The 144,179-nt window shown below is 35.5% G+C and overlaps 2 protein-coding genes and 1 non-coding gene across 9 annotated transcripts; 2 read left to right on the top strand and 1 right to left on the bottom strand.

Annotated features, from left to right (window-relative positions):
• The first annotated feature begins 42,437 nt into the window (after positions 1 to 42,437).
• Positions 42,438 to 43,970, top strand: LOC119059816 (transforming protein RhoA-like). The gene has a single exon (XM_037159647.2). The coding sequence runs from the start codon at positions 42,547 to 42,549 to the stop codon at positions 43,228 to 43,230; it is 684 nt and encodes a 227-aa protein (XP_037015542.2). The 5' UTR covers positions 42,438 to 42,546; the 3' UTR covers positions 43,231 to 43,970.
• A 14,069-nt stretch (positions 43,971 to 58,039) lies between these two features.
• Positions 58,040 to 131,684, top strand: TMEM161B (transmembrane protein 161B). Of its 7 annotated transcripts, none has more exons than XM_037159642.2 (12): positions 58,040 to 58,201; positions 83,725 to 83,752; positions 89,143 to 89,226; positions 91,159 to 91,256; positions 96,588 to 96,744; positions 118,454 to 118,605; positions 119,124 to 119,184; positions 119,687 to 119,827; positions 122,467 to 122,580; positions 127,038 to 127,212; positions 128,250 to 128,346; positions 129,506 to 131,684. In XM_037159642.2, exons 2-12 carry the CDS (start codon positions 83,745 to 83,747, stop codon positions 129,781 to 129,783), a joined length of 1,365 nt encoding a protein of 454 aa, XP_037015537.2. In that variant the 5' UTR covers positions 58,040 to 58,201; positions 83,725 to 83,744; the 3' UTR covers positions 129,784 to 131,684. The 7 variants fall into 7 exon arrangements, with proteins under 7 accessions (XP_037015537.2, XP_037015536.2, XP_037015538.2 ...); XM_037159641.2 differs by lacking the exon at positions 83,725 to 83,752 and adding an exon at positions 79,394 to 79,497 and having other exon boundaries at positions 129,506 to 131,681; XM_053664466.1 differs by lacking the exons at positions 58,040 to 58,201; positions 83,725 to 83,752 and adding exons at positions 58,356 to 58,436; positions 79,394 to 79,497 and having other exon boundaries at positions 129,506 to 131,682.
• On the bottom strand, positions 84,890 to 84,998 carry LOC119059820 (U6 spliceosomal RNA). The gene has a single exon (XR_005084464.2). It is a non-coding gene; the product is annotated as a U6 spliceosomal RNA (small nuclear RNA).
• Positions 131,685 to 144,179: the final 12,495 nt, after the last annotated feature.

Genomic DNA, 144,179 nt, shown 5'->3' with positions numbered 1-144,179 from the left:
GGGACTCAAATCAAGGGAGTGAACCAGAAGGAAGAAAATAATGGCCAAACAGAAAAGGATGAAGAAACGAGAATTTTAAAAAAAATGAGGAGAGTCTTAGGAACCTCCAGGACATCTTTAAACGCTCCAACATCTGAATTATAGGGGAACCAGAAGGGGGAGAGGAACGGCCACGAATGGAAAACTTATTTGAACAAATAATAAAGGAGAACTTCTCCAATCTGGCAAAGGAAACAGACTTCCAGGAAATCCAGGAAGCTCAGAGAGTCCTAAAGAAGTTGAATCCAAGAAGAAACACACCAAGGCACATCATAATTACATTAGCCAGGATTAAAATGAAGGAGAGAATCCTAGAAGCAGCAAGAGATAAGGGGACAGTCACCTACAAAGGATTCCCCATCAGACTGTCAGCTGATTTCTCAAAAGACACCTTCCAGGCAAGAAGGGTCTGGAAAGAGGTATTCCAAGTCATGAAATCCAAAGACCTACAACCAAGATTACTCTATCCAGCAAAGCTTTCATTTAGAATGGAAGGACAAATAAACTGCTTCTCAGATAAGATCAAATTCAAGAAGTTCATTATCACCAAGCCCTTATTATATGAGATGTTAAAGGGACTTACCTAAGAAAAAGAAGATAAAAAAGATGAACAGTGAAAGGACAGCAAACTCACAGTTATTAACAACCACACCTAAAACAAAAGCAAACTAAGAAGACAGCTAGATCATGAGCAGAACCATAGAAATGAAGATCTCAATGAGGGTTAGCAACAGGGGAGTGGGAGAAGGAGAAGTGGGGAGAAGGTACAGAAAATAAGTAGCATAGACGGTAGGTAGAAAATAGGGGGGAAGGCAAGAATAGTATGGGAAATACAGAATCTAAAGAACTTGAGACATGTGGTCATAAACTAAAGTGGGGAAATGGTGGGGGAGGGGTATGCAGGGTAGAGGGGAATGAAAGGGGGAAATAGAACAACTGTAATGGCATAATTAATAAAATATTTAAAAAAAAGAATAAGTCCCAAGTTTCTCTTTTCTCCCACTCCTCTTCCTTGTAGAAGGTGCCTTTCAATCATCTCTATAAGGACGCCCTCCTCCCAGCCCTTCCGACTAGGCACAGCCAAAACCCACTTTGTCTTCTCCACCAATTTTGGTGCTGCCATCGCTGCTTCAGTTCACCCAGACTGGGAACCAAATCTGAAATTTATCTTTGACTTTCCCTGCCCTCTGACTCTTTCCTCCTTTTTCAGTTAATTGTCTTATTATTCTCCCTCTATAGCTTAGGCCTTCTTTTTCCATGTGAACTGTCACCATTTTTTCTGGATTACACAGAGTCCCCTGAACTTTGCAGTGTCCTCTTAAGTGAAATTGAATGCAGATCTGCTTCTCTCCAGTCTCTTTTCCAAATAATTGAAGTTTCAATCAAATCATGCTAAAGTCACCAATGGCTATTAACTGGGGTAATAATTTTACATGTCGCCATTTAATATTCAAAGTCATTGAAATAAAATAATGAAAATAGTTTTTAGTTTTATCTCATTCTCTTATACCCCAGTATATATCTTATGGTATGGCTAGGCATGTATCTCAACATTCCAGGGCTTTTTAAACTACACGGCAGGATCTTGTGCTTCTATCTGCTCTTCTTGGTATACCAAACAGTGTCCTTTTGTCAAAGCCTATCTCAATTGCCACTTCATCGAAAAGGCTTTTTTTAAGTGGCAAAATTTTATTATTTTATTTTTTGATTGGTTGATTTTTATTACTTATTTTTTCGTTTTTTAAATTTTTGATGTATTAATGTTCATGCTATTACAAATGTCCCATTTTCCTCCCTTCACTCCCATCCCTCCAGGTTGCCCCCCATTTCCATAGTCAATTCCCGCACCATTGTCCATGTCTATGGGTCCTTCATGTATGTCCTTTGACTAATATTTCACCTCCTTTCTGTCAGTCCCCTCCTCCACTCTCATAGTTGTCAATCTAGTCCCTGATTCCACGCCTTTGGTTCTAGTTTGCTCAAGTTTATTTTGTTAATTAGATTTCTCTTATAAGTGAGATCATTTGATGTTTGTCTTTCACCAACTTACTTATTTCAGTTAACATAATCATCTCCAGTTCCATCTATGCTGTTGCAAAAGGCAGGAATTCCTTCTTTTTTCATACTGCATAGTATTCCATTGTGTGAATGTGCCACCATTTTTTGATCCACTCATTTAATGATGGGCACTTAGGCTGTTCTGAAATCTTGGCTATTTGCAAATAGTGCTGCTATGAACATTGGGGTGCATAGGTTCTTTTGGGTTGGTGTTTCAGGGTTCTTAGGGTATAATCCCCCCAGTAGAATTGCTGGGTCAAAAGACAGATCCATTTTTAGTTTTCTGAGAAAATTCCAAACTGTTTTCCACAGTGGCTGCAACAATCTGCATTCCCACCAACAGTACACCAGGGTTACCTTTTCTTCACATGCTCACCATCACTTTTGTTGTTTTTTGATTTATTAATGGTGGTCATCCTGACTGATGTAAGGTGATACCTCATTGTGATTTTAATTCAAATATCTGTGATGGCTAGTGATGTTGAGCATCTTTTCATATGTGTATGGGCCATCTTTATGTCCTTCTTGGAGAAGTGTCTGTTCAGGCCCTTTGCCCATTTTTAGTTGGATTGTTTGTCTTCCTGTTGTTGACTTAGAAGAGTTCTTTATATATTTTGGAGATTAAGCACTTGTCCAATGTCTCATTGGCAAATGTGTTCTCCCATGCAATCAGTACCCTTTTCATTTTGATAATGATTTCTTTAGTCATGCAGAAGCTTTTTAATTTGAGTTAGTCCCATTTATTTTTTTCCTTTTATTTCCCTTGCCCTGGAAGATGTATCAGCAAAAATATTGCTATGTGAGATATCTGAAGTTTTACTGTTTAAGTTTTCCACTAGGATTTTTATGTTATTCTAACTTATATTTATCTTTTATCCATTTTGAGTTTATTCTAGTATATGGTGTAAGTTGATAGTCTAGTTTCATTTTTTTGCATGTACCAGCCCAGTTTTCCCAACACTGTTTATTGAAGAAACTGTCTTTATACCATTGTATGCTCATACGCCCTTTGTCAAATGTGAATTGAGCATAGAGACATGGGTTTATTTCTGGGCTCTCTATTCTGTTTCATTGATCTTTGTGTCTGTTCTTATGCTACTACCAGACTGTTTTGATTACAGTGATCTTGTAATATAGTCTGACATCAGGTATTGTTATTCTTTCAACTTCGTTTGTTTTTTTTTTTCTCAAGATTTCTGAGGCTATTTGAGTTTTAGGAGGTTCCATATAAATTTTTGGAACGTATCTATGAAGTATGCCATTGATATTTTAATATAAATTGCATTGACTCTATATATTGTTTTGGGTAGTATGGACATTTTAAGGATGTTAATTCTTCCAATCCATGAACATGGTATATACTTCCATTTATTTGTATCTTCCTCAATTTTTTTGTCAGTGTTCTCTGGTTTTCTGAATTCAGGCTTTTATCTCCTTGGTTAAATTTATTCCTAAGTACTTTGTTGTTGCTATAGCATACAGGATTTTTTTCTCAGCTTCTCTTTCTGACAGATTGTTGGTATACAAAAATGCCATCAATTTCTGAATATTGACTTTGTATACTACTACTTGACCAAGTTTGATTATTAGCTTAAGTAGGTTTTTGGTGGAGCCTATAGGGTTTTTTTATATACACTATCATGTCATCTGTGAATAATGACAGTTTTACTTCCTGCTTTCCAATTTGGATGCTTTTTATTAGCAACAGAAAACAGAGCCAGAACACAGAAAATTGAACTTTTTGGAAGTCTGATAACAATGAATGCTTCAGCCTGACCGGTAAGAGGGGCAAAACCAGCAGCTGGCGGTTTCTTCTTATCTGATTGAGTTGGTTAGGGTTGTCAGCGCTATATTGAGTAAGAGTGGTAAAAGCAGATGCCCTTGTATTATTCCTGATATTAAGAAAAATACTTTTAGTTTTTGTCCATTTAGTGTGTTGTTGAAAACAGGTATTTCATATAAGGCCTTTATTACATACATTGGGTTATGCTCCCTCAGTTACTGCTTTCTGAGTGTTTTTATCATAAGCAGGTGCTGGATTTTATCAAATGCTTTCTCTGCATTTATTGATATGATCATGTGATTTATATATTTCGTTTTGATTACGTGATGTATAACATTTATTGATTTGTGAATATTGTACTATCCTTGCCTCTCTGGAATAATCCCACTTATTATGATGTATGATCTTTTTAATATATTGCTGGAACTGGTTTGCTAGTATTTTCTTGAGGATTTTAGCATCTATGTTTATCAGAGATATTGGCCTATAGTTCTCTTTCTTTGTTGTGTCTTTACCTGATTTTTGAAGTAGGATAATACTGGCCTCATAAAAAAGAGTCTGGGAGTCTTCCTTCTTCTAGAACTTTTTGGAATAGTTTGAAAAGGAGAGGTGTTAGTTCTTTAAATGTTTGGCAAAATTCACCTGCGAAGCCATCTGGTCCAGGGATTTTGAATAACAGGAGTTTTTTATTATTTCTTCAGTTTCATTAGTTGTTATCAGTCCATTCAGGTTTTCTGCTTCTTCCTGATTCAGTTTTGAAGAAGATTGTATGCTTCTAGAAATCTATCCATTTCACCCAGATTGTTCAATTTCTTGGCGTATACTTATTTAGAGTAATTTCTTACAATCTTTTGTATTTCTGTGGTATCAATTGTTACTTCTCTTTCATTTCTGATTTTATTTTCCAGGATTCTCTCTCTCTTTTTGGCGATGAGTCTGGTTAATAGTTTTTCAATTTTGTTTGTCTTTTCAAAGAATCGGTTTCTGGGTTCATTGATCCTTTTAATTGTTTTTTCAGTCTCTACGTCATTTAATTTTGCTCTGCTCTTGATGATTTTCTTCCTTTTGCTCACTCTGGGCTTTGTTTGTTGTTCTTCTAGTTTTTTTTAGATATAGTGTTAGGTTGTTTATTTGAGAGTTTTTTATCTTCTTTAGGTAGGTCTGTATAGCTATGACATTCCCTTCTTGTCTGATTGAGTTGGTTAGGGTTGTCAGCGCTATATTGAATAAGAGTGGTAAAAGCAGATGCCCTTGTATTATACCTGATATTAAGAAAAATACTTTTAGTTTTTGTCCATTTAGTGTGTTATTGAAAACAGGTATTTCATATAAGGCCTTTATTACATACATTGGGTTATGCTCTCTCAGTTACTGCTTTCTGAGGGTCAGGACAACCCTCAGTGTGCCCCATAGGCTTGGGGTTGTTATGTGTTCATTTTCATTTGTTTTCAGATACTTTTTGATTTCTTCCATGATCTTATTGTTAACCTACTTATTATTTAATAACATGTTATTCAGCCTCCATGTATTTGAATGTTTTTGAATTTTTTTCTTGAGGTTGGTTTCTAGTTTCAAGCCATTGTAATCCAAGAAGATGCTTGATATGATTTCAACTTTCTTCGATTTGTTAAGGGTGTTTTGTTTCCTATGTTTGAAAATGATCCATATGCATTTGAGAGAAATGTATATTTTGCTTCTTTGGGGTGAAATGTTCTGTAAATATCAATTAAGTTGATTTGATCTAGTGTGCCATCCAATGCTGCAATATCCTTGTTGATTTTTTGTTTGGACAAACTATCAGTTGTTGACAGTGGGGTGTTAAAATTCCCTACAATGACTGTATTGCTGTCTATTTTTTTCTTAAAGTCCTTGTAGATTTTCTTTATATACAGGATCCAGCAAAAGTAAAACCATTCACTGTGATTGGTAGGGTAGATGAATGTCTAGCATGAGATGGACAGTAGACTGAACATTTCACCTAAAATGTTTTATGGTGTGCTTGGATATGATATTGTTATGTTACAGAGTTATGTGCTTATGATTTTGTAATAAAAGACTTATGTAATTAAAGAAGGGTATTATTTGTGCTGGACCCTGTATTTAGGTGCTCCTATATTATGTGCTTATATGTCTACAAGACTTATATTCTCTTGTTGGACTACTCCCTTAAGTATTATGTAATAATCTTACTTGTCTCTTGTTATGCCTTAGTTTTGAAGTTATTTTATCTGATACAAGGATAGCTACCCCAGGTTTTTTTCCATGTCTGCTTGCATGGAATATTTTTTCCATTCCTTCACTTTTTTAGCCTGTGTATATCTTTTGTTCTGAGGTGGGTCTCTTTTAGACAGCATATATGCAGGCTGTGTTTTCTTATCCATTCAGGTACCCTCTGTCTTTTGATTGGAGCATTTAATCCATTTACATTTAAGGTTATTATTCTTTTCAATTGTATTTATTTAGAGAGAGGTGGAGGGAGAGAGAAAGAGAGAGAAACATCAGTGTGTAGTTACCTCTCGTGCACCCCCTACTGGGAACCTGGCCCACAACCCATGCATGTACCCTGACTGGGAATTGAGCCAATGACCCTTTGGTACACAGGCCAGCACTCAATCCACTGAGCCATACCAGCCAGGGCTTAAGGTTATTATTATTTAATTTTTTTTATTTAAAGCCCTATTTATTTAGTTATAAATTCAGGATTATACCATCTGTATGGTTATGTTTATTTAAATTTATTTAATTATTGATAGATACTTTTTCATTGCCATTTTTTCTTTTGTACCTGTTTCTCTCTGTATATAAATATATACTTATATGTTATATATTTTATATATTTATATAGTATATATTATATATATTTATATTTATAATTTTGTATTTATTATCTGTGTACTTTATATATATTATCTATTGTACATAAAATATATTATGATATAAAATATACTATATTATATATAATATATTGTATGTATCATATTACTCTATATTATAAAGATATACTTATATCTTTATAAATATTTTATATATTTATATAAATTTTATGCTTATATAATTTTTATATATTTATATGTAAATGTTTAATATATTTTATATATTTATATATTTTCTTCTTAAAGCAGTTCATTTAGTATGTCTTCCAAAGCTGGCTTTGTGGACATGTACCCTTTCAGCCTTTTTGGTCTGGGAAGCTCTTTATTTCATGTTCCATTTTAAATAAGAACCTTGCTGGATAGAGCAGTCTTGGTTGCAGGTCCTTGCTTTTCATTACTTGGAATATTTCATGCCAAATCCTTCTGGCTTGTAATGTTTCTGCTGAGAAGTCAGCTGATAGTCTTATCAGAGCTCTCTTTTATGTCATTTGCTGTTTCACCCTTGCTTCCTTTAAGATTTTCTCTTTGTCTCTAAATTTTGCCATTTTGATTCTAATGTGTCCTGGAACAGGTCTCTTTGGGTACATCTTTACTGGGACACTATGTGCTTTGGGGACTCATGTGACTTTTTTTCCTCACCAAATTAGGAAATTTTTCTGTTATTTTTTTTTCAAACAGGTTTTTCTATTTCTTTCTTCTTTTCTTTTACTTCTGGTGTCCTTATAATGCAAATATTTTTATGTTTCATGTTGTCCCAAAATTCTCTTAAACCATCCTCCTTCTTTTTTATTCTTTTTTTTCATTTTTTGTTGCTCTGTTTTTTCCACCTTGTCTTCCAACTCACTAATTCTGTCCTTTGCTTCATTTGGCCTTCTTTTAATTCCTTCTAGTGTGTTCTTCATATCTTACCTTGTATTCTTCATTTCTAACTGTTTCTTAGTCAAAGTTTCTATGTCCTTTTTATGCTGATATAATTCACTAAGTTCCTTGTAGTTCTTACTAAATTCCTTGAGCATCCTTATAACTATTACTTTGAATTCTATATCTGATAAATTGCTTGGCTGGATTTCATTTAGCTGTGTTTCTGGATATTCCTCCATTTCTTTCATTTTGGAGTTGTTTCTTTGTCTCCACATTTTAGCTGTCTCTTTGTGTTTGTTTTTATGTATTAGATTGATCTGCTTTGACTCTTCGTCTTGTGGAGTGGCATGATATGGTAGGAGTCCTATGGGACCAAGTGCTGCAGACTCCTTGATCTCCTGATCTGGATGCTCTAGGAATGTCCTTTGTGTGGTTTATATGGACACTCCTGTTGTATTTGGGTCCTGATTGTTATTGGTCCATTCATTGGTGGGATCTCCCCTCCAGCTGGCTGACCAAAAAGCTCAACCCCCACCACATGTTGTATAGGTTCTGGCAGAACGAAGCAAAACAATATGAAAACAACACCAAAACAAGTGCCTGACCCCACCAATCATAACAGCAATATCAATGACAAGAGGCAAAGAATAAAAGCTGACAAAAATGGAATAGCAGTGAAAGGGGAAAAGGAAAAAGAATATGAAAAGACCAAAGGAGAGAAAAGTGATTATGAGAGGGAAAAGGGGAAGAGAACTCATACTAGTAATGAGTCGAAAGAAGAAAATGAACTCAGAAAAAGTAAAAAAAAATGAGAGAAGTGAACAATAATGCAATCAAAGATAAGAATAGAATAGGCAATGTGAAAGAAAAATTAGAGCACCAAAAATGAAAGAAAAAGAAAAATAGGTACTAATAATAAAAAGACTATAAAAGTAGCAAAAATAATAAAAGAAAGAATTAAGTGGATTCATTTCAGCAGAGTTTAGATTTTGTCTGCAGGTTTCTCCTTTTGGAAACCACTCTGATATCTGAGTTTGGTGTAAGCCAATCACAGGTGCTGTCCACGTCTGGTCCCCCACAGCCTTTTTGAAGTTACAAGCGATCTACAGTCTTGGCTGCTCCCAGGATGAACCAAACTGTGCTGCAAAGCTGGCTTTTATTGGCACTGGGTCCAGGGGTGTGTCAGCAAATGTTGCAAGGCTCCGTAGGGTCCACCTCTGCCTGTCTCAGCCTGCTGGCCTGTTGTCAATCTTAGACCAGTCGCAGCCCTGACTTTCTGAGAGGGCTTTTGGTGGAAACGAGGTGGGGAATGGGGGCTGTGATTCCTGCATCTCCCATGGCAGGTGCGTTTCAGACTTCCAGGAAGACGGTGGCTGTGTTTCCCCCTCGTCCGCACCACTCTTCTGGGCATGGAGGCAAGCTGGGCAGCGGCAGTGGCAGCAGCTCCACCAGTAGAGCCCAGACTGCCCCCTGCACAAGCACCTACACAGATGAACAGGTGCTTGCACACTCACACACGCTCACTCAAACATATTTTCACAAACACTCAACTGAATTTTCCAGTTGATTGCTCTGTAGTTTAGCTGCAGGACCAGTGCAGGCTGGGAGCAAGTGAATGAAGCTCCTAGCTACTCTGCAGCCCTCTTGGAACTCCCATGAAGCCTTTTTAAGAAACACACTTTATTAAGAAAAACGTTAAATGGGCAAAATAATGTAATGAACCCCTCTGTACCCATTATACAACTTCAATAATTACCACTTTATGTCCAGTCTTGTTTCATTTGTATCTTTACCTATTACCAAACTTAAATGTAATCACCCCTTCATGTATGTTTCTTGCAGCATGAGTGTTGCTGTGAGCATTCTCTAACCCTAGGCATACATTTTGTACTCTCCTAGACTGAAAGTCCCTTGAACGTAAGGTCTGTGTGTCACTGTCCTTATATAACCCCACATGGTGTCCTGAATCTAAGAGGAAAAACTAAAAACTATAATTTGAATTGAAATATCTAATGCTATTTTAAAAAGAGTATTTTCCTTAAAGCTAATAATTGCATCTTTTGACAAAATTGTACAAAACCACATGAGCACCAATTGTATTTCTGAATTTTCTGAGGAGATCCATGTACTTTTGTACTAATGCAATGCCCTGTTTGGATTATCTCAATAATCACTCAATTCTATGCCGAGCCTTAGCTCAGGGTGACATTGGATAAATCATGTGGAATTTGCATGGTGAATATATTCTCTTTGCCTATTTCCTTAATAGCAAATTGCATTTTCCCAGTCTAGCTCACAAGAGAATTACAAGATTAAATGGGGTAGTCTCTTATTGATTATATAAGTTATAAACCATTCAGAATTTATTTTTGCCCTTTTTAGACCTGCTGTCCAATTGTGTGTTTTTATTATTCACTAGCTCTCCCTACAAAGGATGATGATGCAAAGAGAGAATGAGGACATTAAGCTTAAATTATCTAGCGTGGGATTAGTAAAAAATTTGGCGGGGTAGAAATTAAACCCATTAACTAAAATGAAGGTCATCTGCCCTTCATTAACATGAATGATAAAGAATCATATGTGAAACATTTTTAATTCCTTAGAGGTCTTTATGTTTGTTACTTTTGTATATCTATGTTTTTTAATCAATGGATATCCTTAACTTCTTCAATTTTGATATTTCATTGATTCAAGAATTTCATCATACCTTAACAGGACAGATAGAATTGAAACATGAACTTCACAAAATCATTCACTATGTTTCCATCATAATTTCTAAAGTTGAGAATGAGATTGGGGGCTGTATTTAAGTTTCCATTTAGATTTGGTATTCTTAAGAGTGAGATACTAAACCCGACATTAAACCAAAAATGGGATTATATGAAGGCCTATGCAAAAGGCTGTATCTGAACAGTTACATTATAATGCAAGGTCGACCTGAGGAAACAAGTCACGTAGGTAACCAGTGAGCCTAGGGAATTACCCAGCACTGTCATTTCAGGATGTTTTTGTAGTTTTCTGTTTATTGGATGTGCAGTCATTTTGATAAAATTATGCTATTGTAGACAGGGGGCGAAAATAATTATGTACTTTGGTGGTATTGACTAATTTGGAGGTTTGCAAACCTAAGTACACATCTTTACAAAGCAAGTACACATCTTTACAAGTCATTGGTGAAGGATTATGAAGGACTGGAGAAGCCATTACTAGTCTATGCCTCTTAAGTTGGGCAAAGCCCTGATACTGTGCAGAAAAGCCTCCAGGATATACTGAGACATAAAGATGCAGGAATCTCATCCCCATCCCCACGTCAACCAGGGCAGCTGTGCTTTCATTGGCCTTAATGAAATGTTGTATATGGTTGCTTATTTTTTGTTTTAAGTGCTCACTATTAAAAATGTCTGGAAACCACGGATTAGATTTACAACCACCTCCACTTATCTCTGTGTAAGATTTCACTTGTATCTAAAGAATCTCTGATATATCAGTCAGGATCCCATTTTTGAAGTCCTCTATAGATTGATTATATTGTATAAGTACATGCCTGAGTTAGACACTGTCATTCAAATTCTTCATTTCAAATTCTTTTAGTTACCAGTTCTTTGCACTAAGCAAATTATTGAATTTCTTTCCTAAGAATGATTTTTCTGTACCTAACTGTCTCCTACCCTTTCCCTTTAATCTTCATTTGTTCTTACTGCTTACCCAGTTATGGACAGTCTCTGTACTCTGGCCCTGGGAGCCCTCAATCACGTGGCGCCAGAACAATCTTTGCACACTCCTATGTGTCTTGGAGTGCGGTAGAGCTGAAGGGCCAGAGCAATGTCTCACACGTGTTGTGTTGAATTATATCTCATAGAAACAATATCAAGGAACCAAATCTCTCCTGTTGTCCATCATTAGCCCAAAGTAACCTAAAAACTGACTGAGGAAAAAAATTTTATGTATTTTTCTTGTCTCTCTAAAAAATAATGCTTAAATTTCATTGATTTTTTAATAAATTTGATTTATTTATTTTTAGAGAGGGGAAGGGAGGGAGACAGAGAAACATCAATGTGTGGTTGCCTCTCGTGTGCCCCCTACTGGGAACCTGACCCACAACCCAGGCATGTACCCTGACTGGGAATTGAACCTGAGACCCTTAGATTCACAAGCTCATGCTCCATCCACTGACCTACACCAGCCAGGGCTACTGTTTAAATTTTAAATGAAAATGCATGTTTCTTAGTTAGGTATTTCTTCTGTTTTTTAAAAGATGGCCTGCTTCCTCCCCATTTAAAAAATATTTCTCAAGACAAACAAACAATCTACTTAACATTAGTTTGAGGCGTGGTACCAAGGTTAATAAATGCTTACTAAACCTAGTAGTTTATTTTCTGAAATCACATAAGAAAATAAAAGTATGACTACTTTTTATGAGTGTGAAATTAGTACTTCTAAAAGATGCCAAACGAAGGGTTGAAATCTTTTATTTATAGTCTAGACAAATAAAGGAATAAGACATAGAACTCTATCATAGTTATTTTTGCTATTAAGTATCCTATTTTATTTTAGGAGTACTTTAGAGGATGCATTCTTCATATTTAAAGCCAAAAAATTTCAAATCAAAAATGTAAAAATGATGCAGCACATTTTAATATTTAGAACTGTGCAAACAGTTAGACTGACTTGTTTTCTGTTTATTTCTATTCTTGAAAGATTTCTAATACAGTCTTGGTGACCAATTTTCTAAACATATTTTGCAGCTTATCAGCTTGCTTCCACTTAGTAATCATTAGGGCATTTGGGTACATTAAATAGAAATATAATATATGACAGATTTTGACAGTGTATGCAATTTACCTTAGTATGCTTTCTGATGATTGCCTAGTGACTATATTTATGCATTTTATATCTATATTTATATGTTTTATATAAATACTTATATACCATTTTTAGAAATCATATTATAGGTTAAGTGAATGTTACATGTCTTCAATTACAGTACATGTTTTTCTTTGTCCTTGAATGTTTCTTTTCAGTTTATTGTATCAGTGGTTTTCAACCAGTGTGCCACAAGAGTTTTTAAAACTTGTAATACCCTGCTATTTAGTCAGGGGCACTGACCTCTTTTCCCTTAGATTGTCAAATAAAAAAGTTACAATAGCCAACACAACAATAGCCATCTATTGTAAATGTCCTGTCTTGAACTATAAATATATAGGTCATAAAACAGAGTTGTATCTGATTGGTCACATCACATAATAAGGCTGTGTCTGATTGCTACCAGAAAATCCTTATATATAAGAGTAGGCACCTTTTTTTTTTAAGTCACTTTGAAGCAAAATGGTTAGGTAATTACTACTACTATTACTTTTTGAAAATCAATCAAAATCATACCTTTTTTTTTACAAAATTATCAAAAGATATATTTTTTAGTGTGCAGCAGAAGTTTAGTAATTAGTTTATGTGTTCATGAGATAAGAAATGTTGAAAATCCCTGTATTATATAAATAGCTATAGTAATCATAGTTAAACTTCAAAACTGGTTCTGCCTTTGTATTGCTCATCTAGATTGGGAGAAGTGGCAGAAGGGAGGGAGGTGCAGAGGTTCTGGAAGCCCAGAAAATGGTGAGGAAGTTTAGGGGCTGGGTCTAATAGTTTCTTTTAAGAAACCATATTCCAGTCCAGTTCTCCCTGGATTTGAATTTGCATGGATTTGAGGTAATGTAAATTTTTCATTTGTTAACATAGTAATTTACCTTTCCCATGCTCATATCCTCATATAAATGTATTGTCATTAAAAGAAAAAATAAATAATTTTTTGCTGCTGCTGTCTTTATACTTGGAAAAGTTGCCAATTGCAAATCAACTTCCACTCCATCTTGTTGCCCGTGGCTTGCTTCTCCCTTTATTGTGCCTTAGTTTTAGATGCCCTAAGGATTTAATTACATTTGGGAGGGTGTGTGTGTGTGTTAATCCTCATACAAGAACATTCCTTCATTGCTATTAGGGAGAGAGGAAGGGACAGAGAGTAATGTCAGTGTGAGAGAGAGGCATCAGTTGGTTGCCTCCTGTACATGCCTGGATCAGGATCGAATCCACAACCCAGGTACCCTAATAGGAAATTGAATCAACAACCTTTCATTATGTTATGGTGATACAGGGTGCAGCTGGGGTCGGGGGGCAAAAAAAGATTTGGAATGGTGTCCAGAATTCAAAGTGTATAGGAATATTGGAGAGACATATAAGATGTCCTCATCAGCCCCCCTTCCCAGGGGGAAGAGACAAATAGAGCCAGGGCCATTGAGAGCTGTTTTGCATAGCAACAGTTTTGCAGCTACCCTCTGGAATGATTATTTAACATATCTATAACTTTTAACTGGGTTCATAGATATGTTAAATAGCTGTGGCCAAGTTTTGAGCCAGGAAGAAGGGGGTGGCTTCTGCCCAGGATGTAACTAGGGGCTGCGCCCCTGAGTGAGAGTGCCTGTGTGAGAGCTTGGAAAAGATTGGTTCCAGGACATGAGGCGATAACTGCCCAGGTGAGGAGGGAACCACGGAGTTTCAGCAAAGAATGGAGATGTGGCAGCCACTGAAGGGAGAGCCACGCAGTTTGGGGCAGAGTGAGGACCCCTGCAGTCATGTAAGAGGGAGCCACACAGTTTTAGGAGAGTGAGGACCCCCTCTTTCCCAGGTGGAAGGGAAAACCACGCAGCTTTGCCAGAATGGAGATCCCTGCAGCCAGGTGAAGAAGAAAGCCACATGCTTTTGGTGGAGTGAGAACCCCTGCAGCTTTGGTAGAAGAGGCCCACTTTGGCCGTGTGGCCTGGAAAGCAAGAGAGACTTTGGCTGGAACTGGGTACAAAGAACTCTTGCCAGTGGACCATGAGAGGGTACCACGGTACTTTGGATTAACTAGAGATCCTGCCTGACACAGCTGGTAATACCAATGGCCTGAAACACAGACATGTGCTCTTTTCCTGATTTACGGTACCCGGAGTTGGGACAGTGGGAGAAGGGAGCGCTGTGTGGGTGTAGGTGTATACCCTAAAGGACTTCGATATTTTAGTGGAGGCGTTAGGCCTGAATAGCATTAAATAAACATTTTGTTTCCTTTTCACAAATCTCTGGCATTGAGAGATGTCTTTCCAATTGGCGGCGGACAGAAGAGCCCAGTAGATGTTAGTATTCTGTCCTTGGGAGGGGCCCCTGTTCTCCAGCAGTTTTTGGCATCCCTGGGTGGGCCAAGTATTGCCCCCTCCCCCGGACCTCTTGTTTGGTAACAGTGGGATGATGCTCCCACCAGCTGAGCCACACTGCTTTGAATCTTTACTTTTAATCAGACTATTTCAAACAGAACCTCAAATTGGGTGAAAATCAGCCCTGAACTTTTCACATGATATGATAACAGACAAATAAAATACATTTTTATGCAATATGCTTTTCTACAACAGAGCTAAAGGCATATATGATAGAAGAAAAGATAGAAGATAATGTTCTGTTTTCAACATTAGCAAACTTAAATACTGAGCTATTTGAAAAAATGGAAATGTTTTATTTATTTTACATAACTTTAGTCACTTTAGATTATTTATACCTCAATACAACCCTATGAGAAAGGTATCCTAATTATTCCATTTATACATGAAGAATATGAAGCTTAGTGATGTTAATCATTTACTCAGGGCCACACAGATAAGTTAGCAGGACTCACACCTGTTTTATCAACCCTCAGAGTTTAGCAATACATGATATTTATTCAGACCTGGAGCTACTGAAAATTTATGAAGGAAGGAAGGAAGGAAGGAGGGAGGGAAAGAAGGAAGGAAGGAGAGAGAACATGAAAGAATTAGTAAACAATACCCCATTGCATAAAACCATGGCATGGTAATAACTAGTTTTCTAGTTCATAATCCAGACTATTATTTAAAAATTATATATATTAGGGAAGTTGTACCAACTTTGCATTTCCAGAATAAATCCCACTTGTTCATGGTGTATGATCTTTTTGATGCATTGTTGTATTTGGTTTGCTAATATTTTCTTGAGGATTTTAGCATCTATGTTCATCAAGGATATTGGCCTATACATTTTTTCATTGTGGCATCTTTATCTGGTTTTTGGAATTAGCACAATGCAAGCCTCAGAAAATGAGCTTGGGAGATTATCCTCCTCTTCAATTTTATAAAATAGTTTGAGGAGAGGTGTTAATTTTTCTCAGAATGTGTGGTAAAATTCGCTCATGAAGCCAACCAGTCCAGGGCTTCTTTTTGCTGGGAGATTTTTTATTGCCTCAATTTCACTAGGTGTAATCTGTCTATTCAGATTCTTTGATTCTTCCTGATTTAATTTTGGAAGATTGTATGTTTCTAAGAATTTATCCATTTCACCCAAGTTGTCCAATTTGTTGGTATATAGTTGTGCATAATATTTTCTTACAATCCTTTGTATTTCTTTGGTTCCAGTTGTTATTTCTCCTCTTTTGTTTCTGATTTTTTCTTGTTTTTGAAAAGGGCTGTAATGCTATGAATTTGCCTCTTAGGATTGTTTCCCTGTGTCCCACAGCTTTTGGATTGTTGTGTCCTTATTTTCATTTGTTTCAAGATATCTTTGATTTCTTCCTTGATCTTGTTGTTGACCCATTTATTGTTTAATAACATGTTAAACAGCTTCCATGTCTTTGTATGTTTTTCAGTGTTCTTGTGATTATTTTCTAGTTTCATAGCATTGTGGTCAGAGAAGATGCTTGATATGATTTCAATCTTCTTAAACTTATTGAGACTTGTTTTGTGTCCTAACATCTGGTCTATCCTAGAAAACATTCCATGTGCACTTGAAAAGTGTCTTTATTCTGCTGCTTTGAAGTGAAATTCTCTGAAGATATCAATAAAATATATTTCATCTAGTGTATTGTTTAAGGCCGCTAACTCCTTGTTGACTTTCTGCCTGGAAGAGTAATCCATTGATGTCAATGAGGTGTTAAAATCCACAACTATGACTGTATTTCTTTTAATCTCTCCATTTATGTCCATCAAGATTTGCTTTATAGGAGCACATATTTAGGTGCTCCTATGTTGGGTGCATAAATGTTTACTAGGATTATATTTTCTTGTTGGATTGTTTCCCTTACCATTATGTGGTGTCCTTTGTCTCTTATGATAGCCTTGGTTTTAAAGTCTATTTTGTCAGATATAAGTACTGCTCCCCCAGCTTTTTTGTCTTTTCCAGTTGCATAAAACTATCCCTTTACTTTTCTATCCCTTTACTTTGAGTCTGTACATATCTTTTGATCTGAGATGGGTCTCTTGAGTGAGCCATATGGGTCTTGTTTTTTATAGCCATTCAGCTACCCTATGTCTTCTGGTCAGAGCATTCAAGCCATTTTCATTTAAGATGATTATTGATAGATATGTTTGTAGTGCCCTTTTATTGTTACACTGTTTTCCTCTGTTTTTTTTTTCTTTCTCTTTTTTTCCTTCTTCTTAAAGCAAGCCCTTTAACACTTACTGCAGTACTAGTGTGATGTTAACAAACCCCTTTAGCTTTTTCTGATCTGGGAAGCCCTGTTTCTTCTTTGATTTTAAATGATAGCTTTGCTCGGTGAAGTAATCTTGGTTGTAGGTCCTTGTTTTTCATTACCTTGGATATTTGATGTCACTTCCTTTTAGCCTGAAATGTTTCTGATGAGTAATCAGATGCCAGTCTAATTGATGTTCCCTTGTATGTAACCACCTGCTTTTCTCTTGTGACTTTTAGGATGCTCTCCTTGTCTTTCAGCTTTTTCATTTTAATTATGATGTGTCTCGATGTAGGCCTCTTTGGGTCCATCTTATTGGGGACTCTCTGAGCTTCTTAAACTTGTGGCTTTTTCCTTCACCAAATTAGGTAAGTTTTCAGTTATAGTTCTTCAACTAGGTTCTAGATGCCTTGCTCGCTCACTTCTCCTTCTGATATTACTATAACATGGATATTGTTATACTTCATGTTTTCCAAAATGTTTCTTAAGCTCTCATTTTCTTAAATTCTTTTTTTCTTTTTGCTGCTCTACCTGTGTGTTTTTTTCTACCTTGCCTTCCAAATCATTGATCTAATCCTTTGCTTCATCTAACTACTGTTTATTCCAGTGTGTTATTCATTTCAGTTATTGCATTCTTTATTTCTGACTGATCCTTTCTTATAATTTTTATGTCTTTTTTCAGGCTGTTGTTTATGCGTATAATTATTACTCTAAACTCTATCAGATAAATTGCTTGCCTCCATTTCCTATAGCTCTTCTGGAGAATTTTCTTGTTCTTTCATTTGAGGTCTGTTCCTCTGTCTTCCCATGTTGGCTGCTTCTTTGTATTTTCCACCTTAGCTGTTAAACTATTCAGCTGGCAGGCGGGTTGGCTGTTAATTTAATCAAGTTGTAATCAGCAGTGGGGCTTAAGCACCATAGGGTGGGGGCAGAGTAATTCCTGTTGGCAGGGCTATTACTTCCCCTCAGACTGATGCCACTTGGAGAGGAGTGCTTTTCCTGAGAAAGAAGACTTCCTCTGTATGGGGCATGACTCAGCACAAGTAATCCAGTAGCTGTTTCTTTAGTTCTCTTCCAAGAGTCACCAGGCCCAGACTCTCCTCAAGTGTGTGTAGTCCACTCTGCCCTCCCTCTATAGGTGCCCAGAATAAGTGGCTGCAAATGAAATTTTGTGTGTTGGCCCTTTAAGAAGCTCTCTGCATCTCCAGCCATCTCTTCCTGGCAGACGAAACCCTGCTGCTTTTCACTGCTGGATGTTACTGGGTTATTTTCCATCTCTGATAATGTAGGCCAGGGAGCCCAGCTTGGAATTTAGATTACACACTTAGGGGGAACCCTCCAGGTACTGAAATATCTCTCCAGAACTTCAGCTGCCACCCATGGGAGCCCAGCCAGTCCTCCTGTGTGATGAGGACACTGGCCCACAGTGTCTGCGTCATTATGGATGAAATAAGACATTTACATGGACTACCGAGTCCAGTGGAGGAAAAGGGACAGCATGGCTTTTCTCTCAAGGGGAGCAAAAGCCTCAGGCCTTGCTCCAATGAGCTTTTATCATCTTAGTGGGCACATTACATAAAGGTCCTCATTAACTACTCATTTTAGGTGAAGAAACTACTTACTTTATACAGAAAATGAAGGAGAGGATGCTGGTAATTACATCACAAAAGAGGGATATTTGCAAGTGAAAAGGCAAAAGTGGTTGAACCGGTTACACCCGTCCTTGGAAGGTTTAGCATGGATTTTAGGAAGTTACTTTGCAGTAAATGTTTGCCACTGGGGTCTGGGCCCACACCATGCAGAATGGTCTCCTACACCTGTGCCTCCAACCACACCGCCTACCAGTCTTGTTGTGGTGAAGTGGTTTCTTCTGTCTGTCTGTGGTCATAAGGCTTCTCTCCAGTTAGTGTTTAGTTGGCTGTTCTGGATGATTTCTCTACAATTTAGTTGTAATTCCAGATTGGTCCTGGGAGGAGGTTAGTGTAGCTTCCTCTTACTCCTTCACCATCTTGGATCTCTTCTAAGTACACTTTTAAGAGAATTAACTGTAACCACAAAATGTGTAACCACATGGGATTATTATGCCCATTATTACACCCATGACATGTGATCATTATACCCATGTATAATGCATCCTTAGTTTTCCCTAAAAAATTTGGGCAAAAAAGTGTGCATTATACATGGCAAAATATGGTAATTTTAACTACTCATACCTCATGAGTTTATTCCCCTATAGCCATTGTCTTTCTCCTCCTTGCCTCACCTCTCTAGGTATTACCTACTACTCACTCAGACCTTAGTACTTGATTTCTTTCAATTCTTCAGTGAGGTCATCCATTAAATTCTCATTATTTATGCAGATGACTCTGTGTTGGACCCATGTGGCTATCTTCCAGAGAATAAGACTCTTCTTTAAACCAGATATGGAAGTTACTATCTTATCATATATTTATTCGTTTTTTTCCTTCTTTTTTCATCTTCAGCCAACCCTTGATAAACACTATCTCATTGAACTTTGCCATTCTATACTAAGAAGAGGCTTCTCTATAGAGAATCTGGACTCCATACAAGAGTCCAGGCCTTTATGTCTTCAGATTACATCTGGCAATTACATAATCCAGTTTCCTTGATTCCATTCAGCCAGTTCCTGAACTTTGAGCCATACTTTAGGTTGTTACCTCAGTCTGCTAGGAGGCTATTACGTTTTATCCTGTATCTTTTCCCTGAGTCTATCAGCTTTGTTTTCCTGTGAACTCCTGTATTGTTTGCCTAGTTGCATTTTATGTCCATTAAAAAAGAATCATGATCCATTTTACTTCTGATCAGAATCTTGCACTAGGTTACAGAAAGTTGTATCTGGTTTCTAGCTAATGAGACTCTCCAGGGGAAATTCCAGATGTCAGAGAAAAGTGCTTCTTTTCAAATTCGGTGTCAATTTTATAGCTTAAATAGGTCTAGCCACTGGAAGGTAAAGGGTAGAGATATTTTGAACCAATAATCCTAATTTTACTGGAGGATTTATTTTATAATTTCCTGGGTAGGCACAGTTACTTCAATAAAGTTAAGAAATAAAGACTGATCACCAGGTGTCCTGCTTCTCATGAAGCCACCCCAATCACGGGACTATTCTGACCTCATATCTGTGGTATAAGTATTTATTGTGCACACAGAACATGAAATAGTACATATGATTAAAACAAGCCTTCTACTGTAAGATTTGCAGCAAAAACAATGGCAAGGAAAACATTAATATGGATTAGTATCAAACTTGCTATTTTAAATATATTTACTTAAAACTACTATTCTAAGGAAGACCAATTAAAGTAAGACACAATAAAAATGAAAAGATAGTAGTTACCTCCCTTTGAAATGAAAAAAGTCATTTGGTCCAACTAGGGAGTGCTAACTTTGGAAAAATTGGTAGTTTGACACTGTGAAAGAAATAAAATTGTCGTAAACTAAGGTAAAAAGGGATTATATCTATCAAGAAGAGATTCCTAGATCAACTGTCTGAGGGCTGTGTCACGTCTTGAGGAGGTAATGACTGAAGGAACAGGTCTTTCACCAGATCATTGTAGCAGTTCTAGTTACAACTGCCTCTAGATTTAATGACTGGTTCAAATAAGGGGCCAAAATACTTCAGGTAAAAAAGGTCAGTCCAGTCACTGTTCCCCTGATTAGGAGAGGGAAGCCAAGGCAGTTTTACTTAGAACGCACTGAAGGTAAGTTCTACAGCAAGAACACAGAAGCTGTTTTTGGTCCGTTAAGAAATGAGGTCTAAAGAGTTACCTTGCTCAGCCTTGCTCTACTATCTTGCATACGGCAGATCCTCAGATAAAGGGTTTTTAGTTAAACACCATTTCATTATATAATGTTGATGAGATGCCACTGAAACTTACCCCTGGTTTATATCAATTAGCCAGTGACACAATTGTTTTCCTTATACATTGTTTCACTTACTGTTGCAGAAGCCACCCAGGACATTAGGCGAAGACATACTGTCCTCATCTCACTTATTTTGAAAGAGTGGAAAGAAAAAAATTAAACTGGTAAATTGGATGAGGCTGGATGAAAGGTGATATTGACCCTGAATTAAATGAAAGTTTTATTGCTCTTTAGAAGAAAGGATAAAATCCTATACAGTTTAGGTACCTCAAGAACATCAGGAAGACAATAGGAAAAGTGTCCCTTTCCAAGACTGCCAGAGGTCAGATTTAATGCCTGGTTATATTGAAGAGGCATTAGTTTTCCTTACCTATCAATGCATCCCAGATACGCTGTGTGTCAAGAACTTACCTACACACGTCAACCTAAGGAGGACTTGGAAAGGCTCCTATTGATTAAAGAGCAAGAGACGTATTAGGGTGGAAAATAAACATTCTTTTAAACTGTACCTTAACAGTTAATGTTAAAGACAATTTCTTCTGGTTTAAAAAAAAATCATTGAAGTTTAAAACTGGTTTGTGACTAGTTCAATGACCCAGCTCATGATAGGCATTCAGCAGATGTTACTGTCCTTTCATTCCTTTTATTTAAAAAAAAAAACATTAATATCCTTCATTCCAGTTATAAAGCAGGTCAGTTATAGAAATTTGGAAATTTCTGAAATGCATAAAGAAGAAAAAAATTACTTTAGACTTATACTATCGAAAGGTAAGCCCTTAAAACATTTTCTTACCAGCATCTTAAACACTTCACACATAGCCTAAAATCATCCAGCAAACTTCTCTTTATGATTCTACCAATAGTAAATTTTAAAACAAGGAACAATTCATTAAGAAAATACAGATCTACTATGTGTGGAAAGTGAATTTTTTCAGAAAGCCATAGCTGTAAACTGATGGATGTTAAACAGATTCATCAGGCAATGTATAAGGGAGGAGCATTATAAAAGTGTAGTTATAATCTTTAAAAATTAGGTTCTATGTCTGGCAAAGAGAAAATAGCTTCTTTAGAGCAAACTATTCCACAGATAACAAAAAATAAAATATAGATAAAATATAAAAAACAACTATCTGAGGGCATGGGAATATGACCAAAACAATAAAAAACTGGAGGGGAGTGGAACACTGACAAGGTTAATGACACTAAGTGAGGTTCTGTGTTTGTGGGATTTTTGCCAGCTGGTGGCTTGCTTGGTGAGTAAAATTTGGATGGAAACTGGTGGGTTGACTGGCTTAAGGAACTAATAGTCAATGAGCTTAAAAATTATGCTTATGTAGACATAGAGAAATAAAAAGCTGATAAACAGAAAACAACTGATAAAATGGTAAAATTAAATAGAACCAAAAATAATGGTTATATTAAATATAAATTGGTTAAAAACCAGCTAAAAGACATAAATTTTTAGAATGGATAAAATACAACACCCAACTGTTTGCCATCTAAAAGAGATTTACTTTAAATTAAAGGTGTGTTGAAAGTAAAGAGATGGAATATTATACAAACAATAGTCAAAGAAGGATGAAATTGTTATTAATATCAGATTAAATATACTTTATGACAAAGGAAATTAACAGATAGAGAGTGGTAATTCCTAATAATTACAGAATCAGTTCATTAAGACTATAGTAAAAAAGCTGAAAAATATATGAAGATTCACAATTAAATGAAGAAATTGACAACTTTGCAATCATAGAAGATTTAACATTCTTCTCCAAGCAGTTGATAGAAAATGTAGAAAAAAATCAGTAAAGATACAGATCTGACCACAACCAATAGCCTTGGCCTAACTGACATTTACAGAACACTATACACGACGATGGCAGGAGTATTCATTATTTTCATGACATATGTCATGTTCACCAAAATAGATCATATGCTGAGACATAAATAAATCTTAATAAACTTAAAAAAAAACTAAAGTCTTGCAAAGCATGTTCTCTTATCACAATGAAATTACATTAAAAATCACTAATAAGATATTTTCCCACAACTCAAATATTTGAGATTAGCATTGAATATTTAATTAATCCAGTAGATCAAAAAGAAATTATAATGGAAAGATATCAAGCTGAACGATAATAGAAATACAGCATACCAAAAGTTGCAGGCTGCAGCTAAAACAGTACTTGGAGGAAGAATTAGAGTTCTAGATGTACATATTAGAAAAGAAGTTATAAAAATTAATAACTGCAGTTTCTAAGTTAACAAGCTAGCCAAAGTAAAGCAAAGTAACTCAAAAGAAATGGAAAAAGGGAAACAAGAAATATAAAAGCAGAAAGCAATGAAATGGAAAAAAATAAACAAATAATTAACAAAGAAAACAAAACCCAACAGCTCTTTGGGAAGATTAGCAAAAGTATAAAACTCCTAGCTAAACTGCACAAGAGCAAATAAAGAGACAACACAAGTGATCAGAATGAAGAATAAAAAGTGTACCTATACTGATCTCAAAGGCAGTAAATAGATAACAAGGGACTATTATGTTCTATATATCTTTATGCTAATAAATTCAACAACTTACAGATTTGGACAAATTTTTGAAAAACACAACATTCTGCTGACCATAAAAAATGCAGGACATGTAAACAACCTTTCTATTGAAGAAATTCAATTTTTAATGAAAAACCTTCCTACATGGAGAGCTCCAGGCCCAGATGCTTTCATTTGGTGAATCCTACCAAACACTTAAAAAAGAAATAACACCTTTCAGACACAAACTTTCTTAAAAAAAAAGTAGCACAAAGGAGCACTTCCCAATAAATAAAATAAATGTTAGTTATTTTAAAAGCAGGGTGATATAATTTTAAACTGAGAAAGCATTAGCATTTGAAACTATAAGTAAGAAAGTATCTGTCTTAGTCCAGTCAGGCTGCTATAATAAAATATTGCAGACTGAGTAGCTTATAAAAATAAATTTCTCACAGTTCTGGGGGCTGGAAAGTCCCAAGATCAAAGCACCAGGATGGTAGCATTCTGGAGAAGGCCCTCTTCCTGGCAAATAGCCAGAAGGTGCCTTCTCTTTGAGTGGTGGAAGGGGTGAGGACCTCTGTGAGGTTTTTACAAAAACACTCATTCCATTCATGAGGATTTTACCCTCATGACCTAAGTGCCTCTCAAAAGCTCTATCTCCTAATACTATCATCCAAGGGAGTTAGAATTTCTATACATGAATTTGGGGGTTGAGGGAGACACAAACATTCAGACCATACCAGGATCATTTCTACTGCACAAATAAACATCAGGAAAGGTATAAGGAAAATTAGCCACATGGTTTGATATTTCGTATTTCTTTTAGAATGTAAAAGTTAACTTTATTATTTTTTCTTTTGCAAGTTAAATAAGTAATACATGTATGCAGTAAAACAAAAATAATAAAAGCTTCAGCAGTTACAAGAGTGTGGACTGTGAAAGGGAAATATCCCCCCCCCTTCACCTACCATTCTCTAGTCTCCATTTCCTTTTCCAAGAGGCAACAAGTTTTCAGTTTCTTTTTAGTCTTTATAGTGATATCCTCTAGGTACCTAAGCATATATGTATCTATTAATATATATGCTTATCCTTTTAAGAAACTTCCTTAAAATGTAAAATAGTTAAAAATTTTTAATATTTTATTTATTAAAATAATCTTATAACAACTTTGTTTTCTCTCTGAATGCTTCTCTCTTATACTTGTTAGATAGGTGGCATTGGGTAGTCGTGAATATTTTGGGAATTTGGCCATGGAGCAGTTGTGTTGAGGAGTCCACTAATTGGGATTTAGGAGAATATTTTTAGGTGTAATTCATAGGGGATCTGTAAATGGTTAATGCTCTTGCTAGCGCCACCTAATAGAGGAATGGTTTTAGCAATCCTCCTTTCCACTGTGCTGACTCATCCGGGAGAGCAGCAGAGTTTCGGGTTGTATCATGGTGTGACTGTGCCCCATGGTACCCAGCACTGGAGGTTATAGAGATAGCAAGAGTGCCAAGCTTGAAATACACACAGCTAGAAAAATATAAAATAAAATGGCAGGAACAATATAATCACAATAAATATAAATAAGTAACATGATTCCTAATAAAATAATTATGCTTTTTAAAAATCCAACTATATGCTTTTTAAAAGAGTGAAGGCAAATGGCCTTTAAATTATGTTGGAACACAGTATCAGAACCACCTAGAAACTTATCAAAATCATCTAGGGAAGTCACTATTTAAGAATGAGGGGTTAGACTTTGGTATAAAAAGCATAATTTTGGGGCTTGACCTGTGTGGCTCAGTTGGTTGGGCATCATCCCACAAAGCAAAAAGGTGGCTGGTTAGATTCCAGGTTAGGGCACATGCCTGGGTTACAGGCCAGTCCCCAGTTGGGGCACATGTAAGGGGCGACCCATTGATGAGTCTCTCACACATTGATGTTTCTCTCCCTCTCTTTCTCCTGCCCCTCCCTTCTCTCTACAAATAAATAAAATCCTTTTTTTAAGGGCTTATTTTTTTTTTAGGATCTTAAAAAGTTAAGCAGAGATTTTGGTATATCTGGGCAGTAACCCTTGTGATTGCTTCTAGAGGAAAAAAAATGGAGTACTGAGTAGAAGGTACGTTTGCTTCTTTCTGCTCTTTGCCAGATGCATTTTGTGACCTTTTGAACTTAGTTTCTTCACTTATTTGTTTTTTATTTTTTTTACCAACTGAAATGTTGTTTGCCAATTAGGCAGTATCAATTGAATTTTTCACTTAAATAATTAATATGTTTAATAAAATATTTTGGGGAAGCCATTACACATACATAATTATGTAATTTATGAGAAAGGTCTAAGTCAGTGAAGGAAAAGATGATCTTTTGAATAAATGGTTTTGGGTCAATTGAGCATCTATATGGAAAAAGAAGAAACCTGACCCTTTTTCATATGCAATACTATTTACAAAATTATCTCAAAATTCATCAGAGAGCTAATGTGAAGTGTCAAACAATGAAATTTCTAGAGAAAAAATAGGAGAATATGTTCCTGACTGTAAGGTAGGCAAAAACACAAAAAGCACTACCCATGAAAGAAGAGACATGTAAAATAGACTTTATTAAAATTAAGAACTTTTGTTTATTTTAAGAAAATGGGAAAACAATCCACAGGGTGGGAGAAGAAAAATGTAAAACAACTATTGACAAAGAACTTAACAGCAAACATAAGACACGACTGGTAAATCAATAAGAAAAGATAAACTCAATGTTTTAAAAATGGGCAAAAGACTCGAATAGACTTCAAAATGTAGCTATCTAAGTGTTCAATGAACATATGAAAAAAGGATTCAGTATCACTATTTATGAGAGAAATGCACATTAGAACCATATCAGATGCTACCACACTCAAGTTTTCAAAAATCGTACACTACTGCCTTTGTACATTGCTGATGTGGTATACGCATTGGTACGGGCCCTTTGCTTCCACTTTTCTACCTCCATTACACCCACTAGAAGATGCATATCATGCCACAAGTTTCCTGTGTTTATCACAAGGTGAGAGGGTTTTTTTATACAAAGTTTTTTTTCTATTAGACTGGAAATTGTCAAACATATAATCACATTTAAGTATATCAATCCATACCAACTTCCTTCCTCACATTTCATCATACCTTTACTTTTTGTATGTTTCTTTGTTCCTTATTATTGGGTTGGCCAAAAAGTCCATTTAGTTTTTTCTATAAAATAAGAGACACATTTTTTCACTTTCACCAATAACTTTATTGATTTGGATATTTTGAGTATGTTGACTATCTCCCACATGGTATAACACTGATTGTTCTCAATGTCTCGATTTCATAGCTAACAACTTCAGTTGTTCTACCTGACTGTGGAGCATTGTCCAGGGAGACATCTTCACCACAAAACTTTGCAAACCACTTTTGACATGTTCGATCAGTCACAGCAGCTGTTCCACACACTGCACAAATCTTTTTTTGTGTTTCGTTGAGTTTTTATCTTTCTTGAAATAATAAAGCATAATATGCCAAAAATATTGTATATTTTCTTTCATCTTCAATATTAAAATGGCTACACAAAAATTCACCAATTCTGATAAGTTTTAAATGCATGCTGATATGATAGCTGTCACAATACAACCTAACAAAATTGTTTCAAATGAAGTTAAAGGCAACTAAGCGCTACTAGAGCCATCTTACAGAAAAGAGCAAACAGAATTTTTGGCCAATCCAATATAAGACAAAGGGAGCTGTGTTTCCTTACTTATTAATGGTGGGAACCTCAATCTATAATATTCAGTTTAACAAGTAAATGATTTGTGTATTGATGAATGATTTACCAGGAGAAAAGGCAGGTGGAGAGTGCCTCAAAGACAGAAAACTAAATTTGTATTACCCCCAAGGTGCTTGGTATTTACTCTATAAGTTAGAAATGAATTTAATGTGATTATGGTTAGAGAGAAAACTAATGACCAGGATATTTAAGCGAAGTTGCTCTCACATACTAAGCATGACAGGGCAATGACTTTCCTATTTTGTCTGTCATCTTCTTCTATTTCATCATATCACAATGTATTTTCTTCCTTATTTATTGTAGATACCCAGAGCAGCAAATGTAGAAAACTCCACTTCTTTTTTCTCTTTCTCCTCGTAATCATCACACATTGATGTCACTGTTTTCTATGGCCAGAGAGGTCTCCCTCTAGCCTCTCTTCAAATATAGTCTGTGGTCTTCCAATCTTTTCTCTTGACAGCAGCACTCCTACCATCAAATAAGAGCTTTCAGGAGTTGGTGTTACCTGTTGGTCTTACTGCTTTCAAAATTCATGTTCATGAAAAGAAATTGATAAAGTTTACACACACACACAGGTAACTGCTTTAAGAAATAATATTTTAAAATGCAAACACACTAATTTCTAATGGTGGAGTTTTAAGGGCTGACAAACAGAGGAACTGAGATTGGTTTTTTTAGCTTAGTAACCTTCTATCCTTTTCTCTGCTTGCTGTAACTATAGCACATGGTCTCTTTCCCAGTAAAGCTACTTCTGTTTTCAATAGACTACAAAGTGTAGCTATATGAACTGCCCGTACTCCCATGTAACTTTGATCTATTTTCTTTTAGAGGGTTCTCCTTCTCAAAAAGCCAGAAGGAACTGGCAAAGAGTTGAAAAGAGTTCTTTTTTTTTTCCCTCCCAGTCTGAAATGACCTAGGTTGCAAGGACTGGGTGATCTCAGTTTCTCTGGAAGTACAAAGTGTTGTTTTTTGTTGTTGGAAGTAAATAAAGAACAGAATGTATCATTAATAACACTTACGTTAGCAATCCTTTCAGTTTATGACCCCTTGCCCAAATTAACATCATTTTATGGACCTGTCTGGGAAGGGACCTGAAATATAATAAAATGCCAGCATTCACAATTGCTGTAAAAAGAATAGGTAGCTAAACAAGGTCCAACCATTGCTGCCTTTGCATTGAACACGAAGACTATTTCCACTGTCAAATAAAAGGCAATACCATTTCAATGGGTTATAACATATGGTGTCCAAAAGTTACAAACCTCTACAGCTTTAACTGTAGTTAAAGTTAGTTTCGAGTCAGTGCTTCAGAATATGGAAGGTCCATAATCCAAAGAGATCAGTAATATTACATTATATATTATGTTACTATGTTGCCATTCTTTGAAATACAAGTAAGTAACCAATGCAAAAAACTCAGAGAGATGGTGGGTTCAGTCTTTTTGGTTCATAAACTGTGTCCTAGTAAAAGATAGGCACAGAATTCTTTGATTGCCTTGTTTAATTCAAATGCATCTTTCTTGGTGTTTTTCTATTAATAGTAAATTGGCAAAGAAACACCAGTGATATGGCAGTTAACATTAGCATCTTACACAAAAATAGATACCCCCCCCCAACTTTTAAACTCTGCCCACAATGTCTGTCTTCTGGGGACAGGAATGGTGGTAAAATTAAATAAATAGAAATGGTTTAAAAGGATGACTCTAACTTTTATAGTGCCCTGGCTGGTGTGTTTCAGTTGGTTACACCACTGTCCCATAAGACTGCAGGTTTGATTCCTGGTCAGGGCACACACCCAGGTTGTGGGTTCGGGCCCCAGTCAAGGAATATATGAGAAGGATCAAAGTTTCTTCCTCACATCTCTTTTCCTCCCTCCTTTCCTCTCTCTCTAAAAGCAGTGGAAAAATGTATGTAGGTGAGGATAAGGAAATAAAGAAATAAAAATAACTTTAATATTGACAATGGGATAGAATGAGGCCAACAGATATGAATAAACAAGTGAGAAAATTGTTATGATGGTCCAGGTGAGAGATGAAGGTAGCCTGGACTGTGATGATGATGGTGGTAAAGAGAAGTGGATAGAATCAGTGATAGTAGGCAGAAAACCAAGAGGACGCTCTAACAAAATGATCTCAACCAATTTGATCATGCACAACTATTTTGTTCTTTTTGAAAGATAAAAATAGCTGCCAATTTGTGAATGAGGTAGTCACTTTGACACAGCCTTGTTACTAAGTTACATGAAATCCAGTCTCGGACAAATTCTGTCATATAAACAAACATTTTTTTAATTTTTAAAATTTTATTTATTTATTTTTAGAGAGGGGGGAGGGAAGGAGAAAGAGAGGGAGAGAAACATCAGTCTGTGGTTGCCTCTCGCTCATCCCCTACTGGGGACCTGGCCCGCAACCCAGGCATGTGTTCTGACGGAATCGAACTGGTGACCCTTTGGTTTGCAGGCCAGCACTCAATCCACTGAGCCACAGCAGCCAGAGTTAAACAAATATTTTAAAAGTAAAACAGTTATTAGCAAGGAGGCTTACATGTAATAGTTCATATAATTTCTTCTAATAGGCCCAATTAAATTCCAGCTTTCTGTCCTTTCAGGTACTATGATGTACTATTATAGTTATCTAGTGTTGCATAACCAATTACCTCAAAACTCATTGGCTTAAAACAACAACAAATATTATTTCACAGTTTCTGTAGATGAGAGATAGATCAAGCTGTCTGGGTAGTTTTGGTTCATGGTCTCTGAAGAGTCAAGATGTTGGCTGGTGCTATTAATACCTGAAGGCTTGAGTGAGGTTGGAGGATCTGCTTCTAAAATGGCTCGCTCACATGGCTGGTGAGTTAGCGTTGACTCCTGACAGGAGACCTGAGTTCCTCCCCACGCTGATCTCTCCATAAGGTTGCCTGAACAGCTTCACAACATGGTGGCTATCTTCCCCAAGAATAGATAATCCAAGAGAGAACAAGTCAGAGTCTGCTATGTCTTTGGACACTTAGCCTTGGAAATCCTATATCTCCGTTTCCAGAATATTTTACTGCTTGTATAGGTGATTTCTATTTAATGTGGGAGGGAACTATACAAAGGGATGAATAGTAAGGATCACTGGTATTAAGGTCATTGAGGGCCAATGTGAAGACTGGTTACCACATGACGACAATATGCATGAAAAGTTCACTTAAGGCAGATGCAGCAATATTTGAGGCAGGATTCAGGCAACCAGAACCCAGTGAATCAATAGCTGGATACAGAACATTTTAGGAATCAAAGTTGGTGCCTTTCCTAAGTATACAGATGATTATGCTTGCTAGATTTGTACACCCTGTTCTGCAAAAGTGGAATGTCTAAATATATTAGCCAATCCACACACCTTGAACAACACTAATTTCACCAGTGAAAACTCATTGCTAATATTCAATATGTTAATAAGCAACTTTTTGGTGTTGTTCAAGATAAATATGGCTAAATCAATTCTTGTAGCTTGCTCTGGAGTGTGGCCTTCAGGTTAAATATTAGCAGACCATGCCTGAGAGTGTGAATGCCTAATTATGTCGAGCAACAACACTTAGAATGTCGCCTAAATTAACACATACATACATTCACTCACAATAGTACATTATCTATACTAAATTATTTTAAAATAAATTACAGACATCATAATACCATCCATGATTTAGAAGATGCAACCCATGAAAAAAGTGACTATCGTGGCTAGTGATAATTACCAAAGGGGGCTGCTCAGACTGGCTAGAATAACTTACAATAAAAATTACTGAATCATCATTAGCAAAGCACTTCTGGCATTGGGATATGCAGCACAAAACAGCTATATTGATTTTTTTTTATTTTTGAAGGCAAAGCATTTAAGATTATATTATAGGGTTATTTTATTTTGAGAATTACACAAGTTAACAATTTCAAAGCACTTAGGACAAATGCTGGGCACATAATAAAGCTGCAAGCAAATGTGATGATGGTGATGGTGTTGCTAATGATGCTGAGGACAGTAATAATGGTGGTGGTGATCATCTAGCAACTTCAGATAGATACCTGCCTCTTCATGGTCATTAGTTATTCTGGACACTGAGGTAGATTCCACTGACACCAGACTTCCCTTCAGGACTAAAGAACTTGTTTATCCAGCTGCTGGGAATGCTGTTGGCTCACAGCTTTCAAGATGTCAGTTCCATCCAGGAACTGCCTTACCTGGTGCCATATCCATTTATTGGGAGCAGTCTTTATCCAATGGCTGCATATTGGTGGACATAAAAGGCTCAGCTCCCTTGCCTCAACTTGGCACACTTGTGAATGGCCATCTTAGCTTAAGAGCCACCCATAAAGTTGGATTAGGTTTCATTATGACTATATCGCAGCTCAACTTCCTCCTCTCTTCAGTCCTCTATTTCATTGCAACTACTGATCTATAAAAATTCCCTAATAAATTTACCTGTATGAAAATCTCTATTTCAGGGTCTGCTTCCCAGGGAACATGACCAGAATCATCAATGGTTATTTAGTGAATTAAAAGACTGCATAAAAAATATATCCTTTTCAATGGTTGGTTATGATTAACACAAACTATAAATGTTTGAGATAAAGCTATATATAGTTCAAAGTATTATTGTTCATTTAGATTAAAAATGTCAGATCTTAAGTTTGGTGGTGGAGACTAATAAAATAAGTTAATTTAAATATTTATCATATTAAATATTTTTTGGAAAAACTGACAACTTACAGATAAGTGTTTATCTCATGCATAGAAAGCACAAAAGGCCACGAGAACTTTTAATATGGGCAAAGTTAGTATACAGATTCTATTTGTCAGGATAGGCTGGATTATAGTTCAATAACAAATTATACCAAAATTTCAGAAGTTTATCACATAAAAGTTTCTTATTCAGGGAAATCAGCGAAGAGTCCAGGAGTTTCTCTAGGACAGCCCTTCATATAGCAGGTCAACATTGCAAACTGCTTCCTTCTTCTGGTATCTCCATCCCAAGGTGATGCCTGAGGGTTCTTTGTCCTAGGAAAGACAATGGTGATTCATGTACTGACTCTTAAATCTTTGGCCTGGAAATAACACATGACCCCTGGTCACTGTCCATAGGTCGAACTAGTCATGGGGCCCGATCTAACTGCAGAACTAAGAAATGTAACTTTTTGGGTGAAAAGGTGAGGGAATTATGAAGTATAAATAGGTAGTTAGAGAATAGCCATTGACATGTAAAGTACAGTATAGGAAATGGAGTAGCCAAAGAACTTGACCCATGAAAGCATGACCCATGGACACGTAAAAAGGTGTGGAGATTGCCTGAGGTGGTGAGGGTGCTGGGTGGAGTGGGGCAAAGGGGGGAAATTGGGACTACTGTAATGTCATAATTAATAGAATATCATTAAAAAGAAGAAATGTAACCTTTTATAGAGGTCCCCATCTATTTGTAGGGAATATGTTCCAAGACCCCCAGAGAGTACTTGGAACTATAGACAGTACCAAACCCAATATATACTGTATATACCCTATATACAGTATACACATTATATACCCAAACTCTATATATACCCTATAAATCCTTTTTATACTATACATACATATGCATGATAAAGTTTAATTTATAAATTAGGCACAGTAAGCAATTAAAAACAATAATAAAATAGAACACATAACATTATACTAGAATAAGTTATGTGAATGTGGTTTCTCTCTCTCTGTCTCTTTCAAAAAATTTAATTGTACTGTTCTGATATTTTCACTTAAAGGAAGCACTTCACTTTATGGGTTCTCTGACATAATCAAAATGCTGGCATCGCTACCCTTATGCTTTGGGGGCAATTACTAAGTAAAGTAAGGGTTACTTGAACATAAGTACTGTAATACCTCAGCAGTCAAATCAATCTGATAACCCAGGTGGCTACTAAGTGACCAATAGATAATAGGCAGGTAGTATATACAGTGTGGAAATGCTGGACGAAAGGATGATTCGTGTCCTGGGTGGAAAGGCGCTACTTAAAACAGCACACAATTTAAAATGTAAGAATTGTTTATCTGCGGGATTTTTCATTTACTGTTTTGGGCCTCAGTTGACCATGGGTAACTGAAACCATGGCTAGAGAAACTGCAGATAAGAGAGGTATAACTGCAGATAAGAGAAGTAAAAGAGAGGTACATATCCAGAAAAGGGAAAATTTGAAACTATTAGTGATTAGAGAGTATCAGCCACAAGGACACTCTTACTATGTGTGAGAGGCTAGTATTTTAGTATACAAAATGATCATCTTCTAAGAGAATTTCACTTGTGGGACAAACTCAGTATAGATCTTATCTTAGCACCCTTGCTGCTTTGGCTCAGTGGACTGAGCACTGGTCTGTGAACCAAATGGTCACCAGTTCGATTCCCAGTCAGGGTACATGTTTGTATTGTGGGTCAGGTCCCCAGTAGGGGGCATGTGAGAAGCAACCAAGCATTGATGTTTCTCTCCCCCTATTTCGCCTTCCATTCTCCTCTCTTCTATCTTAGGAAATAAATAAATAAAATCTTTAAAAAAAATGAATCTTATGCTATGGCAGGAATTAACTTTAAGCTCCTGTGTTTATTCTGCAACATGAATGGAAGTAAATTTAGTTAAGTATAAACAGAATCAGTAGCTACAGTAGAACCTGGCAAGGCTGAGAGTTTCTTCATATATAGTAAAGAACAGATCACATTTGAGTGAGATGTGAAAATTCATGTAAAAATCTTTTTCCAGAGGTGTCCTTGAAAATGTGATGGTAAAATTTAAAACCAAGAATAAAATATAAATAAAAGAGAGCTTTGCCTGAATTTACTTTAACATTTGGTCATTTACTTCTTTATAGAAAAGGGGTAGGAAAGAAGTAAATTACCATCAGATAATTATACCTCACACCATTATTTCTATGGTGTTCTTCAGGAAGAAAAATGTTTCATATAAAAAACATTCCTTATTACTGATTATAAGGCAGTTCATAGCTACACATAAAATGATAAAAAACAAAAAGTGAATACAGATATAAATTTCCCTGCTTTCCAGAAACTTGCAGATAAATAAAATTTTTGGTGCATTTGTCTATTCAATTTTATCATAGGTAATAAGTTCATGTGGTAATCACAATTAGGATATAGAATTATCCCATTACTCCAAAGTCACCTCCCCAACTCTAACACCAAGAACCACTGATGTGTTCTCTGTCACTCTAATTTTGCCATTTTAATGTTATATATGTAAAATCAGACTATATGTAATCTTTTAAAACTGGCTTTCCAATCAGCATAATAGTCTTGAGATCCATGTAAGTTGCTGTGTGTATCAAGTTCGTTCCTTTTTATTGCTGAGAAGTATCCTCTGATATGGATGTACCACAGGTCATTCACACACCCATTGGAGGATATATGGGTTGTATAAAATTTATTTATTACAAATAAAGCTGGTATGATAATTTATGTAGAGGTTTTTCTATGAACATATGTTTTTATTTCTCTAGAGTAAATATCCATTAGTTGGATTACAGAGTCTTAAGGGCATGTTTATTTTTTAAAAAAACTGCCAAAGTATTTTCTGGAGTGTCTGTACCAATTTTTATTCCCAACAGCAAAGTATGAGAGACATAGTTATTCTGCATCTTGTCAGCACTTGGTATCATCAGTATTTTATTTTATTTTAGCCATTATAATAGGTGTATAGTGGTATCTCATTGTGGTGGTAATTTGCATTTTACTAATGGCCAATGATGTTGAACTATAATGATGTCTTACAATTACATAGTGTTTGGCATTTTACAAATACTTTAAAAAGTATCTCAATTCTCACAAGTATAGTGAGATGTATTTCAAATGATAAAAGGCCAGTATTATGTTATTCTGAAAAAAGACAGCATAATGTAATTACACTACTGCAGAACCAAAGCAATTTAAAACTCAAAAGAAACAGGGCAGCAATTTAGTCAAACTTTCCTATTTTACAGAGAACTGAATCCCAAAGAGGCAAAATAACTTCTCACACAGCTAAAATCACACCAAAAAAACACACTTCCAATGCTTGGGCCTCTTCTACAATGTCTAATCAAGTAGGTGACATTTTATGCTTGAATCCTTCAAGTGATTGGGAATTCACTCACTTTTTGCCCACTTCTCTTTGGAAGTGTTTCTTAACTTTGAATTGAAATGACCTACAAACAAGTAAACAAGTCTGTAAGTGTTTTGACACTGAACTGAAATGGCTTACAATAAGTCCTACCAATGGGTCTAGTTCATCCTCTGAGACTGTCCTGAAGAAGTGTGGTCCTTTTTCTACATGACACTACTTTAGATATTTGCGGACAGCCATCATGCTCTCAAAATATACAGCAGACTGAACATCACATTTTCCTCTAACACTTCCTTCTTTAACATCCTTCTTCCTTGTATGTAAACTAATCCCAGATTTCTCATGGTGCAAAATACTTAACAAAATACCTCTCGTAACACAGCCATAGTACATACATTTTCTAACTGTATATATTCATAGCAGAAATCAATAAAATTTCCTTGTGTAGTATATTTCCTAATGTCATGAAAAAATATTTGTAAGTGTATTTTTAAAATTTTAAGCTGAATACTTTGTTTTTATATTGTGTTTATTTTTTGGATGTGTTACATTTACATGGCCCAAAATTCAAAATATGTGAGAGAGTTTACAGTAAAGAGTCATTATCCCTAGCCTTATAATTGAATATGATGAATTAATATGATATAATATATAATTTTCCAGGCAACCTCTTTTAAAGAGACAATTCTGATTATAATTATGACATTTCATCACTGACTGTACTTATCTTTTTAATCATCTTAAAATTTTTTATACTTATAATGTTGTTATAGACTTCCCTATGCATATATTTTAGATTATTATTTACAGCAGATTCCTATTTAAAAAGCTGCATTGCATAGTATGAATTGTATATAATGACTTTCCACAAAATTACCATTTTATGTTTGCACCAGCAGCATTTAAGTATCCATTTTGAGGCTTCCAGTCAGGATGACAGTGTAGGTAAACACAGTATTCACATCCTCCCACAACCACATTAGAATTGCAGCTAAAGTACAGAGGAACCAACATTCAGAACCACCTGAAATCTAGTTGAATGAAAGTCCTACAATAAGAGCCATCCACATTGAGACCAGTAGGAGGGGCAAAGACGCAGATGGGAGGGTTCAACAACCATGTGTAGCAGATTAAAAGTGGGAGGGATATCTTCCTGCAGATGTCCCCCTGAGGAATTAGGAGTTCCAGACTCACACAGGACATCCAGCCCCTGTTCCAGTGCAAGGAGAAACATGCTCATAATGTGTGGCTGTAAAAACCAGCTGGAATTGTGGCTGTGTGAGACAGAGGGCTATTAGAGACAGCTAGTAGTCCCAGACAGCTCCTTCTAAAGGGCCCATGCACAAACTTACTTGAACTCACTTGCTTTGAGCTCCAGCGCTGGGTCAGCAATTCAAAACTCACCAGAGAAATATGGGAAGTGAACTGTCTGGCATCAGGAAGAGGACCAGAGGGGAAGCTTTCTGTAAGACACAGGTGCTGGCAGAGGCCTTTGTTCTTTTTCTGAGACCCCTGTGACAAAGCTAGCAGGTTGGAGCCATATCTGAGTCTCCATCAACATGGCTCACACTGTTAGTCTCACTCTGGTGACTCCCTAAGACCCTGCCCCACTCTACCTATCACATAGAAGTTAACACAGGTAGGCTGTCAAAGTGAGGAGATGAAGAAACATGGCTCAAATGAAAGAACAGAACAAAACTCCAGAAAAACAACTAAACAAAATGGAGACACATACTCTGCTAGATGAAGAGTTCAAAACATTGATTATAAGGATGCTCAATGAACTCAGTGAGAACTTAAACATTATTAAAAAAGACATGGAAACCATAAAAAAAGAACCAGTCAGTGATGAAGGATACACTAAATAAAATTAATAATTTATAGGAAATCAACAATAAAGTAGATGAAGCCAAGAACCAAATCAGTGCTGTTTAATATAAAGAAGCCAAAAACACCAAATCAGAAAAGCAAAAAAAAAAAAAAAAGGACCCAAAAAATGAGGATAGTGTAAGGAGCACTTCAAGTGTACCAACTCTGCATCATGGATGTGGGGGTGGGGAAAGAGAAGAGAGAGAGCAAGGAATTAAAAACTTGTTTGAAAACATAATGACAGAAAACATTCCTAACTTGGTGAAGGAAACAGACCTACAAGTTCAGGAAGTGCTGTGAGTACTGAACAATATAAACCCCAGGAGGCCCACAAAAAGACACATCATAATTAAAATGCAAAAGGTTAAAGACAGAGAATTTAAAAGCAGCAAAAGAAAAGCAGTAAGTTACCTACAAGGGAGCTCCCAAAAGACCGTCAGCTGATTTCTCAACAGAAACTTTGCAAGCCAGAAGGGAGTGGCAAGAAATATTCAAAGTGATTAAAAGCAAGGGCCTAAAACCAAGAATAGTCTATCCATCAAAGCTATCTTTTAGACTTGAAGGACATATAAAGAGCTTCCCAGATAAGAAAAAGCTAATGGAATATATCACCAGCAAACCAGTATTACAAAAAATGTTAAAGAATCTTCTTTAAGAAGAAATAAAATGGCAATAAATAAATACCTATCAACAACTGACTTAAAAAAAATAAATGAACAAGCAGAACAGAAATACATGCATAGATACAGAGAACATTTTGACAGTTGACAGATGGGAGGGAGGTTGAGGGGACGGATGAAAAAAAAGTGAAGGGATTAAGGAGTATAAATTAGTTGTTATAGAATAGTCATGGGGATGTAAGGTACAGCAGAGGGAAGGAATATTGTAAACAATATTCTAGTAACTATGCAAGGTGTCAGATGGGTGTAAGATTCATTGGGATGATCACTTAGTAAGTTATATAATGTTTAATCACTGGGGTGTACACCTGAAACTAATATAATATTGAATGTCAACTATAATTGACAAATAAATAGTGATTTTTTTTTTTTTTTTTTTTAGAAAAGGGTCCATCTCACCATAAATTTGCAAGCTTGGAATACTATTTTTTTCAAATCTGTTGTATTAACTTGCTTAAAAATAAGAATAAACTTAAAAAATATTTTTATCTTTGTTAAATATTTGTTTTCTCCTTTAAACTCTTGTTAATTTTAGATAATTATCTCACTGTCATATTATTCACCAATATTGTTTTCCATTCTTAAAGGTGTTCATATGCTAGTGCCAGTTCATCCCAAACAATTGAATATAGCTGTTTTTATTTATTTTTTAATAAATTTTGTTTTTATTTTTGATTTTAGAGAGAAGGGAAGGTAGGAAGAAGGAGAAGGAGAAAAACATTGATGTGAGAAATACTGACTAGTTGCCTTCTGCACAAGCCCTGCCCGGGAACTGAACCTACCACCCAGGCACACATCCTGATTGGTGACCTTTTGGTTTGTGGAACAAAGCCTAACTAACTGAGCCACATTGGCTAGAGCCAAATGTAGTTTATTTTTAATTTTTACTAAATATAAACTCTGACAATGAACATTTATTTTATTTATTTATTTATAATATCTTTTATTTCTTTACAAGTCTCTTTCACTCACCAGATTTTAAACTACTGCATTCCAAGAACCATACCTTAATCATTTTGCTAAAGCCCCACATAGACATTTACAGAATAGATGTCCCATTCATTTGTGACACCTATGTGAGTGAAGAAACTTAAAAACCATAGTAGTTTGTTAAAGACTCTGCTTGCATGGTTAGAATCCCTGATTTTATGTTTTTAAACATGGCTATCTAGACTTTAGCCCGGAGTCAACATCAAGCTATTCCAAGGTTTGTAGAACATCCTGTCCTTTCCATCTTTGAATCAGGTGAAGTTTTGATAAATATGAATTCTATATGAGCGTATTCTCTCAAGTCAATGAAATACAGTGTTGACTTAGTAAAGGACTGAGGCTCTCCACTAAAAACCTCTGCAGAGGCTCACTGCCACCCAGGAGTCAATCACCTAGTCAATCTTTCTTCCCCAACTTACTTGGAAGTCTATGGTAATAAATGTCAATGCCTGCTGGGGAAAGATACAATAAATATTGTCTACTACCTTTCATTGGTGTACTAGTCTAGTAATCCTGCGAGGAAGAAAGTTAAATAGAACAAATTAATTCTGGTTGGTAAACCCAAAGTGCTTTCTCTTAAATTTTTTTCTAAATATTTATTGGTTTTGAGAGAGTGAGACATCGACTTATTGTTCCAATTATTTATGAATTCATTAGTTGGTTCCTATATGTGCCCTGACTGGAGACTGAACCAAAATCTTGGCATATTGGGACGATGCCCTAACCAACTGAGGTATCTGTCTAGGGCACTGCTTTCTCTCATAGATGCTCCCAGAGCACCCTTTTAATAATTCTCTTTAGATTCTTGCCTGGGATCAACATAGTCCTGCTTGGGGATTAGAGGTGGAGCCCCCAATCAAATGGATAAAGTCCCAGTAAAATAAAGATTGAAGAAAGGTTTTCCGAGTGACATGTATTCCATTCTATATCACTGAAACCCCATCCATTGTCCATGATCCTTTCTTTATCTGAGTATTTGAGATTGCCAGAGAATGTTGAAAGAATACTTTTTATTTTTCCTATGAGAAGTTTGGGTAGGATTGAGTTACAAAGTATTAGAATATAGAGAGACAGCTGTTACTTCTGCTACAGATAAAGCAGGTAGGGAGTGGAAAGTATTCTTCAATCAAACAGAAACTCCATCTGATGACATGAATTTCTTTTGGGGAGAACTTCCTATATTGATTAGCTGCCTGCCATGTGACTTCCTGGTTTTGGCAATGCATTGTAACCATGTCAGGTCTCTCTCAAGCTGACAATTTCTGTAAATGGCCAGACTGTGTACTCTGTACATTGCTAACTCCACTGTCATTCACATGTGCCTTCCAAGAGCCAGACCTTCTGCACCCTCCATCACCCATTTCATAACCCCTCATTTCTTCCAGCCCAAGAAAACTGTCTACTAGAGATATTAGCTGATCTCCTTTGAGTTCTGTGCAGTAAGTTCAAAGGGCCGTTGTAACAAAGCACCATAAAATGGTGGCTTAAAACAACAGAAATTTATTCTCTTATATAAGTTTGCAGGCCAGAAGTCCGAAATAAGTGTTATCAGGACTGCACTTCCTCTGAAAGATGTAGGGGAGAATCTATTATTTGCCTCTTCCAGTTCTGGGTAGCTGTCAGAATTCCTTCATTTACTGCCGCATCACTCCAATCTTAGCCTCTACGGTCACATTGCCTTCTCTATGTCTCCTCTTCTGTCACATAAGGATACTTGTCATTAGATTTATGGCCCAGGAGACAATCCAGGATGGCTGATTTCATCTCAAGTTCCTTAACTTATTTACATCTGCAAAGATCTGTTTTTCCAAATAAGGTAATATTCACAGGTTCCAGGAATTAGGACATGAACATAATTTTTTGGGTGCCACCATTCAACCCACTACATCTTGCTTTAGGATGCAATGTTTTCCTTCTTTCAAGCTTTACCTCTCAAAGCTTTGAAGAAATTCAAGAATCCTGTTCTTTTTTTTTTTTTTAATCACCTTAGCTACCAAGACTTCTATCTCCACTTTATGCACTTCTTTGGAAAATCCAAACTATTCCTTTGCTTCAGTGGTGCTTTTTTTTTTTTTGCATTTTCTCTTCCATGGGCAAATGAAAACTACACCAATGGGAGAAAATATCGCTGAGTGAAAAGGCAAATAATTCCAGGTTTTAGATTTCCACTTTTCACCCTGAAGGCAGACATTTGCCCACATTTGGTGTTTTAGCACCTATTATGTTTTCCATAATTCCTCAAAGATGACAACTGTACTCAGGTCTTATTCATACTCCCCACCTCCCACCTTCAAAGCCTTCAATATAAGCCACTCATATAATCTAAATTGGAACTGTTAGGTTTCTTAAAATGTTTTCTCCTATTTGGAAGAGTATTGCTTCTTGTCAATATTTATACTGCTCTTTTCAGTAATATTAATAAGTTGCTATTTAATGAGTCACTACTGGGAGCCTGGCTTAGTATTTTGGATGTATTGTTTCCATCACTCAGAACAATCCTATGAGAAAAATACAGTTATTTCCATTTTACAGATGAGAAAAGGGGATCTAGGGTAATATAACTAAGTGTTGAAAAAGAGAATTAAACCCAGGTCTGCCTGACGCCACAAATACATAGTTCTTTCTACTATGTCAACCACTTAAATTTCCTGTGTAGCGAATGAAGCAAAATAATATCTAGGGAGCTCTGCTTTCTCCGTCAGCTCTAACATTATGCCAGAAATTGAAGTAGGTTTTTCCTTTCTTTGATCATCCTCTGGCTCTGTACAGAATTTTAAAAAGCCCACTCTTTGTCCTGTCTTAGCATTTTTTTACAAGTCTCACCTCATTTGGGGGCTTCAGATTTCTTGACACTATCCTTTAGGGCCCATTTTACCTTCTCATAATTATCCTTTGTATGCAGTTGTTTTCTCCCAAGGTTTCTGTCACTTTCAATTAGCCAAGCAATTCCTCCTTGTTGGTCAGAATTAGGTTCTCCAGTTGCTCTGCTGGGACATCAAATCATGAGTAAGGCAAATAAAAATTTTGTCCTATGTTTTTCTTTTTGCCCAATGAAACTTTTAAAAAAGTTTCAATCTATTTTTTTCTTTTTTGATTGTTGCATTGCTACAGATATTGACAAATAAAATACTGCAACATGCAGCAGTATCAATAATGAATTCTTTTACGAATAATTTCATGTGCAGAACCAAGCCAAACATCTAAGGCAGTTCCAAGCTTCCCATTAGCTATACATACACTTCTTCATCCTCACACCTTGTTTCTCACTCCCCACCTAAGTCCACAACATAGAGAAATATTTACTTGTAAGCTATTTATGTATCTCATTCTGAATATAAATCCAAACCAGAAAGTGCCAGGTTGGGGGCGGGGAGTCAAGAACACACCCTCTGTGAAGTGAGACCCGTGTCAGTCAGCAAGTCTGTGCCTTCAGGCCTCACTCCCCCGCCCTCCTGCAGTCCTCGCTGGCCCGCGCTCGCACCCACTGCCCTCGGCCCTCCCACCGGTTCTTTTGTTGGGCCCCTGGGCCCCGGGGCCTCGGACGCCCGTGCTGGCCTTCTTGCGACCCCGGCACAGGCGTCCTGGGTGCAGAGATGGCCGGTAGGAGCCCTGGCCGGGCGACTTTCACCGGAGACATCGCAGGCACTTCGGGAACGGCCGCCACGCGGGCGTGGGCCTGCAGCTGGCCGGGAGCCATGGCGGACGTGCGCAAGAAGCTGGTGGTGGTCGGCGACGGGGCCTGCGGCAAGACGTGTTTGCTCATCGTTTTCCGAGGGTACCAGTTCCCGGAGGCCTACGTGCCCACGGTGTTCGAGAGCTTCCTGGCGGGCCTGGACGTGGACGGGCAGCCGGTGGAGCTGGCCCTGTGGGACACCGCCGGGCAGGAGGACTACCGGGGCCTGCGGGCCCTGGCCTACCCCCGCACCGACGCGGTGCTGCTGTGCTTCTCCGTCGCCAGCCCCGACAGCTTGGAAAACATCCCGGACACGTGGACTCCGGAGGTCAGGCACTTCTGCCCCGACGCGCCCATCCTCCTGGTGGGGAACAAGAAGGACCTGCGGCGCTGCCCGCACACGCAGTGGAAGCTGGCCCAGGCGCGGCGGGAGCCGGTGAAGCCGGAGGAGGGCAGAGCCATGGCCCAGAGGATCGGCGCCTTCGGCTACGCGGAGTGTTCGGCGAAGACCAGAGAGGGAGTGAGGCAGGTGTTTGAAATGGCCGCGAGAGCTGCTCTGCAAGGCAGTGACAAGAGGCAAAAGTCTGGGTGCCTTGTGCTGTGAGGCCCAGATGCGAGCACGACACTCATGCGGCTAAGCAGGGCTCTTTATATCTTAGTGTAGGACTACTGGGTCTTTTCCATTTATCTAAAATTTACCTGATTACAACTCAGAAGTCACTTTGCTACCAGTATGTAGAAGACAACCATGATGATTACTGATGTCCTACCCACCTGACCCACCGGGTCCTTCTGACACAGCTCTATCGGCCCTCCTCTGCACTCCCACCTGACACACCAAGGGCTAATTCACGGAATTTCTTTCTTCCTTCTGGAAGGAGACACAGTAACGTTTGTGAATAAGGCTGTAACTACTTCATAACTAACATGGCTTGCCAGTCATCGGTCAGTTGCAAGGAACTCTGGTGAGTCGCCACTTCATAACCGCCCTCCCAAACAGATTTCATTGGCAGAGCTCTGCAGTGGGCATCCTGTTTTTTCACAATGTGCTCAGCTAGAAAAAGCCCCGAGTCCATGCAGCTGTGGCAAAGTTAAGTCCTGTGGTTTCATGTTAGTTACCTTGTAGTTACTGTGTAATTAGTGCCACTTAATGTATGTTACCAAGAAATAAATATATCTACCTCTGACTAGACGTGGTATTTTGTGTATAATTGGATTTCCTAATATGGATACTTGTCATGCCCACAGAAAGTATACTGGCTTTTATTTTTTTAAGAAAGTGTATTTGAAAATAAAGTCGATGGAAAATGTTTTTTGAAAGTCTATGAATTAAGGTAATAAAACAAAGGGTTATGAATTTCAATATGAAAAATATTACACCTTAATTTTTGCTAACCTCAAAGTGAAACTGAGGATTTCTTTCAATTTTGAACATAGGTAATAAATCAGTATTTTTAGAAGTACTGGTGACTTTTTCACAATAAAAATCACAGGTATTCTCCCACTACCTTACTATACTTGTAGAAATCTCAAGATACAATTGGTGTTCACTACTTAAAAAGCTATAGATGTTATTAGATTCTCAGCTATATTTTATTTGATACATAAAGAATATGTATAGCGCTTCTGTATAACATCTTCATTACTCAATTTTACTATAATTGGTTTCATTTATAATATTATGCATATTTTATACATTTAAAACATGACTCTAAAAAAGGGATTTCTAGGCCTAATCAGACTGCCAAAAGGATACATGGCACAAAAAAAGTGTAAGAATGTCTATTATGGACTCTGCAATTCTGGTTAAAAGCATGTAGTCTGGTGTCACATTGCTTGGGTTCAGATTTTGCTCTGTCACTGTATGGCTTTGGCTAAGTTAGATATACTTTTTTATGCCTCAGATTCTTCATGTGTAAAATGGAGATAATATGTATTAAAAATCTTGCTATGAAGATGAAGTAATATCTGTAAAGGGCTAATACAATGCTAGACATGTAGTATATTATCTATCTCCATGTCCACCCAGATGTGGATTTCATTCAAATTCTATTTACATCTATCCTACACACAGATTTACTTTTACTCTGTTGTCACTGGCTAAAAATTTAAATTATATTATTAAATATTTTATAGTTTTAACTGAATATTTGTAAAATATCTGATTTATATAAGGAAAAATTGTACAATGAAGATCCATATGCCTCTATCCAGATTAAAGGGAAAAAGCTACTTTAAAAAGGATAACATATAATTTATTATCCAAACCAGGACATCTTTAAATGTGAGAGCATGGTATTACTATACCAGGAAAATAGGCAAACCAGGATTGTCCCAGCTAAATAAACATGTAAAATTATACCACTTTTATGTTCCTTGTATGCTACTTCCTTAACCTATTCTCTACCTTCAGTAGCTAGAGAAAATTAACTCCCTTGATTTTGTGATTATCACTTTTGCTTGAATTTGTAGATACTGATGTTCGCACCTTTAAACAAAATATTTTTTTACTTTTTTGATTCTTTATAAAAGTGGAATCCTGCTATATTCTTTTTTGAATTGGTTGTTATCCTTGTTAGATCCATCCATGTCCATGGATTTACAACACATTTTTCCCACTTTTGTATTCGTTATGAAGCAATAGGAAATTAATAGAGTTTTGGTACTTGAAAGTGGCATGGTGACATAAAAATTTTAAATGTAAGAGTGGCTTTGGAAGTGGCAGAGGGCAGAAGGTGGAAGGACTTGGAGAATGGTAGGGAGTTTGAAGAGCTTAGAAATGCATGATAACCTTGAGAAGGCTGCAGATGAGGTTTTAACAGATTAGAATAGTCTTACTGGAGATTGGAGAAAAGTGATAGTAAGTTTAGCAATTTTGTCACCCACATTTACGTGCACAGTGCAATAGCAAATAAGCCTAACTGACTGGGTGATCTAGCTAAGGAGATTTCCAACCAGAATGTTAAAGATGTCACCTGGTATATTCTTGTTGCTTATAGTAAAGCATAAAGAGAGAGAAGTTAATGGACTGTTCCAAAGGAGGCAGAACTTACGAGATTTGAAGATTCCCAGCCTTTCCAGGTGACAGATATAAAATTAGGAAATGGCTCAGAACAAAGAACAAATCCAGAGCACTAACAGAAAGGTATGAGGTTGAGGGTGTAGTTGTAAAGCCTTTTAAGATCTCAAAAAAATCAAATGTGGTAACTCAGAGTCTTTTCATTTAGACTTGAGTGTGCCTCACAACCTCTTAATTAAATTACGAGGCTTCTGAGAAGTTTAAAGGTGTAGTGCATGGGTTTATATGAAAGAGATTTATGAGTGTTGCTTTGTTTATTGGTGTTAACTCAAAATTCAAAGGAGACTCACAAAATTTATATGACAATTATATTAGTAGAATATAATTATTAAGAGACCTTTTAAAAGAATTATATTTGCAGGCTATTTGCCAGCCTGGACTGGGACAGAGATCCAAATAAAAACAGACTTTGGACATGCAAGCTGCTACAGAGAGCTACACAGCTGTAAACATGGAAAAAGAAGGGTTACTCAGTGAGTGGGATCCAAGAGACTATAAGGCAGAGTTAAGAGCCATGGAGAATTACTCTCAGGTTTTGAATTTTAATCAGAGAACTACCAACCAAGTTGCTCTGGGGGTATCAGTTTCTGTAAACTATATTTTAGTTTAGGTAGGTGGAAGCAAATACTACATATTATTGTCTGCAGGCCCTCTTAACTCTATTTAAGGAGCTGTGTTTCGGGAAGTATACCTAAAAAGCCACATCTATACCTGGTCTTTGTTTTTAATTTCTAGACTTTTAGCTAATGCTGTTTGAGAATTTTGGGAAAGGGTGAGAGTTTTACCTGTGGGAAGGATGTGAATCTTTGAAAGCAAAATTGTGGCAGCCAGCCTCCTGGTATTTGTGCTTTTGTGTAGCTCTTTGCCACAGTGTATCAGGGATCATCTGTGGAACTAATAGAATACAGAGGTAACGGTATATCCGTTTGAGTGATTTTGACTTCTTTCTCTTGGATCACTTGCTCTGGGGAGAGAGAGCCAAGTGCCATGTTGTAGACACCCTCAAACCCTGAGTGAGCCATCTTGGAACTGGATGTTCTATCACTTATCTTCTGTCACCTTCAGAGGACAGCAACCCAGCCAATGGCTTGTGCAAACTCCTAAGACCCTGGGCCAGAATACCCAGAGAAGCCACTCCTGGATTCCTAACTCTCAAGACACTGTGAGATATAAATATTTTTAGTGTTACATTAATTTGTTATACAGCTATAGAAAACTAGTAAGTTCACATATTGCTTTACATATCTTTTAAGTAAGTCTCTTTCAATCTACACTTTTTTCCTCCCTCTCCTACAACCTATTGGTTGAAGTTAATTTGTCCCATGATTTTTTTCCATAGATTGAGTTGTGTTTAACACATTCTATTTCCTAGTCAGGTTCATTTTGGGGGGCAAGATTTTTAAATAGACGATGGCATGTTTTTATATTAAAAGTATATTTTCCTTCTCATGTTCATGTAAAACGAATAAATCAATGTATTCATTATGAATCTCAAGGTGGCAATTTTCTATCATTCCTTCTTCATTTATTAAATACATGTGTATATAGAATGTCTCCTCATTTACTATTTGTTTAAGTTCAGTAGAGTTCTTACAGAAAATGCAGGACAAATGCTTTATTTATTTAACTGGTTTTCAAAATAATGAATTGATTCCATGGCTTCCTTCCTTTGTTGACTACTAGATACTTGTTGTTAGCTTTACTATTATGAACTCATGGACTTAAATGATCAAATTATTAAATTTGGTATGTTCCAATCCATTGCATTTTATATGTTCCAACCTGTGCTCAGGTAAATTTTAGAATTTCAGTGAACCTGTAAGTCCTTATTGATACTCAAACTGTCCTAACTTTGGCTGGTAGGATGCTTTTCAGTTCTCTCAAGTCCATCTGGCATGATCCCAATAGCTTCTTTGCTACGTTGCACAAAATGTTACAAGCTCGATACAGTTCCCATGTCTAACTGAAATCAACTACTTTTCCAAGAACTTAAAGAACAAAGGCTTTTCATGTATTTGAATATGTATTTTATAGTTTGCATTTACCAACCATAAGGTCATAAAGATGTCTTTCTATCTTGCCTTCTAGGTTTAATAGGTTTTTGTTTCACAGTTAATTCACCTGAAACTGATTTTTCTGTATGGTATTAAGGAGGCATAATTTCATTTTCTTCCATACAGATATCCAGAACAATTTGAAATACTCTTATTTTTCCTACCAGCTTGTAATGCGATTGGTCTTAAATTAAGATCCCTCATAAGAGCACATTTATTTCTAGGCTTCTATTCCAGTATAAATCAGTTCTTCCATCCCTAATACTACACTCTGCTAATTATTATATAGCTTTAACAGATTTATTGTGGTATAATTCACATACTATACAATTCACTTATTTAAAGTGTATGATGGATAGTCTTTTCACTTATAGGTAACCATCACCACAATTTTAGAACATTCTCATTACCTCAAAAAGGAAACCCACATCCTTTAGCTATCACTGCTCTATGTCCTAATCTTGATAAATCTCACCATTCCTAACCAACCACCAATCTACTATCTCTGTAAATTTCCTTTAGTGAATATTTCACATGAAGAGAAGTGTAATGTTTCTTGTGGCTTTTGTAATTGTTTTTCAAGACTGGTCTCCATTTCTGTCCCCCCAACCACTCCCCCCAACCTCAGCCATTCCCACTCCCCACCCTTGATCCTACCCTTTGATTTTGTCCATGTGTCCTTTATGGATGTGCCTGAAAACCCTTCCCCCTTTCATCCCCATTGTACCCGCCCACCTCCCCTTTGGTTACTGTCAGTTTTTTCTTAATTTCAATGTCTCTGGTTAGATTTTGCTTGCTTGCTTGTTTTATTGATTAGATTCCATGTACAGGTGAAATCATATGGTATTTGTCTTTCACCACCTGGCTTATTTCACTTAGCATAATGCTCTCCAGATCCATCCATGCTGTCACAAAGGGTAGGAGTTCGTTCCTTCCTTCTTTGTGCTGCGTAGTATGCCATCATGGCTTCTTTCACCTAGCATATTTTCAAGATTCATCCACATTACAACAAGTTATCAGTACTTCATTCAGCCAGCTAAATAATATTCTACTCTATAGACATATATTTTATTTATCCTTTGATTAGCTGGTAGACATTTGTGTTTTCACCTTTAGGCCATTATAAACACCCAATTAATACAATTTAAAGATAATTCTTGCTATTTGACAAGTCAGTTCTCTTCATCTTCAATCTGTTGCTGCTAGAGTATCTTGAAATTCTTGCAGAATCAGCTTAAGTTTCTAGAAAATTTGTTTGAATTTTTTTTTGCAACTGCTTTCATTGTGTAGGGAAGAATTGCCATCTTAACTCTAGAGTCTCTTAATACTTAACAATGGTATATTTTTCTTTTTATTAAATATTCTTTAATGCCTTTCAATAACATTGATTTTTCCACATAGATGTCTTCTGTATTTTTAAATTTACTCATATGTAATTCATATTTTAAAGTGATATAGTAAATGCTATCATTAAAAAATAATTTTCTAACAGTTCCTTTTTGCTAGAGAAACACAGTCCGCTTTTTTATGTTATATCCAGAATCCTTACACAGCTCTTATTTTAATAATCTGTAAATCACATTTCTTCATTTCCAGTGTTTATATACTTTGTTTTATTGCCTTCAATGCTGGCTGGGCTGGTATCTCCAATGTGGTTTTCATTCTTGATTCTAAGGGACTGCTTCAAAAATCCCATTTCAATGTTCATTGTGGGTCTGATTGACTTAAGGAAGTTCTGCACCATTCTACTTTGGCAAAAGGTTTCATCCATATCTATGTTAACTTTTTCTAAAGCTTATGACTTTTCTCTTTTAATCTTTTAACATGCTAAAAGTGCATTCCTGGATTAAATTGAACTGGATAATGTTTTATTTTCTTTTATACATTTTCTGGGTTCTGCTTGATACTATGTTATTCACCTCTATCTTCATGAATATGATTGGACTCTCTCTCACTCTTCTTACCAAGTTTTACTGTCAAGATTACAGAAGCCTAATAAATGAACACAAGCACATTTCCCCTTTTATATACTCAGCAATGGTTTATGTAAGATTGACATTTATTCTCTCATGAATGTTTGGCAAAACTCTCCGGGCAACATGTTTTCATTTTTGGGAAATTTCTAATGATTTAATCTCTTACATAGCAATCAGATCATTTATATTTTTTGTTTCTTCTTACATGACTTTTGAAAGGTTACACTTTCTGGAAACTTTCATTTTTACTTTTCTATTTATTATAACAAAATTGTTAATGATCTCTCCTCAATCTCTACAGAATTTGTAGTAATGTCCCTGTTTTCACTTCTAATATTTTTTGTTTTCTTTCTTGGGTAACCTTGTCCAAGATTTGTTAGTTATTATTGAAAGATACAACTTTTGTTTTCAGTTGCAGATGACATTCAATATTATATGTTTCAGGTGTGTAACAGTGATTGAACATTATTATAATTTACAAAATAATCACCCTAAGTCTAGTACCTATTTGAAACCACGGATAGTTACTAGAGTGTTATTGACTATATTCCCTATGCTGTAGTGTACATCCCCTCAGACTTTTATCTGGCAATCTGTACAAGATACAATTTTAGACTTTGTACCCCTTTGTATTGAATGTTTGTTTTGTGCTTCATTCATTATCTGATTTTTTCCATTATTCTTTTACTAATCCCTTAGGTTTAGAACAGATTACTAATTCTTTAATTTTCAGTGTTATTTAAATATTTAAAGTTTTCAGTTTTCTTGTACTATTATAGCTGTATTCTATAGGTGTTGATATGTAGTATTTTTGTCATTGTTCAGTTCTAAGTATGCATTTTCTATTTTTCTTTGAGAATTCGTATTTGAATTAGACCCATCTTACATGGAAATGAATTTCTTATTTTACAATTATGAGGTTTTCTGGGTTCCTATTGTTACTGATTTTTAACATAATTATACTAAATTATAAAATGTGACCTAAATGGTTAAATTTTAAAAATCATTCATGTGTACTTATTTTTATATCTATTTAGTAATGATAGGCTTGGTCATTGAGACTAGTTCTTCTGAGAACTCAAAATGATAGAATATAAAACAAACATCTGAAGGCATTAAAAAAATGAAGTGACAGCAAATTCTCCGGCGGCCCGGCCGGTAAGAGGCGAAACCGGCGGCGGGTTGAGGAGTTACAAAGGAGAACTTGAACGACCCGGGCGCGGGCGCGGAATCCAGTCGCACGGGCTCCAAACCCAGGATTGGACCTAGTGAGCAGCCCACCGGTGAGTGACTACGGAGGAGTCAGTGGGGAGGCGGTGGCAGCGAGTTGACTGTGGGTGCCCGGTTACGCGCGGGTGAGGAAGTGAGTGGGGGACCGGCGGCGGCGCCATTTTCCCCCCGCTCTGACCACGCCCCCACATACAGCGTCACAACCCAGCGACCTGGGACTCCAAGGCGCCGCTTCTCTCACTTAAAGGGCCAGAACAGACCAAAAATGTCGCAGGGGGACCTCAAAGTCCCGGAGATAAATCTAAGTGACGAAGAAATAGCAAATCTCTCAGACGCACAATTTAAAACACTGGTCGTCAGCTTCCTCACAGATCTGGTGGACTATAGCCACAAATTAGAGAAACATATGAAGGCTAAATTAAGGGAAATGAATGGAATTCCACAGGAAACCCATAGAGATGAAAAAAAAACTGGGACTCAACTCAATGGAGTAAACCAGAAGGAAGAAAAAAATGATCAATCAGAAAGGAATGAAGAAATAAGAATTCAGAAAAATGAGGAGAAGCTTAGGAACTTCCAGGACATCTATAAACGCTCCAATATCCGAATTATAGGGGTACCAGAAGGGGGAAAGACACAACCACCAGTGGAAAAACTATTTGAACAAATAATAAAAAGAAAATTTCCCCAATCTGGCAAAGGAAACAGACTTCCAAGAAATCCAAGAAGCCCAGAGAGTACCAAAAAAGTTGGACTCAAGAAGGAACACACCAAGGCATATCATAATTACATTAGCCAAAATTAAAACGAAGGAGAGAATCCTGGAAGCAGCAAGAGCTAAGGGGACAATCACCTACAAAGGAGTCCCCATCAGGCTGTCAGCAGATTTCTCAAAAGAGACCTTACAGGCAAGAAGGGGCTAAAGAAATATTCCAAGTCATGAAAACTAAAGACTTACAACCAAGATTGTTTCCACCCAGCAAAATCTCATTACAAGAAAGGAAGTGATAGAAAGAAAACGAATTGTTGAATCCAGCATTTATAACAGCTTTTCCTATAGTATATCTGTTGATTCCTGGGAAGATGGCTAAGAAGCTTTACAGAGTTTCTGACTAACTCTTGGAGTTAAAAAAACAAAAACTGGAGTTCAAGCCTGCTCTGGTAAACTCTATATGCTTCAGGTTGAGATCTGAAAGATCTATGCTCTGGGAAAAAGTATGAACTGGAAGTAGACTTGTTTAGATTCCAATTGCCTCTGTCACTAACTAGAATAAGATAATTTTAAACTACCAGTGCCCAAAGCCTCTGTGAGATATAAATCCTTTCTACAAAAAATACCATCATTTTAGACCCCAAAGTATAATTTCTGGAATTCAATAAAAAATAACAATATAAAATAACATACATTAACAAACTTTTATAAATAAAAATCATAAAAACATAATATAATGAGACAAAAACTAAGACAATATGACATAAACAACCACCATGACAAAGAAACAAAAATGCTTCAGACAACAACAGACCTTATAATTATTGGGTTAGCCAAAAAGTTTGTTCAGTATTTTTCATACAATGGCTCTAGTAATGCTAAGCTGTCTTGAACTTTATTCAAAACTGGTGAATTTTTGTGAGACCATTCTAATATTGAAGACAGAAGAAAATAAGGGGCATTTTTGGCGTATTTTATTATTTCAAGGAAAGTAAAAACACACTGAAACACACAAAAAGTTGTGCAGGGTACAAAGAGATGCTGTAACTGATCGAACATGTCAAAAGTGGTTTCTGAAGTCTCTTGAACCACTGACACTGTGGAAAAACAATTCTTTGCTGTGGGGCTGTCTTATGCATTGGGAGATGTTTAGCAGCATCCCTGGCCTCTACCCACTAGAGCCAATAGTGGGCGATACCCCACACACTCAAAATATCCAAATCAATAAAGTGATCGGTGAAAACGAAAAATGTCTTTTACAGAAAAAACTAAACGGACTTTTTGGCCAACCCAATACTAGACACAGGCTATAATATAATTATGTTCAATATATTTGAGAAAATGAAAGATCAGATGGAAATAGATAACGGGTTCAGTTCCCAGTAAGGGCACATGCCTCAGTTGCAAGGGCATATAAGAGGCAACAAATCAGTAATTCTCTCTCACACTGATGTTTCTCCCTCTCTTTCTCTGTTCCCCTCTCTAAAAATAAATTAAAAAAATATTTTAAAAAGTAAATAAAAAGAAAACAGTGAACTGAAAAAAACAAGAATTATCCAGTCTTAACCACAGTGAGACATATGAATGGAAACCAAAGGAATAAAGTGAAATGATCTAACATACATTCAAGTGGGAATACCAGGAGGGAAGAGGGGCAGAAGCAATATCTGATGAGACAAGAGCTGAGAATTTTCCAAAGCATAATGACATCAGATTCCAAATTCAAGCATTACAAATCTCAAAAAGAAAACAAACATAAATGAAATAATTTTTAATCATAGAATAAAACTCCTTCAAATTTTAAAGAACATCTTAAAAGCAATCAGAAGGAAAGAGAGACTACCTTTAAAGGGGCAAAAATAAAACATTATTTCTCAAAAAAAATTATGGAAGCCAGAAGCACTAGAATGTATCTTCAAAATGAGAAAATAGCTGTTAACTCAGTAAAGTTCTTTGAAAATAAAGGTGAAATAAATAGATTCAGAAGAGAAAAACTGAACTTGTCGCCAGCAGACATTAACAAAAGGGAGTACCTAAAGCATGTTCTTTAGGAAGAAATATCCCAGATGGAAGCTCAAATTCAGAGAGTCATGAAGTACAATAGACAAAGTAAATGTTTGAGTAAATATAAAAGCATATTAATTGTATAAAAATGCTTTTAAATAATTTAGTGTGTATATATATATATATATATATATATATATAAAGTATACACAATATGTATGAGCATAACATGGGGTGAGGTGATAAATTAAGTTGATGTGTTCACAGGTCCTTACATTGCCCAGGAAGAGGTACAATACAAATTATTCTTACTTATTTCATTTCTCCCACCGACATTGGAAAATGGAGTAAGTAAACATAACCCATCTAAAAAAAGGCATAATAGAAAAAAATCAACATAGGAGAGATGGGACAAAGAGAAAATAATGATAGCAGATTTAAATCCAAGCATATTAGTAATTGTGTTACATGTAAACAGACTAAACATTCCAATGAAAATATATCAGAATAGATTTAAAAATATTTCATATCAGTCCTCAGGTTAATATGCTTTTTCCATTGCATTTAGAATAAAATACAAACTTTGCTGGCTTTCAATGTCAACATAATTTAGTTCTTTCAGATCCCCATATTCTTCTTAGTCATTATGCTCCAACCAGGTAGGCTTTCTTTTGGTTACTGAAATAATCAAGCTGGTTCATGCCTTAGGGTTTTGTATTATTGCCCCCTCTGCAAGTAATGGTTTACCCAATTTTTGCAAAGCTGGATTCTCCTGTAAAAAGCAGCTTAAATGGCTCTTTCTCAGAAGCTTCCTTGGTCATCTAAAATAGATTACAGAAAATAATTATCTAATTTTCTGCTTAGCACAATTACTGTTTTATACTTTATGGCCTATTACCACTAAAATGTAAATCCTGATAGTAGGAATCATGTCTCTTCTATTTACCACTGTTTCCCCAAGTCTAGTACAGTGACTGGGAAAGTACTCAATGAATATTTAATGATTGAATAAAGTTAATTTACCTTTTAAACAGACTTTCTTATGGTTTTGTATATTTACTGCCTTGGTGGTGGTTGTTTGAATACTTTCTTGATATCAAAATGATATCAAGGTTCCATTTATGTATGCTAGTGACCCGTGAAAGTGTGCATTGTTTGTGTAAAAATTACAGGAGTTATTCCATCAATTAATCAAATTTGTGGTGTCATCCTACATATAACTATGGTAACATGTAAAAAAGGAAAGGATCATAGGAAGGCCATGCTACCAGATTATTAAAGGGTTGCAATATGCTTCTGAAGAACATTTTTGTCCCAAATTAGGATGACGAGAGTACTATGGGTGTATGCTATAAAGCATTAGAAAAGCCTTCACCTGTTCTTAGGGAAAAGAAAATAAGTTTTTAAAAAATTACCCCCTTACAGAAAGATTTAGAGTGGTAATTCCAGGAGTGGTGATTGATGTATTTTGGTAACTTCCTTTTTTACTCTTTGTTCCATGCTTAGGATTATTTTCACATCAAAACAATCATACTGTCACAATTTTGCATCTTACTCTTTTAATTTAGAAAATAAACATTTTTCCATTTGAAAGACTAGTCTAATGGCTTTTTAAAAATAGCTGTAGTATATTTCACTAAGTATACATGGTGGATTTTGACCAATCTCTAATTGTTAAAGATTGTTCCTAATTCTTTACCTAATTATTGCCACAACTAACATTTGTCCATAATATTTACTTGTTATTTCTTAAGGGGAAGGAGGCAGACAATACAAAAAGGCCCCAGCTTACCAGGGGTTTGTCTAATTAGACAAATATACATGGGGAATTACAAAGACACTACATAAGAAAGCATGTAATAATCATATTTATTAAATGTAAAAAAAAAGTAGTGGAAATTTCTTTGTAGGAGGGGCTCATTAGAAAAACATTTTACAAAAACTATGGAGCTGGACTTAGCAAAGTGATAGGTCTTAATAAATCACTAGAAAATCACTAGAAAATGTTCCAGGTCCGTGTGGATGTTGAAGTAGTTACCTTTTTGTTGGTGTTTTCTCACTCGGGAAGTCCTAATCACAGTAACCGTAAGCTACCAAGACCTAAATCAAAGATCGGACACCTTGAGTCCCCTGACAAAATCCACATTTTTTAAACATTTTTTTTATTTTTAAAGAGAGGGGGAGTGAGGGAGAAAGAGATGGAGAGAAATAACAAATGGCTGCCTGTCACACATCCCCAATTAGGGACCTGGCCCACAACTCAGGCTTGTGCCATGACCAGGAATTGAACCAGGGACCTTTCGGTTTGAAAGCGAATCCTCAAACCACAGATCCACACCAGCCAGGGCCCAAATTTCTTTTTAGTCTCCATCATCCATACCTTTTTTCCCTTTCATAATTCTCTCCTTTCTTTATATGTCTTTGTCTGACTCTCACCTATTTTAAGTAATGGAAATAGGTGAATCCCTCTACTTCATGGCATGTAACCAATTCAAACCATTCTAATTATTCTGTAAGATATAAAAAAAAAAACCCGAAACAAAAAACCCCCACAACCCTGGGGAATGCTGTCTTAAAACATATACTGTATGTATTTTAATCTTTAAAAAATAGAAATAAGAACATTAAAGAACATTAACCAAGGGTTATAAACTTACCATACACTAAATAGAGAACATAAAACCTCTGATCTATAAAAAATAATATGCGAATAACAAATAGTGTGATTTCCTTTCGGGATTGTAATGTAGCAGAGATGGACTCCACCTTGACAATAATTCCAGTCTTAGTGTCACATAGGACATACTTCGTGAACCTCAATGAGGCTGCCAGATCTAGGACAGAGGTAAGAACTACAGTGTCAGCAATGAAAGAGTAAGACTTCACAAGATGTGTTGTCACCGACAGAGAGCCATTTTCCTTCTGCATCCTTTTCTTAAGGGTAGCAGCTGCTTTCCACAGACACACCAGCAAACCACTCCAATCCCTCTCTACCACACTTACCATCTGCAGATGCCCTGGGGCTTGTCTATTTACAATCTTGTCCCTCTATGGCAGAGGTGGAACCCTCAGGAAAGTTCCGGGATTCATCCACAGCAGGATGGGTTTCGCGAACAATTTCGCAACCCCACCCACCTCTAGCTGTTTCCAGTGTTAGTGCTTATGATTCCTGAATCTTCTGATTCTTATGCTATTCATCTGCCCACAAAACACAACCCTAAACCAATGCATACAGTCTCTAGCCCCCTTTCTAGTATAAAGCAACTGCCCTGTCATGCTTCTTTTGGATAGCTCAGAGCTCTGATGCGTTTATAGCTTGGACACTATGCTTTCCGTATAGTTTGATAAAGAGGGTAGAATGTAATATTTATAGCCTCTTCTGCCCAACCTTCTTAACTTGTGAAGAGTCCTAGTTTCCCTCCTCAATTCCGGATTAATGACAGAGCTTGGCGCTATGGGAAGACAATCCTATAAATGAAACTGCAGATGCGGTCTCGACTTAAGCAAGGATCTCTACATTGTGAAATTATTTTGGGATAAAGGTACTTTGTATACACATTCCAAAGCTGACTCCGGTACTGTCTCATTAGACCCAAATGTTATAAAAAGCACAGTTGACAGGTATAGATTCTGGGGTGGGAAACACAAAATTAAGAGGTATATGGGAGTTTTACTTTTTTCAAGCTGATGACATATACATTTAAACTAAAAGGAAACAGTCCATATTCTAATGTATTAAATAAAGCAGAATTCTCTTCCTGGTTTCTCTGCCGTTGGTACGTTCTTCTGGCTTCGGCTGGTATCTGCGAGTAGTGAAGCAACTTCTCACGATCAAATTCCACTGCCCCGAAGAAGGGTACAACTGGGGACTCACTAAAGCAGGGAGCGAAGATGAGAGACTCAGGTCTCTTACGATCCGTAGTCTCCAGAACGGGTCAGCGAAAAAACAAACAAACAAACAAAAAAACCTAAACGACCCACGAGAAGGTAAAAAGAAAAAGGGCGTGACTAAACTGAAGCACTTACTACTGTATCGTCTCAGCGCGAGGACGGGCTGAGGTTTCATCCCTCCCCAAAACCGCTAGGTCTGGGGTCGACTTTCACCCCATGCACGAACCTGAGCCTACACCACCTACCAAAGTGAGGATGCGCTGACGTCCAAACCACCCAACCTACCTCCTGATGCCGCTAGCGCCACAATGGGGAGCCGCCCGCCCACATACCTGTGCTGCGCCTGCGCCTCCCAGCGCGCTCTCAAGGTCAGCACCGCCCCTGCCGCTAACCCAGCGGCGAGACCGTGGCGGACGTCTTGCGTACCTCACCTCTGCGTGGCGTGGGGTCGCCGCCGTTCGGAGAGGGGCGGGACTTCCTGTCCCGCGCGGGCAGAACTTCCGGAAGAGTAGGAAGACCCTGTCTCTTTCAGTGTCAAGAGATTACGGGCTGCCCAGTAGGGTAGTAAGGTCTGGGACGGTCACGGTGACTCCAGGACGTGTGGTCCACTACCTGTGCTTGGCGCCATGGTGAGTCCTTCTGTAGCGGCTGGAGTAACAACTGGGGAGGAAGGGCCAGGAGGTCAGTCCAGTGGAGGGAGCCTGAGGAGTTCCGAGCTGAGGATGAATGGGGCGGGAGCAGTGGGGTGAGCCGCTGGGCAGGACCCACCACCTGCCCTAGAGTGCCGGAAGCGCATGGGACCCTGGGGAAGCAATATCTGAACATCTGTCCTGCCCAACCAGGAATTACATCCAGGAGTGCGGTGTAGGTAGCGAAAATGTTCGTGTCCCATTCACAGTGTACGGCGCGTGGTCCCAGAGTTGACCTTGCTCCGTTGGTCGTCTCTGGTGGCCCCAGAATTGAGCTTGTGTGGTTGATCATCTCCTCTCCCTCCTTAGCTGCAGGGCGGTCGCCCAAAACTTCAGATCTTAGAAAAATGCCTTTAGCCTGTCCAGGATAAACACCTGTCACTTACTTAAACCGCAAGGTCAGTTTGTCTTTCAAACTCAGCCCTTTTGTAATTGGAAAGGGTGTCAAATAAAAAGTCTGGACTTAGTAAGGAAATACTTTATTTGGAAGGAATATTGCAAGGGCATGGGGGTAAGGACTATCACAGTAGGGAGAGAGCCCTGAGAATAAAAGTTCTGAAAGAGTCCGAAAGGTTAGGCAAAAGGGGTTTTTCAAGGCTAAAAAGAAGTAGGTATGGAGAAGTTAGTTAGATGAAAGGGTAGTATGGTCTGATAGATCAAAGATTGTTTTACTCTCGAATCAGCCTATTCTGTACAGGATCTGTTAAGGAATTGTATGCTGTTTCAGACTGAGGGTGGGCCAAGTTTAGGGACTTGGGTGAAGAGGATCTTAACCAGAATTTAGGTAACAAACATGTTATTCCAGTTGACGTACAGGGACAAGCAGTTCAGCTAGTCATGTATGAAGCAAAGAATGAATATGCAGGTTTGTGTCCGGCCTTGTCATAGATAAACAAGAGAGTCATCCATGAGCTTTGCCCAAGTCCTATGGGGACCAGTGGTTTTTTTGCAGTAAGCCTTTTCCAGAACACAAAAGGGTGGGGTGGGAATGGGGGAAATTTCCTACTTAGGTTGTTTTTCAAGATCACAGGGGTCTGGTAAAATTCAATATTATCAGTTACTTGAGTATATTCAAAGATCTCAAATCCTCATCTAGAGGGGTTTCTTTCTTGAAATTTAGCTTTAGTTTGCCATGCTTTTTCAGAACCAAATATTGACATTGTTCAGCTATTGTGTGTAATGATTGACTTTTGAATGACCTTTAGAAACTTAACTGAATGTGAAACAAAAGAACCTTCAAATAATGTGGTTCTTGATGAACTCTACTGTGCTATGACTACTAACCTCTGACTCTTGGGCATTGTCTCTGTGTAAGTGTGTGTGTGTGTTAACCTCAGTGAATAATAGTGTTATTTTTTTTCCTTTAGTATCAGTGAAATTAAACAGATAGGGAACTGTAAAACCAGAGGGAACCAAAGATAGTCCAGCACTCCATCCCTACTACCAGTTTTACAGAAGTAAAGAATCTGAGGTTTAGAAATAGGGAGTGACTTACCTGAAGTAACAACAGTTGGCATAGTCTGGATTAAAACTCAGATCTTCACTTCTTAAATTTAAGCTGTTTTTGACTCCTTGGTCTGAAAAGGTTAAGATACAATGTAGTTAATTAAAATCCTTGAATTCAAAATAATCACAGAGAAGCTGAATGTGAACTTATTTCCGGCATTCTGAAATAGTAGAAGTAGAAACCCTCTTTTTTAAAAAAGTACTTTTGTTTTAAGCTAAAGTAAACAAACTCATGCTGTTTCTCAAAATGCCACTTAAGAGAAGGTCACCTGAAGAATGTCACCAGGGGCCAGGTAGTTGACTTTCTCCATTCTGGTGTTGCTTACATTTCTAAATTAATTTACTTAACTCCAGTTTAGCTTTCCCAGCTATGAAATTGATACAGCTGTATATGTAAGTGTAGTCAGTGCTTGGAATCCTTAAGAAAGGGTTTAACCATTAAATGAAGTTAATAAAGGTTAAATTTATTTAGGACTCAGCTTGGTTAAATTGAAAACTTTTGCATTCCTTTGCCTAATGATATAATGAAAATGATTCAATACTTGAATTCAGAAGCTCCAGGTTCTGCCCATTATGTGAATTTGGCAAAATCACCCAGCTATATAAAAGTTCGTTTTTCTCTTAGATAAGAGAAGTGGGACTTAATGAGAATTAAAATACCTACCTTGTATTCATAATTTTATGACTTCACTCAGGGCTTTTTTCAGAATAAGTACATCTTTTTGATTAAATAAGATTTAATCTGATTTCCACGTATTTTTCTGTGTTAATTTCTCAAGTTTGGTTTTTGTAATCATTTCATTTTTTATATATCATACAGGTAATACTTGGAATCTCTCCATGTTTGGCCAAGTATTTCATTACTGTCTTACATACTATGAAATGGAAAACAAAGCCTTGGGACACTTTGATTTTATTTTTGTTTTAATAGGTATAAACTCATTCGGTTCTCTTATTCTCTGATACAGTATGTAGATCAAAATGCAGTAAATGCCTGTGCATGTAATAAGTTTCTCCTTTTGTGAGCAAGTGACAATAGGATTATGGTCCAGACTAAAAATATTATCTCTTCACTAGAGGAATAAAATTGTATGTTTTATTATTTCTCTTTTTGAAACTTTCAGTCCAACTTTAATCAAATAGGTCTTTTCACCATTTAGGCTGGTTTTGGAGACAAAAGTAGATTTAGAGCTAGCTCTTGGAATTGAAGGTATCTCTTGGCTTATTTTTATCTCTTTAATACCCTGTGGTAACTTTTACTGCTGGGACTGAGCTATGATCTGTTGGGAAAAAAGGTTATAAACCTCTGCTTTAAAATTTATGAAAAAGTTCTTGGGACGTGAAAAGGGGTGTTGGGAAGAGAATGTGGTAAATGTTATAAGGGAAATACAGGTAATGTGCTCAAAGTGTACAGAAGAAAGAAATTCTAACTGTGGAGAGGGGGTCATGGTGGTAGATGACTTCAGCTGAGTTTTGAAAAGTGGGCTAGGACACTAGTTCTCAAATTGGAATTTGCTTAGGATTCACCTATAGTCCTTGATTAAAAAGGCTTATCTGGGACCCATTATTGGAGGGTGAAGTTTCAGAATCTTATTTTTAATGAGTTTTACAGTTACCAGTAAGTCTGAAACGGGTGGTCCTTAAACCACACTTTGAGAGAATTGTAATGCAGACATTAGAGACTTCAATGAAGATTTTGGTGGTTTTTGTGCTTAGTGATACTCAGAGATGTTCAGTTTGTTGATGTGGTGGATTACTTTAATTGATTTTTCAATGTCGAATTAGCCTCTTATACCTGGAAGAAATCCCACTTAGTTGTGGTATATAATTGTTTTTATATGTTTTTGGATTTGATTTCCTAGTATTTTGTTCAGGATTTTCTGCATTTATTGAATGATGATGTTCTGTAATTTTATTTTTCATATTAGTATGTCTCTGCCTCATAGAATTGGTTAGTAAGTATTCCCTTTGCCTCTATCCTCTGAAAGAATTTATAGAGAGTTGGTATAATTTCTTCCTTAAATGTTTGGTAAAATTCACCAGTGAATCCCTCTGGTGGGTTCACTGGTGAATTTTGGGAAGGTTATTAATTATTGCCTTTGGGAAGGCATTCTGTTGGGAAAGTTATTAATTATTGTTTCAATTTCTTTAATAGCTACAGACCTACTCAGATTGCATATTTCTTGTGTCACTATTAACAAGTTGTGTCTTTCAAAGAACTGGTGTGTTTTACCTGTTACAAAATTTGTGGGCATAGAGTTGTTCATAGTGTTCCTTTATGAGCCTTTTAATGGCCCTGGGAACTGTGACGGCCAGTCTTTCATTTCTGATATAGTAATTTCTGTCATTCTTTTTTATCTTAATTATTCTGGCTAGAGACTTACTGATTTTACTGATCCTTTCAAATAACCAGCTTTTGGTTTCATTAATTATTTTCAATTGCGTTCCTATTTCCAATTTCATTGAATTCTGCTCTAATTCTTAATATATTTTTCTGCTGCTTGCTTTTTATTTAATTTGTTCTTTCTAGCTCCATAAGGTGGAACTTCAGGTGATTGATTCTGAATATTTTCTAATATACTTGTATTCATTCACTGTTATAAATTTTCCTCTAAGCACTGCTTTTGCTGCACCCCATAAATTTTGATAAATTTTGTCTTTATTGTCATTTAGTTCAAAATATTTTGAATTTCCCTTAAGATTTCCTCTTTGAATCATGTGTTATTTAAAAATGTTTAATCTCCACATATTTTGAGATTTTTCAATTATCTTTCTGTTATTCTGAGAGCAGACACTGTATAATTTTAGCTCTTTGAAATTCACTAAAATGTGTTTTAATGCCCCAAATGTGGTCTATCTCGAAGGGTGGACCCTAGTCGGGTTTCATTAGTTAATCACATAGTGGCTGAAATTCAGATTTCTTTTCAGTTCTCTAACTTTTATGACTTCTCTCATTGACTAATTCTTTCCAAAAGAGGCTTTGTTCAAGTAATGGAAGAGACCATTCTCTTGGTTAGTTTTTGGTTGATTGATGTTAATTTGTAAGACCGGTTTATACTCTGGGTTTTAGTCCACATTTTAAATAATTTGTGTGTGTATGTGTACGTTTGTGTGTTTTAATTTGCTCTGGGATAAAGCTTAAAGCAAATTGATTTTAGAAAAATCAGAACATATTCTAAAGTGTTTTTTTCAAAGAGATAATGTATTTATTTTTTACTGTTGTGCCATGGTTTTGCCCATGTTACAAAATCAAGAATGAGCATAGCTTGTCCCAAAGGAACTTTGAAAAAATAAACTTGTCTGTAAGTAGCTGTCCTGGTGAAATGAACATCCTCTTTGTTTTGATCGAAACAACTGTACCTTTTATTTCACCAAATATTTAAAAATCATGGTTTTATCTCGAAAGTATTTGTTCAGTTATTCATTATGTAAGTGCTATCTGTGTCAGATACTGTTTTGGACAACAGGGATATAACTGATATAACTTTCTGAAACACAAACAGCCCTTTTATGGGACTTATGTTTTATTGGGACAGTCAGTTTATATGCCTGGTATCTAACTCTATATTTATGAGCTGCTTACTAAAAGTTTGTTGTTGTAATTCCTTTGCTAAAATTATATGTTACTGTTTTTTTTCTAAGCAGTGAACAGGAAAATAGTAGAACTTAAAAAAAAATTCTATAGTACTAGGTGATACTATATTTTATTGAATAAATTTCATTTTTGTGCCACATAATCTTAGTTTTTTAAATTATTACAGTTCATGAGAGAATACAGCTCATTCACCTTAAATATCCTGATGTTACATCCATATCTTTTACTTACATAAAACAGACAGTAATTCTGTTGCTAAAATAGATTTGATATGCTTCATGCTTTGGCCATAAATAAAAGCTTCAGAAAAACCTGAAACAGTTTCAGCTTCTGATACTTTGATATTGAGACTCAGGATCTTAATGTCTGATTATAATGTTTTACTTTAAAAAATCTTTAGACCTATAGACAGAGTCGACAGTGTGGTGATGACTAGAGGGAAGGGAGTCAAAGAATGGAGTGGAGGAGATAGGGTCACCTGTAATAGTGTCGACAATAAAAATAAAAGATCTTTAAGTCTTTTGAAATCTAATCTCATACGAGGATTATCTTTAAAAGTGACTAGGAAAAGTACAACAAGTACATGGCTGAAGCTAGATAGTACAATAAATACAAGGCTTGAATAAACAGTCTGCTGCCACTAGAACTAGATGACCTTGGTATTTTGACTCAAAGTTCTGTGATTTTTAATATGTGAATTTGTGAATGTTACTGATGTACATTTACTTGAATATACATTGAGGGGACAAAGGAAGGAATATTCAATTTGTATGAAATTTAAAAAGAGTTTCATAAAGGATCAATTCAATTAGGCCTTTAATAGTAAGTAGAGAAGTATGTCAGATGGTGGTTAAGAAGTAGAATTTTACTTTCTTTCTCAATAGTAATAATAGCTACATTTACATAGTGATTAATAGTTATCTACTTATATTAACTTGTTTAAATCTTTATGAAGTAGTTATATCTTGGGGATTCTCTTAACCTTTTATTCTTCTTAAAATTTTTTTTACTTTACAATTATAGTTGACTTATAATATTAATTAGTCTCAGATATATAACATAGTGATTAGCCAGTTATATAACTTACAAAGTGATCAACTCGTTAGGTCTAGTACCCATTTGACACCATACATAGTTATTACAGTGTTACTGACTATATACCCTAGGCTTTACTTTATATCCCTGTGACTGTTTTTGTAACTGGCAGTTTGTACATCTTATTCATTCCCTTCTTTCACCCATTCCCCTAAACTCCCCACTCACCTCCCCCACAATCTGACAACTATCAAAATGTTCTCTGTGTCTGTGAGTTTGTTTTATTTGTTTGTTCATTTTTGTTTTGTTTTGTTTTTTTAGATTCTACATATAAGTGAAACTCTATATAGTATTTGTCTTTTATTTGGCTTATTTCACTAAGCGTAATGTTCTCTAAATCTGTTCACATTGGCGCAAATGGCAAGATTTCATTCTGTTTTTATGGCTGAGTAATATTTCATTTTATGTATGTACTATACCTCTGCCTAATCATCTGTTGATGGACACTTAGGTTGCCTCCATAGCTTGGCTATTGTACATAATTCTGTAATGAACATAGAGGTACCTATGTCTTTTCAAATTAGTGTTTTGGATTTCTTTGGATAAATACCCAGAAGTTGTATTTCTGGGTAATATTTTACAGATGTATTGCTTGGAATTTGGCTTTACCCCAGGCCGTTTGGGCACTACTGTTGTGCCAGTCTTATTGTTTATCTTTGATAAGTTTCAACTTATGAAAAGATTGAGTTAAAAAATATTTTCCTGTAGAAATAACATAGTGATTATTAGATTTCTAGGAAATCTTTCCCAATCTAGTTAATACCTAATATTATATCTCAGATAGTGTTAGAGAAATTGTTACTATCATACGTAATACTATTTATTGAACTTTCTAACTCACATGCTAAACACTCTGCAAATCACAATAAGGATTCCTTCAAATTTCTTTTACCTTATTTTATTTATTATAAAGCTCCTTAGTGGAAAAAAATGGATGCTGTAGGTGATAATGATGGGTCCTTGCAGTAGGTTCTTGGAAGTGGAGAAGTTTGGATTGTGAAGAGGGGATGAGATGGAAATACTAGGGGTCATTGAAGAGAGAAAGGGAGACCTCCACCAGTATAAATGACTTATTGAAAAAGGAACTTCAACAAGCTGTTTAATTTCATGTTATAAATATATGATTATGTAGACTGCCATCAGTTAATATCATAAAAGCTATGGCTGTTTTTCTTTTTTTTTTAATAGCTTTATATTTTTAACTTTGTGATAAGTAGTAGAAGCCTTTTGAAGCAATCTAAGTTGCTAATTTTTTTATGTCATTATCTATGTCTGCCCTTTACACATTGCTTAGCCGATTTTTGTTCTCTTTAACCTGTCGATTGGCAGTGTTTGTCCAAATGTAATGATCCACATAGGAAAAGCAGTGCCGTGGTTTCCTCCTTTCTTTTCCATAAAGAAGTTGTACGGAGGGTTCTGCTCACCAAAACTTCATGTACTTGAATGTTTATTGAGTATTTTTATCATTTAAGATGACTTTGGCCATTTTTATGATGAGTATAAATGAATGATTAGAAAATGGTTCCAGTGATTTATGATTTATGAACATACGTATTCAAGTACAAGTTTCATGACTAGAATTTTTAGTTTCTGGATACAGTGTTACTCAGAAGAGAAGCCATAATGTTTTTTTCCTTAAAAGTTTTGTATTTATTTGCATTTATTACTGGTTAAATTTATTTGTAGAATTTTACTTCTGTTTAAATTTATGCTTACTACCTGCCCCCTCCTTTGCCCTGTGAGATTAATTAACAGTGGGACAATGAAGCCTCACTATATCATTTATCACTAGACAGCTTAGCTCTTTGGGTAGAGCAGATGTTCAAATTTAATATACCAGTTCTTTCCTAATCCAGTCTTTAAAACAAAAAAGAAACTAGCCAAGAATCTGGATAACTGGAATTAGAATTAATTGCCAACAAAATATGTTGTCTGATCTGGAGGGACAGCTAAGAAAAGCTTTGGTAACATTCATTGTTAGTCATAACTTCAACTGAGAAGTAATCCTTTAAGACTAAAACTTTTCTAATTTGATTTCAACTATCATTCTTCTAGATTTTTGATAGAGAGCTTCTTAGTCATTCATATCAAAAGTATTTATGGTCATCATAGTCCTTTCTCTTTGTTTTTAATTAATTGATTTTAGAAAGAGAGAGGAAGAGAGAGGACACACATCGATTTGTTGTTCCACTTACTTATTCGTTCATTGGTTGATTCTTTTATTTGCCCTGACTGGGGATTGAACCCACAACCTTGGCATATCAAGACAATGCTCTAACCAACTGAATTACCTGGCCAGGGCCATAGTTCTTTCTCTTGATGGTCACTAAAATTTTTCAGATCATAAAGATAATGAACCATTTAATAGGAGAGAATTGGCTGGGTATCTGAGATAAAATAAAACAAAAACTATAGAACTACTGCCATTCACAAATCTCCTGAGGGAAAGTCCCACAAACCACTAATTAAGTTGAGAGTGTTGGGCAGTAGGCTAGGTATACTCCTTTAACTTTGAGCTCTGATTTCCTTTCAGGTCTCCTATAAATGTAGGCTCATTTAATCCTTATGAGGAAGGGGTAATTAATTATTCATTCCTATCAGCAATAACTACATATTATAGGCTTTGATGGTAGTTTAGAAATAATAAACATGTGAAAACTAACAATCTACTGTGTATTTAATTAAAATATTGCGATCATTAATATTAAAATCTTTTAAGATCTGGCATTCATTTGCCAACTCTTGTCATTTTATAGATAAGGAATGACTCCCAGAAAGGACTTGTCTAACTACTGTGTAGCTAGTGACAGAACCGCTATGACCCTAGAGTGTTTAATTATTCAACACATTGAAATATCATAATGAATGCATCTTTCTAATAGTTAACATTAGAGGTGCACATTAAATTTGTTGGCTTACATATAAAGCTTAAAATTTAGAGTTAAGCTAAAATTTTAAGTTAAAATTTGTTTAATGAAGCTTTATTAATGGACTTAAAGTTATAATTTTTAGTTTGTTTCAGAGAAAGTATTTTAACACAAATATCGCATTAAATTGAGAGGATTATCTTGTAAAAATAGGTATACCACTTCCTTCTGAAATAATATAGAAAGCACAATAGATTGTCTTTTGGTCTTGAAGTGGATAATTTTCTTTTTTATGCTGAAGTTTATTGCTTGGTACATGGTAGGAACCTGAATGCAGTGAAGAACAGTGGTCAGATTTATGCTTTGTCCTTTAATTTCATCTAAAAGGTAAATGTTCAACTTGTATTGAAAAGTGCTGTGCTAGCCACTTTCCTGGTAGTGGGAGTGGGGCTGAAGAAATTAGATGAATACAGTTTTAGTGGGGCAAGACCCTTAAATTAGTGGTCACAAGCTGAGTACGATAAAGGCTGTTTTGGAGTTATCAATATGTTTTTTAGCAAGGAAGGTTTTATAAAGGAGGTGTAGGTTGAGGAATGAGTAAGAATTGATCTGAATAAGGCGTTTTGTAAATGTCAAGTATAAATTTATTACTTTTGACTAATAGCTTACTTGAATATCGATCTGCAGCGAGATTTTCTATAATGTCAGCAAATACAGGTAAGGAAGAATGGCAGAATTTAGGGATGCCTTCTTCCACTGAACTTCCGTTGTTACTATCAGCACTATAATAAAACATTTATTCATGGTTTGGCTAGAGATGAAGTTGTTAACATCTTTAAAATTATTGTATTCATCAACATTTTAATGACTGTATAGTATTACTTTATATGAGATATTGCATAATTCATTCAAACTACTTTATCTGGAAAATTATCTTTTAAAATAAACAACTACTAATTTTAACACTAATGTTAAAGTGGTTTGTGAATTATATTTAACTAGAATGCCTTTTTTTCTTATGAAAAAGTGTGTATCCTTGCCCTCTATTTGTTAACTGGTCTACTTTATCAGTTTATGTTGATGAAAATGTCTGAAGTTTATCTCTAAATTTGATCAGATTCTAAAAAACAGCTTTATCTCATCATCTTCAGCGGAAGCCTGGAGCTGCTCTTTTTGAATAGTTATGTCAAATACATGCATTCTAGTGTACTTTATGTCTAATTACATTTACAAAGACATTTAGAATGTACCTAGGCATTTTATTGAGGGTTTATCATTTTTTACCTAAAGTACATTAAATTTCTTACTCTTGAGTTGGAAAGTAGCAAAATATCTGCTTTTATTTATTATTTTAAAGAAATTAAAAATGTATTTTGTGCGATGAAACATTGATGCTGGCAAACCAACCTAATTGTGTAAACAATTAAATTTGAAAACCTTTGTATGTACTTGAGTTCAAAATCATAGCTCTCGATAATTGTGTTTTACAGTTCCCTTTCACTCATTTACCTTCTTATATATAAAATTCTATTGCAGGGTATCAAACTCATTTTCACCCAGAGACACATCAGCCTTGCAGTTGCTTTCAAAGTGCCGAAAGTAATTTTAGAGCCGTGTAAATGTGACTACTCCTTAACAGTTCAGCAAGAGCTCTGCGCTGCCGCTGGTTAGAAACAAGGTGCTGGGCTGGATGAAACAAGGTGGAGGGCCGGATTCGGCCTGGGGCCCTTGTGTTTGCCACCTGTACGCTATAGTTTGAATTTGAACTGTGTGAAGTTGCCATTTAGTGGGTCAAGACAGTTAAATATCTGTGACTTCATATAATTAAATCAATAAATATATATGAAATGTTAATAGGTGACCTTATTTATATGCTTTAGCTGTTTTCTTACCAAAATCTTTTGTTTATTCAGCAAAGGCCTCTTTTTCTTCTTTTCAGGCCTGTCTATGGTGTCTATAAGAGCTGGACTTATGTTATAAAACCAGATAAAGGCCAGGATAGCCCATATAATCAACCCTGGGATTTTAGAGGTGGTTAATGGGCAGAAATTTTCTTGCCTGTTTATGATTGCATTATGCTATTTTGTATTATATGGAAGAATCTCTTCTGGATTAAATCTAGACAGCCCTCAATCATATTAAAGAACCCGTTGGACGTAATCATTTTTAGATACCCAGCTTGGGTTTGTCAGTCATGTACATGTATAAGTTCATTAGACATATCTTTTTTAGTTTCTAGACCTCCTTTGAGTCACATTGCCAAATTCCTGACTTTGGTGTGGTTAATATTCTAGGTGTCTCAAATTTGGACCACTCAAGTTTTAAAATTTCAGACATCTCTATCTATTTGTGCTTCTTTTTAGTAGGACAAGGTCTCATAAAGTTGTGCTTTCAACTTATATCTTTGGTTTCACCTATTTCTGACTCTTAAGTGATTAAATTCCCGCAGTTAACTTCTTTCTAGAATATTCAGCACTCCCCTAATAATGGTTACTTCTATTTTGCCTTAAGCATGTTACTTTTATTGCCTTAAACATTTTCCCCCTTTACAAAAAAATATTTTTTTAATGTAAACCATTCTAGTAACATCAGATTTTCCTCTTATTGCTTAGTTTCTTCAAGGAATTATTATACCCATTATTTCCGTCATATCTTTACATAACCACCTAAGTTTTATCTTTCCCTCTGATACTTTCCTTGTAGAGATAGTTACTAATCTTATTCATAGTTTCTTTTTTTCTCTCTAAAAATTTTTATTCTTTTTAAATTTTCATTTTGTTTTTGAATCTGTTCTAGTTCAGGCTACAAATTTCAGTTGATTTCTAAGTTATTTGTTGCCTCCAATTACTTAATTTTACACCTCCACTTAATTTTTCTATCATGGTGCCAGAGCTATCCTTCCAAAATATAACTTGATTTAGTTATTTCCAGGCTTAAGATGCTAGACTTATTTTGAAGCAAAAAGGTCCATTCTGTGGAAGCCAACCAAAATCTAGCCACATAGAACTGCTTGTTATTTTGGATCATGCCATTTACTCTCTTTGTACAGATAAGTGTATCTGTTTAAACTTATCTTCCTTTTCTCTCTGACTGAGGGATGCTTCTTCAACCTCGTAAGCCTAGTTCAGATGTCACCTCTGAACCAGTCATTTCCAGCTGGTCTGTGTAGATTTAATTACTCCCTTTCTTGGAGTGCTCCTCTAACAGTGGCACTGACCTCTCCCATCACTTAGCATATAGTATTTGTAGGTGTCAGTGGTTAATACTTTAAAAGTTTAATAAAATCAGTGCATGATGGAAGAAATAAATTGTCCTCTCATTTTGAACTTAGATATGGATTGGTTCCCATGTCTATGGTAGACAAACTGTAGCTCTATCGATGGTATTTACTTAGAATAGTTTTTAGATAGGTTTTTATGTAAAGAAAGTGTATCAGTTGGCAAGTAGTTTTGCCAGGTGGAAAGTCTACAGAAAATTTAAATAGCAAGAATTGAACATATTTATTTGGAACACTTTAGGGGTGGGAATATTTTACACTCTAGAGCAGCAATAAAAATATGATATCTGACTTATTTAATCAGGGGCACTGACCTTTTTTCCCTTAGATGGTCAAATAGAAAAGATGACAACAGCTTCTACAACAAAAACTGTCTGGTGTGAATGAATCAAATTTATACTTATTTTTTTGGCAGATAAGCAAAAAAAATCTATTTTTGGGCATGCTGCAGAATTTTAGCAATTACTATGTGTGCCATGAGATGAAAATCTCATGTGCCATGAGATTGCTGTTCTAGAGTGATACTTTGTGTATTTCTTCAGACTTCAGCACTGCGTGAATGAAATGCCTGTCATGCTGCCTTTTGCTTTAAATCCCTACGCACCCCGTAGCTTATTACTAATTTGACTTCCAATGTATCATTAAGACAGTAATTGAATGGAGCACTTAGTGAATTTGAACATTGATTCACTTGGTAGTTTATGTTTTACTGTACATTAATAAAACTCTTACCTGATTATTGCCATTCTGTCTCATGTAGATTGATTATACCACCACCAAAGCATGTTTTCTGTGTGTTCGGGAAAGTTGAGGATGCAGCCATGGTCCTGTCCTTGGGAGGCCTGTCTGAGGCTTGCTAGTTCATTTCCTTGAGTTTCCCCTCAGTCTATAACTGTTCTGTCTGTGGCTCTAGGATTCTTCTACCAATCACCCAAACTAAAACATCCTGAAATAAATTTGGAGACATTGCTTGGTTTCATTCTACAGTCATTTTCCTTCATGTTCAGTCACACTCAAAAATTTGATTGGTTTTCTTTTGGTGTACTTTTATCTTTGGTTTTTCTAATTTCAATCACTTCTATCTTAGTCTTAGGATTTCTCTTTGGTTGATCAATATATTGCTCTAAGTTTCCTTATGTGGTACTTGCATTATTTCATCTTTCTACCCCTGCCTATTTAAAAGTCTTCAAGGTGATCTTTTTAAACATATCGGCTAAATGTATCCTCTTGGTTTAAAAGACTCAGCAATCTAAAATTCTCATCTTATTTCTTGTAACTCTGTCCTATACTAAAGTGGGCTTTGGTTGAGCTAGGATTTTTGCTGTCCCATGGTTACTATATATTGTAACCATTTGTCAGTTAGCCTGGAATTCCTTTCCTTTTACTCTCCCATCTGTGTGATTTTATTTTCCACCTTATGTTTCATCTACGGTCTGAAAGTTTCATACCCAAATTTTTGAATTTCTGTAACCCATTGTTCATATGAAATTGGGTTGCAGTATTGTCTTAATATATGTATTTGTTATTACCTAATATGATCATCTTAGATCATCTTAGATGATCATATTAGTTCTATTAAGACAGATTCTTGTGTAGTAATGCCATTCATTCATTCATTCTTAGCAAATAGAAAGTGCCCTTCTGTGTGCCTTGACCTATTAAATTCATTGTGCTAAATATTTGGGATATGACACTGAAATTAAAAAATTCTTTGCCAAGTTCCTGATAACAGCCAGTAAGATACTGAGTGCATGTTAATTAGACAGCATGTATTTGTTAAATAATTTTTTTTGCTTTCCTCATATATAGATATAAATTTCTATATCTATGACATAATTTGAATTTATAATGATTTTTAACGTTGCTCGACTGAGACCCTGATGCATTTGTCACGTAATATATAGCTGTTTATAGTCCTTATCACCGAAGTAAGAGAGGCTGCACCCCTGCTTCCTGGAGTACCATTCCTACCTTTAGTACAGGTCTTTCTCTCATACCTAGTATTTGCCTTAGTTCTTCTGGGATGTTCCTCATCCATTCTTTACAAGGTATCCAGGGAGATTTTTCTTGTGTACTGAGGTGGTCATATTACATTTTACATGGTTTCCTATTGCCTTCAGGTTAAATTATAAACTCATAAGTCTTGCCATTCAGTATCTCATCCACACATACTGTCATCTCATTTGAAGCAGGTGTCACTGAGGGTTCATCAGACTTAGTTCACTGGGTCTTTGATTCATGCTTTACCTTCCAAAATGCCCTTTCACCTTTTTTGCCCTTAATAATTTCTTTCTTCTTTTTGCTATTTTATCATAAGATTCTCTGTCTATCCTCTCATCACTTTGTATTGTAATGGTCCATTTACTCTTTTAGTGGACTGGATGCTCACTGATGACAGAGACTGCTGTCTCTCCCTATTGCGTGCCAGTGGTCTAATGCTCAACACATACAGTATGTTGCTCAGTAAATGTTCATCAAATGAACTGAATCAATTTAGTGGGAAAAGCACTAGGTTGGAAATTAGAGGTCTGGGTTCTGGATAAGTCTGAACTGGGTAGGTCTGTGATCTCAGTTGTTTGGATTCTGATTTCTTTTTGTGTGTATAGTTTAGAGATAGTTTCTTTAAATATTCAAAGTCTGAATTCTACGTTTATTGTGAATCTAGGTTGAAATAACAAAATTTAGACCTTTAAGTTATTTGAGCATCTCTGAGAAGTCTGTCTCAACATGTCTGGCTATCACTAAAACAAAGCAATATATGTCAAGGGCACTGAAGACACAATATTCCAACTTTGAATTTTAAAATTGCAGCCCATTTGTCTTTATGTTCGGGAATTTTGTTTTTAATATTGATAAGCAAGATAAAATGTTGCCATTTGACATACTTTATTTCTTGGAGAATTGCTTAATTTTCCTTGGTAATGATTTTTTAACCTACCTAGAAATGATTACTGACAAAAATGGAAATGATCATTCTAGAGACTAAAGACAACATTTTTTTGCTCTTCATGGCCTCAGGTTAACAGATATGGAAGAGGTTGAAACCTAAGTTCCCCCGGTGTTTCACCCTTCTTGGGTACTTACGAGCTGTTTCATAAACGACTTTCCCCAGTTCCAGTCATGAAGGAATCAGGACCTAGGGGCAGGTGATCCACACAGAAGCTGTCTTCTTTGGGGAAGTTGTTTTAAAGCACTAGTAAACCGTTGAGGCTACTCGAATCACTGACCCATATGGTTGTGTACTTGAGACTTCAGCTGTGATGGACTTCATAGCTTCAGTGTATCTCTGTGTAGTTTAACAGTTGTCTGTTGTGAGGTTTATGTTTGCTTATGCTTAAGTTTATATAAGCATTTGGTTTTAATTAAACATGATGAAAAATATTTAGGAAATTTGACTTTTAACTTAAACATTTTAAAAATTCTGCTTTTGTATAAATTTATATATAGATGTTAAGTTGGGCAGTGAAGTCATTAAAATGGTTTGTTTTAAAATTTCCAATAGTTGTATCTCTTAATGAATTTTATATTTTATATTTTATTGTTACATTTTATACATTGTTAATCTCTGGCATGTATACTGTAATTGTCAATCACATAGTAATGTCTCAAAAGTTGATTTAAATTTTGTATTAATAATGTATTAAATTGATAATACATATTTCTGTAAAATGATTGCCACTTTAAAAATATATTCCAAAGATTTTTTTCTAAATCTATATGAAAAGGAATAACCTTGGTGAAATATTTTCCACATAATTTAAATATTACCTCTCAAAGGTCAGGTAGATTTCTGTATTGGGATAAAGGTGACATATTTTCTTTGAGTAGCACATGTATAGGGAGTCTTCCAACAGAAGATACATTCTAGGAAAAATGTATTAGCTTCTATTAGAAATTTGGCGAAGACTCCTATTGTATACTTACACAGTTTGTGGATGAGATATTGAGAAAGTATTACAACTTTATTTAAAACCATGGACATGGCATAGGGAAGGAATGGATTGAAGTTATACTTTTGGATTGAGCATTTTTAGTCAAATATCAACTACAGCACTGATGTGCCAGCTGCATTATGTATCTGCATTAGTTTCTCAGCATTGGTTTCTTTCATTCTTTCTTTGCCCCCATATTTGATTACCCTTTGAATTTTGCAACAGTATCTTTATAACTCTTTTCTTTTGGGTTCCCGAGATACCATTGTAATTTAAAGCTGTATCATTTCTGGTCTGGATTATTGCATAAACATAGTTTCTATTCCTAATTCTAGTCAATCCAGTTTGTAGATTTTTATTTGTTTTGCCTTCCTATAGTTTACATGTTCAATAGTGGGTCTGTCAGCACCATCTCATTATGCCCGTGATTTGGGGTAGGAAGAAGGGAAGTTTAGCAAGATGCCTCTTCCTTAGTTCATCGTATTCTATCATATCAGTCTTCCAGATTTGTCTTTCTAAACTGCCATTTAATGCCTGTAATATTTATTAGATGAGACTAGGATATGGATTTTGCTATAAAGGAGTTTAAAGACTAATAAATTGTTACGTATGTTTGTGAGATACTGTACTAGATGACCTTAAAAATGCTGTGATACTGTCACTTCTTTCAAGGCCAAACTGAGGTTCACTTTGTCCACAGAACTTTTTCTAACTAAAAAGTATCTTTCACTTTTAAGTCTGTAATAATCTCAAATACGCCAGCCTCTGACATACTTTCTAATATATTTTGTAATGGCATTTATTGTATGGAGATTGCAGAACTTCTTTTACAAACTATGTAGAAAAACATACAATGGGGTAAATACAGTCTGTTCAGTAAATGGTGTTGGGAAAATTGGACAGATATGTGCAGAAAAATGAAATAGACCACCTTCTTACACCTATTTTTGAAATAGACCACCTTCTTACACCTATTTTTATGCACCTTCATTCAGAAAAATAATCTCAAAATGGACTAAAGACTTAATTTTTAGACTCAAAACCATAAAAATTCTAGAAGAAAACATAGGCAGTAAAATCTCAGACATTTCTTGTAGCAGTATTTTTTTAATCTATTGCTTCAGACAGGGAAACAACAACAACAAAAATAAACAAATGGGATTACATCAAACCGAAAAGTTTTTGCACAGCAAAAGAAACCACTAACAAAATGAAAAGGGGACCTACTGAATGACTGAATGGGAGAACATATCTGCCAGTGATAAATTTGATAAGGGGTTAATATCTAAAATTATAAAAAACTTATAAAACTCAACACCAAAGAGACAATCCAATTAAAAACTGGCCAGAGGACCTGAACAGACACCTCTCCAAACATGACATACAGATGGCCAGTACACACATGAAAAGACACTCAACATCACCTGTCATCAGAGAAATGCAAATTAAAACCGCAATGAGATATCAGTTCCCACCAGTCAGAATGGCTATTGTCAACATATCAAGAAACATTAAAAGAAAATGGAAACCTTGTGCACTATTGGTGGGAGTGAAGATTAGTACAGCCACTGTGGAAAGCAGTATGGAGTTACCTCAAAGAATTAACAATGGATCTATATTACAAGCCAGCAGTTCTGCTTCTGGGAGTATATCTGAAGAAATCTGAAGATATAATATATGCACCCCTATGTACATTGCAGTGTTATTAACAGTAGCCAGGATTTGGAAGCAACACAAGTGTCCATCAATAGAAGAGTGGTTAAAAATGCAGTGGTACATTCACACAATGGAATACTACCCTGCCATAAAAAAGATGGGAGTCTTATCCTTTGCAACAGCTTGGATAGACTTGGAGGGCATTATGCTAAGTGAAATAAGACAGAGAAAGACAAGGACCATATGATTTCACTTTTGTGGAATCTAATGAATAAAAATAACTAACAAAATGGAAACAGACTCATTGATATAGAACAGACAGACAGCTATCCCAGGGGGCGATAGTGGTGCGGGGTGAAAAAGGTGAAGGGATTAAGTAAAACCAAACCAAACAAAAAAATTCACAGACATGGACAACAGCATGATGATTACCAGAGGAGAAGGGGAAAAGGTGGTCATAGAAGAGGGTTTAGAGGGGATAAATGGTGATGGAAACTTAACTTGGGGTGATGAACACATAATACAATATGTAGTTGATGTATTATGGAATTGTAGACCTAAAACCTGTATAATTTATTAACCAATACCACCCCAGTAAGTTCAATAAAAATAAGCACACTATACTATTAAAAATATGTAAATGTAATAGCATAAAGCAAGGGGATGGTAAATTCGAATGATAGAAAATGTGAAAGAAGAGAGTATTGAAAATGTAACCTTTGATGTCAGGTGAATATAAAAGTGGTCTAAGCCTTGACCCAATTGGTGAAACTTAAGGAATTAAAGTATTTACAGTAAAACCATAGTTGAGTTAGGTTTCAAAGACATTTTATAAACAGCCGGTTTCAGAGCCATTTATAGTTTTTTGTTTCTGTTTTTGACAACTCCCTGTACATATTTGTTCCTTTTTAATTAGGCATTTGGTCTTTTGCTAATTAATTTATGAGAACTCTGTAATATCTAATAGTAAAATATCCATTTGGTATGTGAGTTACAAATGCTTTTTCCCAGTTGGTCTTTGACATTGTTTATATTGTTTTCTCTATGTAGAAAAAATTTGTTTTAATTAATAGAGTTTATTTTTTAGAGCAGTTTAGGCTTGCAGCAAAATGAATAGGAAGATACAGGGAGTTCTTATATATGTATCCCTTTCCTTACATATGCAAAACCTTCCCCAATATGGATGTCCTACACCACAGTAGTACATCAGTTTGTTACAATCAGTGAAACTTGATTTTTTCAACTTATCTCATAGACTGATATTTTTGAAAGACTTTTATTCTTCCTGGCTGGTGTAGCTCAGTGGATTGAGCACCAGCCTGTGAACCAAAGAGTTGCTAGTTTACTTCCCAGTCAGTGCACATGCCTGGGTTGCGAGCTGGGTCCCCAGTGGAAGGTGTGCAAGAAGCAACCACACATGGATGTTTCTGTCTCTCTTTCTCCTTCCCTTACCCTCTCTCTAGAAATAAGTAAAATCTTTTTTAAAAAGACTTTTATTCTTTATATTGAAAACAAATATTTTTCTATAAAAAATAGTGATAACCATGGCAATAACAACAAATAGTACTAACCCATTGACTTCTTACTTTGTACCAGGCACAATTCCTAACCATACTTGATAAGGTAGTTGAATTTAAAGCTTCATTTTGTAGAAGAGGAAATGGAAGTACAAAATGTTTAAATTTTTGGACTTCCATTTGAATTACCCGGACCAGGTAGTTCAGTTGGTGTCATCTCTACATGCCAGAGTTGCAGGTTCAGTCCCCCATCAGGGCACTTACAAGAATCAAAATGTTTAAATTACCTGTTCAAAGTCACAACTAGTGGATGGCGGATTCTATACCAGGTAGTTGGAGTTCAGAATTTAGGCTCTTATATCAGTATGCTGTATGTTTTAAACATTTTGTATTTTTTAGGTACTTGTTTGGTAAATGAGGTTTGAGGTTGGAATTCAACCTTATTTTCCAACTGCTGGGATGGAGGAGCCCCCAGAGGAGCGTAAAGAATTGCCCATCCAGCGGGGAGTAAAGCAGTGGCTGTGGTAGACCTTGTGGAAAACTGCTGAGATGTAAGATAAGGAAATGGAATTAGGCAAGATGGAGTGATTTTGATGGTGGTTGTTTCAGTGGAATAGGCTGAAGCAGAAGTCAGATCAGAACTGTGTTGGGGTTATGAGAAAATAGAAGTCAGAATACATCTTCAAAAGTGACTCAGAGTAGGAGCGAGGAGGGCTGTAGAGTAAGGGGTTATTATTGTGTGTGCTGTTTTTGTTTTTAGAAAAATATTAGAGGTGTTGCAATGCTGATAGGAAGGATGGATAAAAGATTAAATATGATATAGGAAGGAAACTCTTCAGTGGTTAATTTTCTGAAAATCAGTGCGAGGATGGGCTCTGAGTCACTGGAGTAGGGACTTACTGTAGAACTGCTCTATTTCTAGAGGGTGTGGGAAAAGACTAGTGTAGTGTATACAAGTGGTTGTGAGCTTGGTGGAAGCTAAGAGTTCATATTTTGACGGTGTGTATTTTCTCTGTGAAATAGCTGTCCTCTACTGAGTGGAGAGTTACAAGTTTGAGGGAGGTTGGAGGTGTGAAGAAAGGAGAATGTTTGAATTTTAGCTCTCATGGAGAACAGAAGATGGATTGATGAGGACATTACTAAGGGGATTTTGGACATTGTTGAAGGTCCACCCACTGGAAGTTGGTGATGGCAGCAAGAATTAAACTTTCTAGAAAGTGGTTTTCAGGCCAATTCTGCCATATCACACTCTAATTAATACTCTAATCATTCACTACCACCCCAGAATTAAAAAACACATAATTGCTTTTAATGCTTGCCAAGCTAGTATTTTATGTGTGTTGAACAGATTAAATTTGGAGAAGGATAAAAAAATCACTAATTTTCACTTCATTTTGATACCCTTGTATAATAGATAACATTTCTTGGGAATAGATTTTTGAATGTGTGTGCTAGTTCATTTAACTTTTGTTCATATAGATGTGACTCTTGGGTAACTTGTAGAGGATTATAAGATGAGATTGCATATTTAAGTTTAAACATAAGTGGTCCTGAATACCTAAATGGCAATAATAGTTTAATAATAACTCCTTTTTTGTAAAATTTCATTTTCAAAATATATAGAAAGTTCCTAGCAGTGTCCTCAAATCTAAGTTCATTTCTTGTTAAACTTGTTTTTTTTACACAGGGTGTAATAGGTATACAGCTGGTCGTTACCATGGTGATGGCCAGTATCATGCAGAAGATTATACCTCACTATTCTCTTGCACGATGGCTACTCTGTAATGGCAGGTAAGTCAAGTGTAGGTTGATTGTGACTGGCATTTACAAATCACCACTGAGTTTACCAGGCTGATTAACTTCCTAGTGAAGTGCTAATTAATATTTTCTAAAAATATGATAGTTAAGTTAGGAGAATATTTAACTTCCTTATTGCAGTGTTATGGTTTGTCTGTTTAACACAAAGGTAATCAAGTTATGGTTAAAAGTTCAGGCCCCCTTCCCCTTCCTTGTCGCCTTTTGTCCATGGCCACTGAAAATAATGCATGACTTTTATGGTTACTTTTTTAAAAAGTTGGTCAACAAAAGGATTAGACTGTGACTTGCATGCTTAGCTATTTTCACAACTGTTGAAAAAATGACTCACATGACCTAGTTATTATTAGTTACTCAGTGGAGAGTTTACAATGAATAGTGTTCTTTTACTTTACTGCAAATAATTTTAAACCTTATCAAAGAGGGGGTGAAGTTACCTTGAAGGATCTTAATTTTTGTCTACTGAACTGTAAGTGTACTACTACTACTGCTTCACAAAGCGGCTAAGTTGCCTTGCTGAAGTGTGTACAGTAACACAATAAATTGACAAGTAAAGAAGTTAAATATAGGAGATAAAGTGAGGCAAAGGCAGGAAAACTCTGCACACAGAATTATATGCCAAAATCCTGTGTAATTATGAAAGGTAAGTTATAGATTTGATAACCCGACTATTGTTTTATTCCAATTACTCATCTCCAATAAATAACCAAATTCTTTTATTGATTTCTATGTCTTTTGTTTAGACCTTTTGAAGTTAGAAAGCAATGGATAACTCTTATATTTGTAATGATTTCATATATAGCAAAATAAATGGTAGCCTTTATTTTAGGGCCATGCTAGTCACAAAGCTTAAGTTTCCTCAATAGAATTTATTTGTAGTTTTAATTATTTATATTTTTTGCCAATGTGCTTATATTTTTTCCATATCAGTGTTTAACTATAGGAAAATATTTAAACTGCTTAAAATTTTTGACACTGATAAATATGTGGAAAGTGTGAGAGAACAGCTATTTGAAATGTATATTGTATTAGCAAAATAAATGACTAATTTGCATGCACCTATCAGCTCTTTATAAGTTAAAAAAAAATCATCCATTACCAGTTTTTAACTATGTAGGGTTATACCCTAGATAATCTTGTTTACTGATTTTGTTTAAGAAAACCCTTTGCTATATAGGTCATGAAAGAGTAAACATTAGCTCAGCAAATTATTATTAATTCTAAGTAAATGGAATCTGAATTAAAAAACTAGATAAAATATATTAAGGTAGCTTATTTTCTACTGAGAATTGAACATTTCTAGATTCTGTTGGTGAGGTGTCTCTAGTGAGACTTGTAGATCTCTTGGCTGTGAAGGTTTTTGGCAGGGTTGTCCCATTTAAGTCTTTAGGTAATTTCCATGTCTTTCCATAACTTGATTTTTTCACTTGCTTCCATAAAACATTCACAGGTAAAAACTAAAAGATTATAAATCTGATTGTCTTCTCTCTGTTAATATTAGAATTATGTATTTTCAAAATTTTCACTTTTTGACAAGTACATGTCATAACTACATATACCCCTAATTTGAGAGGGAGTTCAACCTTTAAAAATGATCATGAAGTTGATTTTTTAAAATAGTCTTGATTTGCTTTTGCAAACAGATCAAACTTAGTGTTTAATTAATGCTGTCTTGAATTCCAAATCAGGTTCTAAGTGTACCCATCAGAATTTTCTAGTAATAGTTACTCTTTTGCTGTAGTTACAGTCCCATGTTTTGTTTTGTGTTTTTAATATCATCCACCTTTCTATAATGTTAATCCTAAAATTTTTAGGTCATGAAGCCAAATTGCTAAATGTTGTTTCCTAACTCCATTGAATAAGATAATTGATTTTACCCTTTTGGAATAATTATTGTTTACAAACCTTTTGTGATATATGAAACTTTTAATATTGAGAAAATCTAAAATCCCTTATTAATTGCTTATGTAAACACTTATTGATTAGAAATAACAGTTTGTATTTTAAACCATGTCATGCTACTGAGTTGAAGAAAGGAGGATCTGAGGGAATTCTTTATCACCTATAAAATGCTTGAAGGACTTTAAGGTGTGGGGGTTGTGGGGAATTTTTAAATTATGAATAGTGCAGGATGGCTTGGGAGTGACTATATTGAATAGAACTATTTAATAGAACTATTTAAGTGAATACATGTATATTAATGTATGTGTGTATTAACCACATAGATTAATCATATGACAGAACAAACTTCTTTTTGGCTTCTGTATACAGCATTTTAATATTTATTGTAATAATATAATATCTTTACATTGTAAATAAATATTTGTATTTTTCTTTAACACGGCTTCTCTTTTTGTATTTTGTAATTTAATTTTGGTCCATATCTCATCAACCTCTTTCCCTTTTGGAATGGAGCATTTGAAGTGGCACCTGGTTCTTTATTTTGTTGGTTTAATGAGTACCTGCCCTTTTCCTAACGAAGTAACTCCTGTGAAAGAATAAGCAAATTTTGCTTGTAAATTAGAAGCCTGGTGATTTTTAATATGAAAAAATAATTAGTTTTCTGGTTTTTGATAAATAACATATATTAAGTTACTGTTGTAGATCTGTAGTTTTTTTTTTTTAAAGACTGCATAGTCTTCAGTTTGGTTTAATTCCATTAATATTACCTGTATAAGGTTATAAAACTTTTTCCTGGTAAAGTATTTATTTCTGCTGTCTCATTTGGATCTGTACACTCTGAGCTAAGTAGGAATGGAGATGTATTTGGGGTATGTTATGACCTCAGAAATCTCAGTGTGTGGATTGAATAAAAGTTTCTCATTCAGTTTTCTCAGGTAGGAGTAAGGGTCAAATGGGGGAGCCAGAGAGCGGTAGGGCAGCGCTCCAGGCAGACCCTTCACAAAATGGCATTTTAAGGATTCAGCTGTACTTCAAGTGGTGACTTAGGGATTATAAACTGTCTTGTGGCACCACTCTTTCTCTCGCTGTCTTCAAGTCCTCTGTTAGATGCTGTGCTAGTTGGCATATCAAGAGAGGTAGGGGGGCTGTGGATCTTTCTGGAGATTGTAGGAGCCAAGCTTAGAAGAAGATGTATTATTATTTCTACCCACATTACATAGGCTTATAGGGTTCTGTGACTAGTTTAGGCCAAAGTTAAAAGAGGCTGGGGAATGGAGTTTTCAATTTTACCTAGAAAGCAGGATTGATAGTGTTTAGTCCTTCTCTATTGTGAGTAATATTGTCTCCATTTTTACAAACAAGAAAACGAAGTTTTAACTTTAATCATGTTCACATAATAAAAAGTTAAACATATCCAGGCCTCTTATCTTAGATGTCTAACACAGTCTACTGTTTATTTGATTTGGGGGCTCATCCAACTCGAGACCTTGTCCAGGAACTGATATGCTTGAAAAGGGATTTGAACTTGGTGAGGGTAGACTTTTCTACAACCACTGTGACTGATATTGGCAGTTTCCAGAGTAATTAAGATTTTCTTTTTTCTACCTGTTTTTCTAGCTGTACTTGGCCTTTTAGAAGATATCCTTCAGGCTATAAGTACTGTATGGTATCCCTTACTGTATTTTTATGGCTTTTCTATGGCTACATAGCCACTTTTAGTCCTAAACTAAATTAACAGGCCCATCAGCATTGATTTTGATTACCAAAAACATGCCAGGTGTGAAGTAGAGTCTAAGAAATATCATGTATTCAAATTATACCTCTCATCATTTGAGATTAACTTTATTCTATATTACTAAATTATAAATATTTTATATTCTAAGTTTTTAAAATAGGACAATACTTTTCTACTAAAATATTGTTCTTTTTTCATGCCATTTTATATGACTATTAGATATTGTTGAAGGGATTCCTGCTTTAACAAGAACTTAAGATTTATTTTTCCCATAATGTGTGAATGTGAAAATCTCAGCTGTGACCTTGAAAAACTCAATGTGAAGGAGCCTAGTTTTCTCAGATTGCCCTATTTATCCCTCCCTCCCTAAAAGGAAGAGAACTCTTGCGAAGTTAGTGTTCATGTACTTTTAGTGTGAACTGCTTTCACTAACATAAGGAACACTTGGTTTAACAGTTGCTCAAATTGCCTAATGATGTTAGCTGTTTATGAGTTCAGCATACCACTGATTTGTAGCCAAAGTATTCTTGTTTCTATTGTAATTAAAGTTCCTTTTTGTTTTGAAGTTTGCTTGGCCCCTCTTTTCATGGAGAGGTAAGTGATAGGTTACATTCTTTGTACATTTGAATAGTGGGTTTTGCATGAGGAGTAGGGTTTTGCTTTTTCTCCTTAGTAGCTTCTTTGATGAACCTGCTCTCTATTTTCCTGATTGTTTAGCTCAGACCTTATGCATTTTTCTCTACCCCCCTGCCTCCCTAGACTCCCACTTTGGTCGACTCCTTCCCTTCATATTCCCTTATCAAAAATGTCATGGTCTAATAATTTATTCTGGTTTTTGTCTATTCCAGTATTGGGTAAAGAAGGTGTGACAATGCCTTCATATTCAATTGCTCTATTTTTTGCCTGTTCTATTTTGCATGTTGCCTGATTCACGAATCTGCAAGTTCCCTTTGGTGAGAGAAACCTACTATTCAAATGCACAGTAGGTGGGACCTGTGACCTAAGGGAAAGGTTTAAACCTTCAGCTGCTATACCCTACCTGTGGAATGCCTGAGTCCTTGCTCTCCTTGCATTAGCTCTTAATTTCCAGTTCCAGAGAGTCATGATGTTCTATTAAAATTTCTAGTTATTAACAGGAGACTGTATTTGTATTACAAATAATATTTTAGCTACTTATACTGAAATGTTTCCTAAGGGTTTTTTTTTCCACTTGTTCAAATTATGGAGATTTAGAATGAGGACTAAAGCCACCTGTAGTGACCTATGTTGTGTACCCTGAAATAGAGTTTTATGTGATTATTTATGTATTAAAGCTTTTTATCTTGTTCTGAGTATTGTGTTTCTGTATTTGAGCATGTTCAGCTTCCCATTTTAAATTTCTGAAATTTTCACTTATGAAGAATTTGAAGTGATTTGCTTTAAATGACATTGTTGCTTAAAGTTTTCAAAGATTCTGAGCCAAAGCATTCTATATTTTCTATTACATATTTTTTATAGTGCCATTGAACTGCTTTAGTAAAAAAGGTTGTAGTCATTTTATATAGGAGGTTTACACAAGAAAATAATTTAAAAGTTATTTAATAATTTTGTGGTATGTAATATTACCTGAGACCCTGCTGACAATCTGAATGTAGTAAGAGAAAAGCCACTGAACTGTCATAAAATACACTCTTAGCTAAAATACTAGAGGTTCAGTTTTTTTTTTAATGAGATCACATTAAGACTTTTTAAAAAGATATGAAACATACTTCATGAATTGGTGTGTTATCCTTATTCAGGGCCCATGCTAACCTTCTCTGTATCCTCCCAATTTTAGTATATGTGCTGCTGAAGTGTGCACTTAATTTTTATTTTTAAAAAACTTTTTTTTAACCCCCAAACAATACATGTCTGATGTAGAATATGTGTTAAATTGATAAAAAGGAAGAAGAAGAGTTAATGGACTATATTTCCATCATCTAAAGATAATTACTATGTAAATTTTGTTATATTTCCTTCTAATCTTTTAATATTTTACCTTCATGGTTGTGATTATATTATATGTGTAATTTTACATCATGTTTCTTTTGCTTAACATATTAACATAAAGCATTTTTTTCTCTAACTGTATTTTTGTAACCATTATTAACTGCTACGTAAAATCTTAAGTAACAGCTTTTATATCTGTCTGCCAACCCCTATTAGAAAGGCATAGTGCAGCCGTTACAAGCATATTGCAAATTATTTTGCTGTGGTAGACATACCAACTAATAGGAAAGGAAAAGAAATAATTGAGACCAGAACTTAAAGTATAGTAGATGGGAACCATTTGGTATGGAATTAAACTGTACAGAGTACAAACTTGAAAAAAAATTATGCAGCTGTACTTCTAAGCTTTAGCTTGAATTTGTGATCTCAGACCTTAGATGACCACTCCATACTGCCTGGAAGTCTTTGTATGCTCCACTTCACAGACAACTTTTCAAACCTAATCCTTTCTCTTGAAACATTATGCCTGCCTGCCTCAGCCTCACTCTAAGCTCTTGAAATCTGAGCCAATTACCCTTATCTTCACATGACCAAACCCACAAATTTAGGTACATGTGCAGCCCTTTTCTCTGTCTTTTTTTAATGTTTATGTAATTTAATTTTTCTCTGTGAAGGACGTATCTTGTCTGTCAGTGTTTAATTCCTGCACTGTGCTCTGTACCCCATTTCTTCTAACCTTCACCCAAACTGCTTCTTTGGCCATTTCTCTCTTCTCTGTGAATTGCTTCATCTCTTTGGGATTATGTCTTTTAGCACACACACTTAAAAAGAAAAGATCTTTCATTAAAAGTAATAACAAAAAATAAAGAAGAGCCACAATCCCCTCCCTTCCTCCTTATAAAAAGCCCCTCTCATATCCATTCCTTAATTTTTGGTCTACTTCTTCCATTTCCTTTATAGCTAAATTAGTTCCATGTATTATCTTCATAAACTCTACTCTCTCACTTCCTTATTAATAACTGTTTAGCTTTCTACCATGTTTTATTTTCTCCATGGGTGATATTATTCGTAAAATTTAAAAACCACTATTATGTAATGGCCTCAGGTTCTCTCTGAGTTGTAGACTCTAATATACAGTTACCCTCTCGAAATTTTCAGTGAATGTCTCCTAGGTACTTGTGGCCGACCCTGAGCCAGCAGAGTCTGCCCATTGGGCTGATGAGAATGAATGCACAGGCGACAACATGATTCGTTTGGATTACTTACTATCTGCCAATAACTATACTAGTTTGGAAATATACAAAAACAAAAAATATATACATAAAATCTTTACTCCAAGAATTTTTCAGTTAGTGGAATATTCCATTTTAACCCAACAGGTCTGATATCAACTACAATTAAATTTTGACACTAACTGCCTGCAGTTAACACGGACCTCACAGATCTAGGACAAAGTCCTCCATAAGAATGCCCAAGCTTCAGATGCCAGCCGTGAGTTCTTGGGATATACAGGCTACCCATTCTTGGGTAACTGGCTGCTAGCTACACATTAGTGCATTTTCACAGCCCCCTCAGACTTAGTAGTTTGCTAACATAACTGGAGTTTAGCAAAGTATTATGATTACAGTTTTATTAAAAGATGGCACATAGGATGAGATTTCGGAAGGAGCACAGAGTTTTCATGGTCTCCCTCTGTGAAGTCAGGGTATCTCACCCTCCAGGCCCATCATTTGTTGGCCCACCAGGAAGCTCAGGAGCTTCAGTGTCCAGAGATTTTGTGACATTTCATTACAGAGGTATGATTGGTCCTGTTGGTATCATTGACCATAAGATTGAACTTAATCTTTGGCTCTTTCTCCTTCACATGGTTGCTCAGAGGGTGCCTGTGATCAGGCTCCACCCTGAAGCTGTCTGTGGGCTTACCTCGCATCCCCTCATTACTCAGGGAATCCCCTCATTAGCATAACAAAGACAATCCCCTATTACTCAGGGCATTCCCAGGTCTTCAGTTCTTCTAAGAACTGAAAAGAGTGGCCAGGTATAGTTTTTATGAAAGCTCAGGGAAACTGCCTTATAACTAAAAGGTAAATGTAGAATTTGCCACACACGGATGTAGATGTTTATAAGCAGAGAGGAGAATATATGCCAGATCACCCAGTAATGAAACAGTTGTGAAATAAAATGTCATGTAGCCTAGGCAAAATGTCATGTTCAAAAGGGAAATTGTTGAAGATGGGTCTGGTGAAGTAGACAGTAGTAGAATCATGAAATACCGTGGAGACAGGAGACCACAAACCATATATGCACTTGGGCCTTATGTATTTTTACTTTAATGGAAACTTTCAAACCCATATAAAGAGTAGATGGAATAATATAGTGCATATATAATTCATATCATGAGCTCATATGCACTTGTAATAATTAACAGCTGGTTGTCGATTTCTTTTTTAAAAATGTATTTTTTTTATTTTTAGAGAGAGGGGAAGGGAAGGAGAGAAGCATCAGTGTATGGTTGCCTCTTGCAGGTCCCCCACTGGGGACCTGGCCTGCAACCCAGGCATGTGCCCTGATTGGGAATCGAACCAGCAACCCTTTGGTTTGCAGGCTGGCACTCATTCCACTGATCCACACCAGCCAGGGCCGATTTGTCTCATCTGTATTCTCCTTCATCTTTCTTCCACCCTCCAATATATTTGAAGCAAATATTATTTCATTCAGAGATATTTCAGTGTATATCTCTAAAATATATGAGCTTTTAAAAAATTGTAATTATTACAGCTAAAACATGTTAACATGAAATTTCCAGTCATTACTCATATTGTCAGTTCTCTAGTGTTTTGAAAAATAGTGAATCAGTTGCTAATATTTTAATTGGCATATTTCACTTTAAGAATCTAGATTTTTGTAATTGAAAAATTGCAGAGTGTAGCAATACTAAGTACATGTTTCTCCTTTATGACAATAGGACCTTGATCAGAGTCCTTGCCTAGCTGCCCTACTCACTGCTTTCCCTGTGAGAGGAGTATTGGAAAAGATTTAAACAGGCATCTATCTTAGTAAGATTTGCATTATGGAAAAATAACTAAAGGTGGGATCAGAATGTACATAGGATACTGTCCAGAGGGAAGGCAAGGAGAGCATCTAGAGAGTTTTACCATAGAGAGAGCTGGAAGGGAGGATGGGTTAGGTGAAGGTCTGAACTAAGGTTCTTTTAGGGGAGCTGACAAGTTTACAATTTTAAGAGTTAAAGAACAGGATTAATGATAACATGTGGAAAGGGTAAGTTAAAGATAAAACCTGAATCTCAGATTTAGGTGGCTGGCTGGTAGATTTAGGTGAGACAGAAGATTGAGACGGAGCACGTGGGTGCTTGGGAGGGAGTAAACGATGTGCTCGGACGTTTTCACTGGGTGGCAGAGGTGAAGATACCCAGTTGTCTGGGAGCCGTAACTGAAGAGGGTTACATATAGATAAGAATAAAGGGGTTTTTCGTCCACAACGATATACTCTACTTCTTATACACATAAAATTTGAGAATTCTCCCAACTAAATTAAAGGGAATAAAGTAAGGAAAGCAAAGTGAAGAAGGCTCCTTGTATTTTGGGGGGCGTTCAAAGGACTATTTTTTAAGACACATATTATTTGTATAAATGAAGGGATGGTGGAGAATTTTGATGTGCAACTGCCAGCTTTCCTGTTGTTTACTCCACTTACTTTTAATAGTAAGCCTGTGTCATCTTCATATATATTAATACACTGTTAGTTGTAAGAAGTGTACCTACAAACAGCGTTTCAGGACCTGGCATCTATTTACTAAGTTCTTGGTGTATGTTGGATTTGAATCCAAATAAATCCTTTTAAGGCTCATGCAGTAGTATCTGTTTCAGATTAAAATTTTCACCTGACTTTTCCCAGCCGTGTTTCCACAAATAGGAAACTCAATAAGTGGTTGTAGAATAAATGAATAATTCTAATGATTTTAATTGTTTTATTTAAAAGGATTTCTCTTTTCTTAGTTTAAGATGGTATCAACATCCCACAGAAGAAGAATTAAGAATTCTTGCAGGGAAGCAGCAAAAAGGGAAAAGCAAAAGAGATAGGTAAGTTATGTTGTTGACTTTGTAGTGTTAAACATTTGACACAATTTATGTGAGCGGAGTTTTGTACTTTGCTTAAAGGAACATTTACTGATTACCCCATAAACAGTTGATAAATTTGAGATCAAAACCAATGCTCTAAAATGATATTGAATCACCCTTTAGGAAAACCCTGTATGTAGTAATCTAATGTATAAGCACAAAAGTAATTATTTACTTAAGAATAGTCAACCATAGTCTTCCCTGTGTTTCGATAATGAAAACAAAGAGCCTCATATTAAAATTCAGGGTGAGGGGAGTTGATCAGGGGAGGCTAATAATCTGTTTTCACCCTACAATTCATTTAAAGATACCACTTGGCTTGGGTTCTTTTTCCTACATTTTGCTGTGACTCATTATTTTAATATTAGGAAAATTCATCTGCTTTTGACCTCTGTCTCCCCATTTTTTAAGTAAAAGTGGTAGACAGTTTAACTTTTTATGTCCCATTGAGCTGCTGAATATCATTTTGATGTTTAAAGTTTATGAAGAAAACTTAACTGAACCTCGCTGAGTGGACCACAGCAGTCTCATTTGTGAAGTGGAAGGACTGAACTAATTTTGAAAGATCTTTACAGCTTAAAATTTTTATACCTACATTTAAATTGAATTCTCAAGGAAAGTGCTTGTTAATTAGCATTTCTGAACACTGGCCTTAGTTTTAGATTCCTCAGTTGGGGGTGGGGGGGACTTCCGATCTCACTGTCATTCTTTCTTTCAGTTATAATTACAGATCTTGCAGTAAACCCCCTTTCTCTGAATTGCAGTAGTTATCTTCTTTATAAAACTATTCCTGCTTAATATTATAATTCCCAAAGCACTTTTAAACAGTTTCATTTAGTCTACACATCTCTGAATATTGGCTATTATTTTAATAACACACTTTACTAATGAGGAAGTTGTTGATCAGTGATGTTAAATGATTTGAGCACGTTCACATAACTATTAACAGTCAGGATTTTAATCCAGGTTAGTGTTTAGTTTCTACATTTCTTTTTAGCTGTTCTGCCTCTGCCCTGACACAGCTGCCATGTTCAACATTTAGTTACGTAACACAGTATTTATTCTAGAAACATTTCATTTTTATCGTATGCTTTGTGGTCAGTAATTTTTTTACTTTTATAGTAATTTTTACATGTTGAAAATGCTTTGCATTTATGAAAAGATGCTCTGACAGTTTTGTTCCTGGTAACAATAATTTTCTGATTTATTGACATGAATTCATATTTTTACTGAGGCTTTCCAAGTTTATTCAAGAATAAATGCAAAATTGTTTTTTGGAATTGTAATTAATGTTATTGAAACTTAGTTTATTACTTTCCAAATATGTTTGTCTTTAAAAATTAGTAAATTTGGGAATGACACACATGCGTGCACTTGAAGAATTCTGTTTACCTTCGTTCGTGTTTGCTTGTTTCTCCATTTCTTCTGCACATAAATCCTAATTTAGTTCTTGAACTCTGACTTATTTATAGCTACATATCTGTTAATGTATGTATGTGTGTACTTGTGTAATTTCAAAGAGAAATGTGTTTTTTCTCCATTTGCTTTTACTCTTGTTCTCAAACGAAGAGGTGTTAGGCTGTCTTTGAATCTACAGAAGAGACAGTAGGAGAAATGAGTGAAATGCTAAGCTAGCAATTAAGATTTTATTCCTGTCACTAATGTACGTAGATCTTTTCCTGGTAATCCCATAATAATTTACATCCACATTTTGTAGTCCCCCTTTTAAAAACTACTTTTGCGTACCTTACCTTCTTTTTGATGAAATCTTAGAAATTCTGCTTTTTTTTTCCACTGTGAAATTTATAATCTCATTTGTAATTAGTTTGATACAAGCACCTGGATAACAGTGTAGATAAATTGTTTTTTGTGTCACTTGTCTCATTTTTATAGGAAATATAATGGTCACATTGAAAGTAAGCCACTAACCATTCCAAAGGACATTGACCTCCATCTAGAAACAAAGTCAGTTACCGAAGTGGATACTTTTGGTAAGGGAAATCTTGGTGAAGCCTTCTGTAAATCTCAGCTTTACATTATGACAGTGAAAGAACTTTCATTTTATCTGTTGTGGCTGGACTTTCTGATTGTTTTTCTAATCGTAAGTTCATTATGTAGAATGTGAAATCTCTGTCAGAGCTTTGAGGCTCAGAATGACTTCTTGAATTGTATTTCTCTTTCTGTTCACATAACTTATAGTCAGCATTATTTTTTCTATTTTTCAGCAGAGGCTAATTTATACAAGTTTGTTACACAGTTTCTGTTTAGGCTGAGATCAGATTCAGTTTTCATTATTTTCAATTCTAGACTTTTTGCCATCTACCCCAGTCTGTTTCTTTTATAATGTGGCTTGCAGAAACACACTTGTTTATTTGTATTGACTTACCTATATTTACAATGATTTCCATTTATGTTCACATTTAGTAGAAGAGAAAGTGGTTGTAGAATAATATACCGATTTACATAATAACTATAATGGTTTTAAATTTAAAATGAAATTATTTCAATCTTAGAAGAGAAAGATATCTAATATATTTTTAGATATTTTAGATATTTTTTAGATATATTTTAGATATATTTTTAGATATTTTTAAAACACTGGTTTTCAAACAGAATCACTTCAGTGACTCTATAAAAATAAATCATTCTCAAACTTACCATTGGAGATTCAGTAAATATTAAGTGGGTTCCAGACTTTTTTTTTAATGTTGAAAGTGGTTCTGGTTTTTGAGCAGGTTTGAGAACTGATGGTTTACATTATGTGAGGAGTTAAAATAATGAGTATGTGTGGTTTTTTTTTAAAAATAATTTTGAATATACAAAGTTGAAGTTCTGGCCAAGATGGAGGCATAGATAGAAACCATTCGCTTGCTTGCACAACCTAAAGGAAGATAACAACCAATCTAAAAACAGTAAACAACCAGAGGTGCCATAAAATCAAACTGTATAGAGCTTCGACAAACAAGGAGTGAAAGAAACATTCACTAGATTAGTATGAGAGGTGAAAACAGACAACCTGGTGGGTGGAGGGGACCCTACAGCAAGGCAGTGGACCACCCAGTGAGGCAGGGATGGCTTAGAGGACCCGCAGTGCCGGACAGTGCCAGGGAGGCAGGGCTGGCCGAATGGGAAAACTAAGTGGGAGAAGCTCCCAGTCTTACACGACAGAGTTCATTGGAAAGTGGGGCTGGAGCGAAGAAGTGAGCCATATTGTTCCCTCTCTGACCCCTCCGCCACAGATAGGGTCACAGTACTGCAAAAAGGGTGTTCCCACCCAGGTAAATACCTAAGGCCCCACACCCCTACAATGTAACAGGTGCTCTAAGACAAAGAAATATGGCCCAAATGAAACAAAAGAGTAAAACTCCAGAAAAAGAGCTAAGAGACGAGGAGATAGACAACCTATCTGAATGCAGAGTTCAAAACACTGGTAATCAAGATGCTGACAGAACTGATTGAGCTCGGTTGCAAAATGAAGGAACAAATGAAGGTTACCCAAAGTGACATAAAGCAAAATATACAGGGAACCAATAGTGAAGGGAAGGAAACTGGGACTCCTATCAATGATCTGGAATAAAAGGAAGAAATAAACATCCAACCAGAACAGAATGAAGAATTCAAAAAAAATCAAGAGAGGCTTAGGAACCTCTGGGACAACCTGAAACTTTCCAATATCCAAACTATAGGGGTGCCAGAGGGAGAACAAGAAGACCAAGAAATTGAAAACTTGCTTGAACAAATAATGAAGGAAAACTTCTGCAATTTGGTGAAGGAAATAGAATTCCAGGAAGTCCAAGAAGCCCAGAGCATCCCAAAGAAGTTAGACCCAAAGAGGAACACACCAAGACACATCATCATTAAGTTACCCAAGACTAAATATACAGAGGTAATCCTAAAAGAAGCAAGAGGAAAGGAGGGAGTTAGCTACAAAGGAGTTCCCATTAGACTATCAGCTTATTTCTCAAAAGAGACCTTACAGGCAAGAAAGGGCTGAAAAGAAGTATTTGAAGTCATGAAAAGCAAGGACCTACATCCAAGATTACTCTATCCAGCAAAGCTATCATTTAGAATGGAAGGGCAGATAAAGTTCTTCCCAGATAAGGTCAAGTTAAAGGAGTTCATCATCACTAAGCCCTTATTATATGAAATGTTAAAGGGATTTATCTAAGAAATAGAAGATCAAAAACTATGAACAGTAAAATGACAACAAATTCACAACTATCAAAAACTGAACAAAAAACAAACAAGCAAACAACTAGAACAGGAACAGAATCAGGGAAATAGAGATCACATGCAGAGTTTTCAGTGGGGAGTGGGAGTGGAAGAATGGTCAGGGAAGATACAGGGAATAAGAAGTGTAATTGATAGGCATATAATAGGGAGAGGTTAAAAAGGGTATAGGAAACAGAAATCAAAGAACTTATATGTACAATCCATGGACATGAACTAAGGGGGGAAGTTGGAGGGTACAGGGCAGAGGAGGGAATAAGGAGAGGAAAACTAATAGCATAATTAATAAAATATACTTTAGACATTTTTGGTAGTGTTGTATAAAGTAACATTATGTAATTTGGCCCTTCTTGTGTTAAATTATACCACCACAGAAAAACCTTCAGATTCATTTAGCATCTATATAATATAAAATTGTTTCATGATTTAAAGTGACTTCAATATATTTGAAAGTTGATTGTACATCTACAAAGATTTTATGTCTGTATGGGGCAAGAGTGTCCTAGAACCCAAAAGTGTCATTGAGAAACAATTTAAGTCAATTGTCTATTATCATTAAGACCGGTTATGTCATCCTTTTTTTTCTTTTTAACTAGTTTTCATGGAAAATTTAAAATATTTAAAAGCACTTTGACTTATTTTATTGTCACATTTGTTTTACTATCCTATGTTTGCTTACTTACATAAAATGTTCACAGACATATATAAATATAAGAATACACATACATATCCCCTGATTTCTAAGTACAGATTTTTGTCACTTTAATAACTAATGTTTATTGAATAATTATCAGCTAGTTAGCTTTAATAATAGCTTAAAATTCCATATTAGCTGTTGTTGTTAGAGCTTTACTTGTATTAACTCATCCTCACAATTCTATGAGGTATATAAAACTATTATCAAGTTTTTTTTAAATCCAACTTATTAGATAGAGGTTAAATAACTTGGCCAGGATTATGCACCAAACGTGGTAGAGATAGTCAGTGAGAACTAAGCTATGAATGAACTTAAAAAATGAAGTAGGGTAACATGGCTTCAGAACACAGCTTAATTAGTGTTTTGCTTCACTTGTACAATTTTGATAACTAACTACAAATTGTACTAGTTTTAACAATTGGCCACAAAATATCAAGAGCATTTCAGTTCTGCAGAATAATAGGAAGATGTTTTGTTTATGTTTATATTGATGTATTTATTTATGAATGTGTATATTTGTGTTTAAGTAAAAGTAGAGGATTTCTGCCTTAATTTTAGGTACTCTCAGGAGCTTAAAGGAAATTATTAGGCTTGATAAGCTCTTAAGTTTCTTTTGATATTATGAAAAGGGTAGGTATATAATTATATTATTGGATACAAAAAGAATGATATAATTCTTGGATTATATATATATATATAGCAAAGGATTTGTATAATTTGTACTTTTGCTGAAGGTTTATATTGATATCTGAATATCTTAAAAGTATATCTCAGTTTATCTTAGCTATTCATTATAAGTTCCTCTTAAAGAACATAAGAACATTTGAATGTCTCTTGGCAGTTTGCTCTTAAGTTCCCTGGGGCTAATCTGTGAGTAAGGGCAGGCATGGAGAATTGGAACACCTACTTCAGTTGTTGTTAATAAAATTGAAAACCTTTAGATACACAGATGCCTATCTGTTGTTTCATCCATTTCCCTGTTCTTCTTCCAGAAAGTTATTCAGAAGGCTTAACTGGGTGATTTTAGATGGGGAGAGAGGGTAGGAATCCTGCGACCACTTTAGGGTAAATTTTTCATACTGATGGTTCAGAAGCCAAACAACACACACCTAAAGCAATTAAAATAATTTGAAGCAAAAAAAATTTACTCAGTCATAAAAGAATTTGTAATTTTTGCTGTCCATGGCATAGAGATGACGTAAGTTTGCTTAGTTTGTTTTGATATTTTAAGTCTTACCCTGAGTGGTATTTTAAAAGTACTTTTTCATGTGATTTTAAAGTAGCCTCAGGTATTATATTTACAACTAAAATTTTTCCAAAGCAGTATAGATTGTTTTATTATGTGCCATTGAGGACATACAGATTAATGTTTATGATGTGATTTATTTCCACATTTTTAGGAAGCCTTCTATAAAATGATGTTGCTATTTTGGACTACACTCTAGCAGAAGTAAACCAGAATATCTGAAGTGGAAAGAGAGCTGGAATCATTAATTTTCAGAGAAGACTAATTTAATGAACCCTTAAGAATGAAATAGTTTGTTGATAGGGTATGGGCTTCTTGGGAAGTAGATAGGTATTTCATCAGCTTTTCTTACAGGAGCAGATAATTTATTAAAGAGTAGATTTATTTAATTTATTATTTTAATCTACAGTAACTCAAAATTACTAACCTTCCCTTAGGGCACTAAATAACTGTACAAATTTAGCATTCTTCACAGAAATGACAATAAGTAAAGCTGTAGTTGTCTACATTAGGTTGTATTCTACAGCAGCAATTTTCAGCCAATGTCAAGAATTTTTTAAATATGCAGTACCTGACTTAGTCTGGGGCACTGACCTCTTTTCCCTTCGATTGTCAAATTTTAAAAACTGACAACAGCCAATACAACAGTAGCCATCTGGTCCAATAAATCAAAATCATCCTTTTTTTGTTTTGTTTTGTTAAATGGGAAAACAAATATTATGTGGTGTGCCACAGAATTTTAGTAATTAGTTTGAGTGCCGTGAGATTGAAAAGACTAAAAATCACTTTTCTAAAGTACAGCTCAGACTCTTAAAAAAAAACTTGATATATAATTTCTGTAAAAAATACCTAGTCAGCTAAGAAAATACCACCTCATTTTGCAATCATGTACTTCAACAACAATTTAATTATTGGTGATCATTTTGAGATTATTTTAATTATTTAATTTATGTAGTATTAGAATTTAGTTTTAAGTGCCAACATTTTTTGATCTGCTTTTGGCATTTTTAGATTCTTGTATTTGTAATCTTTGCATTGCAAATAACCAAATAGGATAATGTTTAGCATGTTTATCATTAATTATAGATAAATGTTTTAAGCTGTTTATGAAAGTTTCAGTAAAGTTTGTTTTTAACCTTTATTTTTCAGCATTGCATTACTTTCCAGAATACCAGTGGCTGGTGGATTTCACAGTGGCTGCTACAGTTGTGTATCTAGTAACTGAAGTCTACTACAATTTTATGAAGCCCACACAGGAAATGAATATCAGCTTAGTCTGGTGCCTGCTTGTTTTGTCTTTTGCAATGTATCCTTCAAAACATTATTAATGTTAATTTATGAATTTGGTTTCCATTTCGCACCTACCACCATTAAATCTCATTTCTGATTTGAAAAATATTTAAAATCATTAGAGAATTTTTCTTTCTTGAAATCCTGTTGATTTAATTGAAAAAGTTTCAAAGTGGAGATAATAGTTTAAAAACTGAAATGCAAGGGAAGAAGCCCGTTGCCTGCCTTTCCTGAGTCTCATGTTGAGCCACTTTTACCTTTATTAGGATTTCTTCCATACATTTAAATGTTGTATGATAATAGATTTAATTTTAGATATTATTGCTCCTCCTTTCTTTTTCTATTTCAAGAAAGTAAAGAGACTTCTTAACTGGTTTTAGTTACGTATGTGAAAATATTTATAGCTAAGCATTATAGTGTGTTATTTTTCTCCCTAAATTTTTTATTCTCATCCTTAAGATTTCTGTACTTCAGTAGTTCATATACAACATTTCTATTTTGTTTTCCCATGGAAATACCTCCTAGAGAGGATATTCCAACACTTATAACCCTCGGTTCTCTAAACTTCCTATGTATGTTAACCCTGGGATTTTCTTCACTGTCTTCCTAAGAATTCCCTGTGCCTCTTTTTGGATCACATCATCTCCTCTTTCTTGGTCTGCTCCCATTTTAGCAGAGTGTATTCTTCAATGGTGTCCTTAGAAAGGGGGATACTTTAAAGAAAACATTTTATATGCCTGAAATTACCTTTATTCCCTGCCCCACAGTCAGTTGATAGTTTGGCTCAGCACAGTTTGAAAGAAGTAGTTTTTCCTCGGAGTTTTGAAGATGATGGATCGGAGACTGTCTTGCAGTTGGCGTATGCTACCATCACCCTCTCATACCCTCGAGAAGCCTTTTCTCTTTATCCTGTTGGTGCTCTGAAGTTTCATCATTAATTGTACTAAGTTCTAGGTTTAGTTTTTAAAAATGGAATTCATTTTCTTTACTACTGGGTAATAACTTCAGTTTCTTTTTTATTATTTTTATTCAAATTAAACATTCTCTTCTCTATTTCCACCTCTGCAGAGGCAGCTTCTCCTCTTTCTCTTCGATGTTCGCGTCTGTATTTCCATATGCATACAAGACAACTGCCTGGTTTCAGTTTTAGGCTTTAACTATTGTCATTTCTTCTGGAAACAAGGACATTGCACATGCTCCTGGGTTGTCACTTACCATTGATCATTTCTCATCCGTCTCATCTTCCAAGTACAGTAATGTCATTTATAAGAATATTTAGTGTTTAGAATCTGTTAGATTCACAGGTAAATACTAGTCTTAATTTTTTATTTTCATTGTTATTGCATTTGTACATACCATTAATTCAGCCTCAAATTCTTGGTATATAAATTGCTCAGTGTGTTCAAAGGCATCAGGTAGTATGTCAGTTTCATCTTCCTGGAGACAGTTCTTCTGGCTAATCTGTGTCGGTTAACCTTCCCAATTAATACACAGCTATTCCTCAGGAAGCACTGATTACTTCTTAGATATCCTTTTTTGCATCTCTTGAATTGGTGCTCTTTTATATATATATATATTTTGTATCTGACTCTTAATTTGGTTTATTTTCTCATTTTAGTGGAGCATATGCCCCCTGTTACTTGCAGTGGTTGAATGGGAAATGCATTTTTTGTGACTTTGCATGCTTGAAAACATGTTTGTACTACTTGAGTATTAATTGATCCTTTGATTAAGAATGGAATTCCAGGTTTAAAATTCTGTTAATTTGAAAGGTATTATTTTATTGTCCTTGAAATTTTGTTCTCATTCTTTAAAAACTCTAGTTTGATAACATGATTTCTGGATTTTTTTTGTATATTCTGTATTTTTTCCTTTGAATCTTTTACCATCTTCCCTTTAGCCACCCAATGTGCTGAAGTGTATTATTATGTGCCTTGTTGAGGATCTGTTTTCATTTATTGTGCTGGGACTTCACCAGTCTGGAAACTCATGGTCTTAACTTCTAAAAATATTTTTTGAATTATTTTATTTGTTATTTCCTTTTCATTTTCTCTGTTTCTGGAATGTTTATTTTTTTAGACATTGGATTTCCCTGACTAGTTCTCTAAGACTCTCATTTTGTTGTATGTTTATGTTTATATTTTATATTCTTTAACATTTCTGAGGGGTTTTCTCAACCTTCCCCAATCCTTTAGTTGAGTTTTTAACTTCTGCTAATTTTTAATTTTTAAGAGCTCTTATTTCTGTCTTTTCTCCTCTTACCTTAATGGAATCCTACTTGTTTTATGATTACCCTGTTTAGCATGTATTTGAGATACCGATAAATTCTGTAAAGGTTTTCTTTATGCCGCGTCCTTTTCCTCTAAGTTTTTGTTTGGTTTGGTTGCTGTGTCTCATGTTAAAGACTTTCCTAGGGAGAGCTGGTGGTATTTGCCTGTCCATATAAAAGTGTGAGGCACTCAAAGACTGGAAGCTCTGAGCACATGACGAGGCAGGTTGTTCAATCGTCTGGAAAGGCCAGAGATGCTCCTTCTCCCCATCTCCAAAGCATGAAATCTTTCATGTGGGGAAAGTTTTAGGTGTTTACTTTAAAAAAACTTAGTAGTGCTTTTTTCCCTAATACCACCACTGACACACACTCTCACACTTTTACTCCAATCTGACCAGTTCTTTATTCCTTTTGGAATTCTGCGATAAAATCAGATTGCACTTGGCTTTCTGATTAAGCTTCCTCAGTCTGTCTAGTCAATTACTGCTTATTTACCTGCCTTCTAGCCTGCACAATTGTATTGCTCTTTTTCTTTCATTCATTGTATTTATTTACTTAGAATCATTCTTTTACAGTCATTCAGGTATCAACTGGGGAGAGAACAAAAGTAAGCATATGTGCTGAATCTATTTTATCCATAGGTTTATATTGTCTCTTTGGTGAGATTCTGTTGTCTCTCTTTTTCAGAAACTTTTGTTAGTGAGATGTTTGATTTCTTTGAATGAGTTTTTAGTTTTTTTATCTCCCCTTTACCATTTATTTTATCTATATTCTTTTTTCTCTTAATTTTCTCTTTTGATCCTTCTGTTGTAATTTTTATATCAACTGTTATGTTTTAATTTTTAAAATTTTATCTGAATATTCCATTTTTATAGTATTTATGTGTCATGGATGTATACACTTTTTACTTCTAAGGATATTAATATCTTTTCAGTTTTAATTTAAACCTTGTAGTGTTTATTTTGAGTCCCCCTCTCCCCATTTTTGCTTTAATCACAGTCATGTTAAAGATTGTACTCAAATTTCTCATGATTTTTAAGTATCTGTTTATATTCAAGAATGTGATGTGAAAAAACTGGAAATTTTGTGCAAGTGACTGGAGCTTATTGATTAGCAGGCCTTTTACTGGATGATGAGTATATACTTGGCAGCATCCTTGAAGGCACCTCTAAATGTCAGTGTCTGCAGGTTGTTGAGCCTGTCATTTTCTCCACAGAAAAATTGTTTCTTTTCTCATCAGTGGGGTATAAGCCTGACAGCCTGTGTTGTAGAAGCTGATTGGGGAAGAAGACTCAGAGACTCAGCACTCAGCATGCAGGCAGTAATTTAAATGTGAGTCAGTTTGTGTACTAATCCCTTCCCTCTGCCCTCTTGTTTTCAGCTCTTCCTTTTCACCCTGAGTTTTATCTAGTACTCCCAAGCTCAATCTTCTCTGGTTTAACATTAATTCTGCTGGTTTCTGCCAGAGCTGGAGAAGGACCATCTCCTAAAGTATTTGATTAGGCAAAACAAAAGATCTGGGAAGTCTAATTACTTACTACTCATATAGACATTCAGCCAGTCATTCTGTGTTCATCCATGCTGCAGCCCTGCCTTCAGAGGTACCCGCTACCTCCAACTCCTGACTTTCAGGGTGTGTTCTGAATGAATAGTGTTTCTGCTGGGTCCCTCCTGTTGTAGACCCAGCATCGCGAAGAAAGCTGAAACCTCAATCAATTATGGCTTGTCTATCCACCTAGTGTCATCCAAATTTTGTTGAAATACCTTTTCTACTGTTACTTCTTTTCCTATTCTTTGTCTTTGGGGGTTTTTACTGTCCTTTCTTTGTGGTTTATTTAGTCAGATGTGATGAGGAAGCAGTGTAAATGCATATCTTACATCTTTTATATTCAACCAGAGACTGCTAAACCAGTTTTAAAGCTATAAGAGGATTTTATTTAAATTATGTGATATGATTTGACATTCAGCACCACTGTGCTATTTCTCTATTGACTCTCTTGGATTGATTTAGGTATAATTTAGTGCAGAAGAGCCGGAGCAAAAGCCTTAAGAGTCAACATCTTTTATAGAGTATATATTGTACTGGGTAGACATATGATCATGTGTGCCAGCAGAGAAACATCCAGTGTTGTACTGATTTCAAGAGCAACTTGAATTCAGGCATTTAAAATATTACTATTTAATTCTGTAGTATTAAATATGTGAAAATACCAGTTAGTCAGAATAAAAGACCCATCTGTAGACATCAAGTCATGTGAACCACACTACAAATATTTTAACTTGATAATCAGTATTATGTGTCATATTGATTTTTTTATACTTTGACTTATGTTCTGAAATATTATTTATTATGGAATATTCTTTGCTTTATTTCTTCATGGTTTATAGAAATATTAAAATACTATCTGTGATATTTGCATAGAACTGCATATTCTTGGTATTCATTTTTATTTAATATATACATAGCCTTTAATAATTAACCAACTTACCAGAGAAATTAGAAAAATGTACTTAATTGCTACTCAGATTGTTCTGTGGATAAATTTCATCTTTCATTTTACTCAGTAATATCTGGTAACCTGAGAGCAAAGGCCCTACACAATCTTCAGCACTAAACTGGCTCCGCTTAGTTACTTAAGTAGCGTACTTGTGAAAGATACCAAACAGTAGCATCCCTGCAAGCATCTAGTAGCGGTCCGTCCATCCCATGGAAGACAGAAAGGGCTGAAGAGCTTTAGAATCCAAGCTATTTTCTGCCAACTTTGACCATCTAACAAAGAGGGTGAGGGAGAAGGAAAGTAGAACTGTCTCTGTGCTTGGGTACGTGATTTTCCTTCGAAGTTGTACGGAGTTAGAAAATAACCTACTTCCTTCAGCAGCATGCAGGAAAGTAGAATTAAATGCCAGATACCCAGATTAATTCCAAGGAGGAGTCTGTTTCTAGCCTTTCATATTATTATAACATATCTGGTATGCCTATGGACAGTCTAGCTACAGTGACCTCTGTCTAGCGTCTCTTTACTTTCTTGTTGTATGTACCTCCTTACTAGTCCAACACATGTCTCCTTGGATTATGTAGGACAATAACTCCACTTAATTGCAGAGTCACACAGACATTGAATAAGAATAAGAAATTCTTGAGAATCAGAAATTCTCTGGTTGTTACTGATGAAATGTCCTTTGTTACAGTGGTCCTCAAATCAGGCACATATAACTTGGTCCACTTAAAAGTGAGGAGGAAGATGTTTTATTTCCATGGTTATCCTCCCATTAATTTTATTTGACATACTTATTTGTGGCAACAATTACAATTTTTACAGAATCTTGAAAGTTCTAAAATCATGAGAATGACTTTCTAAAAATGTGTAGCACCTAAATCTTGAATCCTGGAACATAAAACAACACCTCTTGCCATCAGCCCTGTTTTTTGCCCTGTTTTTGTACAGGCATCTCAGCTATCATGCCGGCTTGCAATCTTACTCCTAAACCCAAACTAATACTCTGCTACCCATTTGTAATGCTAACCATCTATTTGACCAAGCCTTTATTTTCCAAGTCCATTTATGCCAAGTTACATAGTATTGGGAAGGTAAAGAGTAAAGAAAACCTTACAGTGAAGATGGAGCAGTTGTAGTAACCGTCTTTTTTGTATGGTGGAGCATGAAGTCTTAGACACTGAAGAAGTGCTACCGATATTACAATGGTGAAGCATATGATTTAAATTTATGATAAAGGAAAAGTGAAAAGGTTAAAGTGGTGAAAAGATGAAAGGTGAAATGTTTTTTTCTTCAAAGAATGTTTTGAAGAAAATGGTTTTTGGTGGAAGTAGAACTTTAAAAATGAAAATAGTCTACATTCAATTTTTTAAAGACCCTTTTCCTATGAATAAGCTGTATCACACAGTAATATTGAATCAATTTCGTGAACTTAAGTGAGAAGAAAGCTATTCTACAAAGCTTCTCAGTAGTCATTATATTTGGTTAAAGGACTGGACCATTAGTCACATTTCCACAGCACTTGTATTTTATAATGTGGATGGTTTAAGGTACAAAACCTTATTATGTAAGGTTTTAAGGCTTGTTTTAAAATTTTAATTTGCTTTGGTTTCCCTACATGCAAATTTTATATAAAGCAAAAACTTGTGAATGATTTAAACTGAAATAAATTCTAAGGTTTTCTGTGTTAACTGTGCAGTTCTGTATGCAGATTTGTGAATTAAAAGTTTATAATTTAAATGCTGTCTGGTTTGCTGAAGGAAATATATAACTAGAGCAAACTTAAGTCACCTTTTCTAAATTCCTTAAAAGATTCTAAATTATTCTATACTTACTTTAGAAAAATATTTTGCTTTGGATTAATAAGAAAAACAAAACACTAAATATTGAAGTGAACTGCACAAGGTGTCGAGTCTCCCAGTGAGAAACAGTCAAAGCAATTTAACCTGAGCCAGGTACTTGTTTTGACTTTAAAATGTGTGCATAACATGTGGCGTCAAAGCTTTGGTTCTTTTATAACCTTTTGGACACTTTGACATTAATGCTCTCAAATTGGTTCATCTCTCACGTCAGAAACCTAGCATTATATAGAGAACTTACTTGGAAGATAGGATTAGGATTGTTTATTAATTTATAATGAAGTATGACTTTTTTTAGGTTGGTAGTAGTCATTTTCCTTTTGAATCTGAAAATTTAAGGATTACCTTTAATGTTTTGTTTTATTTTAACCCAGGAAATTAGATAATAGGGTTTTTGTTGTTGTTTGCTTGCTCGCTTGTTTTTATTTTTAAATTAAGGCTATGTATTTATTATGCTTTCGAAAATCTTTGGCTGTCATTCCCTTCCACATCTGGCTAAGTTTAGGCTTGCTGGCTATAAGCTTCTTGTGGGATGGCTTTTACATGTGCATAGTAGTTTTTATTTAATTATTTTTCAAGTAGTTTTCTGCCTTTTACTCCCATCCCAGCCCATCCCCTTGTGCTCCTTGCCTCCCTCCCCCAGTAGTTTTTAGATTATACCTGAGAAAATCTTAGGTTCTATTTCTTTTCTTTTTAACTAAAATATACTACTTACACCTTTATCTCAAAATATGAAAAATATTTCAGTTAGAAATTATCCCAGTTGGTTTGTGTTGTTGTTTAACATTGGAAGACGATTAGATTGTTTTTAAAGGGATTTTATTTTGTAGGTCATAAGGATTGATGTTTAGTTTTCAATATATGCACTGTAGCAGATTCTTGGTATAGTTGCTAGGTTTATTTGCAGAGAGATTACATAGTATAATGTATTTTGGGTATTTTAGTTACCTTTTCTTATAGGAAAGTAGATATGGAAAGTTTAACCATCAGAACAGTTTTTTTTTTAATTCTTGGTGGTAGCAAAAACTAGAATATAACCTTTGACAATGTAGAAAAACTTTGTTTATATGAAAATCACTTAGTTGATTCAAAATGTGATCTGTTTTAGTAGATAATGATAATTTTGTGAAATTTTGAAAACTTCTGTTTATTCCTTAAGAGACTATTAGATTTGTCTGTGGGCATCAAAATATTTCTCAGAACATGATCCTGTTCTGTTTCTTTCCTTTTTAAAAATGCATTGATAAAATATCTTGAATTTCAAAATGTTATGTTAGAAGGCATTTTCTCAATAGAAGAATAGGGTCTTTAAAGCAGTGTAAATACAAACTAAGTTAAAACATGTTAGTGCCTTGATAGGTATTTTTATTTACATTATCCTAAATTTGGGAGAAATTTGCCATTTTAGAACTAAATATTAAGCCTGTTGATCATCTGAAAGCTCTTATTTTCACCTTGAAGATAAATATATTTAAAATGCTTCCCACTGAGTAATCTATGATTTTTCTTTCCTATTGTAGTTTTTGTATTTGCTTCTGTAAATTATGGCCAAATACCAGCTGCAGAAAATGTTGATATTAAATTAGAACTTTAAAAATATCAACCATGTGGCCCATGACCACTGTGGCTCAGTTAGTTGGGTGTCACAGGTTTGGTCCCTGGTCAGTGCACATACCAAAGGCAACCAGTCAGTGCTTCTCTCTCACATAGATGTTTCTCTTTCTCTCTTTCTTCCTTTTTCCTCTCAAAATAAAAACATGTTATTGGGTGAGGAAATAAAGAAATAAATAAATAAGTAAATAAGTTGGCCATGTTGCAGAAAAAAATTTATCTTACCACTAACATTCTATTTACATTAAGAATTGAGATTTTGTAATGTAAAGCAAAATAAGTTACCACTTAAAGTAGGTGGCCCATTCATCTAGGACTGACAGGTTAATGGAGGGGGAATTGTTAAATAAGAAGAAGATGAGTTTTTGCATATAAAATTTTGAATATTTACTAAATATTCTTTATGAAAGTCTACAGAATGATCTATGAAAATAATAACAGAGGGATAAAGTGGGGAACTTTAGCCATAGTGAAGGCACTTGCCTGTTTTTTCAGCATAGGCATAAGTATAAATGAATGCCACAGTTTTACCTAGTGTTTTTGTTGTTATACATATCTATAACTATAGAAGCCTTATTTTATCAAATTTTATTCACCTTATCAGGTTGTATTTATATATAAAAGGGAAAAATACATCTGTCTAATTTACTTGAAAATTGTGGACAATTTATGAACAAACATATTCAAATAAAATAGCTCTTAGAGAAATTTTTAAATCCACTCCTTTAGTATTGGGTTGGCCAAAAAGTTCCTTTATTTTCTATAAGATGGCTCTAGTGGTGCATAGTCGTCTTTAGGTTCATTTAAAACAGTTTTGTTAGATTGTATTATGACAGCTATTGATCAGCATGCACTTCAAAAAATATTGAAATTGGTGAATTTTTGTAGCAATTTTAATATTGAAGATGGAAGAAAATATGCAACTTTTTCAACATATTATACTTTATTATATCAAGAGGTAAAAATTCAACTGAAATGCAAAAAATGATTTGTGCAGTGTATGGAGAAGGTGCTGTGACTGATTGAATGTGTCAGAGGTGGCGTGTGAAGTTTCCAGTTAGAGATTTCTTTCTGGATGATGCTCCACAGTTGGGTAGACCGGTTGAAGTTGATAGTGATCAAATTTGAGACAGTAATTGGTAACAATCAATATTATACTATGTGGGAGATACCTGACATTCCCAAAATATCCAAATCAAGTGTTGAAAATTATTTTTACCGGCTTGGTTATGTTAATTGCATTGATGTTTGTGTTCCATCTAAGTTAAGCAAAAGAAAAAAAAATCCTTCATGACTTACAATCAAGATGGCAGTGTAGGTAAACACAGCTTGTCTTTCATCTTGCACAACAACATCAAAATTACAACTAAGCTATAGAACAACCATCACTCAGAGCCATCAGAAATTGAGTTGAATGGAAGTCTGACAACTACAGAATCAAAGAAACCACATTTATCCAGACTGGTTGGAGGAGCAGGGTTAAGGAGATGCAGAACAGGCTGGCACCACACCCGCATGTAGTGGATAGAAATTCAGGAGGGATATCTTGGGAGTGAGGAATTCCAGTCCCACATAGGGCCCCCAGCCCAGGGTTCCAGTGCCAGGAAGATAAGTCCCCAGAACTTCGGCTGCAGAAACAAGTGGGGGTTGAATTGGTGGGAGAAACTTCTGATGTCCTAAGCAATTCTCTTTAAAGAACCCATATGTGGACTTACTCAGTGTAACTCCCTCCAACCTCCAGCACCTGGGTAGGAGCTTGAAAGGCACCAGTGGCATACAGAGAGGAACTGAAGTGTCTGGAATCAAGGTGGGAGCCGGGGCACAGCTTTCTCCCAGATGAAAGGCAGACAGAGGCCATTATCCCTCCTCTGAGCCCTTCTCCACAGAGCCGCAGAGCTGGCAGGCAGGTGCCATATTTGAGACTATCAACCTGGCTAACAATATTTGCTCAGCCCTGGAGATCTCCTTAGACTCTATCCCACTCTATTTAAGGGCCTACCCAAACTGTTAACCATGACTTTTCCACATGAATAACTGGTCTTGGGTCGTGCTTCACAAATTCCTAAAACCTTCAAAAAGCAACAGCAGGCCTCAGTATGTTCCCAACCTCCATACCTCTTGCTAGATGGCCCCAGGCCTGGGATTAGCAGCAGCTAGCCTAGATTCAGAGCTTGGCTTGACCTGGGAATCTCCAAGCCCAGAACACATAGCAGCCATCTCATATTGCTTTATAGCTCAGGCAGGGTGGCCCCAGACAGAATACAGGTCAGGGCTGACCTTGGCCTCCACCACTTGGGAAACTCCAGAGCCTGCGCATTAGACTACTTTGGAGCACCACCACCCTACCCCTGTACAGCTCATGCTCCATGGAGGTCAGAGGATGGTGGACAGTGGTCACATCCAGTTCTTGCAGCTTACTGGCCTGGGTAAAGCCTTCTGATTGACCTGCCAACAGCAATCAAGGCTCAACTACAAGAGGAGGGTGTACACAGCCCACACGAAGGGTGCACCTCTAGTACCCTGCTTGGGTGATAGGGGAGGCTGTGCCACTTGACCCTTTAGGATACCTACTACATTAGGCCAAACTCTGTATACACACAATCATAGCGGCCCTACCTAATAATAGAAATAAACACAGGGGCTGCCAAAATGAGGAGATAAACATGGCCCAAGTAAAAGAACATGAAAATTCCAGAACAACTTAAATGAAATAGAGGTAAGCAATCTGTCAGATGTAGAGTTCAGAAAACTGGTTATAATGACGCTTAAGGAACTTCGTGAGGACCTGGACAGCATAAAAAAGATCCAGTCAGAAGCAAAAGATACACTAACAGAAGAACAATTTACAGGAGAACAACAGTAGAGTGGATGAATCCAAGAATCAAATCAATGATTTGGAACATAAAGAAGGAAAAACATTCAAAACAACAAGAATAAAAAAGGAATCCAAAAAAAAATGAGGGTAGTGTAAGCAGCCTCTGGGACAACTTGAAACATTCCAACATTTGCCTCAGAGTTGCCAGAGGAGTAAAGAGCAAGAAATTGAAAAGTATTTGAAAAAGTAGTGAAAGAAAACTTCCCTAATTTGGTGAAGGCAATAAAGGTGCTAGTTCAGGAAGCACAGACACTACCACACAAGATGGATGCCAAGAGGTCCACTCCAGGACACATCGTAATTAGAATGCCAAACATTAAAGATTGAGAATCTAAAAGCCGCAAAAGAAAAGCAGTTACTTACAGGAAATTTCCCATAAGACTGTCAGCTGATTTTTTAAAAGAAATTTTGTGGGCTAGAAAGGATTGGCAAGAAACATTCAGAGTCACAAAGAGCAGGGACCTGCAAACAAGGTTGTTCTACCCAGCAAAACTATCATTTACAATGGAAGGGCAGGTAAAGTGCTTCCCAGACAAGAAAAACCTAAAGGAGTTCATCATCACCAAATCATTATTATATAAAATTTTAAAGGGACTTATTTAAGGAAAAGATCAAAACTATGGATAATAAAATTGTGAAAAAAACATCTATCAACCATTGAATCTAAAAAACTAACTAAGCAAACAAGAACAGAGACAGAATCATGGATTTGGAGAACATTTTTATGGTTACCAGATGGGCAGGGGATGTGGGAGCATGGGTGAAGAGCTGAGGGGATTCAGAAGTACAAATAGGTAGTTAGAGAATATCCATGGGGATGTAAAGTAAAATATAGGAAATAGAGTAGCCAAAGAACTTATATGTATGACCCACAGACATGAACAGTGGTGTGGGGAATTTCCTGAGGAACTTGGGGGGATACTAAGTGGAGGGGGGACAAATAGAGAAAAATTGGGACAATTGCAATAGCATAATCAATAAAGTGCAATTTTTTTAAAAAGCCTTGGCTGTATTTCTGCACATGATTCTCTACTTGAACAAAATGAAAACTGTTGCATTTTTAAAACACATCACGACGGGTAATGAGAAGTACATACTTTAATGTGGACTGGAAGAGGTCATGGAGCAAGTGTAAGGAACCAATACCAACCACACCAAAGGCTGGTTTTCATCCAAAAAAGGCTGGTGATATTGTATATATGGTTTGATTGGGAGTGCTCTCTTAAGAGCTCCTTTTGGAAAAATCAAACAATTACTTTTAACAAGTACGGCTCCCAGTTAGGCCAACTGAAAGCAGCACTCGACGGAAAGCATCTAGAATTAGTCAAAAGAAAACACAATCCTCCATCAGGATAATAAGATCACGTTTCTTTGATGACCAGGTAAAAACTTACAGCATGGCTGGGAAGTACTGGCCATATTCACCATACAGTGCACCTTTGGATTTCTATTTATTTCAGTCTTTACAAAGTGCTCGTAATGGAAAACATTTTGATTCCCTGAAATGCTGCAGAAAGGCACCTGAAACAGTTCTTTGCTCAAAAAGAAAATTAAGTTTTGGGAAGATGGAATCATGTGGTTGCCTGAAAGATGGCAGAAGGGAGTAGAACAAAGTGGTGGGTGTGCTGTTCAATAAAGTTATTGGTGAAAATAAAACGTTTCTTTTGTATTTACTTTAAAAATCAAACTAACATTTTGGCCAACCCAATATTTTAGGTATAGGTCTTTTGTGTGTGGATGTAACTTACTGTTAATCATATTTATGGCATTAGAGCATAAAAATTTTATTTCGAAACAATTTGTTATATAGATATTAGAGAAATTTGATAAATAGCTCACAAGAAATGTTACTTCTTAACTAGTACAAGAAGTCTTTATAAGTGATCTCAACATATCTTTAACCACAGTTGTCAGTGAGTAATTCTAAATGGGGTGGTACCACAGTGTAGTTATTTTTTTGCCTGTCTCTTAAAAAGAAAGCCAGATTATGTTCTGATATATATATATACATATATATATATATATGTATGTGTAATGTTAATAAAAGTCTGTTTTAGGAGGTTTTTGTTTATTCTACTACCATGTGCTATTTGGATTTACGTATAAATGTAATAAAATACATCTTGCTCTAAATGTTTGGTTGTAACAAGCAGTTGAGATTTGAGTCGAAACATTATGATGATTCCACAAAATAGAATTCCAAAATAGACTTCACTTGGTTCAGCAAACCTTAGCTTAATTTCTTGGCCAGGAATGAACTGTTAGACACTAAGGTTATTGCTGGAGAATACTCAGATTTTTTTCCTTTTAGAGGGAGAATGTGATCATCATTAACATTTCACTCTTATTTTGATTCATAGGATGTGGATATAATCTCAGTGCATGAGATTAAAAAGGACAGTAAGAGCATACTAATGTACTTTATACATTGTGAATTTGTATGTACTTTAGGATCTATTAGACTCCAGGATATAATGTTCTTTTTACAGAATGAGGAGTACATTGTAGATCAAAACTTTATTAAAATATAGATTGATTTTTCTAAAATGTTGACTTTTATCGAGTTATATATATATATATAGTTTATATAGACAAAAATTACTAAAAGGGTTTTATTAAAAACCATTTCTTCCAGTCCTGTTTTAGCTGTTAATTCTGGTTTTTAAAAATCTTCATATTTTAAAATATACTGCTTATACTACTTTTTTATCAGTCATGATAGAGGAGGATTTTTTTTGTTAAACTATGCTATCCTCTGTGTTTCCCCTCCTTTATGTTCTTAAACTTTACAATTTCTGCTGAAATTCGTATTTGGTGATTATACCTGTATAAGTATATATGGGCATTATAAAGTACTATAGCTTCTTTTGCAGTTTTTTCATTAATTTACTTTTTTGTGTGCCATCATTAATTCCACTGTCTTTTCAGTATAGGTTTGCACAAAGTCACTTATAACTAGTATTAGTTTCATTTTTTAATCTGAATGGAGATAGTCTTCTTGGGGACCTCATTCTCTGACTTTTGCCTGGGCCAGTTGCTCTTCAGGCCTGCTGTACAGTTATCCTGGGACTTACGTTGTTGTCACTGTAGGATTTTCCTTTATGTTTCTCCCACATTCAGTCTCCAATGTTCAGGATTCAGTTTTTCTCTGTTTTGGTTTAGTGAATGTTTTGGTAGAGCTTTCTGCCAAAGTGTGCATGTGAGGTAACTATCCTAACTAGTTTCAGACTTCCAAGTTTTGAGAAGGCCTAAATGCTGACAACTTAGAGATAAGTTGTCAATATTTTCTTTATAATTTTGAAGACATTGCTTCATTGTCTTCAAAAGTGGCTCTTAAAAAACACAATGGCATGATATTTAACCTTTTGCATCTGACTTGTTTTGCATTGTTTTTATTCTGAGGAGGTTTTTACTTTTAACTGGTTTCTGAAAGTTAATGGTCATGTATCTTCTTGGGAATTTTTTTTTCATTCTTTGTGCTGGGGTTTTGGTAGGCTCTTTCATTTAGAAAGTTTGAGTTAGTAAAGTATTCCTTATCATATCTGATCATTTCTTCTGTAATCTCCCCCATCTTATTTTTCCCTTATCTTTTGTTAGTCAGATGGTTTACCTCCTGGACCGATCCTCTCATTTTAATACCCTTCCTCCTTGAAGGAACTTTTTCTCAATTTTGTTTTTCAAAAATAGTTTAAATTTTTTTTCTGTCCTACTTTTAATTTTTTGAACTTATTGTTTACATATAACTATTCCTTTTCCATAGCATCTTGCTCATGTTTCAATGATGATTTTATCTTTGTATAGTTTTATGAAATATAGATATATTTCATATATAGATAATCTGTGTATAAAAAACACGTGTGTGGCCCTGGCTGGTGTGGCTCAGTGGATGGAGCACCAGCCTGAGAACCAAGGGGTAGCTGGTTCAATTCCCAGTCAGGGCACACTCCTGGGTTGCGGGCCAGGTTTTTTCTCTCTCTTTTTTCTTCCTTTTTTTTTTTAAGTGTTTTTTTTTACATTCTGATGCCATTCTCCCCAGTAAGGAGGCGTGCGAGAGGCAACCATACATTGATGTTTCTCTCTCTCTCTCTCTTTCTCCCTCCCTTCCTCTCTCTCTTAAAATATTTTTTTAAAGTGTGTATCTATTTGAGTTACATTCTGATGCCTTCATCATCTCTTTAAGTCACTTCCCCCCACTCCCCACCTCTTGCCCTTTCTCTTTGTCTTTTGCATAAGGTGTGCTGGAATGCAGGGGTTGGTAAGCTACGGTTCACTGTGTCTGGGCTGCACCCTATTTTTGTACAGCTATTAATGTGAGAATGACTTTAAAGTTTTTAAAGGGTTTAGAAAAATCTAAACAGAAGAATATGCTTTAGAGACTGTGTATGACCCACAAAGCTTAAACATTTTACTATACGGTCCTCTACTAACAGTTTTGTGATTCCTGCTCTCATGTCGTGGGATTCTTGTCTTTCCTTTCATATCTGATCAGACACTAAAATGCAATTTGGAAACTGTAAGTAGGGCTTGTTTTGCTTCACTGAAGAATGATTTGGTAATGCTGAAGCTGCTTTTGTTTTAGGTAGCCGGTAATATCATTTACCTGTTGGTCTTCTCTTTGGTTGTTTGGTTTCTGTAGAAGAGAGTTTCTAATCGCCTACCTGTTACACGTTTCATATGTGAATATACCTTTGAGTATGTTGACTTTCACTTAATCTTTCTGTTTTGAGTGCCACTGCCTTAATCTAAACTCTGCTGTATGAGATTCAGTTTCTTCAGAGGCTGAGTCTTAGACTTGTGCTGAAATCAGAGTGGTTGGAGGCTGTTACCTGGCTGCACAGGAAGGTGACAGGATCGGGAAGCTGGAAATCCAATTTCTACTCACGTAGAGCACCACTCATACCTCTGTTTTCGGTTTATATGACACTGCTGTGTTTTATACAGTCTTGCACCTCTTAGATTACATTTTCTTGGGAAAGGTTAAAAATTTAAACACAAGTAAGAATTGTATCCAAAGTGAAATTAACTTAGCTTTTTTGTCCTTGTGTACGTTTCCATATTACTTTTTGATATTAGAAGTTTGGTATTTTATTCAGTTATGTAGAAAATACCGAGTTATTGCTGAGAACTACTAAGATCTCTAATTTTTGTAACAGCCCTCTGTAGTGGTGGATGTATTAGTTGCATTTGACAAATAAAGAAACAAAATAAGGGAACATTAATGGATTTCATGTGGAGGATCTCATAGTAAGATTAGAACCAGGATTCCTCCAGGCAGTGTAGATTGAGAGAAGCTGTCTTTACATCTCCGTTACACTCAGCTGTGATGTGCTTGGCAAGTAAATCATAGTAGTGAGTGCTGTGAGTTTAGAACAAGGGTCTGGGATGGAGAGGTCAGGGTAAATTTCCTGAAAGATGCAGGGCTCAAGGTGAATCTGATTAGATAGGTGGAAGGGGAGAGGGTAGTTCTGATAATAGGTTATGACCCAAGACTGTATAGCTGTTACATTTGGGAGATGGTAAATACACCATCCTTGTTTAAGTGGAGTTTTGAGAATGAAAACTTAAACATATGGGCATAACCAGACGATGGTATTACATAACAGAATATTATATGTGTGTTTTGCATTGTGGGCTGTGGGAAGGTTCTGCTCTTTCGTCAAACTCAATAAAAACTTGATTTTAAGATTCACCCAGTATTCAATGTGAATTGAGGATGCAGGGATTATAACACTTTAGATATTTGTGGTATAGGATTATATTAAAGTGTTCATGATAGAAGATGATGATGCTTCATGGATAAGGTTGCATCTAATAATATGAGAGTTTTTTTGTTTTAGTGTTGACATATTTTATAATTTATTTCTGTGGTAACAAAGTTTGATAGTGGGTGTAATACTTGACAAATTGCATTTTGGTCATTTGAATCAGTTTTGGCTTAAGGTGTTATTTTGCTTTTTAGTGTCAGTAAATGATGTGCCTTTATAGATCCCGTATCCATTTTCAGTAAAAATGAAGCAGTGTTTTTCCGGTCTGGGCTTAGGGCCCTCAGGCAATGAAAGTTCATAGCTAGGTCTCAAAAGCAGTTCAATTCTGGTTCTGGAGTTTTTGTATTTTGTTTTTTAGGGTTTTTTTCCCTTAGTCTCCCAATATGTAAGCTCTTCCATATAACGTCAAGAAAGAGATGGGCCTGTTGTGTTTGATACTCGTAGAAGGGACTGCTAGCTTTATTTCTTTATTTTTTAATTTTTGAAAAGAACTAGGAACATCAGATTTAGAATATCCGGAAGGGAAAATTTTGAGCATCTGTATTCTAGACACTTGCCACCACTCTTCTTACACAGTGTTTTGTTTCATAAATTGCATCTTAATATTGAAAGTTAGATGACGTTTCTTTTAAGAATGTAAAATTGTTCGTAACTTGCTTTCTTAGAAAACCTGGTGCTCAGAGATAGATGCTCTACACCGTTATTGCAAATACTCCTATTTGCAGGGGAAAGTTTCAGTGGTCCTGTTTATTTAAAAATCAGATTTTTTTCTTTGTTACTTGCTTTTATTTTTTTACACTTTATCCGGCTTCAACTTTCACTGAAATGATAATATCACTTATTAATCATAAATAAAATGAGGTTATACTTTTAAAATTGCTTAATTTTTAAAATAATTGGGTGGATTCATACATATTTTCTTCTATGAGAAGTTAGAAAGTTTTAGCAGGAAAGTCTTAACTTTGTAGTTTTTCTTTATTAATTGAATTGCTAAAAATAAAATCATAATGTAAATTTAAAATGCAGTGTGTTTATTGCCTTGGTAAATTAGAAAACTATTACAAAAGTTTAGATTATGCAAGATAGTTTAGATTAAAGCTTTGTAACCTTTTCTTCTGCCCACATGCACAGCGGCTCCTGTCCTCGCAGTCCTTGTGTTTGCACCTAGGTTAACAGCATGGCTTTGCACTGGTGGTGGGCAGGTCCTGGCTTTTGTCTCCCCTGGCTGGAGAATCTTGAGTACCGTCAGAATCCACTCTTAGATATATACTCTTCATAATTTTTTGTCCTTGGAAAGTCTTTTTACTTCTAGCAACTACAGACTACCAGTATTTGTTTTTGATATGAGCGCAAAAATGCAAAAACTCTGAAATGAATTACATTCATATAGAAAAGGAGGAAAATAGTAGGATGTATGCAATGATTAAGTTGAAAAGTTTTAAAAAAATTCTCATTATATCTTAATATGGCATGGAAAGTAAATGTACTTTGTTAAGCTCCCAGCAATCATTTTAACTGAAATTGATATCCTCCTATTAATTTGACAATCCTACTTAAGCTCAATGTTGCAAAATCATGCCAACTTCTGCAGTGATATAGTATGCTCTTGTTGCTTATAAATGATTTAGTAGCTATTAGCCAAAATAGGGGGAAGATTCATAAATATGTTTAGTTAAAATTTACACCATGTGGATTAGCTTTTTTACTTCAATAGAGTTTCAGATTTCTGTATTGTTCTATAGCCAGAGTACTGCAGAGTTAAACTCAGCAAGCGAACCTTGTGTTAGGGTGCTAAATACTTGATGGTAATAATTATAAACCAGTGGCATTTGCTTATTAGTTTTATTTCTTACATTAAAGAAGTAATTTGTTTAAATATTGCACACATGTATGTGTGTGTGTAACCTGAGTTATGGTAAATATAATAAAACATTTAGAATGAAAGTATCATACCAGATAAATATCTTCAAAAGGTATATACTGAAGTTCTATATGTATTTTTTGGTTATATGTATTCTAAAGTATCTATTCATTAAAGTAAATATGAAAACATGCAGAAGCCTTTTTAATAAAAAAAATCAGAGGTTATATCTAGTTTTTCATTATCTGGTTTTGTCTTTGAGGCAAATGAGGCACTTTATAAAATCTAGCATTATAAGTAGTATTATAATAATCTATTAATAAATATATTAAAAAGTTGAAACCACTGTTTAATGCCACAATTTTTAGATAGTACCTCCAACCTACATATAGATTGTATTCTAAAATGCTTAAAAATAAAATATATTTTTTTAGAGAAAATAAATGACCCCCTCTGGGGAGGGAGGCAAGATTAGCCCATGAAAGTTCATTTGGTCCGTAAGTAGTTTGTAAGACTGTACTGTTTCCAAGGAACATAATGTTACTGCTAATAAGTAATTATAAGAACAATTTAAGAAAGTATTTATTATATAAAATGGCATTTAAGAAAAAGCAAAGAGATTTGTGTGATAGGGAGGTAAGCTAGAGTGGAATTTACTTAGGTGAAAATAGTGAAAGGCAGGTAAAGGGATTATACTGATAAATGAGGTGCTTGACTCGGGGAGGTTCATGAAGATACTTCCCATCACACACCCTTCTGAGAGCCTGGTTGCTCCAGGGATAGGTGGGTAAAAATTAGCTCTTCTTGTACTTTGTATTTTCTTTTTTACAGTTTTTTTTTTTTTCGCATTTGAAGACATGTTCATCGATTTTTTTTGGCAGGAGGTGGGGGAGGAAATAAACTTCAATGTAAGAGGGAAACATTAATTGGTTGCCTTTCCTAAGTGCCTGACCTGGGATCAGACCCACAATCTAGGCATGTTCCCTGGCAGGAGAACGAGCTGGTGGCCTTTAGGCATACGGGACCACCTTCCAGCCAACAAAGCCACGCCAGCCAAGGCAGTACTTTGTATGTTTCTGTTGTGGACATTTAAAAGGGGAACTATCTACCAAAGCTTTCGCCTTTGTAAAACCCAGAAATCCTTAGATTTATAACCATGAGTGGAAAAGAATTTGTAGTTTTTTATTACCAATGATAAAAACAGATCTTAAACTAAAACCTTTCCTATATTGTTTCTACTTTGAGGATATTGTCCCAGGGAAACACTGTTGTTTTTGATACTGTTCTTCAAAAGGCCTGTTTACCATTAAAGCATATAATTAATACTATTTGTTTGCCTAAACTACTGTAAAACATTATTTCTATGACAAAATCTATTCACCAGTTGAATACCTACTGTGTGCCAGGCACTCTTCTTGGTGCTCTGACTACATCAGAGAACAAGAGACAAGAATCTTTGATATCATAGAGTTTACATTCTAATAGTGATTTATTTCCATTTTTAAGTATCCATTGAAAGATACCAAAAAGTCCTCTACCTTTCATACCATCAAGTTGCCTAACTTAGGGTAAGTGCCATAGCTAGAAGCAGCTGAGACTCTAGATTTATATCCAGTGTCCTCGGTAATATCTAACAATAGAGAATGGGAATAACTATTAACCATCTTTAAATAGGGCAACAAAGGGCAGCTTCCTTTCAAGAAGTAAGACGAGAGTCCTTGTCCTTGCCCAGCCATTCCTGACTAAGGATTCTTCTGATTGTGAGACTGTTGGAACTACTTACTTCTGTCACCGGAGCTCTATTTATAAAAGATTTTATGTATGACTGCTAAACTACCATGTTATTTACATGCAGCATACAGTTTGGTAGAGCAATAAATTGTTAAGTGAACAGACTAGATCCGGCCTGGGTAGATTTTAAAACCCCACTGCCTCTAATCTAGCTGTGTCATCTTGGGCAAGTTACTTAACCTGTCTGGGCCAGAGTTTTCTTTTTAATCTGTAAAGTGGTGATAATAGCTGACTAATTTGAGGATGAAATGAGTTAGTTGGTAATGCCTAGCACTTAGCAACTACCGTATGAAAGTTATTATTTTCTGTGCTTGGCATTTAGCTTATGTAAAAAATGCTTTTCTATATATATATTTTTTTAATTTTTAAATTTTGGGAGTTTTGCCAAGTACCTTATTTTGTTTGGTAGACTTATACTTTTGAGGAAAACTATTGGGTATAATGGACATCTGGGTTCTAGTTTGGATCATCCACTGCTCTGATCTTGATTTTATCAGTGAGAGGGTGTTCAGATAAAATGATCTGTCTAATATTTTCATATAAAATTAAAGCATTTTAAAACTTTAGTAGGTCTTCATGTTGAACCTTTGGCTGTTCTTCAGTGTTGATCTGGATCTTGTGTTTTGTTTAATCGTACTCTCAAATGGTGAACCCGGTTCTTAGTTTTTGTGTCACTACTTACCAGCAGTTATTAGGAATTCTCAAATTTCGAGTTATTGAATGACTTACAGATGGTTTCTATGATTTGTGTTCGTGTGTTCAATCAAAATATAAATTACTTAATAAACCTGCCCAATAAAAGATAAGTCCCTAATGTAACCTCTACCATGGCTTTTTGTGTCACAGATAACCTGTCATAAAATTGTTTAATAGCCTCCTAGTAAAATTTGAGTCAGAAAAACTAAAAATACATTCTTTTCCTAATTACAACTTAATCTCTGTATGTGGACTCACTACTTATAAATGTTATAGACTTCACTTAGATTTGTTTCATTTTTAAGTCCTGTATTCTAGAAGACTTCAGATTTTCATTGTTTTTTTTTTCACTTCTTTCCAAAGAGCACCTTGCAGATAAGCATGTTGTAGAATCGAAATAAGCGTTGTAGTCAAATTTTATTGGAAGTCAAGTCCCTACAGATGGTTGTGTTTAACTCCCACAAAGTTATTTGTGGTTTTTTCCTGAACTTTTTCTTCTTCAGCAAAGTTCTATTTTCATTAACTACACACTATTTTAAAGTAAAAGATGGTGGTGAAAAATCAGTCTGCGTTACCTTTGGATTTTTTTTCTTCGTGAAAGCAATGGCAGTCTTGATTGTAACAGAAAACTATCTGGAATTTGGACTTGAAACAGGTAATTCATACAACTTTACAGATCAGTTTGGCTTTATCTAGTGTTAATATTTTTTACTTCAGTATTCAAGTAAGTTTTATATCAGATAAGTTTTTAAAATTAGGGTAGAGATGCATATTCATTAATGTTATAAATAACCTTCATTTTCTGAATTAAGATCTTTCCTTTTTTGTTTGTTTTAGCTAAGTTTTTTGTTACCTTTCTTTAGAAATGCTGCACATTCCCCAGTTTTTCTTTCTTATAGTTAAATGAGTTCCTGTAATGCTAAAGTTTACTCATATAAACATGCAAATCCTAATGCAAATTTTATGCATACTCATGGAATGTGGAAATATCAAAGGGATGGTTTTCAAAGACTGTTTCTGCTAATAACCAAATTTTATTGCATTATGGCATGCTAATTAGCACATGAAAGAGCTAAACTAGTCACTTCAAAATTTAAGATGCTCTATTTTCTAGCATTTTATTTCCACAGAAAGATTCTGTATTTTACCTATGAGTAATTTTTTTCCCTACAGGGTTTACAAATTTTTCAGACAGTGCGATGCAGTTTCTTGAAAAGCAAGGCTTAGAATCTCAGTAAGTTTTTTTTTAATTAAGCATTATTTAGATTAAAATATTTCTGTTTTTAGTAAAGTAGATTTACTGTAAGTCGTTCTTTGTTTTTAATCAGTGAAGAGGTATTTAAGTAGGACTGTCACTTTTAGAGATAGTTTTGTAATTTTTACGTTTGTATAAAGTTAGTTACTTTCATAGATCTTTACTTGGATTTGATTTAATTCTCCTACCACCAGAGATTAAACTTAAGTTTGTATCTGAGTCACTTATCAAATTCTATGTTGAAGATGTAGGTTGGATTGTTACAAATGTGGCTAAAGAGATGCCTGATTTAGTTTATAGTTTTTATAGTTCACTAAAATCTATTATAAATAATTGAATAAGCATAGTCTTTTTGTAGATGTTTACTGTTTGTGTATCACTGTTATTATTGTGTTTTTTAAGTGATTGATTAGAAGAAAGAAAAATTTCTAGAAAGTTAATTTTAAAAATTCATCAGCTTTTAAAAATTTTTTATTTTTAGGGGTCCTGTTTCAAAACTTACTTTCAAATTTTTCCTCGCTATTTTCTGTTCACTCATTGGGGCTTTTTTGACATTTCCCGGATTACGCCTGGCTCAAATGCACCTGGATGCCCTGAATTTGACAACAGAAAAAATTACACAGTAAGCGGAAAATGTACATAAGCACATGCAGATAAATATATGTTTTCCATCTCAATGAAGGTATATTATTGTGATGAAATAATAAATTATTGTATTGGAAATTAATGAATAACTATTTGATGTCACATTACTTCATCTTTCTATTATAAACAAGTTTCTTGTATTCATTTCCAAATTTTAAGTCTGGTATTAGAAAAATATAGCATCAATTGCCATATTGTTTTACCTGTTAAAATGGAAATGCCATTACTTATATTAATTCTTTTTAACTTGGGTCAATTTATAATATTGTAATCTCTGCAGCTGAACTAAGGTCTATGGAATATTTTATTTAAATTTGGTATAATTCTACTTAAATAATTTAATATTTTATTTAAAATTTTTCAAAGTAAAATCTGTGTACATACGAGTTGTTTGTACAACTCCTGTTAAAATGATGCATTGTTTTATTTCAAGGTTACTAGTAATGTCAAATGACTGACAATATTTACAGTGTCAAATATCAGACTACTTTCAGCTATCAAAATCTATTTTAGTTCTCAAATGGAGAAATCATACTTAAAAATTATATACAGTTCAGAACCTGTTTACTGTATTCTCTGTGGTCGTCATAGATTTTGTTGCTGTTGCTGTATAGACACCACCTTGGCAGAATGACAGGTTTATAGCTCCAATCTATGCACATCCCCATTCTCACCTCATCTTTTTGTTCTGCAGTAGTAGTCCAAGTTGAGTAGTCCTTTTTGATATATGTACAGTCATTAAGTTTCTACGTGATCATTTCCTAACCTTTCTGCTGTTTAAAACCCCACACTTAATGATGCCAGTTCTCTATCTAGTCTGTTTACATTCATGTCTCTCTTATGTCATTGTCCTTTATTTTAATTTTGACATTGTTTTTGGCTTTTTCCTTACCTCCATTTTTTTAAATATGCTTTTTGTGTGTTTCCTTATTCTCACCTCCTAGTACACACTCCTTTATCCCTCTTTTTCCTCCTTTTACTCAGCATGCTCTTGGCTGTGTCCTGCCTTTCTCTTACCATCCTTCTCTCTAATGGCTTCTTTTAAAACAAAACCTGGTTCTCCCCCCTTCTCTACACACACACTTCAGTCCACTAACCCCAGTGCTGTGATTTAAATAAGCTGAAAGGGTGGGTGCAGGGGAGTCCATCACCAGCTACTGAAACCGCTGTGGGCTGCTCCTTAATACTAGAGTGTTCCCTAGCAACACTGCATAGCTAATACTGCTGCTTTCTTCCCCCACACGGGATGGTTTACCCAGCCTGTGGGATGAAAGAACCACTTTATAAAAACATTTAGAACATTTAGTGGTGGTTTGGGATGGGGGTGACGGCACACTTTAGTTTTCTTTTCAGTAAGAGCGGCTTCTTTTTAAGATTTTTCACATTGATGATTTGGAGTCTTATTTCCAGTTTTTGCACTGCACCCCCCCCCAATTGTGTTGTAGCACTCTGCCTGATACAAGGGTGTGGGCAAGCTAGTTCCTTTGCAAGAGTAGTATGACTGGCAACAAACAGCCACAGTCTCCTCACCCCTGTGGCCAGGTCCTAGTACTTGTTCTAATGCTAGAGCTTAGAACCAGGGTTTCACCCTTCTCTGTCAGGCGTTTATGGCTCCCAGCCCCAGCCCTGGTTCTGCACATAGATTACTGTCATTTGCTTTAAGGTATGTGTGTGTGTGTGTGTTTCAAACCTTCCTGTTTAGCCCTCCAGCATGGTTGATAGTGAAAGCAGTACAAGGTAATAAAATAATCTGAAGGATTTGTCTTTTTTTTTTTTAATAAGAAAAATTCTCTACTAGTCATCTATCTCTGTAGGGTACAAATTTGGGATAACAGTTACCAGAAACAGTGAAGTTACAGCTCATACCTGAAACCTTTTTGTGTACTGTGGTATATTGCCTTGTTAGGAATAATGTGAATTTCCTTAGTTAGTGAAGGATAGGGAAATTAATTCCATGTATGTTTATAATACTCCAAAAAGAAATAAAAATATGTGAACCCCTTATGATTTTAACAACTTAATCAAAACAATGTACACAATGATTACATTTTGAGAGGTTCCTCAGTTATGATTGTTGTAGTGGGTTTCATCCGCTCGATGCCTTCTAGTGTTATGGACCTTTATGATTTCTGTCTCCTGTCAATAATGAGGCATTTTGTTTCAGCAACACTGAAAAGTATCAAAAGAGGGCTCCTGTATACCAAAAACTCTTTGGATTCATTGACCATGTAGAATTAGAGAATCATTTAAGTATCTGTACATTAAGTCAGGGAGTAGAAGGGGATCATTGACACTAGAATTTCTATTCTAGTGTCACCAATGTAGATTTTAGTGCTAGATCTGCCTCTGACCTGTAACATTGCCGGGAGTGAGTCATTTCACTTTCCTGGATATAAATGTTCTTTTCTGAAAAATTAAGACAATAAAGTATTTTTATAAGGGCTCAAATCATTGTTGGGCGGTAATGATAAATATAAAATAATCATGACAGTAATATCTTAAATATGTAGAATACTGAAAATAAGTTTTTACTTTCATTTTATAAGTCCAAGTTTCTGCAGTTTATTAGTGTATTTTGTTTCTGGATTTTTATGTTTATTTCTTACATACTTTCAGAACATTACTTCATGTCAACTTCTTGGCACCTTTATTTATGGTTCTGCTCTGGGTAAAACCAATCACCAAAGACTACATTATGAACCCACCATTGGGTAAAGAAAGTATCCCTTTGTAAGTATGAGTATTTGAGAGCTAATTTTTGTTTCATTATATAATCTAAAATGTTTTATACTGTATTTAAGTTTTTTAAAGAGAACATTAGGACACCATTATTAAAACAATAGAAATGCTAAAAGATGTGTTGTAAAATTAAAACTACAGGTCATCATTTCATTCTTTGGAATATTTATGAATGAATGTGAATGATTATTACCCTGTATTAACATTATTTCATACACTCGTAAGTTTTTCTGCTTTTTCACTTACTGTCCAGTTGTTACTTGAAATTTTTCTGTTGTAATTAATTGTGTTTGTTTTAGATACTTTGTGCAGTTCTTTTATGTTTTAATTGTGAAAATCATGGAGGAAAAATAATATAAATTGAAATTCATATATGAAACCCCCATAGTAATTAACATTTCCATATTTGCTTCACCCTTTGTTTGTTTTTGATGTAGTTTTTCAAGTAAATTAGAGGCATAATATTGTTACTGCTAAATACTTTAGTATGTACCTCTAAAAAGTAAGGACAATTTCCTATATAACAGTATTATCATTATATATATCAAAACTTAAAAAGAACGCCTTAACATTATTAACTAATATTAGCTCATATTTCCCCAATTAGACAACAATATTTTAACATAAGATGGTAAGGAAACATAGGAACAATTTATTAAAAGGCATTAATAGCTGTACTTGATATGTTAACTCATTAACCTTGTGAAATGAAGTTAAGCTAATAGAAAGATGCACAGAGATCTGGTTTACATCCCAGCTGTGATCTTCACTAAAACTTGAGGGGGATTATTTTACTTTGCTAAGTTTCTGTTTCCTCTGAAAAATGAAGATAATAGTGTCTGCCTCACAAACTTATTACTGGAATTAAATGAAAGAACACATGTAATGCAGCCAGCTGAAAGTAAGTGCTTCATAAATTTTCCTTTCTCTGCTTTGCCTCATCACAATTAAAATAGAAAACCTTGACTAGTCATTGACTCCACAGTACACATTTTATATTATGTATTTCTTTTAGATCCTGGTACACATTTGTCTTGGAGTGTATAATCAATGATCACCATAAGTTTTTAAAAAGTTAATCTTAATTGAACTAAGGAAGTATCCTTAGAAGTCTTGATGTTATTTCCCCGTACAAGTAAGCCTTGATGGTAGTTTTAACTCAACAGATTCACTGAGTATTTAAAAATCAATCTCTCTCTCTTCTCCCAAGCCCCCATCCCCTTCCAGAGCATTGCCCCTGCCTTCCCACTTTCCTCTTCCCTCAGGTGCACTGCCTTGGTCTTTCTCTTAAGCTCCAAAGGACATTTTCCTGCCTGTGTGACTTGTTCCCTGAGCCCACACGGCCCAGCTGGCTCACTTCTTCCACAGCTCACTTCTACTTCTGTAACTTTCTAAATAGACTTTTGCTAGTATTTGAAAAAACTAAAAAGTATATCCTAAGACTCCTAGGGTTCTAGACAAAATCTCAGAGAAACTTTAACTCGTATCTTTGATGCTGAAAGCATTCCATCCTTCTTTGAAGTTTGATCATAGAAGTTGGATTTTACATTACTATTATTCTCTGATTTTACATTTGCCTTAGTTTAATTAGGAAAACAGCATTTATGATGTATCATATACCAGTTATTATACTAGGAATTGATACTTTATATATTTTACCTCATTCTGTAGCAATTCTGTGTGTGGTTGCTGTTCTCATCTCATTTTACAGATAAAGTAATGGCCTCAGAAGTTAAATAATTTGGCTAAGGTTATTCAGTCAGATTTGGTGTATATATAAAGCATTTAGTGGTTATACCAAAATTCATTTCCCACTTTCAGCCTAAAGTTAGTGCAGGTTAATGGCAAAAACAATGCTTAATTGAAATGGGGATAATTTTTCCCTTGTGTAATTATTAAATTATAAGGAAGAATTTGTTGTACATAAAGACTGAGGATCCTTTTCCTATAATTTTGTTTTCTTTGTTCCATCCCCATTGCTGGTCCTTTGCACATACAATTCAAACAAAATTATAGTCTTGTCTCTGCTCCATCCTGTTCTCTACTTGTCAGACCATTACATTAAATGATTAGACAGGTGATTTTTAATTTTTGTTTAAAATCCAAAGTTCATTTGGTAGACTGAGAAAGAATGGCTGCCCATCAATCAAAGAAAATGACAGGAAGAAGAAAGCAAGTAACAGGTTTTTCACCTGTTACATGGACTAAATGGTTATGGGAAGGTAGTCAGAATTTGTAGTCAGAAGCAAAAATTGTTATAATGCTGTTTCAACCCCAAAATATATTTAAGTTTATCCATGTGTTCTGATTTAGCATCAAAAAAATAAAATGTGGGCAAACGGTTTGTATGTGCGCATGACCTTGTAAGTAGAAAACCAAGAGAGAACGTGTACAGAGAAACCTAGAATGACGTCAGGAATTTGGAGAAATGTCTTCAGCCTAGTCTTTACGTGGGTGTTTTGTCCCGTTCAGCCTCCTTCCTGAGATACCTCACTAGATCAACTTACCCAATCTTTATGAAGTTAGTTAAATAATCTGAATTAGAATTTACTAATTAATCACTATCATCCTAAATCCTGAACTCATGAACTGACAAATATTTTTTTTGATTCACTACTTTATTCCCTTCATTCCCATTATTTGTTACCCTCAAAGTCTGTGTAATAGCTGTCTTCAAGATGCTACCAGTCAAGCCTCCTCGTTGCTCAGTTCCAGGGAACACAGTGTTGTCTAGAGCAGGGGTCCCCAACCTCTGGGCCATGGACCCGTACTGGTCCAGACCTTTAGGAACTGGGCCACGCAGCAGGAGGTGAGCTTGAGTGTAATGTGTTTGAATCATCCTAAAACCATCCCCCGCCACCCCTGTCCATGGAAAAATTGTCTTCCACGAAACCAGTCCCTGATGCCAAAAAGGTTGGAGACCACTGGCCTGCAGGGCTATGGATGGCCTTGCATCTGGGGTTCTGTCGGTCTCAGACGACTGTCTCCTTACTCTTACTGTTCAGTGTAATGGAAATGTGTGGCTAAAAAATTGCTCCTTTATCTTTTCTAACCAACAGTGCTTTCCACAGGGATTTTTATATCCATGTGCACTTACGACCCTGTGAAAAGGACACTAAAAGAGAGGAAACATGATAAAGCCTCTGTTCCATCCCCACTTCTGACCTCCGTTTCATAAATGATTCAAACAAAACTGTACACTTTCACATCTTCCCTGCCTTTTCTATTTCCTGTACTGTCCTTCACCTTCATGTCCCTAGGCAACTTCTATATTGATTGTAGTTTTAGTTCCTTCTCTAGGTGCTTAAACTGGCAGAGGGAAGGGGTGATAACACCACCTGTTTGGAGGGAAAGTGTTGTGAGGTGTTTTACCTTTTTCCATGTGGTTTTTTAAAGTCAACCATTCTACCCTCATGGTCTGAAAAATTTGAGGGAGACCCTTGTATGTTCCAGATCCTACCTGGCAGATCACTACACATTTCAACAGTCATATATTAAGTATCCAGTATGTGCTAGGATTAGAATAGTTGCCCATCATGGTCCAATCATTACTTTCAAATTATAATACGATCCTTTATTAAAGCAGAAGTCATGGTATTTTATGAACAGTAAACCTCAAAAGAACATCAGAGATTACCTCTTCTTTCTAAAGTCCTTTAAGGGGCTCTCACCAGTAGTCTAGTTTCTGAAAAAAATATTCTTAGGGCACATCTCACCTACAGTCCTAAACTTAGCCTTGAGAAATTGCTTAGAAACTGAGCCAGCTTCCGCACATAGCAGGTTAAATGACTTGGAGAGGAATCTGAAGCAGCTTAATTCTTCATAATGTATCAGAACCTTGATTTCTTCCAGTGATCCTGAACCGGAACTTGGCAGATGAAAGATCTTATCCAAATATATAGGTGATCAGAGAAAACCCTAACCATACATAGCACAGGGTGGGGACAAGTACGTTTACAGTTGTGAGTATATGAAACACAGAGTTTATTCTGATATTGTTTGTTAATTGTATTATTTTCCATACGAACAACTGTAAACCTACTCTTGCCTGTAGATGAGTCACTGACTTGATAGTTCCACAAGCCATCTCCGATAGTTTCCTTCTTTCTTTCTCTTAGCCTCCAGTTTAAGAGCACCTAGCTCTTTTCATTTCACAGCCAATTTTTTTTTTCCTCGTGGGGTAGGGTAGACAGAGAAAAGGATCCCAAGTATTGCTCTACTTTTTGCTTTTAGATAACTGTTAGTACTTTACTGTCGTGATACATTTGTCTATCTGGCTCTATGAAGCACGTGAAAGTATTACATAGGTAAGTCTGTGGTGGAGTGGGATACTTCTGCTTTATACCTCCAACTGGAGCTAGGTAAGTGTAGGTTATATGGTGAACATTAACTAGCATGCTGGTATACTATGATCTTTGAGAGCACCATGTCAATTTTTTGATCTGTAGAATGACAGAAGCTACATTCGATACTCTGCGACTCTGGTTAATAATTCTGCTCTGTGCTTTGCGGTTGGCCATGATGCGTAGTCACCTGCAAGCTTACTTAAACTTAGCCCAGAAATGTGTGGATCAGATGAAGAAAGAAGCAGGGCGAATAAGTACAGTCGAGCTACAGAAAATGGTAAGTTTTCTACTATAGTTAAAATGAAAAATAGCAAATACTATAAGAAAAAATAATTTCATTTCCTTTAATAGTCATTTTGTTTTATAATATTTTATTGCAAATAAATGGGATGATTTTACACAGACCCCAAAGAGACCTTGATCTGGTTTCACCGCTAAGTGAAGAAAGGGTCTTAATTCCTTTTCCTGCCTTAAGTACTTTACGTATCACACGGTTGTGTGGTGTAAAGCTGTGGTATGTGCATTATTGCTAAAATGAAACCCCTAATTGATTTGAAAGACATTACAATATGTTGTCCAGCCATTATGAATTAAAGCATAGGAAATATTAATTTTAGCAACTACATTTATTCCATTTAACATTATTCTAAAAATTGAACATGAAACATAAATATTTAACTTAATGGGGATTCCAGAGAAGGAGAATGCCAGGGATCCATCTACCGCTGTAGTGCACTGGATCTGTAACCTGTCATGTCTCTTTTTTTAAGATATTTGGTCTTAGAGCCCCTGTTGTTGACTCTCATTTATAAATCAGGAGTGTTTCTCCTTTTATATATTTTCATACTTCATAATGAAACCTCAGTCGAATATGCTCATCGAGGAGGGGGAGCTAGTGTTTCTATTTAGGAGGGTTTATGCTCCTATTTGACTCTGCCTGTTACTGTTATTTAGTTTGATTTTTGTTTAGGTGTCTGTCTTTAGAGATTTTATCATTTTTTTATTTGAAATGTAAGTGAATATATACCATTTGAATTTTAGTGGTTATTTGTTCCAGTTTATATTAATCACTTAAGAACTTTTTTAAGGAAGTTATATTTTAATATTTTTACATTTTAAAAGACATCTTCAAACTGAGCCTTTCTGAAGTCAGTTTGCGGGCATTTATAATGAAGGACAAACTTATTACCATTGAGCTTTTCCAAGAAAAGATTATTTATCTTTTAAACAATTCAGTTTGACAATTACTCGACAGTGTAATTCACTCGTAACATGTCAGCTATACTGGACACTGAAGAATGCTGTTGGTTGCAGGTGGCTCGAGTCTTTTACTACCTGTGTGTCATTGCGCTGCAGTATGTGGCACCTCTGATCATGCTGCTTCACACAACCCTGCTGCTGAAGACACTAGGTAGGCCTGCCCTGGCAACCGGGAACCGTGCTGTTTTGCTCTCTGCCTGTCGTTAATAATGCTTCCTGTTACCTGCAGATAAATATGCCCGTTAAAGTTGTTTCTGTAAATGTTTGAAGAGGAAACTTGGGAAATTTTTAGCTTTAGAAGTTGGTGCCTCATTTTACATCTGAAAACTCAGGTCCATGTGGTTTTATGTTACACTTTACTTGTAGAAGTTGTGTACTGAACGTTAATTCCCAAATTTACTGAATAACTTCAGTGAGCACTGTTGATCTTACCTTGTGTTAGAAAAGGACTACTTAAGGTTTTGTAAGTGCTTAACATTCAAATTATTGCAAGGTGCTTGTAAACTTACATGAACTGCAGAATCCTTTGGTGAGTTCTACTTCTTAGATAACTATTGTTGGAAGAGTGAAGATTTCTCCATGGAAGAACAAAGTTCTCCTATTAGTCTGTTTACTAAGTATCAAGTCCCTGTGTAGTGTTATTGAAGAACTATCCATTATTGTATTGATCATTTTCCTTGGTGCCCCATGTGGGGGTTTAAGAAGATAAATGAACTAAAAGTATTATTTGGGTTGGCTTAGTAGACCACAGAGCTGATGATAGATGGAAATTTTAGGAATCTCTCAAACAAAGGAATAGCTCAATTGTAAATTACGTGATTCATATCCTATCCAACATTGGAAAGTATGTGATGAAAAAATTTCTAGAAGCTATTAATAGTCTCTCATGTTGAAATCGTAGATAGTTTCTGAGAAAGAAATTTATTCTGATATTCTAGAGGAAGAAAAGACTTCTAAGAAGTTATTGAGTCTGTCCCTGTCACTCCAGTAGAGGCAGTTGATTATGTATTATATAAGGAAAAATGTTTTTATTATTTTAAAAGATTTTAGTGCAGTTATTAAAAGTAAATTGGACTTGTAGCTTTTACTTGTACTTTTACTAGTGAGGCCAGATATAGTCTGGTGAAGTTAAATGAATTTTTTCCAAGATGTTGAAAGATTATTATTTTACTTTATTTTTAATATAAAATAATTTGTTGTGCCACTAAAATTCTTGTTCTTAATTTCATATGTAAGTTAAAGTATTTATTATTTTTAATAAGCTTTGGAATCAGTTACTTTTCAAGTTTTACTTGCTTTGAATTTTCTAGGTAACCATTCCTGGGGCATTTATCCAGAATCTGTCTCTACCTCGCCAGTGGATAATAGTCTCCCCTCCAGCTCTGTTCATTCTGAGTTACCATCTGCTGATGGGAAGGTGAAGGTAACTGTTACACAAATAACAGTGGCGCTGAGCAGCTTAAAAAACATTTTCACCCCTCTGCTCTTCCGAGGACTTCTGTCTTTCCTTACCTGGTGGATTGCTGCTTGTCTCTTTTCTACAAGCCTTTTTGGGCTTTTTTATCACCAGTATCTCAGCGTGGCATGAATCTCGATTAACAAAAACAGATATCCAGGTCACACTTTGGATTCAAATATTTGTGCCCTTGAAGGGCTGACAAAGACCAGAAGAAAGCAAATACAAAGGAAAAAAGAAACATATCAGAGTATCTTGTTTGAAATGCTTCCTCTGTTCTCAGGGTAAATTAATGGGATAATATGTAAAATTACAGAATAGATTGCTAAGTGCTATACTGTGGCATTGGAAATTTTAACTCCTTGTATTAACTGATGTGAGAGGTCTCTCTCTCTTCTAGAAGAATAATACATCTGATTACCTTGGTTTACAGAAACCTCTGAAACAATCTTTGAAACTTTTCATATGACTCCAGTGAGCGATTGCTCTTAGTGGTATTAAGGTTCTGTTACTACTCATGTGGCTGCCCGCAGAACACTCTGTAAACTGAGCCATGTTCCATAGGAGGTGAAGGAGCTAAAAGTTGCTTCTGTTGGTAATGCATTACTCACTCTTCCAACAACAGTAACAGAAAACCCAACAGAAGGGAAGAAAATAGCTACTGTATATTACAGTAAAGAAAGCTGCATAGTAATTTTACATTTTAATGGAGATGTACATGCTTAATATCTACAAGTACTACTGCTTGAAAGTAGCAAGAATATTGTTTAACAGTGGACTCTGTACAACTTGAGGGATCTCATAAAATGACTGGCTATATGAACATTTGTAATCTTGCTGTTAGGTGTGGGCCTCCCACATTTTATTTTTTATTTTAGGATCCTAAATAGTTCTTTTTAATAATTAAAAATATTTATCAATATTGATCAGACTTTAAAAAATTACTTTGTAATCCTGCTGACAACCTGTATGTATTGTATATATTATATATTAAATATATAATATATTGAGATTATAAAAGATGAAAATATTGGATCCTTTAATGTTTTAAGTTGCTGAATGTATGTTAAAACATTATTGAATGAGATGTATTTGTATCTAGAAATTTTTCTTTTGGGGATGAAATTAAAATACATTTTGAAAGTTTATTTGAGCACGCAATTTATTTGTGTTGCCTGTGTGAGAGTGGTTACAGTTTGTAAATATTTATTTAGGTGATTTCTTCCAAATGAAATTTTTGTTCTGTCAGTTTCAGAAATCAGAATCTTTCCACTCTGAACCAATCTGCAGGTATCATTTAAATGTGTGCCAAGTAGGACCGGTTTTATATTTGTAGTGCCCAGAATTAGAAATGTTAAATTTGTATTTTATAGTTCAGAAATTGAGGTGATCTGATTGGAAAATGTAAAATAAAAATAAAATTAATAAAAACATGATTTAAAAAATAGTAAAATTCTTTGTAATGCTTTTTACATCTAAAACTCAAAGTGAAGGGTTACACTTATAAAGGGAATGAATTTAGATAAACAGGTTTGTTTTTTCTAACAAATAGTAGAATTTATAAATAAATGTCCTTTCATATAACTGTCTTTAGAGGCTATGTATTATGTTCTAGTGCTATTGTTACTGTTGAAAGCAATGTTGAAACTTCTTTTGGAATTATTTGCAAGGCATGTGGTTCACCTTTATATTAATAATCTCAATACAGCAAATTTCTCTATTTTGGTGTAGATTAAATATTTTAGAAATAGCTCATTTCTAAGATGTTTTAAAAGACTGAATAATACGTGCCTAAGTTGGGTAAAACTCTTTGGTTGAAATGAATTATACATATAGCCTAAAGACCCTTCATGTGTATTTTCAAAAGAAGCACTCCATATATATCTTGCAATATATGAGCATTAGTAAAATAAGTAGCTTATCATAAGATTACAGCAAAGCATAACATTTTGTATGTGGAAGTTGTCACATGTTGGACTTGAAAAGAATCTCACCTGGTGTAACCATTCTTATTAAGAACTAGTGTACATTTGAAAAGTTATTATTAAAGTTATTGTTTTGAGTTTCAAAGATGATACAGTGGATTTTTGTGGTGGAAAAGACAAAATTTTAAAATATTATTGATTCACTCTTTTTAAATTTGAAATCTCCCTTAGTATACTGATTTTATACAAGCAGAACATTAAGTAATGGGTTTGGTTTGGTTTCTTCCCTTTTTTTATTTCAGTCTTTCAAAGCAAAGTAGAAGACAAAGGTGATTGTAACTACTAACTAGTTTATTTATGCATTTTGTCTTTGTACCAAGAATTATGTTCTTTAAGTGTAAAAGGATGTATATTTCATATGAACCAAATAATAGTTTTAATTGAGATGCAATTGACATATAACATTATGTTAGTTTAAGGTGTACAACATAGTTATTTGATATATGTATATATTGCAAAATGGTTCCAAATAGTATTTTAACAGCCTGAATTAGAATTTAGTAGAATTCATTTTTAAAAAGTTATATTGATTATGCTATTAGAGTTGTCCTGATTTTTTCCCCCTTTGTGCTGTTCCACCCAGCACCCCCCACTCCCTCAGGCAAATCCCTCACCATTGTTCATGTCCATGGGTCATGCATGTAAGTTCTTTGGCTACTCTATTTCTTATATTGAACTTTACATACCATGGCTATTCCGTAACTGCCTATTTGTACTTTTTGATCCCCTCACCTCTTTGCCCATTCTCCCTCATCTTCCTCCCCTCTGGCTAAATATCAAATTTCTCTTTTTATCCATTATTCTGTCTCTGTTCTTGTTTGCTTAGATTGTTTTTTAAATTCAGGTGTTGATAGATACATATTTTTTGCCATGCTAGTGTTCATAATTTTAATATTTTTTTTCTTAAATAAGAAAACATTTTAACATTTCCCTTTAACATTTCATATAATAATGGTTTGGTAATGATAAAGTCCTTTAATTTTTTTCTTGTCTGGGAAGCCCTTTATCTGTCCTTCAATTCTAAAGGACAGCTTTGCTGGATAGAGCAGTCTTGGTTGTAGGTCCCTGCTCTTCATTACTTTGAATATTCCTTGACATTCCCTTCTAGCCTACAAAGTTCATTTTGAGCAATAAGCTGACAGTCTTACGGGAACTCCCCTGTAGGTAACTAACTTTTTTACTCTTGCTGCTTTTAAGATTCTCTCTTTACCTTTAATGTTTCGCATGTTAATTATGACATGTCTTGGAGTGGGCCTCTTTGCATCCATCTTGTTTGCAACTCCCTATGTTCCTGAACTTGCATGTCTGTTTCCTTTACCAAATCAGGGGATTTTCTTTCACTATTCTTTCAAATAGATTTACAAATTCTTGCTTTCTCTTTTCCTTCTGGCAACCCTATGATGAGAATGTTGGACCTCTTGAACTTGTCCCAGAGGTTGCTTAAACTGTCTTCATTTTATTGGATTCTTTTTTATTCTTGTTATGATTGGTTGTTTTTTGCTTCCTATGTTCCAAATCATTGATTTGATTCTTGGATTCATCCATTCTACTGTTGTTCTCCTATAAATTGTTCTTCATTTCAATTAGTGTATCCTTTGTTTCCGACTGGATCTTTTTATGCTGTTGAGGTTCTCACTAAGTTCCTTGAGCATCCCTATCAACAATGTTTTGAACTCTGCATCCGATACATGGCTTATCTCCATTTCATTTAGCTCTTTTTCTGGAGTTTTCATCTTTTCTTTCTTTTGAGCTGTTTCTTTGTCTCCTCATTTTTGCTGCTTCCCTGTGTTTGTTTCTGTGTATTAGGTAGAGCTGTTTTGACTCCATGTCTTGGTAGTGTGGCCTAATGTAGCAGGTATCCTGTAGGGTCCAGTGGCACAGCTTCCCCTATCACACAAGCTGGGTACTAGAGGTACCCCTTTTGTGTGGGCTGTATACACTCTTCTCTTGTTGTTGAGACTTCATTGCTGTTGGCAGATCAATGGGAGGGATTTACCCAGGCCAGCCAGCTGCAAGGACTGGCTGTGACCACTCACTATCAACCTTTTACCTCCATGGAGGATCAGCTGTGCAGGGGCAGGTTGGTGGTGCTCTGAATTGATCTGTAGCTGTCCACTGGGTGCACAGGCCCTGGGGTTTCCCAGGTGGTTGAGACCTGGGTCAGCCATCACCTGTATTCTGCCCAGGGCCACCCCGCCTGAGCTATAAAGCAATCTGGGCTGCTACTTGTGCTGGGCTTAGAGATTCCCATTTGAAGCCAAGCTTAGAATCTAGGCTGGCTGCTGCTAGTGCCTGCCCTTGGGGCTCACTGAGGGGGACCAGGCCATTCCACATCTGCATCCCTCCTACTTGTCTGGATGGGTGTGGTTCCTTTAATTCCGTAGTTGTCACACTTCCATTCAACTCCGTTTCGTAGTTGTCAGACTTCCATTCAGTTTGGCTTCTGTTGGTTCTAAGTTACAGTTGTTCTATATTTCATTTGTAATTTTGATGGGGTTGTACAAAGAGGCCATGCTGCCTGTGCTGCTGTCTTGGTGGGAAGTCTTGCTTGGTAGGATTCTTTTATTTTTTATATTAGAGTCTAGTCAAAGTAATATGCTTCAATGGAGAGTTACTTTTATGTATTTTTTTCTAAATTAACTAGGAATCCTTATAATCTTACTTTGTATGGTATGTGGAAATTTATTTGATAATTTGTTCATTTCTCCTCCCCCTTCCTAGCCACTGCACTATAAAAGTCAAAATTCTATTCTCTCTCCTACCCCCACTGGTTTGTCTGAAATGAAGAGCATATAATTCTGTCCTACTATCCATATGCATATTAGTTATTTTTGGCATTTTCCCTAGAATTCCTGTTGCTGTATATAAATGACCAGTGCATTGAAGTACAATGGGCTTATTGTCTTTGTTTCTGATATAAATATCATTGATAAAATACTGGCATTTCTTCTTGAGTTATGATTCAGAAAAGATATTCATCTATTAATGGAATTGATAGGTCCAGGAAGTAATAAGTAGAATTCATTGTGAAATCTATAATTGGAACTTCACTGGATAGATTTTATTCTTTCAAATGAAAAATTAAATTCTTGGTACTATAAAGCATAGGTCTCAGTATTCTCTGAATTCTTATATACTTTCTGAGCCATCTCATAATTGAAAATGTTCTGTCATGGTATATGACTCTATTCAGCAAAATAAAGCTAAGAGATTTTTGAATGGGGATCATCTTGTGTCTTCACAGAGCTTTAGACGGCTTAAAGAATCAGACTTAAACATACTTATGATCCTAGAGCTTGAACCCAGTGTCTCAAACAGTCATACAAGTATCATCCTTTAACTCCCACTCATCTCATAGCTTGGTGTATAGCTGAGCGGGTTCCATGCCATGAATACTCTGATGTGAAAACTAAGAGTGGTCAAAAGGTTAATGTTAACCTTTCTCTTTTTTTTTAATGGTAAACATTTTGCCTATTTTTTGTTTGCATTGTAAGAAAAAAGAAAAACCAGGTACAGCTTGTCCATGTGCCTGTCTTCTCTGAGTAAGGGACTCCTTTGAGCTACAAACCGTTTATGTTGGATGGGTCTCTCTCTAATGGGTCAGACAGTTCTATTTTTCTATACCATTTTTTGTTGGTTTTCTAACTACACATGGTTATTCCCCTCCTGTCTCTCATTTGACAACATCATTTTCAAAAATGAAGTAGTAGCATAACTGAATAGAATGGTAAGACCGAAGAAACATCTCATTCCATTTCTGCCTCTAATAAGCCACTTTTTGTACTTATTAGGACTCAACCCATACTAATAATGGAACTGAATTATCACTGTTGCCTCAGTTTTATCATGTTAAATAAACAGTTTATATTCTTTGTAAGGCTGTATGTATTTCTAAATCAGCTATCAATGTCTGTTGGTGTTAGCATGAGAAAAATGGAATAGCTATTTTTTTGGCTTCAGGGTTAAAATTACGTCACAAAGAGTGCTTTCTCTAAGAAAAAAATGTACTCATTTTATTACTTGTTTAAAAAATATTTGCATGCCTATAATATTCCAAAGACTGCAGTAGGTTCGACAGTGAACAAAACATTGAAATCTCTGTCCTCCAGGGACTTAAAATCTAGTGGGGGATGCAGATACTAAATAAAGACAATATGAGTCAAATATAGGACATATTATGTAGTGATAAGATCTCAGGAATGGGAGGTGGGGCAGCCAGGAAGGGCAGAGTATGGGGTTGGGTGAAAAGTGAAAAGAGTATGGGGTTTAGGGATAAAGTGAACATTTTCAATACAGAACTGCAAGAAAGCCTCGCCGAACAGGTGATTTTTGAAGGAAATGAGGATCATCACACTTTTTTTCTTATATTACTGTAGTTCATTGGTCAGCAAAGCACCCTGAATTGCTTGGAATCTACTAGTTTTGAGGTCACTAAAGAAATCTTTTTAAAGATAAACAATATTACATATTCCTATAGTTGTTAGTTTATTCTACAGGAAGGATTATAGTCATTGAATTAGGTGCTTTGTTTGCTAATAAATAGTATACATGCAACAAATATAATCTCACAAGTCCAGTTTTCTATTTTCTGTGTCAAGTACTTTTTAAATTAATTTGGACTTTTTTTACATCTTGTTTTATTTCTGTAGACCCTTTAAAGGCTCAAAGGATTTCAGAAGAGTTGTAAGATCCTAAAGCAATACAGTGTGTCCATTTGGCAGACAAATTTACTCACTGGTTCCTTAATCTGATAAGGTAATCTGGTTTTATAAGGTAGTCAGATGATCTGTTAAACCAAGCTAATTACACAGAGTGTAACATGGCTGGGGACAAATTATGACAACATCAGCATTTTAAATGTATGACGCAATTTGAGTATATTAAATACCCATTGCTGAAGTATTACGAATGACTGAGATGTATTTTTTAAAGTAGTACTCTACAGAAATAAGCTTTAGTATTTTTTATTTGGAATGCATTTTTAATATTATTCTACAGGAAAACAATTTATATGTATAAACATATAAAATTCTAAAAGACTTAAACAAATGTAATCATTTTAGAATTACTCCAAATAAGGAGCAATGATAAGATACGGGAATTACTATAGTTATGTTAATGTGTATTTTTACCTGTTTTTTCATCTCTATTTTTAATAGTTTCTTAAAGCATAAAATGTAATTTTTTCCACATATTTAAATTTTTATCATTAGAGTAAGTGATCCACATACCTATTTTGAGTAAGTGATGAATGTTGATAATTTGTTAACTGAATAGTCTGTTGAACCAAATATCAACATCACAGAAAGAACTAAGTTATAGAAACGAACCAAAAATTGTATTAAAATTCTTTAATCATTAAAATTTTTTATCATTAAATTTTTTTAAACTTAGTCGTAAAGTACTAAAAGCAATATTGCAACGCTAGGGAAAACAGTCGTTTCAACACTTCCCACTACATTAATTAGATATCCCCATGTTTAAAAATGAGCCCTTAGTCCCCACATCGTACTATACACAAAAATTAATTCAAAGGTGACCGTATGCCTCATTGTAAAAGCTAAATCCATAAAGGTTTACGGTACAAGTAATAACCTTAAAGTTTACTTTATTAATAAAAGGTTTCATAGAAATTAAAAGCTTCTCATCTAAAACACCTTTTAACAAAATAAAATGTCACAGCTTGAGATAAAATATTTGCAAAACATGAGACAAAAGACTTGTTCTGGATATGTAAAAAACTACAAAAAAGATTGAAAAATGAGCAAGAAATTTAAAGAGACACTTCAGAGCTGACAAAAAGGCACAATAAAAGGTGCTCAAATTCTAGCAATTTTGTTATGGTGATCCTTCTTGTCACAGTTTTCTTTTATTCTTATACTAGTTTATTGAGTTCTTTAGATCACTGGGTTTGGGTTTTTATCCCAGATTGAGTTTAAAAATGACTAATTTTTCCACCCTGAAGAAAGGAGTAGAAGTGCAGTTGCAGTCCATTCCTGGATTTTACAATAATTTTTGACAGCTCTGTCTGCAGAATAATGTGTTGAAAGAGAAGGGTGGTAGAGTCTTAAAAGCTAGAATGGTTACATAAAATATTAGGTAATATCCCTGACCTGTGTGGCTATTGGTTGGGTGTCATCCCACAAAGCAAAAGGTCCCCGGTTCCATGCCTGGGTGTCAGGTTCAGTCCTTGATCAGGGCGTGCACAAAAGGCAGCTGATCCATGTTTCTCTCTCATGTTGATATTTTCTCCCTCTCATTCTCCCTCCTATCCCCTCTCTCTAAAAAGAAATAAGATATTTTAAAAATAAGATATTAAGTAATAGTACTAACTATACTAAGTATAAAAAGCTTTCTAATGACAGAATCAGACATATGCGGTAAATTTGATAATACCTTTTTTGAGGGGGGGTTGCCTCTATTGATTGTGCTTGAGAATATTAAAGTTCTTGGCAGAGTTAATCCACCGATTCAAACTATATAGAGTTATAGTTTGAGCAGTTGGAGTAGTAGAACACTGTCTGGTCTTGTCATTCCACCTGAGAGTTTAGAAATGCCATATTTATAGTTATTCGACTGTATTTGTTGCTGACTTGTAAAGCAACATAAAAACATTTTTGTCTGTTATTAAATTGAATTTGCCCCCCAATTCATTGACAGTCTGTTCATTTTCTTTCCGTTTTTTTTTTTTCCTCTCTGTTTCATTTTGGGTAGGAGACCTAAGGAGACAGTTTTGATTCTTTTGAGAGCTCATTTTTACCCACAGCGGAAGAAACACCCTTCTGTGTACTCGAGCAGTGCCCCACTTACTGGAAAGTGTTCTCATTCTGGCTGGCGTCTCTTCCCACTACTATCTGCGTCCTGAGGATTGTTCTGGCTCTTTCTTTCACTATAGTGGTTCCTTCTCCAACATTCACTATAATCTCAAGATGCATCTACTGATCAGAATTCTGCTAAGCTCTAGAGCTTGTTCTCTACATCTCTCCTCCCTCAGGGTCTTCTTTCCATCAGATTCTCAACTCCCGGAGACCACTGGGCTGGGTTTCTGTTTCTGCTGTGGCTTTGGTACTTCAGTCAGAACCTGGAGCAGTAAAGCGTTCACCTGTAATTTTCCTTCTTTCAGGGGTCACTGCTCTGCGCTGCCTGGTCAATATCTGGAAACTTATTTATGGATTTTGTCCAGTTTTTTAGTTCTGTAAGACAAGAGAACATCCAGTCCCTATAACTTCACCTTGGCTAGAAATGCAAGATCCCAACTTCAGGTTTTAACTTCTTACTAGAGACTTTTTTGTTTTCCAGAAAGTCTGTTTAAGAGACAGGTTTCCATTTACCTATTATTTTAAAAGATTTGTCATTGAGTATCATTTATCAGGGAAATGCTAATTAAAATCACAGTGAGATACCGCTGCGTGCCCACTGGAATGGCTAAAATTAAAAACTCTGACTCCAGAATGTTGACAAAGATCTGAGGCAACTGAGATTTTTAAACTTGGTGAGTTCCACTTTGTGGTACAGCCCCATTGGAAGTGATAAAGTCACTTTATAAAAAGTTGTAGTGGTTTCTTATAAAACTAAAAATACAATTAGCCAAAACCCCAGCAGTTCTGTACGTGTTCACCCAGGTGAAATAAAAACACATTCACAAAAAGACTTGTTAAGAATATTGGTAACAATTTTATGCATAATAGCCGCACACTGGAAATAGCACAAGCGTCCATCAATAACAAAATAGACAAACACACTAGTATATGTGTACGATGGAATAGCACTGAGGGTAGTAATACATGCGTAGTGACTTTCTTACAAAGAATACAGTATGGAAAGGAGGGGAAAGTAACCTTACAGCGGAGAAGCCTGACGAGTGAGCCAGGATTATTGTCAACGGTTGAGTAGTGTTAATACAGTGTAACGTGAACGCCACTTCACTTCAGAGGGTTTCCTCCCCAAACCCTCAACACCAGTCTCATCATGAGGGAAACATTGGAAAAATGGCAGTTGGGAGACATTTTACAAAATACCTGACCTATACTTCTCAGAACTTTTAAGAATTATCAAAAAATTTTAAGGAGATTCTGAGAAACAGCCTAGAGAAGACTAAGGAGACATAATGACTGAATGTAATGTGTTTTCCTAGATGGGGTCCTGATAGAAAAAAAAGACGTTAGGTAACAACTAAAAAAATCTGAACAAAATGCTGGTTTATTAGTTGTGATAAAGGCGCCATACTAAAGTAAGACGAGTATGGGTATGGAAAGCTCTCGGCTATGCAGCTTTTCTGTGCCTCTAAAGCTATTCTGAAAGAAATAGTTAAAAAAAATACATGTGAAGTTTATCTATAGGTTATTAAAATTAAGTAAATATTAGTCTCCAGGAACACTCAGGGAGTTAGAACAGAACTCACAGGTTCTGAATATAATGGAGTATTTGCTCTTCTGCAGCAAGATAAGGAGAATACAATATGTCTTCCTGAAGCTAAACTGATATAATTGAATATAATTGGATTTTCCTGTATTCTAAGGTAGTTTCTGGAGTTTGTGATGTTAAAATATCTTTTGCTTTGCAATTATACTAATAGATTTGGGATACTACAGTACTACAATAAAATGTTAATTAGTGAGCCTTGAAATCAACAAGTCAGAGAGCCGACACAGCCTTTACCAATTCAGTTCCTGAAAACTCAGAAATTAGCTGCTCCTGCTGGGTAGAGCCAAAATACTATCGCTTTATGGCGTTTCTCTAAAAACACCTCTACATATTTTTAAAAGCCTAGATGGGTTCCTGATACTTTCTGCCACCCTTGAGCAAAGGGAACAAAAGCAGGACAACCTGGTGATATAAAAGCAAAGGTTTCCCAGTTTCGTCTGGCATCCAGTGTTAAAAGGAAATGCTAGGACTTTCCAAAGTTCGGAATCCAAGAAAAGAACTCATCGATGTTTTTCGTCCATTGAGGTAAAAAAAAAAAAATGAAGTCCTTCAGGGAATGGATTCACAAGGTGAGTGGTAGAAATCTGTTCATAATGGAACCCAAAAAGGTTCATCTTGGGTTTTTGTTTTAGGGTACAGTGAGCTGGGGTGTTTTCTTCTAGATTACAAGAGTTGGTAGTTTCACATCTGAGGTTACGGGAAGTAATTTAAACCTCCATCAGCTTCTACAACAGCTATTTCCCTGTGTGGCAACAGTTACATTAAAAAGGCAAGGTAACGTTCCAGCTGTTCTCATTGATAGTCATAGCTCTATAAAATAAGTGTATGTTTCAGTGATGTGTATCCTTCATTGAAATGTGCATTAGTTTTTCCAGCAAACATTTAGTGGTTCCTCTTTGCCATATAACTTGTGCTGTGCATTTAAATGTGAGCAAGAGAGTCTTTGCCCTAAAGTGGCTCAACTAGTTCAGAGACACAGTTGCCGAACAGTGTGCTTTGTTAAGGATTAATGCACATTTTATTTCTAGAGAGAACTTGATGAAGGACAAAAGCTGCCTTGAAAGTTGGAGTTTGTGTGGTTGAGTGGCTGAATGTTGAGAAATCAAGATGCTAGAGGTTACTGATACTCTTAATATTATGAGTAATAAGGGAGAGACTTCAAACTTAGCAATTGGAAAAAATATTGAACGGAAACGATGTATTCTGGAGTCATAGATACAGGCATAGCAGTATGAAACACTATTTGAACCACTATTTTAGAAGCCTGGCAATCTGGATTATAAACTTCGAGCAGGGTTCCTCATTCATAAGATGAAAGGGGAAAAAATAGAGCGTCTATCCTCTCCCTGAAACTCTTTATCTCTGTAGTTGCTAGTGAAACACAAAGTATAGAGCATTCACTTAACTAGAGACAAAGCCAGAGGAGCCTAAGAGGGGTTCAGATTACAGACAGTGGAGGGAGGGATGAGTTCTGTCCTGCAGAGAGAGGCGATCTTACCAGCAGAGACCACAGTCTGCCCCCAGACAAATGCTGTGTGATGATTTCAGAAGATAATTATTTCCTACTTGGCAAAATGAAGAAAGGCTGTTTTCTTGGATCTCTCCCAAGTTTAATGTTCTCTGCAGAATTTGCAGTTAAGATGGCTGACTCAAACTCAGACTTCCCTTGGTTGCACTGCTCCTGAGGTTGGATGGTACTGGAGTGGCTGGGAAATCCAGCCAAGGGAAGTCGAATTGTAGGTATGTGTTATTCAGGTTTTGTGAGGTATGTTTATGTATTTTTCTGTCACTCATGTATAGAACCAACTTCTAGAATATACCTAACTCCCACTGAGTGGACTCATCCAGCATTCTGTCATGAGATGCTGGGCCAGAGATATGTCACCGAATAAAAAATTGTTTATTTTGTGATGTCTGTATATTTTCAGTGTTGCAATGACTATTATTTGATGTAGCTCTTAAGTTGCTATTTATTCTTAACATAATTTTATATACATAGTTACATATTTTTCTTGAAAGGAGTCACCCAATTGTTTGTTTCAGGATCCACAAAACCTGAATGTGTCCATGTTTCATTCATCTGTTGGGACTTTAACACATTCTCCTTGTCTGTTCCAATAATCAGTTAGTTAGTTAAACAGACAAACAATAAATTAATCCATCTGGCTGCTGGTGCAGAGAAGTACAAGGAGGTAAAGTTTTTATTTCACATTTAGACATACATATCTTTAAGAAGTAATTGCCTGGTTGAAATGACGCATTCACCTGAGTTTCAGTTATGTATAACCAGTTATTCCAAAATTCTGTCTGACTACCATATAGTTTAATTTTTGTTTGGTGTTGAGAGAGGAAGAAAGGCACAGGATAGTTCCAGAGATGAGGATTCATTGTCACCCAGGAGGTAAGTAGGACAGAGGAGACTGAAAACAGGAAGCCTTGTCCAACCGCATTTCTGTTTACCATCAGCCTGACCGAGAAGCAGTGGATAAAGGAACCGTTCCTTAGTAGTCAGCGTTTAAATATAGCTTCCAGTGACCCTAGAAGCTAGGCTGTTTTTCAGGCAGCTGCCTCCAGAAACACATAGCAAGAAGATCACTAAAAAATAATTCTGTAAGCCTTTTGAGGAGTTTGCAGCTTGCCTAGACTTGGTTTTTCTTAGGTGAGTGGGAAAATGGTTGATTGGACACATGGAGGAACCTGACTGGATGGATTGTGAGGCTCGATCTAGGGGGTTAAGGGCTCGGACATCTGTAACTAGAAGTAGGTTAAGAAAGATAAAATTTGGAGCTCATTTACCTTTGAGAGAGAATTACAGAGAAAGGTCTGAAATTCTCTGGAAACAGAATAGTCATCACAAAGTCAAAGAGCTGGGTTGGAAGACAGTGAGGTTATGGTGAGAAAAAGTAATCAAGTTGACACTGATTAAACCAAGTAATTCTATATTCATACTGAGTGCTCAGTATTATTCATGCTTTGTAAATGTATGTTTCCTTAATGAAAGTAATATAGAATATTTTATTTTTCATGCCATAAGAATATGGCTGACAGTTTCAGTGCAAGTAATTTTAAAAAGCATTGGAGTAGGAGTTTAAAAATTAAGGACAAGGTACAAATTGGCAGTTAAAATAGTCATAGGGATGTAAAGTACAGCATAGGCAATATGGCCAGTAATATCGGTGCCAGGTGGGTGCTGAAAATAGCAAGGGGAACACAAGTATGGGGTTGTCTAATGACTATGCTATACAGCTGAAACCAATACAAAATAATAATGAAAGTAAACTAATTAATTATCAAATTAAGAACATGGTCCTGGCCCTATACCTTAAAAATTATGTGAATTTGTTAAGTCATTTGCCTTAGTTCCCCAAAGTGTAAAGTAATGTTAAACCACTTCTTAACAGCAATGTTTCAAAAATTTGCTAAGTGCAAATATGTTGAATTTGAGGGAGAGGACTTTAAAATCAAGGTGTTATGGCATTTTCCCCCCAAATCTAATCTCTTTACACATTTTCAAGTTTAAACTATTGAGATGTATATATATATAGTAAAGTCCTTAGGTATTAATGATGGGCATAATCAATAATCAGTTTCTTTGCACATCTATAGTTTTTGGACAGCTGTACCATACTAGATATTATTGCCAAAGCCCAAAATTCCCACTCCACCGCCACACACACACTTACACACACTTATTTACGCATCACCCAGCTAATCCTATGCATCATCACACCCTTGGCTTAAAGATTGGCCTTTGTTCACTCTCCAGTTGAAGAGTTTCCTATGTTGCACTTACAATTTCTTGTTCAACTCCTGTTTTCCCAGTCAGACTATAAGCACCATGTGGCAAGAACTGAGTTTTTTCTACTATATCCCTTGAACTTAACAAGTAGCCTGTTTTACAGGAAGCCCTTAAAAAAATAATATCATTAGTTATTTTGAAGCTACCTTAATTTTACAACAAGCTTTCAAGTACAGAACAAAGGACTTTAAGGGCAAAAAATCTTAGTTGAACTAGCTGAGCATAGTAAATTGCTTGCAAAGTGCCCTTTAAATCTCTTAATTCTTTAGTGTGTTTTCTTACCAAACAAGGACATTCTCCTATGTAATCACAATATAAGC

The sequence above is a fragment of the Artibeus jamaicensis genome, unplaced genomic scaffold (assembly GCF_021234435.1).
Source record: "Artibeus jamaicensis isolate MK-2021 breed Jamaican fruit bat unplaced genomic scaffold, CSHL_Jam_final contig_373, whole genome shotgun sequence".
In the NCBI taxonomy this organism is placed as follows: Eukaryota; Metazoa; Chordata; class Mammalia; order Chiroptera; family Phyllostomidae; genus Artibeus; species Artibeus jamaicensis.
This window is presented reverse-complemented; position numbering and strand designations above follow the sequence as displayed.

What these genes read in the sequence shown, in the direction of transcription:
- LOC119059816 (XM_037159647.2), top strand. Translation starts at nt 42,547, where the DNA reads ATGGCCGGTAGGAGCCCTGGCCGGGCGACTTTCACCGGAGACATCGCA.
- TMEM161B (XM_037159641.2), top strand. An exon ending in TGGCTACTCTGTAATGGCAG is followed by an intron (nt 79,498 to 89,142) that starts GTAAGTCAAGTG and finishes CTCTTTTCTTAG; the next exon opens with TTTAAGATGGTATCAACATC. An exon ending in GGTAAAGAAAGTATCCCTTT is followed by an intron (nt 122,581 to 127,037) that starts GTAAGTATGAGT and finishes TTTGATCTGTAG; the next exon opens with AATGACAGAAGCTACATTCG.